This window comes from Eucyclogobius newberryi, unplaced genomic scaffold (assembly GCF_026437365.1).
Source record: "Eucyclogobius newberryi isolate DKJ021-1_F unplaced genomic scaffold, fEucNew1.0.hap1 SCAF_3, whole genome shotgun sequence".
NCBI classification, from domain to species: domain Eukaryota; kingdom Metazoa; phylum Chordata; class Actinopteri; order Gobiiformes; family Gobiidae; genus Eucyclogobius; species Eucyclogobius newberryi.
This window is the reverse complement of record NW_027315945.1, coordinates 11,752,113-11,874,486: the sequence shown is the minus strand read 5'-3', so window position 1 is coordinate 11,874,486 and position 122,374 is coordinate 11,752,113. Positions and strand designations below refer to the sequence as shown.

Sequence of the window (122,374 nt, the reverse complement as noted above, 5' to 3'; positions counted from 1 at the left end):
ACCATTCTTCACAGTGTATAGTGATAATAATCCGCTTACTTATGTACTGTCAACCGCTAAATTGAATGCAACAGGAAGCCGATGGGTTGCAGAACTTGCCGATTTCTATTTTTCTGTGAAGTATCGCCCAGGCAGAGAGAACATAGATGCGGACAGTTTATCTAGGATGCCTTTAGATATGGAGACTTACATGGAGGCATGTTCAAAAGAAATGTCATATGATGCTGTGAGTGCAGCTACACAGGCAGTTGGCCATCAGAGTGAGGCTAGTGCCGCCTGGTCTATGGGTATTTCAGCAAAATGTGCTACAGTGTCAATGAGTGTGCCTATAGCTCCACTTACTGTTGGACAGATCAAACAAGATCAAGAGACTGATCCCATTGTTGGACAGATCATTAGACTTAAACTAGCAGAAACAAAACCGTCAGGGTCAGAACTCAAACAGCTTAGTCCACATATTTTGTGTTTCCTGAGAGAGTGGGATAAGCTACAGTTTAATGACAGAGGTGTTTTGTACAGAAAAACAACAAACAGAACACAACTGGTTCTCCCTGAAAAACACAGGTCAATGGTGTTAAAAGAACTTCATGATGAGATGGGCCATCATGGTGTTGAAAGGACTATTTCTTTGGTACGGGACCGTTTTTACTGGCCCTTCATGCAAAAAGACATTGAGGATTATGTTTTGAGGAAATGTGTGTGCCTTAAAACAAAAAGACCCAGTCGTGAAACTAGAGCTCCGCTCACTAATATAGTCACAACGCAGCCTTTTGAACTTGTTTCTGTTGACTTTTTACACTTGGACAAATGTAAGGGTGGTTATGAATACATTCTTGTTATTGTTGACCATTTTACGCGTTTTGCCCAGGCTTATGCCACCACGTCCAAGTCTGGTAAAACCGCTGCAGACAAAATCTTTAATGACTATGCTTTAAAGTTTGGGTTTCCACTGAGGCTTGTGATAAAATGTGAATATATGATTATATTTCTGTGATGTATTTTATCTGCATAATAGTGATATTTTATCTGCATCATTAGTCTAAGAGAAGAACGGGTGTGTGACAGCATTTGTTTGTGAAGGGGTCGTAAAGATGGGCCAAAGAATGTTGCCCCGGGGGGGGGGGGGAGTTGCACCCCCCTTGCAGGCTTGATCTCTACGGAAAAATACCAAGTGCCTTGATGTGAGGCTGACCAATGAGAAATGTGACCCGCCTATTCCAGAATATCTAATAAAACCAACCAGCATGGGAAAAAAGGGTGTGAGACGCGGGGGTGAGACGCAGGAGGGTCAGCCAGGCTCCTTACAACGGCCTGGCTGACACAGTCCCCGCGTTTTCTCCCATGCATGCCACACAAATGTCTGATGTTTCTGTGTCGTTTCATATTCTAGGTTGAATTGTGTTCTCTATGTGTTAAGGAATAGCATCGGGTGTATGTCTAATTCCATGACAAGGCTTCACCATGATCAGGGTGGTGAATTTGAGAACCATCTTTTTGCCCAATTGAAAGAGTACTGTGGGGTTGCTGGCTCTAGGACAACTCCTTACCATCCCCAGGGTAATGGCCAGGTCGAGAGGTTCAACCGGACTTTGATTCAGATGTTAAAGACGCTTACAGAGAAACAAAAGAGCAATTGGAAGGACTCACTAAACAAACTGATCTATGCCTACAACTGTACTAAAAGTGAGGTGACAGGGTTTTCTCCCTTCTATTTACTTTATGGACGATCACCACGGTTACCAGTGGACACGTTGTTTAGTTTAACCCCAAACCAAGACCAGAGTGACTGTGATCGTCAGAGTTACATGTTCAAGTGGAAACAGGGTATGAAAGATGCTTATGAGGTCACACGAGAAAATACAAACAAAGCTGCTGTTAGGAGCAAGAGACTGTATGACAACAAACTGAGGTATTCTACTCTGTTACCTGGAGATCGAGTTTTAGTTAGGAATTTGACTCCACGCGGGGGTCCAGGCAAATTGAGAAGTCACTGGGAAGACGTTGTGCATACAGTGGTTCGTCAAGTAAACAAGGACATTCCTGTTTATGAACTGAAACCTGAGAGAGGAAAGGGCAGGTCCAGAACATTACATCGTAATCTCTTTTTGCCATGTGACCACTTGCCGTTAGAGACATCATTACATTCAAAAAGGAAGACAACTGCAAGACAATCCGAGACAACACCAGAAAGAATTCAGTCAGAAGAGGATGATGATGAGGAAGATGAGTATTACCTAGTGCCACACTATCCAAATACTCGAGAGAGGACCACAGAATCGTCTCTTGACAATAACCAGCCTGCAGATGCACTGCCAGAGCACGAGCCGGAAGCTGAAGAAGAATATCATCTGCCTGAAGTTGTCTTGGTGGAAGATCCACCTGAGGAGGAACCTCAACTACTACCTTCTCCTACCCACAGTGATACTGATGAAGAGATTCAGCGACCAAGAAGAGAACACAGGAAACCAAAGATATTCACCTATGATAGACTTGGTACACCAACTTGTCACAACATTATGACATTTCCTTTTCGTGCAGAGCAGAATATGCCATGGTTGTACGGTGTACATCCTTATTGTTTTCAAGAGTTTTATGGACAATGTTAATACATTGATTGGTTTAATTACCTAGAGTTTGGGTTGGTGTGTCTACATTTTACTCATGTTGATTTTGGGTTTATTCTTCATTATTGAATTGAGACTGTAATTGGCTATTCTTCAGGTTCAAGTACTGTGTTTTTGTTTTCTTTATATACCAGGTATATAAACAATGGCACCTTATGTGAGATGGACACTTTAAAAGACTTGATTTTCTGATCAAACAAAATATTGGAATTGGGAGCATGCACTTGATTGAAATTCTGATATTGGTTATGATTGTGGTATGTGCCCATTCATTTTTTTGTTCAGATGCTTATGTTGAGGACAACATCTATTTTGAGGGGGAGTATGTGACAGGTTAAAAAGCGAGTCACAGATTTGAAATTTGTCACAAGACACTATTTTCACCTTTTAGTTAATTATTGTGGTCAAGACTGTGTTCAGTACAAAAAGTGTAAGTGATAAAAATGTACATATAACCTGTTAAAATGTTTATTTCTATTGGCTGGCGGAAATGTGTAATATGCGCCTGCGCAAAGTTTTCAGTGTTCTTTCCTGAAATAAAACGGAAGAGTAAAGACGTGACCGTCTCTGTCCTTCACTTTTCCCATTCAAAAAGCAACCACGTACCTCTCCCAAACTGTCGGAGCAGAGGGCACAACAGAAACGTGGGGACAATGCAGGTGAGCGGTAGGTGCGTTTTATGATTGATACGTGGCAGGACAAATGATTTATCCACGCCACGAGGAAATATGATAAAAAATGTGCTGAAAAAAATCGTCCATACCACCTTTAACTAATTAATAAAAATTAATTAAAAAAAAACACCTAGCCACAAAGGGTAACGTGTTTTCGGAGTCCAACTCCTTTTTGAGGAAAACCATTGCTGTCTAACAGGGTGCTGAAGGCATTACTGAGAGAGTTATCACTCACGTTATTGTCCCAGGCTAACACTGAGTTTGACAGAAAGTCAGAAAACTCTGTTAAAAACTCTGAATAGGGACCAGGAGGTCGGTAGATAACTATTAGGCCGTGACCCCAAAGCCACATCGTTCAAGTTCGTTCCAAAATTTGGACAATAAAAACGTTTAAGATCACGTTGTTGGATATTACAACAAGATAGCTCTGTGAAAGGTTCTCCATCTAAATCTTCATCAATCTTGAGAATAAATTTCTTTCTGGTGTTATATCTTGCACATGTACACCGGCCACGGGGTGTCAATGTCACGTGATACCATTTGTACCAATGAGGTGGTCGCCAAAAATAAGTCCGCAGTAGAAAGTAGCGCCTATGTCAGTCAGTATTACTACGCCATGTAAATATCCGGTTGTGTGAGGCATGTCGATGGCGAGTGAGGGTAGCTCTGAAGACTCAAATACTACTACTGTAAGGTGAAAATCTCCCTGTAAGGGTCTCAGGTGTATTGTACATACTGGTGTCGGTACAGGAATTCCTTGTGAATCATTCAATGAACAACGGTGGGAAACCTGCAAATGTGCGACACAATGGCAGAGTTGTCGGGAGGAGGAAGACGAGACCAAAATAGCGAGGGCGTACAGTCAGTACTTAAATAAACATTGGTCAGATAGTGATATCCCTTGTAAATTTGGATTCCACAGACGGTTTATTGACAAGAAAAGGATAACCAGTGCACAAAGACGGTTTGAGAGAGAACAGGCTGGAAATGAAAGAAAGAGGAAGGTGTCGATGGCTGCATTGATCTCTCCAAAAAGGCTACGATCCAAATCTGCCAAACATTTGTGATCAGCAGAGTCACACACTTCACAGCAAGTTTTACCCAGACAATGCATAGTCTGTTGTAAGGCTGAAAGATTTACCAAGGTCTTAGGCAAGCGTGTAAGACAGATTAGTACAGGCAGAAACAGAAAGCGTTGGTATGTATTTATTAAATTATTACAATTAATTAGAACCTAGCAATTTATCATTATTTTCTCATGTCCGTCTCTTTTTTTCCAGGTCAGCTCTACCAAGCTGCAGAAAAGAAATATGATGAAAATATTCTACGTAATATTAGAGAGAAGGACAGTGTTGCCATTGAAGTGCATTACCATAAGTCATGCTACGGAGAATACACAAGATTTTTGACAAAACATTAAGGCTCTCAAAGAGGAAGGTGCATAAAACTTCAGAATACATATCAACATAACCTAGAAGCTTGAGAACAATTTGGCAATATATAAAATGTGGTTTTATAATGAATGTGGTTTTATATATTTCTGTGTCTGAATTGTCACAATTAATCATTCAAATTACAGTGCATCAACATACTGGTACCAACTAATAATATATGATTGCAGAAAAAAAACATTTTTTTTTCTCATAGAAATATTGTTGTAGATTTTGACATCAAGTGTCAGGGATAGATTCACACATGTAGTATTAAGTGTGTGATTTTTCTGTGCTGCAGGACATGACAATTTGTTTAAAATAAACTTAGTATATTGAATGGTTTATTTTCTGTGAGAAATTCTATCACGCGTAATAATGAAAGTAGAATTTGTATGGTTTTTTGGTAATGTGGAAATGTAATACAAACCTTAATCAATTTAATTTTTAATGAATAGGCCATCGAGTGCAATCTTAGAGTTTGGTAGTGCGTAAGAAGAATCTCGCAAGACGGTTACTGATGAACGAATAATTGTTGGTGACAACAGTTATTCGGATGACAAAGTTGGTTCAACTCTTCATCCAACTTGTTGAACAGAAAGAAGGACAAGACATCGGTGAATTCAGGTACGTAAATAGTGAATAGTAGAGGTTAAGATTAATCAAATTAAAATCCCACTTAAGATTAATCAAATTAAAATCCCACAATGAAGGATAAAGTCCAAAGGGAGAAGTGATGATATACAGTGGAATTCATCTTCATCCTAAATTCACCTTTTGAACTTCTTCCTTCACTGTGGTTAGTATGTGTCTGTCATCTGTATCATAGCTGTAAACTGACCTAGTTTTTTGTCTTTTAATTTCAGGACTGACAAGCTGAAGTATCATCTAAAAAATGATAACCCACAACTGAAGTTTCATAACCATCACTGCCGGAACATCAGTGAACTTGTGTTTATTGACTCCTTATCTGCAGGGGATGTTGTGGATCCGTTACATCTTCCTCTGGTACTGGTACAGGGACAGAATCAGACACAGTTAGAGAAGATGCTGACTCACCACCAGAGGAAACTGCTCAACCACATGAAGTTCATGGCATTACCTTGGAGAGAAAAAGAGTCTTGTACACTGCAGGGATTATTGTGACGACTACTTTGAAAAATCAGCCTGACAACAGTATGACAACAGCATGGCCACCACTATGTAGAGGACATTGACTCTGATGATAGTGACAATGATTTAGTCTAAAATCTTTTCTTGGTAACTGTTTACAAGAAGGTTGGATTTCACTCTGATGTATTAAAACAAATTCTGTATATTGAGACGAAATTGTTGTTTTGGTTTTGATTAATTTCTTGTGTGATATATTTAAATCTGAAATTCTTTATCATACATTCCTCTTATAAGTATCAAGGTGTAACTGCTGAAAAAGTTTAAGCTGTTTATCTTTGATATTAATACAAGTACAATGTATTGAAAGTGGCAAAATGCTAAAATGATCATTTCTGACATGCCAAACTTTCATCTCATTTAGTCTGACATAATTATCTTGTTGAAGCCAAGTTTCAGTTAGAGCTAGAAGATCTATGTTATAATCACTAATTAATTCATTAGCTAAAAGCGATTTGGAGGAATGTTTAGCAGTCCACATTTTATATGCTTATTTGTTTGTTTATTTGTGTCATTTGTGAGTGTTATTTTTCTTCAGTTATTTGGTCTGACGCCTGAAATACCATTATCGTATTCACATTCAAATGGGCGACAGAGCCTTCACGTGCAGACACATGAACGTGCACCATCACGCACTCGCTTCATGCACGCAGACCAGTCACGTACTTTAAAGTTTTCCTTCATTGGTCCTCACAGATGTCACAGATCCTTACTGCTCTCCCTTCTCTGAGCCTCTCCCCCGCTCACTTACCTGACGCACAAGGGTTTGGAAGTCCATGCTCCTCTTTAACATCTCATGTCAAACGAGGATTTAAGTTAGTGTCCTTAAGAGTTGAGTTACTGTTACATTATTACCATTAAGGTTTGGATTGATCACTTTGCGCACAGGGGATTATGACGCAGGGCAGTGTAGGCTACAGTCTGATCTTTGCACATTCGGTACAATCAGGCTCATATTATGACAGATTACTGACAGAGGAGAGAAGTCTCGTTTCCATTGACCATCAAATTGTGTGTGGGTTCCGAGTTTTGGTGTATTGTTTTGAATACGCCGCTACAGGCTGCGTTGCCACGACCTCAGATGAGCAGCAGAGCAGCGCCTTGTGAAGGTTTCTGTTTAAAGACTCGTCGACTAGTGACACCACCTCCATCTCAGAGAATTTCCTTTTTCCACCTGAATATTCTAAATATGTTAATTTGGTGATTTGCATAGCCATATGTGGTATATCAGGGCGAGCTCAGGGCAGAAACTCATTAGGAATTGCCGCACCAATTTGGAAGAGAGAAGCGCGTACAGGTGTGCTGCACAGGTTTTTATTTTTAAAAATTGCGGTTGTTATATTTTTACGTTCGGTACGCACAATTTCAAGCACAATTTGACGCACTCTTTTATAAATGAGGCCCCAAGGCCCTCATCTATAAAAGAATGCGTCGAAATTTTGCTGAGCAAGTGCATATTCTAATAGGCCTCTAGAGGCTAATGCCACGCAAACTCCTGTAAAATGCTCCGTGTGCCGTCCACGATGCAGTTTGTGCTTTATGTATCCCACCTGCTACTGGAATCTGCATATGTGACCCCACGTCAGGTCACGCCCTTGCCACACCCCAAAATGCCCTAAAAGGCTTAGCCATGCAAAGTGACTTATGAATGAAATTTATCTCAACATGAGCCAATAATCAGTGGGTTTGACTGACTCCGACACGGGGACAGAGAAAGGAGCAGCAGTCACCTCAAGCTTTATGACAATTACAAATTAAAGTGATTGTAACCATTCTCAAATGTATTTCTAAAATCACAGAATAAATTGTGTTTTAGTTGCTCTTTTGCTGATATTGTTTTGGTTGTGATTCAGACTCATGTGCGTGAGGCTATGTTCACGCACATAAATACGTGCACGTGGAGGTCTGAATGGTCAAACAAGGGGCAGTGAGCATGCACGAGACATGCTTCCCGACAGAGCGAACGCAGCAGGAGAAATAAGGCTGGATCAGAGACAGAGACAAGTGTAAGTAAAGAGCATGTGACACATGAAGCTCTTATTCTGCAAAAAAAACTGCCTGTGAACATAACAATGTTGGTTACTTCTGTGAGTGCGTGCGCCTGGGTCTGGCACATTATTTCATTTATTTAAACGGGGGGCCCTTAAGAACAAACTGTCAGTTACAAATAATGAAGAGAATTCTGGGAGTGGGTCAGATTCGGACGTTGCATGGCTCATGTTGGATCATCTGAGTCAATCCAAATTCCAGTAAAGACAAACAAACTTGTTGGATCCTTGTCTTTTCTCGGCACTTCATTAAACCAAACCTCGCTCATGTCTTCTCTCTGAAGGTGTTTTCTCTCAGGTCCGATCGTTGTTTCATAAATCCATTTACAGACTCTGAGGATCTTCTCTTTAGGGTCGCAGTCACACTGAGAGAGTGCATGGGGAATGTGCACGCGCTCATACGTGTCATGTGTTGTCCAGAATAAGGAGTGTTTAGGCCAAATGTGATCATCTTTAGGCTAAAATATGTGTTAACTGACAATTTAATAAATCAAACACATCCTCAAACTCTCTTTACTTCTGCTCCTCTCCACGAGTGTCGTCCTGGTGTCTCCAGACTTCGTGCAGAACTTACAGGAGGGTCTCAGTTTGCGCGGAGATGAGTAAACAACAAACACAACCAAGGTCAATCAAAAATCTCCCCTGGATTGTTTCTGTTGCTTTTATAAAATGAGATGCAGTCGAGAGTTACTTCCCTAGAGTGGGCTCTGTGACAGCATGAGACCAGAAGATTTGCACTGTAATGTAAAACCACAAAACATGCTTTGCTGAAGAAAAGGACGGAGGTGGTGGAAGGTGGAGCACATCAAATGTATCAGGGTCTCAAATCCTCTAAATCAGCCTTGAGTATGAATGAAAGAGATAACGTGCTGAGACATCCAAGGGACTGTAATATTAGACAAACGGGGGATTTTTAAACGTGACCTTATCAGCGATATCTGCCGCCTTTCCTCGATTCCAACGAGTATTATGCAAATAATCTAGCACAGAGAGCAGTGTGGGAGTGGACAGTTGTTGCTATGTTGGTGGTTTAGTCTGAGAATAGCATCAAGGAAGAAAAAAAAGTGAAGGTGATGCTTCAAGATGCCAAGGTCAGCTGCTTCACTTTTTGCATCTGACTCAAGGTTAATTTCATGAAGTATTGTATGAGAGATCTGCAGCACATACATTATGCATGAATGCTTTTAGCTATTATAAACCTTCTATTATACAATTGCAAGTAGGACAGTGTAACAATTCACATCTGTTCTGCCCTGAAGCCAGAAAATAAGTAGATGATAAAAACTTTCATTTTTCCACAAAGGATAAAATGTTACTTACTGTTGCTTCACCGCGCATCTCTTCTACCAGAACATGTCTACTCGCAGCAGGTGAAGAGTCACTGCATGTTGTAGTTTGTCAACGTGTTTTGACAATCAATGGCGTTAGCAGTATTTTCACCAATGATGTCACGCCACAGAGGGCCTGCAATGCAATGAGTCATTCACAATTTGGCATTTGATGTAGTTTTGATAAGGTTTGGAACATTAGAATAGGTCTGTTTAACATAAAAATATTTGTTACTTAGGTTATGATAGAAGATTATTTCCAGTGTTTCACAAAAAAAAAATACTATTTTTAGTTATTTGGGCCAATTTAGCAAAAAGCCTGAGGGCCAACAAACATTGGTCTGCTGGCCGCATTTGGTTTGGACACCCCTGGTTTGAGTCCACTCCATAGTGTCTCACAGGCTGCCTGCAGTTATGTGGCTGGAGCATCACTTATTTAGGCCTTGTGAGGGAGCTGTAGACCATTCCCTCATTTCTTTTCCCATATTACACTTAACTACATCAGTTTGATCCTTTTAATTCCCACATTATCATTTCCCTGTTTCACCACTTTTTCTTTCCTTTGAGGTGATTGGTTAAAGCACTGATTTGGAGGTGAGCCCATCTCAGTGAAGGCCAGTCAGGTGAGGTCCATCAACCTGATTTAGTCTCAGCCAAGTGCCACCAAGGGCCGTTTAAATCAACCGTTGACTTTGACATGCATTCCATTATAGAGAAACTGTGTACTGTTGAAATGCCCATGTGTCAGTGCTCTTTGTAAATCATCCTGTAAAATCGATTTCAACTAGCAAATGTTTGTTTTTATGCGTTTTTGTTTTTTTTGTTGTTGTCTGGGTTGCCTGTTGTTTGTCCTGGGAGATGATTTCTGTCAGACCAGTGTGGAGAGCTTCCAAAGATTTACTCTTTTATTTGCCATGTTGTCCTGGTAAGAGGCTACTTAACAACCATGCTTAAAAACTTGATAAGGCTGAATTGGCCTGATAGGTTGGTCTAAATATACGACATGCACTTGACTTAGCGACACGTACAATTTTCAGAACCATTGGAGAATGACGTTACTGTGTCATCAAAAACATACTTGGAGCTGTGCTTTTTAAAAAAAATAAATTCAGATTTTTCGTTTGTTCAACAGAAAGGTGTGTTGAGGTTGTACATTAGACAAATGCCAAATGACTGTAAAATTATCCTCAAAACTGTTTTTCTTGAGGGCTTAAAAAAAGGTACTGGTACCTAGAAATTGTTAAGAGTAATTATTGTTTGACTATTGAAGATTTTAAATTAGCTTTTTCTGCAGCCTTTTTAAAAATAGTCACTGATCTACTCGATATAAATATTTTGCTTCTCTTCAAAACAACATTCATAATATTATTGATACATTCAATATATTGCCCTCCTCTAGTTTTCAGTATTTTTTTTAAGGTTGTCCTAAAGGGGAACAAAAATATATTTAAAAGCCCTTACAGGCAAAAAAGTAATGGATGATATGTTCACATCAACAAGTCCAGAAATTGCCCATTTTAATCATTTTACTTGTAAACAAGTTGGTGTAATCTTTCATTCGTCCAGGAGTGTTACACTGTGGAAAAAGTACTTTCTACAATACTTTCCTTATAATTTTAATCATCCATTATGTTTCATGTGCATAAACATCACTAAATAAAAATCCTCATATAGGCTAAGCAATACTATTTGCTAATTCCTAGCTAATACAAGACCTACAAGACACCACATAGATCCAAAGATGTCTAATCTTTCTTTTATTAAATTAAAGTCATCCTCAGTGATGAAAGCAAGTTTGCCTGAGGACACAGTCATTGCTCCATTTGCTAATCTCATTCTCCACACTCTAAAATCCTCCAAATTTCACCCAAGAATTACAGATGCTTTTGAACTAATCACGTGTCACGTTCATTAGACGCCTGTACCAAACCACAAGGCGAAACACGTAGGTTTGAGATCATCAGTATGCATTGTGGGTCCTCTGGAGGCGAGGTGAGGGTGGTTGTGGAGCTGGTGGAGAGGAGTCCCTATCACTTCCTTGTGCTAATTAAAACTAACGACTGGCGGTGCTGGAGTGGCGGGCAACGGATAGGCCGGGCGGTGTGTTTGTGTTGCAGGTTCGCCTTCATTACCACCTCCATCCATTCTCCTTTGGATCCCCGGCACCATATCGACTCGCGTCCGGCACATGGGGAGGCAAAAAAGGGGTGATCTAAATGCAAATGTATGGAGTGATGCATTGCTCGGAGAACGAAAGTGAAGTGATACGGGCTGTGTGGACGAACCAAGCTTTTTGTTAAAGGTGCAACGGCTGGTCAATACTGGTCAGGAGTCTAAATGTTAGGGAGAAGCTAAGCAGTGGATTAACATGTACAGGGTTTGGCCTTCGAGCGCCCTCTGATCAATGGAGGAACGCACCAGAAGGAGGAACTGTCTCTATTCCCATCCTCGTTTTTCTAAATGGCAGTGGTCTCACAAGCCCGGAGGTCACCCGACATCCCTCCGGCAGATATTGAGCCGCTCTCTTCACCCAAGGGCCACACTGCACTGATCCATAATTATGACAAATAGATACCTTCTTCATACTGCTGGTTATGTCGCAAATGTAAGAAAGGGGTTGAATTTAATTTCCCGGGAAATGGATTGAAGTAAAAAGGTAGTTTTGGACTGATGATAGTCATTTGGTAAAGCTGAATCTGCTCTGACAGGAAACATTTTCAAATGACTCTGAGATGAAAATATGATTTTTCTATCTCTCAGCGGGAAATAAAAATTGGATGTGAAATGGTATCGCTATGTGGGTGACATAAAGGGATTGCAGCCGGAACATCAAAGTGTGTCCCTGGTTGCAGTGGAAGCGTCAGGCTGACGGCCAGTGATCAGTGTAAACAAACCACACTCGCCAAAAGCTGACGAAGTTTTGGAGACAGTCTTAGAATCATCATTGTCGTTTTATTCAAACTGTTTCAGTCTGCAATGCCAGTGGTGTAACTTGCCACGAGCAGTTAACAATCACAACGCAGCAGCCAGTGTTCATTCTCCACATCTTGAGCCAGGTTCATGGTCAGTAGCACCTAGCTAAGGATGTCCCTGTATTGTGCATGTTTCATAATATGAAACATGCACAATACAGGTACATCATTATAGTAAACGTTTCCCAAAGTTTGAGTTTAATATTGGTCCTATGCACATATTCACTGCATTAATATTAAAATCATTTGTAGATCCAGCTGTAAAATAAATGTCACAATGACCGAGATGAGTCCGAAATTGTTAATCTTGAAAATCCAGACTTTTTGCGGTATATGTTTTATACAGTTGTGAGTCTGGAATTTATTCTGGACTTGGAAAATGTAAGCAAGTGCATGTGGCGGCACGTGGCGGCACGTGGCGGCACGTGAGGGCACATGGCGGCACGTGGCGGCACGTGGCGGCACGTGAGGGCACGTGGCGCCACGTGAGGGCACATGGCGGGGCGTGGCGGCACGTGAGGGCACGTGGCGGCACGTGGCGGCACGTGAGGGCACGTGAGGGCACGTGGCGGCATGTGAGGGCACGTGGCGGCACGTGAGGGCACGTGGTGGCACGTGAGGGCACGTGACGGCACGTGGCGGCACGTGGCGGCACGCGGCGGCACGTGAGGGCACGTGAGGGCACGCGGCGGCACGTGAGGGCACGTGAGGGCAAGTGGCGGCACGTGGCGGCACGTGAGGGCACGTGAGGGCACGTGGCGGCACGTGGCGGCACGTGAGGGCACGTGAGGGCACGTGGCGGCACGCGGCGGCACGTGAGGGCACGCGGCGGCACGTGAGGGCACGCGGCGGCACGTGAGGGCAAGTGGCGGCACGTGGCGGCACGTGGCGGCACGTGAGGGCACGTGGCGGCACGTGGCGGCACGTGAGGGCACGTGGCGGCACGTGGCGGCACGTGAGGGCACATGGCGGCACGTGGCGGCACGTGGCGGCACGTGAGGGCACGTGGCGCCACGTGAGGGCACATGGCGGGGCGTGGCGGCACGTGAGGGCACGTGGCGGCACGTGGCGGCACGTGAGGGCACGTGAGGGCACGTGGCGGCATGTGAGGGCACGTGGTGGCACGTGAGGGCACGTGACGGCACGTGGCGGCACGTGGCGGCACGCGGCGGCACGTGAGGGCACGTGAGGGCACGCGGCGGCACGTGAGGGCACGTGAGGGCAAGTGGCGGCACGTGGCGGCACGTGAGGGCACGTGAGGGCACGTGGCGGCACGTGAGGGCACGTGAGGGCACGTGGCGGCACGTGGCGGCACGTGGCGGCACGTGAGGGCACGCGGCGGCACGTGAGGGCACGCGGCGGCACGTGAGGGCAAGTGGCGGCACGTGGCGGCACGTGGCGGCACGTGAGGGCACGTGGCGGCACGTGGCGGCACGTGAGGGCACGTGGCGGCACGTGAGGGCACGTGGCGCCACGTGAGGGCACGTGGCGGCACGTGAGGGCTCGTGAGGGCACGCGGCGGCACGTGAGGGCACGCGGCGGCACGTGAGGGCTCGTGAGGGCACGCGGCGGCACGTGAGGGCAGGTGGCGGCACGTGAGGGCTCGTGAGGGCACGCAGCGGCACGTGATAGCTCGTGAGGGCACGCGGCGGCACGTGAGGGCACGTGGCGGCACGTGAGGGCTCGTGAGGGCACGCGGCGGGCACGTGAGGGCACGCGGCGGCACGTGAGGGCACGCGGCGGCACGTGAGGGCACGCGGCGGCACGTGAGGGCTCGTGAGGGCACGTGGCGGCATGTGAGGGCACGTGGCGGCACGTGAGGGCTCGTGAGGGCACGCGGCGGCACGTGAGGGCACGTGGCGGCACGTGAGGGCTCGTGAGGGCACGCGGCGGCACGTGAGGGCACGTGGCGGCACGTGATAGCTCGTGAGGGCACGCGGCGGCACGTGAGGGCACGCGGCGGCACGTGAGGGCTCGTGAGGGCACGCGGCACGTGAGGGCTCGTGAGGGCACGCGGCGGCACGTGAGGGCACGTGGCGGCACGTAAGGGCTCGTGAGGGCACGCGGCGGCACGTGAGGGCACGCGGCGGCACGTGGCGGGCACGTGAGGGCATGTGACAGTATTTGACTGTATGTATGTTGTAAACAAAATGGCCAGCAGTTGTCACTCTGCTCAGTATAAAAAGACCTTCCTTTCACATCTTCTTTCTCTGCTGCTCCTACTTGTGCCTCAGGCTGGGCCTTTTTTGTGTCAAACTGTGGGAAGATGCCCAACATAAAAGAACTTCAACTGATGGGCAATGATTAATGCAAATGAAATTCAACTGAAACATTTTAATTGTGAAGATTGCTATTGAAATCCTTTACAAATAAACCTTCTGGATTATAACAATATTTGTTGCCTCTGTCAGTGACGAACCTGCGCAGCTTCTTTTTTTAGCATGGTCCATGTGCCGTAGTTGGACCTCTTATTGTTTTTTATAAGCTAAATTCAAAAATAATGATGTAACACCCCTCAATATGCCAAAAGCATTTCAAAATAGTGTAACTCTATTAGAAAAACAAAGTGATAGGAAGAGAAAAAAGTATTTGGAGAAAGTACTACTCAAGTAACGCTGAGGACGCACTACACAAGGTTTGTTTTCAGCCTGAATTTAAGATTTTCAACTGTGTCTAGTCCCTCCCGGTTATCTCTTGTTGAAGTCAGTTGCTTCACTCTTGTAATGTGGCTTGTCTTGTAACGTCGCATTGGAATCGCAGAAAGACACAATACTTCAGTCGCTCTCATTTATTCAGTATGTTCTCTATCACAGCCATATTTGAATTTAAGTCAGATTGTGGCCATGCTCCAGTACATCAGACAGTTTACTGACACTTCCACTCACACAGAGCCCAGCGGCCAATGACGAGGAGCGGAGGAGACACTGGAAACAGTGTCTGGGCTAAAACCTTCTATTTTATTCTTTACGGAAAAAAAACAATGCACAAACAACGCCAACAGCGAAGCGTTTTGTTTGATATTCCTGCCTCAACGTCAGATTAATTATACGGAAAGGGCACATGCAGTATTATTTTCTGTAGTTCATCCCTCCTTCTCTTTTCTCATCTTCTTCTGTTGTCTCCCTTATACAAACGGTTCAAATTACACTGGTTTTCCTCTGATAAAATCCACACAGGAAACATCTACAACTTCTTCACCTCTGTTGCCACTTTTAATGTCTCCAGCTAAGAGTCACATGATGCTGTTTAACCAATGAAAAGTCTGGAAACATGGCACAAAACAGTAGTCAATTTTGCTTTATCATAACCGTGATCAACATATTTAGAGTTAGGTGTAGAAATATACACAGAAAACAAAGCGATAATATAAGTTTCCATTTATCGCTTGCTTCATAGTGTCTTAGAAGCACTGTAGTATTCGATTTTTTAGAAACTGGCTACCAGGCCTCATCCATACAAAATGTGAAGGATTGTTGTGGACTTTCAGGTGTAAATATGCCTGAAGTCAGGACTGTCGTTGAGAACATAAATGATGAAACCTTGGGAAAACACAACTACAGTGTATCATAGCAACGGCGGGTTATTTTTTTTTGCCAAATATCAACAGAAAAACCAAAGACTTTTACAGATACACAAATGCAGCTTTTCACCACAGGAAACAGGAACTATGACTCTTTCTACTTTGATGGATATGTGTTTTTTATTTGGAATGACAAAAAGACAAACTGCAAAAAAAGAAAAGACCATTAAAACATTTCAAGTGTTCCATTGGGTTCTTGGTAAAATATGTTCATTCAAGTCCTTGTTTTGGTTTCAATGTATTTCTAGTCAATGAATTACTTCAGGAATATTTTTTATTTATGTCGATTTGAATTATTCTTACCCATCAGGGTGTTTCAGCTCGTTTTTAACACTTCCTGCCCTTCCTGCCGAGGTGGATAATACAGTGTTACATTTATTCTGATATGTTTAATTTTAACACACCATACTTTTACTCTGACTTAGCGAGATGTTTAACAGTGATGGTTCCTCTTCTAATGACAAAAGCTTTATGCTGAAATTATTTGAACATTGTGTATCTCACACTGCTAAATCAAATATGATTTAGTTTTTTTTTAAATTGTCATAATTCTACCCTTTGTAAATACAATCTTTTGAGCATATTTAAAGGTGCCATCTGCTTGTGTCTAAAGTGTTTTCTAAAACCAGCCTCGCAGCATTTGCTGACATCAATCCGACAATAACCCTCCTGAGAAACCCTGACTCTTTTTTATATTTGGTAATGTGAAATGTTTTTGTATGTGATTATATTGCCTTATGACAGAGAAAAAAAATAAAAATACAACTTTTGCATCTCCACTGTCGGAATTTTGGAGATATTTTTACCTTGTTGACATGTTTCAGCTGCTTAACTTTGAGCCATCTTCAGAACTGTCACTGGCGTTGGTGACGTGTCACTTATCAGCTGATGTTACTTCCTGAGGCTCGGTCAGCTGAGCGTTCAGACTGAAGTTGCAATCTAAAAGTACAGATACATATCGAATTTGTTTCCACATGCGAACGTGGCCTGGATCGGATTTGAAAAAATCTGATACAGGTCACACATATAAAAATCTGATTTTGTGTGAACGTAGCCTTAGTTCTGCTTTAAGGCTGCATTTAATTTCCGTCTCTTAAGTGGGAGGTGGCTCATCTATACAGGCATTTTGATTGTTAGCCATTTCCCAGAAGCCCGACAAATGCATTAAACGTTGACTGACTTGACAGGTCTGACTCGACAGGTCAGAATCTGAAATAAGACCATTTTACTTTATTGCCTATACAATTAATCTTTCAAAGCTCTGAGGGGGGATTGATTGGTCATTATAAAAGTATGTGGTTTAACATTATGTCCAGAATAGTTTGAACTTGCCTCTCCTAGCCTTTTGTAAGTGTCACTTAAGTGCTTGCCTGGAAGGGAACAACCCCAGGTGAGAAAAATACATTTTACATGAATCCTACTCTCTTACAAAGGTGAAAACAGAACCAAACTTATTCCTCACTTTCCTAACACATTCCTAGTACGCTAATTATTCTTAGTGATATATTTAATGCGCTTTTCACAACTGTAAGAGGCCAGAATTGAGTTTTGCTGCTCATCGATTCTGTTATGCTTCGTAAAATCCATAAAGCCAACGTCCCTAACCCCTGTATTCATCAAGTGCATCCCCAGTTGCGCTGTAAAGTGAAAGTTAAAGGTAAAGCCATGCTGTGTGCTGGCTTTTGGATCCATCCCATGGCTTTGGTTAACTCTATAAATCCTGAATATGTCCGCGAGAGATGGAAGGAAAACTGCTGTAATTAATAAAGTATGGGCCGATATTTGGGCTGGTGTTGATGTCACACTTTAGGATTCTTGAAGTCCGACCTGTAGGTACACTTTTCTGTATGAAGATGAAACCTTTCATAGTCGACTTTCTGTCAGACCAAAAACAGACTGATTAGGTTCTTTAGGTCTACACTTTTGATCAGGTTTAGGATTCTTACAGTCCGATCTGTAGTTTGTCGTACCTTAACATGTTTGTGTTGCACTCTGCTGCCGTCCTAATGGCATCACGCGACACTTCTGAGGACAGATGACTCCTTCGTTCGCACCGTTTAGGCAGCCATGAAAAAATTAGACTGTATTTTTGTTGCAGAGCTGAAAATATGATACGGGGATGCAAAAAGTACACATTTACGTTCAAACCATTCTAATCTTTCAGCAGGCGCATGAGTATTAAACCGGAGATGTGACAGAGGTGGTGTAAATCTGCCTCCACTCATTCATTGGACTTTGTTGGCTTCTTTCTTCTCTGTAGTCTTGAACTTTGAACTATATTACGTGGTTTCCTTGTCAATAGGACATAACACATAGAATTTAGTCCTTTAGGCTGGACATGGTACTTTCCTTTTTCGGCTCTCAATTATTTTCCACTGAAATACTTTGTTGTCAGTACTTTTTCCTCATTATTACTTGGAAGGACAAAACATTTCCTCATGCGCAAGTGTAGTATTTCCACAGAAACAGGAAAGTAAATCATGTCTGAAGGAGTTTTATAAGAAACACAAATGTTTTAATCCTTATATCGTCACTTTTACACTTACTCACAGTGGAAAGATTAACAAAAAACTCTGAAAAGTACAATTGCATTCATATATTACCCACTTCTGGTCACAGATAATTTTTTACATCATAATCAAATATGAAATATGCTTTTAAATGCAAGCTGCAGGGGCGTGACTAAATCAAGTCATCAACTAAATGTTTACTTGAAATGTAAATTGTAAAAATGAGCAAATACCACAACATACATTACATTTGACATTTGACATTTTAAAGTGGTGCTTCTACTATTCAATGCATAACTGGTCTCAGGTAGGCCTTAATGGTGCTGGTAAATGATTATAAATGTGGGAGGAAGTCATTTGTAATTTGACTCTTTGCCATTTCCTTGCCGCAGCTGACGATGCCGCAATACGCAGAAGACGAGGCAATTTATAACATGATCACCCGTCATTAGCCATTGATTATTAGAAAGTGACTAATTACGGTGATTTGTGATTGGGTCTGTTGTCCTGTGAGCTGTGCGATAAATTAATTGGTAGTTTAGGATATCGAATATGATTCCCCTCTGTCAGCGCACGCATCAACCTGTCTCCAATCTGCTGCAAAGAGACATTCATATATTCAGTCTGTGTCACTGCTTTTCTTGCTGTGTGGTAATGACTGTATTGTACTGTGTTACATGCCCTTCCAAAGACGTAATCACCCTTTTTGAGCTAAGTGGCTATCTTTATGAGCAATTGTCAATTAATGTGATATGAATGATAGGACAATATGCTTTTACAATGAGTTGTGTTTATGTTTTCGTTTAGCTGAGACGGGGAAAGCACTTCCTAGCTTGAAGGTCCTTCTTTTGTGCCTTTGTGGATGTGCGCTATGATTAAAAGAGGTTCGGTTCTGTTTCTATGCACTTGAATAAGACTAGAGGAGTGCATGGATGGAGGCCAATTAAAATGTTAGCAGCGCTGTACTCAAGTCTCAGGCTTTGACATGTGACCTTTTCCCCGCCCTCAGACAGTTCAGGACTCGTAAGGTGACTTGAACATAATGACTGATGACTTGGGACTTGACTCTGGTTTTTTCAGCGATTGGAGGTTCAGGCAAGAAGACTGAGAGCCGTGGATTGGTCTCAGACTTGACTAGTCTCACCTCTAAAGTCCTGACGCCGGTACGTTTTTTTTTTTACAGCGGGTTGGTTTGTTTTGCAGACTAACTGTTCCAACAACAATTCACGCAATAACACTGATCTTATGACCTGAAAGCTGGTCCATACCGCTGCGGTGTCCAGGAAAAACAGACTTTCTTTCCGCTGTGTGCTGAGGTCAGTGTAACAGGGTGCATTGGTCGCAATCATATAATAGTCATAATCAGGCTGCCCCAAATAAATTGTCTGTTTGCTGTAACCCGAGCCAACATTTTTCAAGTGGGTCGGACGGTAGGCAAATTCTTATTTTTTTTACTTTGAAGGCAAAAAAAAGATCCCAATTTTGCCATTTTTTGACTCAGAGTGACCACCAGGGGTCAGGCTTCAACAGTAAATGACGGAAAACGTCTCGATCAACCCGATCGGGAGACTAAATCTCCAAATTAAGATATTTCAATCGACCTTTTGTAAGTCGTTATCCTTTATTTTGGTTGACGTTGAGAAATGCTGATAATTTTTTTGCAGTCGGCTAGTTTCATACCAGGTCAGTCGGGTTACGGCAAACAGACATATTATTTTGCTCAGCCTCAGGTATATGCCTGGTTTTGTACTCCCAACTTCTACATTTATCCTTTTATAATAATTTTACATTATGGTTCAAAAGTTCAAAGTTAGTGTGAATGTGGACTTAGAAGGGATGATAATGACTTAACCTGGATAATGACAAGGCAGACTCGGACTTGCCCTGGGAGACTTAAGGACTTGACTCAGACCTGTCACCTAAACTAGGACTCAAACACAGACGAAACACATATGAAAGACAGGCAGTCCATACTAATAAAGGACTTTTGTCACATCGTCTGGTAACAATACAGCAAGTCTTTTATCTGTGTATCCATATGACTGGCCTCATCCCTGCAGAGCATCTGTGCATCACCTTTTTTACTCACTGACACATTCACATTTTCTTGGCTTTAATAATGAACTTCCCGCTTATGTAACGGGTGGTGGACATCTCATTAGAGCATATTACTCTCACACGACTCAGTCTCAGATACGTGTTCTATTAAGAGGGACTCAAATCCGGAACAACCTGCCGCCCTCTTTTACAGTGAAAATGCTTACTCTACTTTTCCATATGGCATGTCCTTTTCGGCTCGATTTGTGTCTGTGTATTGACTGTAGTTGAAGAATCTCATCAATCAACAACGATTGTGTACTGTTTAACTAGAGCCTAATATGCATTTTATGAGGATGTTACCACATGTTAGGCCCCTTCAGGGTTTTCTATTGTATAAGGTTTTATATTATTCTATTTTATTTTTCATTATCCAAACCTTAATCTAATGAGAACTTGAGCATTTCGTTTTTTAAATACATTTTTATTCAACCAGGTAAGAACCCAAAGATCGAGACCTCTTTTTACAGGGCGTCCTGGGATTTAACCCATTGTAGTTTTTGTTTCAGTATGCTTACATATTAGGATATTCTCTTTGGAGCTTGAACATGCTTAACTCTCTCCATGTCATGTAGGTACAGGTGCTCCTCAATGTTTCTTAAGTTAATTCTTTCATCAAGCTTTTTTTCAAAATGTCCGCATTCAAAATCCCTGCTTGAATTTGCGTTTTGCTCGATTGCTTTGCTTTGGTTTTGTGTGAAGTGACCTCCAGATGGCACAATGTTTCACTCACTGCCCTTTTGCATGCCCCGAATGCAACACAGTGAATCCATATCTACGGCCTTGACTGTTATTCTAGTAAACTTCCAGATAACGCGTTCCATGTGCACCGCTGCTTAGTACAGGATGTCATTTGCCCAATTCTGCACTCAGCACTTCACTGCACGACGGTAAAATCCTCGCCCTTGCTGACTATATTGAGGTTAAGCTTTAATCAAGAGAACGTGGGGCTCGAACTTTTAAAAGCAGATTAATAGTGTGCCTAAAGGAAGTCACGGCAAATACAACACTAGAACAGGACACAAGAATGCAGTAAGTGAGCAGATGTTGTTGTTCAAATCTGTATCATTAAGCACTATCTGAAGTTGAATTATAGGACTAGCACGCCAAACAGTTGCTACTTTTATAGACAAACAAATCTTCTTTACAATGCCACATAGAAAGATTACACAGGGAAAAGTCCCAGAATGCCTGGAATTTAATCTTCAGTTTTCAACTTTTATATGCCAGTACTAGAAAACACCAGAGAAACACACAATTATAGGCTGTACCAATTTATTCCCTTTCACTATTCAGCACAAAAGCTGCATACAAAAATAAATACAAAAAGTATACTGTATTTCTCATTGCGTTTTATGGGTACAATTAAATATGACAAAAACAATCACAGCTTGTTTCTAATAAATAAGTGCACATGGTCAGAACTTGCAGCAGAAGCCGCAGCCCTTGTTGCCGCGGCAGCAGTTGCAGCACCAGCGACACAGCGACAGGTGGCTCTGGCGTTTCTCTCGGACGGGCCCCGGCATCTGACAAAAAGAAACATAAATATCATTACTACGTTAGCGTTTTCAAATTTCAACAGTGCTTAGCTTTTCCCATGGGCCACAGTCATCCACTTAGTTATTCATTTGCCCGTGCTAATTGTCCAAATTGATTTATGCAAATGAACGCACCATCCACGACTGTGCTGACATGTCTTGATGTGCCGCGACTGGAGTGTCATTGCTCCCTGCTTCCTCCGGCTCTGGCTCCTGTTAAACAATTAGCCACAGTTAGCCTAAATTAGGAGGTTAGCTAATCAACAAGAGCTATTTTTGAAGTCTCACCCCGGCGAATGGAAGCGCTGAGCTCTCCACAAAGCAAACAAAGGCCAGCACGAGTGTCACTGCAACTGCAATGCTGAATGCCTTCATCTTGTCCGTGCGTTACAAAGTGATCCTGTAGAGATTAAGCTGAGCTCTTGTCACGGGTGTGCGACCACCGCGTCCGTCTGCTCTTTTGATCTGCCGATAGAAAGGATTTGTTTGCACTCCTAGTTAAGGCTCAGAGTGTGTGTCCTGGTTTGTGTCCGAGGTTTGGTTTTATACTCGCACTGGTCATGCACGGTTGCCTCATCGCGTGGAGAGGCTCAAACAGTTCCGAGCAGCTCTTACCTAATCATGGGGAAGTTGTGACCTCATCAGAAAGCATGGCAAATGTGTCACTTTTTACAATAAGGGACAGTTTTGTCTTACGCTAGGCAGATGAGAGGTGAAAAAGCGTTGCATTGCAGAAAAAGTGCAAATTATTTCTCAACAAATGATTAACTGTTTAATATTTTCAACAGAAAATTGTGGCATTTGGAAATGATCAATCAACATTATTTCTAAAGGTAAAGCAAATTTTAAGGTGGGATCCACATGTTTTCCAAATCATTTCACTTTGTTAAACATTAAACATGAAGCTGTAGGAAGAGTAGCCAAGTCAGTTTACTTACAGAAATATATTAGGGTTTTTTGCAACAACAAAAAATACAACACAAGCATGATGTGATAAAGTATTTCAATGCTACTTCAGTAAATAATTGCCACATAGTTGTCTACCAAAAACATTATAAAAGTATTCATCCCTGTGCATGATTCTACCACACTTTTCCTTCACCTTGTCAGAATGTTATAAAGTGATGATTGCCTAGGACAGTCTTCAAGTCCATAATAACATTTCTCTCAGAGCAAAATAGGATGTGACAGAATGCAGAATGTTCGGGGTCATATTAAAATATAACAGATGGACTGTAGCTCCTTCTGGATTAGGGAGAAGCCTAGCAAATGGTGTATGATAATTTGTGGCCACTAACAAGATGGAAAGATGGAAATTCTACAATGAAGTATGTGCAATTCCTTTATACTAAGACGTGAAGCAAGCAATTTATATCAAGTTAATCAGAGAACAAAAATAGTAACTATTTTTTATTCATGGCAGAAAATAAAACGTATAAAGTACAAGTATAAATCAAATTTATACTTAAATTTGATTTATTTAAGTATATTTATCAATGTGACCCCATCGAAATGCTCTGGATTTGTCTACCAGCTTTTAGAATTCTTAAAACATGAACAGGACAGAAATCACTATGGAAATAATGGATTTATAATTTGACCACAAACGACTACTAATACCATACTTTCTTTTTATATAACTATAAATTACCATTGTAAAAGCCAATTTCATTTGACTTGAGCTTGAAAAATACTGTTAATTAGACCATTCATTCATTCATCATGAAGAGGTTAAGGCCACAGGGGTCAACGCCTGGATGACTCAACGTGTTGCACTGTTGTAACACTTTCACAGAGGAAGAAGAGAATGGTTGGTGAAATACCCACTGCCCAGTGTAAAGGATGTCATTACACCCTCTCCAATGGAATCATTAGACACTCATTTAGCAGACCAAGCACACAGAGACCTGCTGTTGGACCAAATTAAATCCTTTCAAAGGCTCCGAATGTGGCCCGGATTAACTCTACGCCTTCCTTTAGGATATAACCAGTTAAAATGAGTCAAATCCTGCTAAGTAGTAGAATCAGACCAATGTGGTGTCATTTCTATACAGTAATATTTGATGTTATTATTTTTGTTATAAGAAGGAACCCCCATACTAAAAGAATATACTATAAGAATAGGCAGCCTGTGTTATGGGAAATTCTGACCTCCAGCCTGTGACTCTCTGTGAATAATCTTAAAATATGAATTATGTTAGCAAGAAAACATCTTAAAGATGGAATTAAGGACAAGGCAAACCTGTCCCAAAGCACTAATCTTACCTAAACCTAACCCTAAACTGATTGTGAAATAATGTTCCGTTAAACCTATTTCTCTGTGTTTCTGTTGAGAAACAATAGAGTGGAAGGCTCAGGGGTCTCTGAATTTTCTGGAACACTGTGTAAATCTGAAGTAAACTGGTGATTTTAATTTAGGATTTCTATTTGTTAAAATGTTGTATATATATATATATATATATATATGGTTATAACATTTTCTTTGTCTTCTTTTAGGGGGAGACCTTCTGACCAACCCTACAGTTCTGCAGTTTTCAGCAGAAATTCCCCCCATTATCCAGACAAAAATATGTTGTCATTTGATTTGAATGGAATTGCTAATAAATATGACATTATTACAATTCTCTTGTAGCAAAAATAATGAAAAAAAAAATAAAAAAAACACTGGTACACGTCATAATGTAGTATATTCTGTAACCAACACGATTGTGTACACAGATAATATAATACAGTACAGTACATACAGTACTGTGTTAGAAAAATGCTGCTTTTCTCCTTACGGCTGCAACGATTAATTAACCTGTAAAAAAAACCTGAAAAAACAGCTGAAATCAATACTGGTGGAAATAAAACGACAACAAAAAAAATGGAACAAAATGGTACAAAATGGTACAAAATGGTACAAAATGGTACACTGGGCTGTGATCAAATCCGGGCCCATTTGAATTCTCATTACACTCTCAAAGTGCTGCGGAATTGAATGTGTTTTGGCTCAATTACCAAGCGTCAGCCTGTCTCATTCACTGATAACCCTGTGGCCCGATGCTTTGGATGACCACAACAGAGTCAACAATACAGGACTGATTGTGGTTACATCTGCTGGACAATCGCCACACAGACTTGTATGCGACAGTAGTGGGGAAATGTCCATTTATTCATTTGTCACACTCTGACATGACGTCACAATACAAAATTAGAACAAGACATCCGTGGTAGATGGTTGTGCTTAACTCAGCGACAACATTGAATCCACAACTTGTATTTAGTGGATGGACTTTCCCACCAAGGAAACTTTCATATGGTGTAATATTCTGAGTCTCTGATGTGTTTGAGTTGACGGTTGAAGCAGACAATTTTAAAAAGCATTCATTCTGACTTTTCTCTGACCCACTTTTAGATTAGACACAACTCCATTTAAAAAGTCTCCTGGAAAGTATTTGAACACAGACCTTAAGTTGTTATTGAAAGGTAATATAATTGTAGATGAAGTCTGTGCCATATCAAGGACTGTAGCCATTTCTTGCTTGACCCATTATTAACGTCTCAGGTTAAAAGCCTTGTATTATGAAAAATAAGTGATTTGTCTTCTATAGCGCTTTGAAAGCTTCTATTGTTGTCACAGCTACCCTGGGGCAGACTGTCGGGAGAATGGCTGCCAATTTTGGCCTGGTACACAGGGACCAAGCATTTTGAAGAGGAATACAGCCTAAATAAGCAGGAGCTCGAACATGAATGACTCACAACTCCAGGTCTGTTTTTTGGCTCAAAAAGATAGCATGACATAATATATTTAACATTCAACAACCACACCTTTTGCAATACACATATAAAACAATGTATTTTTTTGCGGTCTGTAGAACTGACAGAGGGACAGCTCTGATTCCTATTCCGGCAGCACGCATCATGTCCCGTCACAGTAAACACATGTCAGTCTGTTTGCTGTGTTCCAGTGAGCGAGACGCAGCCAGGACCAAATCAAAGTGACACTGATGGACACAACACAGGCTAAATCTGCATATATTACATTTTAATACTTTTATTTTTACATTTATGTATTTGGGACATTTAGAGCCTTGACTTTGATAAATCTCATTAGAATGTGCAAAGTAATACGACTACTAAAGAAAGTCAAATTTGACAGCTAAAACTGTCAGGAAAAAACAGGAAAACCAAAATGATGGCATAGCTAATTGTTTTTATATTATTTTATATATGTTTTACACAATTACAAATACTTTTTAATATTAAAAGGTAAACGCTATGTAGTAATTGTTCTGGGGGAGTGTCTGCAACCTGCTTGTCTCATGGTCATGGAAATGTTACTGCTTTAAACGTCGCACAAATGGCATTAAAGTTGAATCTATCAAATGATGGGTGTTGAAAATCTTGAAAATAGGCATTCTTACAGTGAGTGGTCTCGCCTCTCCACAGATCAGACCTGTAACTTGACCTGGTTTATTGCCAGTTTATTGACTCACTCCAGGCAAAGCAATAGCTACTTCTGCGAGACAAGCAGGTGGCAGAAAAGTTACATACTGCACCTTTAAATGTTGAGTATTGTCTTGACGTGTTTGATGACTAAAGGTACTGGAAAACTAAACTTTAGAGGATATTGAAGATTTTCCTGCAATGTTTGCAAATGAACAAGAAGTTTAGTATTTTAGTTGAAAGGGCAGACGCTGACGTCAAAACGCCAGTTGGAAGAATTGAATAAAATGGCTACTTATTGCAGACATTATGGTGAATGTTGTTTGCTAAACTCAGTGTTGTTCGCTAAAGGTCAGTGTGTGGGCTTCTACAACCTCAGTCAACAGCAAACAGCTCTTCAGCACTTCAAGGATGTGCTTTCCATTATGTGCTTTTTATTCATGCGTGAAAACTGTATATACTTTATGTTAGCACCTGGGCTTTCAATTTCCCCTTAGAAATACTCAGATTTAGTGCCTTTCCCTCTCTGCTGGCCACAATTGGGAGTGAAGCATTTTGAAAAGAAAAAATAGCAGCATAGTATTAACAGTACTAACAACTTCACCAAATAAGATGACTTAAATGTGCATGAAATAGGGCTGCAGGAGGCTGCAAAAATTGCGATGAATTGTTAAACTTTGAAATATGGCTCGTTAATATTTAAAGAGCAACTTATTAGATACTTTCAATGATGTTAGCATGTGAGCGTCGGACACGGCATGGCCAGAGCGGCCTGAGCGGCCAGAGCGGCCAGAGCGGCCGAGGCAGAAAAGGTGGACAAAGCTGAACTTTAATGCGGAAGACGCGGCGCAGCAGCCAATCAGAGATTATGCTCCACTGACGTGCTACTCACTACCTTGAAAAAGGCCCAAAACAAACCCTGCAACGATCAAAAGAAATCCTCAAGACGCAGCTCTTGGAGCAAATAATGATCATCACTAAACTCTGCTCAGCTCTGAAGTATCTGCAGGACCCAGACAAGCCCCGGAGCCGATCGACTGTTTTTGGACTAAAATAAATACACCAAATCCACTTTCTCCACCTGGTTTGTCATTGCACCAAGAGAACAGCAACACAGAGAAACACAACAACTCCTCCACTTCGCATGTGCTCTGGAAGCACAGGCGTCCAACACAGGCGTCCAACACAGGCGTCCAACACAGGCGTCCAACACAGGCGTCCAACACAGGCGTCCAACACAGGCGTCCAACACGGGCGTCCAACACGGGCATCCAACACAGGCGTCCAACACAGGCGTCCAACACAGGCGTCCAACACGGGCGTCCAACACAGGCGTCCAACACGGGCATCCAACACAGGCGTTCAACACAGGCGTCCAACACGGGCGTCCAACACGGGCATCCAACACAGGCGTCCAACACAGGCGTCCAACACGGGCGTCCAACACAGGCGTCCAACACAGGCGTCCAACACAGGCGTTCAACACGGGCGTCCAACACGGGCGTCCAACACAGGCGTCCAACACAGGCGTCCAACACGGGCGTCCAACACGGGCATCCAACACAGGCGTCCAACACAGGCGTCCAACACAGGCGTTCAACACAGGCGTCCAACACGGGCGTCCAACACAGGCGTCCAACACGGGCGTCCAACACGGGCGTCCAACACAGGCGTCCAACACAGGCGTCCAACACAGGCGTCCAACTCGGGCATCCAACACAGGCGTCCAACACAGGCGTCCAACACAGGCATCCAACTCGGGCATCCAACACAGGCGTCCAACTCGGGCATCCAACACAGGCGTCCAACTCGGGCATCCAACACAGGCGTCCAACACAGGCATCCAACACAGGCGTCCAACACAGGCGTCCAACACAGGCTTCCAACACAGGCGTCCAACTCGGGCATCCAACACAGGCGTCCAACTCGGGCATCCAACACAAGCGTCCAACTCGGGCATCCAACACAGGCGTCCAACACAGGCGTCCAACACAGGCGTCCAACACAGGCGTCCAACTCGGGCATCCAACACAGGCGTCCAACACAGGCGTCCAACTCGGGCGTCCAACACAGGCGTCCAACACAGGCGTCCAACTCGGGCATCCGGCGCAAATTTGGACGCAGCGGTTTGAACTTGGCTTTATACAGTGAAAATCAGGCTTAATAAAGGTTTGAAACTCACGAAAGAAGCTGCCCGAGTTGAACGTTCAAAGCGTCTGACGCTCAAACGCTCCCAACGCGTCGGGTCTGACGCTCAAAACGCAGGATTTGTGCCGCAAAAATGCTCAAAAGGCGCGCGTCCACATAGACTTAATGGCGTGGCAGCGTTTTTTGCTCCTCTTCACATAAAACTAGCAGGCTATGGCTCTGGCCATAGAGAAGGGTAATTTGGCGCTGCGTTTAACATCGGAGTCATAAGTGGCCCGTTTATCTGCTCACTTTTGAGTTTTTTTTTTCCAGTTTTTGGCACAGTTCCAGATATAAAGTGTAGGTGACATGCGCAAATATATAGAACAAAATGAACAGAAAAGTGGGTCATTAAACAGCAAATAACTTCCAAAACAGACCTCTGTGGTCTAGTGGTCTAATGTCTATTATAATGTGAGTCCAAACCTTGCTCGTTGGTGACGTTTGTGTCAGCCATTTTTTAATGATGGCCTTTTTTGTCATTTAAATGTTTTATTTTTTTTAAAAACATTGTATGACTCAACTGTAGAATTAGCATTGAGACACAAACGCATCCCTTTTGCTCAAGTATTCACCGGTAATGTAAAGTCTTTAATTTGATATTGTTTAATGCCATTCTATGGAACATTCCAGTCAAAGCGACAACATTACCATAGATGTAAAGCTAAATAGAGCATGTTTGTTTGTTTGTTTGTGAGGAAATGTGGTAAGTATTTTGTAGACAATGCTATAAAATGAAAACATTGTCACATAATGCATCTGTTCCCATTCCCGTGTCATCACATTGTACAGAAAAGTGTGATTTAAATGTCTTCTTCATTATAAATCTTTATTGGGAAACATGTTAAAGTCCTGGAGTTTCCCGCTCTTGTCTGTCTCTGAGCCTATCTGAGAATCTCCTGACCAAACAGACCGCGGCTCCAGCGCGGCGGGCAGGCTCACCTCAGCGGCGCCACCCGGACGAGGGCATTGAACCTGCAACTGTCCCATGAACCCCCCTGCCTCTCCTCTGCTGCACTGCTTTAGACGGAGCAACAACAGTCTACTCAAACCATCACAAAACCTCACATTACACGTGACCCCTCGCCTGTGTTTGCATTTTGTTCAAGGTATTTGACTGTCCATAATGTGATATAATGCATTGTGCTTGTGTGCAGGGATGCAGTGAAGCTGACAGAGGGCGAGGGGCAGCGTGCAGCGTGTGTTATAGAACGAAATTCAATTGTAAAGGTCAATTAAAAAGAACCACAATAATATTAACAACAAATGTAACCAGGCTTTGGAGTGTTGCAGAAAGAACACCAGCCTATAGACCATTCAGGGAGTCAAGTGCCTGAACATTCTATCCAAAACTGTAATTTTGTCATTTGTAGACAGCTCAGACACATGGTTGTTGTTCATATGTACCGCTTGTTCATCACATTTGCCAAAAAGTAATAACAAGCGACATCTAACATCTAGTTCACATGTTATTACAGTGGGTTTTGCAGCTTTTGGTGGAACAAAACGTACATGTTATAGTCAAACTGTTGTGTTTTCAGTGCCTTATAAATCTTTTGTTGGTTGACACACCAAACTTCATGCTATTACTCCGGTGAATCTGGTGACCCACCCCTGCTATCATTAACATCCTTGGGGAGTACAGATCACCCATGTGAACTGTAACTGAAAAATCAATTCACCAGGGCTGTAAAGTTGAAAGTTAGAGTGTGGAAGCAGGAGCTGAACAAAAACACCAAGTGGAGGGTCGAAGTTCATACTATCGTGTGTTGTTGGGTAGTACATCTCCCACTTTATTCACACTGAGTGGCTATTCAGCATCCAGCATAAAACATGTCATAAGGGAGCAACCAAATGCACAACCCACGATCCACATTCTTATATGTTTAGAAATCCCATGTTTGAGCACAAGGATGTCCATCAGTGCATGTGGCATCCGGACGCCTTCCACTGGAGGTCGATGATCGGCTTTGGATGAGGAGATGGGCTCAGCTGTCAACCTATTACCACCTGGGGGTGAATATGAGAAGGGTGAGCAGGGTCTTCACCTCACACCTCCAGGAGAGCTTCTCCCAGATCGCGGGAGAGGTGGGGAACATTGATTCACCACCATTGTTGATAGAAGTGCCTGCAGCTATCGTCTCCATGGCGAGAGGAACAGGAGGTAGCACGGGCAGCTCTTGAACACCTTTGTGTTTCTGGCATGGTACCCAGGACACAATGGAATCTGGGAATGCCTTGTGACCCACCCAGAGGAGCTGGAGGAAGTATGTTTGAAAAGGGCCTCAGTGCTTTGACTGCCACCTCTGAGACTCAGGATAAACAGGAAGAAGATGGACATTTATCAGAGTTGGCACTACTTTTTGTACATCTAGTTATTTAGTCTGATTTATTTCATTTTTTTTTTTACTTTAACTTTAAATAACAAGAAAAGGGACATGTGCGGAGAAACTGCATGAAACAAAAACATTTCTATATATTGAATAAATAAATATGACACCCAAGAACACTTAAGTCCAAAATAAATGCCCCATTTGTCCAGTCCAGATTCTGTCCAGTCCTTGAGCGTAGGTGCAATTTGTGACATACATTTTTTGTGATGGCCTTTTCACCTGTGGCCAGGAGTATACGCCGAAGACATCCTTTTATTTTGCTAGGTCAAGTCAGCGTTTGGTGTGGACCGATTATGGTTTTATTTATATTTCATGTCATTTATGTTTCCATTCTGTAGTTTCTTTTAGACAAGCAAATACCACACAGCTGGTGTCTGAATTATTCCAGGGTAGTGCTGGTGGGATGATGTTACTATTCAGCAGCTTTACATATATCAACCCATCCGAATCCTAATACACAATATTCATATTCAAGTACCCATTTCACCCTTATCTAATAACTCCTGCGCATGTAATTCTTGCTGTGAGCTACCACCGTTTCATTTGATCCGTGTCTTTGAGCAAACCCATCCCATTGATTAGTGTAGGAGATCTGAAGCCTTCTACATTTGAATAACAAACTTCAACAGTCTGCTCTCTATCTCTGCATACACATGTTTATGCTGACACTCCTATTATGAGGCGCTGTGTACTCATTACAGGCAGATGGATGACTCACAGGTAGAGGATGCATTGTGTGCGGGGTGAGATGAGATTCTTTCTGTTAGGCTTTTTTATACCAAACACTGACGACAAAGTGAGAGCGGAGCACGGCGTGGACAATGGCTGCTCCTGACAGGGCCCCCCCACCGCTCCTCGCTGCACAAAGGTAGGACAGGCCTCTACAGTAGATTGTGTTGGCCAGCAGGGCTCCGATGGAAATCAGTCAGGCGCGGATGCTACAGCATGTGCCCAAACAGAGAAATGAAAACGCACTTTTCTTTTGGAGGGGATTTTCAGTATGTGGCCGAGTCCCCAGCTGAAGGCAAACAGTCACACAGGAGTTTTACTCAAAATACTCACTGTTTGATTAAAGGAGTGCTGTGTAACTTAGGCGCTGAAGAGTCTGCCACTTCCTTGTCTCCATGTGGATGTTCTTGCTTTGCTTGGAATGTTCCACAGTATGGCATTAAACTTATTCATTTTGGATCTATTTATTCACAGGTTTACAGTGCTCAGAAATACAAAGAAAAACTAGCATTCTTTCTGTGAGAAGGCTCGCCTCTCCACAAATCTGACCTGTAACTTGGCCTTGTGGTGTCACCTGTTCCATGGTGATAGACAACTTTAACAGGATACAGTGGGACATTCCAGGCAAAAAAATAACATCTCCAGCAGGTGGTGGACACTCCAGCAGACATTTTACATAGTGTCGGTGTAATCCCTCTCGTTCGTCCAGGCGTGTTCCATTGTATAAAAAGCTTCAGTTGTAGTCATCTGGACTCAGTTAGAAAAAAAATTGACGTTTCGACTCTCATCCAAGAGTCATTGTCAATAAAAGAATTTAGGTCGAGAACTCCGATATTTGTACTATTCTGCGGAAAGTCCAGCCCATTGGGAGGAGCCTTCCTGAAGTGGAAAGAGTTGCTTGTTTCAACAGAAACTCCCCCCTTGTATCTACCGAGCTAGCCTATTCAACCCTTTAATGGGCTATTAGTCTCCCCTTTGTCTTTGTGAGACCCTGGCTCACCCACCCTGAGTACCTGATTAGCATCTAAATGTCCTGGTCCTCTACCTCTCCAGGGGTTCAGTATACCATTGTAGATTACAGGAAGGTTGAATCTTAGCCCTCCATTCCTGTTTAAAGAAGGTCTTTCTTTTTTAACAAAAATAGCTTCCTTAACTCCTCTTTCAAACCATCTTTTCTCCCTGCTTAAAACCTTCACCTCACCGTCTTCAAACGAGTGATTAGAGGCTTCAAGATGGAGATGCACGGTGCTCTGTGGTCCTGAACTTGTATTTCTTCTGTGAGGTGAAGGTTTTAAGGTTTAGATGCTAATCAGGTACTCAGGGTGGTTGAGCCAGGGTCTCACAAAGACAAAGAGGAGACTAATAGCCCATTAAAGGGTTGAATAGGCTAGCTCGGTAGATACAAAGAGGGTAAGTTTCTGTTGAAACAAACAACTCTTTCTACTTCAGGAAGGCTCCTCCCAATGGGCTGGACTTTCTGGGCTGGAATTTAGGTCGAGTTCTCGACCTAAATTCTCTTATTGACAATGACTCTTGGATGAGAGTCAAAACGTCTAATTTTTTCTGAGTCCAGATGACTACAACTGAAGCTTTTTCTACATTTTACATAGTGCACTTTTAAAGGAAGTATTCATGGGTTTCAGGCAAATTGTTCCTTCTTAATTTGAGAGTTTCTGTTTGGACCTTTCCTCATTCAATAATTATATTATTTTGATTTGAACTGCTCCATTGCTATAACAACAGAGGACCGTTGCCATGCCAAATGAAGAAGAAATCCTTATGCCTGAAACCCATGAATATGTCTTATAATATAACATGACCATAAATATGTATCCACTAATACTGATTTGACTGATTTGAGCCCCTCCCTCACACCTTAGACAAGTCTGTCCGGGACATGGAGCCCCTCCCTCACTCCCAGGACCAGTCTGTCCGAGACCTGGAGCCCCTCCCTCACACCTTAGACAAGTCTGTCTGACACATGGAGCCCCTCCCTCACTCCCAGGACCAGTCTGTCCAAGACATGGAGCCCCTCCCTCACACCTTAGACCAGTCTGTCCGGGACATGGAGCCCCTCCCTCACTCCGAGGACCAGTCTGTCCAAGACATGGAGCCCCTCCTCACTCCCAGGACCAGTCTGTCTGAGACATGGAGCCCCTCCCTCACACCTTAGACCAGCCAGTCTGAGACCTGTAGCCCCTCTCACACTCCAAGGACCAGTCTGTCTGAGACCTGCAGTCCCTTAAACCTGAGAAGCACACTGTTCCAGTCCGGAGCCTTCCAACAGCTGTGGCAACATCTGTGCTGGTGTGCAAACTTCCCCGCCCTCTGAGAAAGGGTGCCCCTTCTGTCGCTTCAACAGGTGGATTTGTGAGATCAGGAAGAGATGCTTCAAATAGAGGAATTCCTCATTATATTTTCTCTGTTGAATTGCAATAAATGGGTATGTGTGTGTGCTCACACACACACACACACACACACACACTTTGTAAATTCAGTTCAGTAATGGCAGCTCTTGGATCTAGAGGTCTGTGCTTAAATCAGCATCCAGACGACAGCAGATGGAAGAGGAGCTGGATGTCATTCTCCATGACACTGTTGGCTCTGCGGAGGATTCTGCGCGTCCTGAAGATGTCCTCCAGAGCTAAGTAATCGCAGGCCGGGGATATTCTGTGAGGTGTCCACTCTTTTGACATCGGGTTTGCAGTCCATAGAGTTAAGCAATAATAAAGGCAGACAGGTTGTTGTTTTTTTAGTCTGAAGAAAAGAGTTGCTGTTGGACCATTTTTCTAAGGCAGTTGGAGTTGGTTTTCCATGTGAGGTCCTCAGCGATAAGAGTCCCAAGAAATTTGAAAACGTTCTCCTTGCATTTTGATTGGCAAGCAAGTCAGTTATAACCTCTTTCATTTTTCTTGTTTTATGTTTCTGCGGAGAGTCGAGCGCAGCTAGAAAATCACCTGTGATCGAATAAATGCAAGATACTGTGGATAAGACCGTGGAACATGGCAGGCAAAGCGATAAAATACCCAGAGACAAGCAGGTGGCAGACCCCCTAACGGAAAAGTTACATAATCCACTTTTCAGCAGGGCTCTCAACAACCTTTTTACAAGTCAAATTTCCATACAGCGCTTCGTTCAAGTGCCTCGCGCCTGTGCCTCGCTCTTGGGCCTCGCTCATGGGCCTCATGCTGAGCTCTTCGCCGGTGTTTAACACATCTGAGATCGGTGGGGCTGGTGGCACTTGGACGCAGAGGTTCTGGAGCCCTGAAAGGAGGCCCCCGGAGCTGGGAGAGTTTAACTGACAGGTTAAACCCAGTCACTACTCAGCATGAGATCTGAAGGTAGAAAGAATGGGATTGAATATGCTACTTTAAATCACTTACCTTAGTCAGGGTTGCCACAGCTGACCAGTCTTGCAATGATTTGGCAGGTTTTATTTTTCCGAGGATGAACAGCCTTATAAAGCAATTATATTATGTGCTCAGATGAGATTTGACCAGCTACTCTCGACTAGAATTGTGACATTGGCATGCAGTTTTGAAGGGCCAGATTTTTTTTTATGAAGATTTAAGCATAAAATGGGAAAAAAATAATTTCACTTCTTATCAAATCTACATATCTACACAACCCATTATAATTTCAAATTTTAACCAATTATAAAAAGAAGTAAGGAATAAAACAGAGCGAATGGAAACTTATGGAATTGTATGTGGCCTTTACTCAATATCAAAACAAACTAAATATGTCACAATAACTTAAACTTGCTCCATCTGACATGTACCCAATTGTATTTATGATTTTTCACTTCTCTTAATTGGCTTACATTAGTCCAATGTTTTGTAATTAACAATAAATCGACATTAAACAGGAAAATATATACTTGATTTGTAGCTTTAACGTAGCCAGGTAATGTTTACAATTTTAAATTTTAAATCAAAATACATTTGGTTCATTTAAAAGTAAGAAACGCAATATCCACACCCAGGTTTTAGAGCAATAGATTTTATTTATTCCACACCATTATACAAAAAAGGCGTCTTTACAATCTAACCTGAGAAGAGCGAGTCTGTTAAGTGAAAAGGAATCAATTGTTCCTTTGTCAAGAAACAAGGACAAATTTGCCGCCGATGACCTTTTTCTCAACACTTTAATAGAGCATATTTTCACATTCAGTCTGTACTTTTCTTCCAGTGCGGAGGATGAGAAGAAAAAAAAATGACTGAAAAACATCTATGGATTTGATTTTTGGCTAGCAGCCTCTTCTTGATGGATCAGATGCACGCAGCAGCCGTATCGGGCTTGAATCTCGCTGTAGTGGCAGAACAGCCGCTGGAAACATGAGCCGCTAACTTACAGATATTCAAATGCGACGGCTGTCTCTGGTTTTTTCTTTTTATTTGCCAAAGGGGTCTGTTGGTTTTGCTTTGCTGGATCCTGAGCTGTAGATACTGCAGCTTAATAAGTTCGATATCTCTCCTCCACCGTCACAAGGACACAAAACGCATTATGCATTCATTCACAGAAATCATACACAAAGTTAATATAAGCTTATTTTTTTTGCAATTGTTACAAGTTGCAAGTTTGCAAGTTTTCCACCTTTTTTCCTTTCCAAGTGAAGCATCTTTGAGTGGGTTCTCTGCAGGGTGCCTCCCCCATTCCGTATGTTCCCCACTCCATTTGAAGTGCAGCCATACCGAAATAGAACAGAGCCAAAGAGGAATTTGACACATTTTACACTTAGAAGCTTTTGTAATTTGGCTTAAGTTACAATAAACCCCATTATTCTTTTAGTTAAGACAGTATCTGCACGCACGAGGAGCACGCTTTTTCCAGCTGGATCCTTCAAAGTGATTATTATCGATTCTTTTTCATTATCTCGGTTTGAACAAATGCCCGAAAATTCAAGTATACCACTCGTACGACACTCCTTCTACGTCGTGCTCGCTGTGAAGACTTTTTTACCGACCGATGTCGACTCAAAAGTGATTCGTGGTCGCAAATTTGTATCTTGTGAAAAGTCATTTGCATAAATTGTTGTAAAAAAACGACGCCGGCGCTGCTTCTTTGTTAGTCTTTGGAGGTGAAAACAGTGCACGCTACATTATTTAGCCTCAATCCATAACTGGTCTCCGTCAGAGCAAGCGGACTAAAAAATTAAAACGGCTAAAGCACAAAACACAAAATAAGAAGTCTCAACTGTGTTTCCAAATGAATAATAAGGGTGAGTGTATTCAAGGGTCAAAATTAAATAACACAGTTGTAGTCCACGACAAAAGCTACATAAACGAAAATGAATTTGGCAGAGTTAGTGCTAGTCCAACTCTCTGCCGGAGGTGAGTGGGTAGTTTCTTGTAGCACTTGTTGGGTTGTAACGGGTGGTTATCTCAACGGGACTGGGGCGGTCAAGGTGCAGCCGCAATTGGCCGCTGAAGGGTCCTCCACAAAAGACAGGCGTCCAAAGACAGGCGTCCAAAGACAGGCGTCCAAAGACAGGCGTCCAAAGACAGGCGTCCTTCGCAACGTCTAATGGCGTGTTAAGTGTCAGAGGGGTGTCACTGAGGGGGCGTCCCTCCCACCAGCTCGATGCCATGCTGCTGGAGCTGAGCGCGTAGCAGAGCGTTCTCGTTCTTCAGCTCCTCGATCTGGTGAACAAAAGGGAAAAGAGGAAAGAAATTATCAACAACTGCACTGGGCTGCTAAATATACCTCAAAGTGTGCAGCAGAAACTTTTTTCCATTTGAAGATTGAAGAGTAGGAAGGCTGCAGATTAAAGAAAAGCCTGTGTGTGGCCCCGCTCAGACACACTGCTGTCCACCAGTGAGTGTGGAGCTATGTCATCTGTGCTACATTCCCTCGGGTGAAAGCCAAATGCAGCGGCTCCCCATCGCGCAGAGGAAGAGATGGGACGCTTTGAGCATCAGAACAGGAATATATCTCTCAGTGCCTTACAGGCCTAGGATTCAAAAGGAAAGCTTCGCCTCAGAGCTGCAGGATTTGACAATAGTTTTCAGAGAATTAGCATGCACTTAGTTCTCTCATAACCCCTGTGTATAAGATTCCCACAGTCAGTCAGACAGACTCCAGGTAACACGTCTCATTATAGGAGTGCAAATGCTTTGATCCTCTGTCTGCCATAGATGATCAGATATAGAGCCTCCCGTCTCTGGAGGTTTGTCTCAGAAATGAAAATTCATACAGCAGAGTGGAGTTCTAGTTCCTCCTGACCGCTAGAGGCGGTGCATAAAGCACTGGATGACCCTCCCTGTGCATACACAGGTCGAGAATTAATCACAACAACAACAACAACAACAACAACAACCCTGTTGTAATTAGAAGGAGGTATATTTCTGTTATTATCTATGACTGGTAAGTTACCCCATTAATGCATTTCACTATAGCTGTGTACTTGAGTGCAGAAACAACTGTACTCGGTTTTGTGCTTATCCGTGCTCCATTTGTTTGGGTTTACAGCTACAGCCATGTGGCTTTTATGTTTTATCAACTATAGCCATGTTCGGGTTAGTAGTTCTGAACTGCTTTATTTTGCGTTTTTTAACCGTTGTTTTCAGCTGGTTGCACACCATTGGTGGCGTATTCGGCTCGATCTGACCCTGCTGCACCCTGCAAAACCGGGGTACTGGTTATTTGTGTTATAGTCGCTAGTGCCGTTCCGCTCGACCCGACTCTATTGGGCTCCTGTGATCAATTCTGAGTCAATTGCCGGCTGGCCAGACTGGGGGCCGCAAGTGGCCGTCCACGGCTACACAAGGTGCTGGTCCGCTATATAAGAATAAGGGCTCTGGGAAATTAGCTGCGCAGGTGAGCATGCTGACATCTGAACTGGCCCAAATGCAGGCCGTTATCCAGAATCTCCAGACTGATGCCAGTCGGGTGGTCGTGCATGACACAGTCTCAGTATATGATAATGTCATATCTGTGGCTTCAGACACTCATTTTGACCTTCTGAGCTACAGAATTTCCGAATCTGGCTCACTGGCCTCTGCCGGCTCTCAGGCCGACAGTGATGACACTGTCACAGCTGCTATACGGAGGGCACTTGCCCGCTTGAAGCTGAATGTTCTACAGCATGAGGCAGCCCCTCTACTGCCTTCTTTCAGCATCAGTCTGCACCCACTTTGCAGTTCCTCCCTCTAAGGAATAAAGCAAGGAACTGCATGCCTGTTGGACAGACCCAAAGGCATTTTCAAGGCCTACTTCGGATGGCAGGGTCTTAGCACTGATGCAGGATCCACAGAAGTTTGGCCGTGGACACATTCCGGCAGTGGAGCTGGCCATTGTCTCGTTCATTGTTCATCCAGAGGATACTTTGCAGACTAATGCCCGGTGTCTGCAACCACAATGCCACATTACAGACGACCTGCTTTGTAAGGCGTATAACATTGGATCTTGTATTGGTCGAATTGGAAACTCCTTGTCTCATCTGATGTTAGACCTGTCTGTTTTTTTTTAGACGGTTTCGGTGGACCAGCCAACACATGGGCTGGTAGACGCCTCCTAGCAGGCTTTCGCCCTCATGTCAAGGGAACAAGGGTGTCTGCTCTCAACGTGTGCAAGCTCGACGCCAAGTGTGGCTGGCGCAGTCTCCGCTCTCTGAGGCCTGGAGGGGTGTTCCAGTTCTTCCTGGTGAACTATTTGGCTCGGCCGCCCTGGAGGCTCTGAAGCGCACGGCCCAGGTTAGCCGTACACAGTAGTAGTTGGCAGGGGTCCTCATCGACTGGCTCAGGCTGCCCCTCCCGTTTCTTCATGGAGGTATGCACCAGCATACAGACTCCAAGGCCTGGGTTTCTTCTGTCCCCTGCTTCCCGGTACTCACAGCCTGGCCGTCGCCCCCACAAGCCCACTGGGGGTCTAGGGGCTTCCAGATGAGGTTGTAGGGCAGGTGGTGGGACATTTTACTCCTGGACAGCTGGAATACTGGACGGCTCACTCCCCGGATATTTGGGTTGTGGCCACGCTCTCCCGAAGGTATAGTTTACAGTTCTGCCGCCGGCCTCCTGCTCATGGTCGTTTCTATTTGAGTTTCTATTTGATCTTTTTTGGTACCGGGTGTCCATCTATTTTTTGGTAGACGGGCGATTTACACCCGGTTCTGGACCTCAGGGGTCTAAATATGTTTTAAAAGATGTTGGCTGTCAGACAAGTGTTCCAGGCGATCTCCCCAGGCGACTGGTTCAAGTCAGTAGAAGTATGCATATTATCATGTCCCCTTTGCACCTCCACATTGGAAGTTACTCCGCTTTGCTTTCCGGGGAGAACTCTTCCAGTTCAGAGTCTCCCTGTCCTCTCTGGTGTTTGCAAGATACGTTGCAGTAACCCTGTCCCCATTGCAGGCTCAGGGGTTGAGGATTCTGCCCTATCTGGACAACTGGCTAATTTATGCTGCCAACCGCGAGCAGTCTCTTCGAGATACAGAGACTGTGCTCAGGCATGAGGTGAACTTGGCTCCCTGGTGCCATCACAGGTGGCTACTTTCCTCGGGATGGTCCTCTGATGATTCCTATCCAGTGACTGCACGCCCTTCGCCCCAGGGGCAATGTTGGGAATGTTGTAAGACTTTTGACATGGGAATTTTCTTCCCTACGCCATGTTCCTAATGCTAAGGATCCAGTTGTGCGGTGTCAATGGTGCTCTCTTTCCTGCAGGAGCTCCTTGGTCAGGGGCACTCTCCATCAGTTGGCCGTAACCGAGATATTTCCCTGTTTCTAAAGGGTGCCCGGTGTTTGCGTCCACACGCCCGTTCTTTGGTTCTGGCATGGGATCCGTCCCTGGTGTTGGAGGCGTCACAGATGACCGCCAGAGCATCGGCCCCTTGGAATTCTCGAGCTTTGTGAGAACGTTTCAAGGAACTGGGCTGCCGGTGTCACGTGACCACGGGGAGGTCAAAGGTGACTTTGTTGTAATTAATTCTCGACCTGTGTATACTGGTCCAGTGCTTTATGCAGTCTAAACTCGTTTGGGGTGTTGCAAAGATCCTAAACGCTCCAAACTGTTCTGAGAGGAAGCGATCTTCACAGGCACATACAGAGCTTTCTATGGCTGCCCACTTCAAAACTTCTGCTATACCAACCAGCTTTCGGAACGTTTGTCCTCATATTTGGTTCATAAACATTATTGACACGGTAGAAGTAACACAGACTTGACAGCAACAGTGGGAGGGAGACGTACTTGCTGTCTGCGGAGCTCGTTGTCCACCTGTATCCTCTCCACCTCCTTCAGAGCCTCCTGCAGCTGCTGGTTACTTTGCCTCAGCTCACGGATGTAGTCACACGCTTTGGACAGGATGCCCCCTTTGCTCTGGAGGTAAAGCAGAATGCCACGGATAGGATACAATACGAAAGATAATATTAGAAAGCCCTCAAACTGCATCAAAACTACTGCATATTACAGTTCATATCAAGATCCTTTATCACAAAAAATGTAAAATGAAGGTAGATTTGTCAAATGAAAACCACTCAGATACATGTAAATGACACCAGAGCCATTTACTATTGCATTTTACTTTATTTGTTTATTTAATAGAAAATTATGTTGACACAATCCTGATTTTTAGATTTTACAGGACAAATAATGGACAAAATCACTTAATAATGTTTAATTCCATCTATAGATATATGACTTACTTACTAGAAATGTGTATTACATTTTTTTCTCTACATAATAAAAACATTTCTTAGCCATCACTAAGAAATGGCTGACACAAACCTCACCAACAATCAAGGACTGGACTGACTAAAAAAAAAATGACATTCACACTTAAATTGGAAATGGACAAATCTGACCGACTGTGGACCCATGATTGTGTTTCTTATGGTTAGTTGAGATCTATTTCTAATTCATTTTTTTTATTCTTAATTCAGCCCTCTTGTCCTTTTCTATGTCTGTTATGCGTTTTATGTTTTAATATAAAAAAAATCTATAATAATAATAATAAAAAGATCAGTTAATCGTTTTCCCTCCGGTCACCTCCACTGTTTATTTTCTTATATTCTGATGAGAGTTTTAAAAGGTCAACAGTTCAATAAACACTTACAGCTCCAGTCTTAGTGCTGTCCATGGTGCAGTCTGGGATGATCTTGGACAAAGTCACGATCCAGTTGTTAATTTTGTCCCTCCTCCGTCTTTCAACTTTTACAAGTATGAAAAACAGAAAGAATTAGAATGACCTTGCAATAACATTATTTTAAAGCACACTTTTCGTTTTGGTTCACCCTCACTTAGAGCTTGATCTGCCACTAAAAGGGACCTTTTAATTGACGCAGCCCGACACTGACCTCTAGTGCCCATTAACGACACCTGCTTTCACTGTCCATTGTCCAGTGCCTTGTCATTCCACAAAGCCCTCTATTGTTTTGTGCGAATCAAAAGACACAATCAGACATAATTACCCACCTTCATTATGTTGCGCTCTCCTCTTTTCATCTCGTGGCATGCGGGGTCCGTCCATTTTCCTGCCCACATAAAGGAAATAAAAGCATTCTTCACACTTGGGTATATCGCTGCGTGTTTGACTAGGATGCTCCCTGGCACCGGTCCAGTCCAATTGCTTGACTCAATCTATAATCCTTTGCTTTAGAAAACTTGTTATCTTCAAGACGAGCGGCCTTTGTAGCGGCGGCCGGCTCCGTGTGCATGCTAATTCGAGCGGTGAGGTGCCGTGGTCACGCTATCGGAATACTACAAAGACTCGTCTAACCTTTTTTATTCTGGCCCAATGTCCTTTTAACAAGATTTGGCCCAGAGGGATGTTTGCCTTTTTATTCTGCAGTTAAACAGTTGTTTCTCAGATGATGGGTTTGGGGATGTTGTTTTTGGCCTCATGATGCTTTCAATTACACAAAACATATGTCAAAGATAAATTAGCCATCACGTTTGTAGCAAAGTAATCGGGTTTATTCTGTCACAAGTGATAACAAAACTATCGAGTGTAGGGCTGGGTGATTTGGCCTAAAACACAACGTACATATCATTAGGTTTGAATTTAAAATGGTGGTGCAGTAAAAATGAGATTGAAAGATGAAATTGCCCAGTTTTGGAATGCAAATACAGTAGAAAAGGACAAAGTAGTTCTGCCCTTTGGTTGTTCTGCCAGGCTCTGTTTATCGTTTGGTTAATTTGCTAAATGTCCTCCCTTCTCTCACCCCCACTACACACTACATCAGGGCTATTCAACTTGAGACCCGGGGCTAGGTCAGGCCCTCAAAACGTTTTGTTCCAGCCCACGACCCATCGTCCAAGTACTGAAAAATAGATTTTAGTTTCATTCTGCGTTATTAGTTTAGAACTGGTTTTGTCTTGGTTTAATTCTGGTTATTCCTAGTTTGATTCTGGGTTAGTCCTGGTTCAGACCCTGTTGGTAATATTCTTGTCCTCGATTAATTCTGGTTAAGTGCTGTATTGGCAATTTTGCAGATCCATGTTGGTTTGTATGTTATTTTTTTTCCACAAAAATCCCTTCTAAACAGATCTAGTGTGGATATTTTGTGCATCCCCAAATTATGTTAAAATAGTACAATAAAAAGATATTTAAAAAAAAAAAGGAATATTGATAGCAATACAGTCAATATACATGCCAAATTAGATTTTTGGGTTGGCAGCAAAGACTGGTTATAATAATAATAATTGTAGTTATGTACATAGATGTATTTTTAGTCAACAATTGTTGGTGATAATATAGGGTAATTGTATTATTAGTTGGGCCATAACTTTTAGTATGTATCCCATGTATCACTATACATCCCATGTTCCATAAATAGAAAATGATGTAAGGACACAGGCCTCACATACATTTTGTTGGGTGTCCCATTCACTTTATCAGTATTGTGTTATTTGAATATTTCAGTCATTTAAAATGGTGGCTAATGCTAACTTGTCTGTCCCTAGCTTGGGTTGCGCTAAGCTAGCACAGCAGATATTAAGCAGCTGTAAGATAGCTGGCCAACGGTCAAATATAATATCATCTGAATTGACTGTCCTTCTGTGTTTACTGCAATGACACAGCTATATTTGCCTAACTTTTACACACCATCACCACCAAACCCTTACATAAAAGCAAAAGTGGTACAAAACAAAATGAACCCAAAGTACATTTTCTGCTTGTTAATAATTCTTGTAAAGTCTTGCTCGCGGCCCCTGAGCACCTGAAGTCTTTATTCAGGGCTGGTGAATTTGTGGCTAATCAACCCAACTCCACAGCCGATAAACTATCTACAGCCCAGATAGGAAACCAAGCCCAGCTGAGTCTCACTTGTATCTCAACACATCTTAATGGGATTTTTGGCTGCATAATGGATTCAGCCCCAGTCTTACTGTACACGGCAATAAGGGAAAATGTGGACTGAATAAGAAAGGCGCAGAGCTGCAGGGACGTCTTTGGTTTAACCTAGGAAAAGCATCTGAGAAAAAAAAATGAACAAAGTCACTGTCCCCTCGGCTGTGGGCTTTATCCAGACGCTGGTGAGAGCAGGACATATGAAGTAACAAATATATACTGCACGTTTCAATCTGAAAGCTGACACTGACACAGGCAAAACTTCTGACCAACTTTTGTTTCATTCCATAATCTACGTACTTGTTTAGTCAGATTTAGTCAGTCTTGTCATTTGGTAGTTTCTTATTTACATGAAGTAATTAAAATTTCAAATTAGGGATGGGCGATGTGCCAAAACATTAGTGTTAGGATTTTTATGGAGCCAGATTACGATTTCAATTTGATCACGATTCATGAAAACTTAATACTTTCACAGAGATAACTCAAGTCATCTACTTCTGAAAGTTTACGCTTTATTGAAATTGATTAAATCTCCCCGTCACTCAGAGCATTGTTGAGTCTTAGTTTGAGCATGGAGCTGCATTCAACAGATCGTCGTGGGAACGAGATCACGATCAAAACATGTATTAATTACCATATTGCCCAGCCCTATTTCAAATGTATATGAATTATGAGGGATCAATTAAAGGGCTCACTTTGCCCCCCTGAAGCACCCTCAATCGTGAAACTGTGGTGTTTGTAATACTGGTAATACTGGTAGTACTTCTGCAACTTCTCATTTCAATCTGATACAATTCATGCAAGTTTTAGTACGATTTCAGCAATGTATCCGTTTTTTGCGGGTTTAGATCTTGTTCGTACACCGTTTACGTATGATTTATTCCACATATTTGCCTACTTTAGTCCTGTTTTAGTGTTAGATTTAAGTTAAGTTTGGTCCGAACTAAAAAATATTCATCACAAAACATTACAAATAAATACATAATACTAATAGTTCAGACAGTTACAAAAGTATATAATAGTATAAAATAATCAAAATTGCAAGGATGACCTAAGTATAAGTACAAATTATATTTGAAAGGTCATATATAATGACCAGGTTTATAAATTGTCTGTTACTGTTGTAAGCCACCACCCAAGAACATTCATATTTGAGCTTGACCTCGGCCCAAAATCAAAATCTGTTAAAATCCATGTCACGGTCAAAAATGAGAGGAAAGAAAAAAAATGTCTGACTAAATTGGTAAAAGTAACCTAGAAACATTCAGAACTAGGCTAAACCTGAAGGGAGAGTGAAGACGGCCGATCCCACTTTGAACAGGGCTCTAAAATAACAGCGGGAGAAGGCCATTTGTTTCCAAGTGAGGAACAATGACCTCATTTTCAGAGTCCTAATGGAAATACATTTGCTAACAACAAAGGATTGGGATTGTCGGTAAAGAATAGCACATGTGAGGGGCCATTTTGGCGGCGTGCATTATAATAATACTTGTTTATTCGCTCCAAGAAATGTAAAAAAAAAAAAAAAAGCTTAAAAGTGGCTGCTCGGTTTCATCTCTGCAAACGGCAGATAAGGTGGCTACTTTGCTATTCACTCACGCGTCAAAAAATGTCACCTTCCCTGGCTTTAAATACTTTAAAAATCCATACATAATTTGTGCAAAGTTTTGACACATGAAAAAAATAGGAGTGATGCGCAATTCCACGCATCGTAGCTTAAAAAAACAACAAAAAAGCTCGACTTGAAGCAACACATCTCAGAAATTTGAGACAGAATTAAGCTCATTTATATATAATTTATCTGTTTTTGCGAAGGAATATTTTGAAAAGCTTGTGAAATAATGATTCAAGCTGGTTATAAAAAGGCAGCGTTATATAAAAAGAACATTTCTTGAGGTTTTCTCCTTGGAGACTGCTCTCGTCCTCTAGTTCAGAGTTCAGACAGAGGAAAGACCCTCAAATTGTTCAAAATGTACAAAGGTTTGAATATGTAGTGCGCTAACAACTACCGATTGCGCTAAACTACCATTCAATTTGAAATATTTTACTTCATTAGACACGGCTTTTTCAGGTCGAGTCACAATTTAAACCTTTTGATGGTTTTGGTTTATGTTGCCAAGTTGAATCAAATGAAGTCAAATAATGAATGCTGAAAGTAACGATTATTTTGCTTATCGAGAAATCTGGCAATTATTTTTCAGATTTATCCATCTGCCGCTCGATTGCGAAAGCCTCGTCCATATGTTCTATTACTGACTTTGACCTGTAGAGGAAGATGCCGCTTGAGGACATCTTGATAGGAAAACATTTAGTTTTTTAACAATAAACCTTAAAACTTGTAATTTTATTTATTTTGCGTCATACGAGAGTCAAACGAGAGACACAGAAGAGCCGTAAAACCACGAGGTGTGTCATAAAGTCTGTGTTTAGCCCAGATAATCACTATTTATTTGCTAAATTTGTGATTACTCCATTGATCTGTTACTCTGTTCCCCAATAGTAAAGGTGGAAATATATTTTGTCATATACTGTACTATTCCGGTTTCCATCCTTGACAAGTAACAGAGTCGTCACTGTCAGCCTTTAGTCGTTTAGTCAATTAATCAGTTAACAGGGTTTTAGTCGTCCAAAATGTGTATTGACCAATTATTTCCAGCCGAAACAGCATTTGTGAACCAGCTGAAGATGTGGGACTGAATCATGACATATAAATCCTTACATATAAATACAGTTTCAGAGTACTTTGCAGAATAAACTGCTTTTTCCGTGTGCTTTTAATCTTGAGATACTGAAACGTTTTGAAAGCTTTTACCAGTTTCGAGTCGCTTTATAGTCAGAGTAATTCATGTCTTTCGTCGACCAAGACGTTAGTCGACTGCGCTAAGGAACTCGCCTTCAGTTATCGATTTGCCATCATTTTTATTTCCGTTTTTAGCGCAGAGGCAGCGTGTGAGGCGCAGTGTTGGCCAAGCGACTGTTCTGCGAAGCTCATTTTTCACGGCTGCTGTATGCAATAAAACATCCAATAATTTCTTCGAGTGCGGGGCAGCCTGCCAAACCCAGCGTGAATCTATGGCTGCCCGCAACAAAAGCAGCTTAATTCTCTGCGATGTGGAGAACTTTCGAACCCTCGGAGGAGCCCACGGTCCAATCCACTCAATCCTGAATCTGGCAAGCGATGAAAAGGGAAGCGGCGATAACGTGGTGGTGGTGGTGTGTGTGTCTTTGGTGAGTTGCTTGCAAATATAAAAGTGCCATTATTCAAAGAGCTAAATGGAGGCCTGTGTTGCAGATCCGCGGCCAGTTATCTAACTCGGAGCGGAACCAATGATCGCAATCGTTTCTCAAGAATGAGGGCCGGGTCGGAGACGGTTGCAGAATGGGAAGATTCACTGAAAAGCCTGATCGTTTCATTTTGAGGAAGTCATGTGTTCGCCTTCGTGGGCTGAGCTGCGAAAAGGCCGTAAAAAGGGCCATAAAAATTTGTTTGACAAATGGATAGCTTTATGGGCATTAGAAACAGTTACTCATCTGCATTGGGAAATCATAGCCAGCTCTTTTACTCAACGAATCTAAATGTGCAGTCGTGTGGCACGCAGATCATTTATGCAACTATTTTATTTATATATTTAAAGGATAATTTGGCCCGTAGGCTTAATTAGACAGGAGAGCAGAGCATGAAATGGGGATGAGAGAGAAGGGAGGACATGCAGTAAATTGTTGGAATCGGGATTTGAACTCACGACACTGTGGCCGGCTGCATGTGGAGCCCGGCATATGTGCTGCCGCCAGTCACTATTCATATATAACTAGGGCCGCTCAAAGATGTGTTCAAAATCAGCACAGTGAACTGAACTGTGATGGAAAATAACATGGACATTTTATCTCTTCAAAATTGTTCATTCCAATTAATCATAAGCTTAAGTTCCCCGTTTTTTTAAAACGTTGACAACAACAACAACAACGACAACAAAATAGCCAGGCGGGACAAGCGAAGAATACAAGTAGAAAGTAAGAGGGTGGCATCCAGTGTAAAGAGCGGTTAAGTCGACTAGTCAAGTTAGTTCTTGCAGCCCTAATTACAAGTTTAAAAATCGACTCAAAAAAGTATTGTGCTGTAGTCAGTAATTCCTATGATTTTAAATGGAACTAATTCAAGTTAAAAAGATATATTCACAATAGTAAAATTACTGTTACTTTCCACTCCTGTTTTACAGCGGGAACGTAAAACACCTTTAAAGTGCGTATGACATGTTTTTACAGTTTTCTCATTTTGACTTTATTTATACCTGTTAAAAAAATCTGTAGAAATGACAGGAAGTGACATCAGACCAGGAACACTCATTCGTAATTGCATAATTTACACAAAATAAACAACTTTGAGATTTTAATCATTAATTAAACTAATTAAAGTGTCTCTCATATATTATTTGTCAAAAATAAATACATTAGATGAGTTTTTGCCCAGTGTTTACTGGGTAAATTCCTAGTGTGAGGTCAGGGATTGAAATTATAAACCTTAAAAAAATCAGCTATTCTGTGATAAAATGTGTATAATTTTCAGCTAAATTAAAAAAGAAAAAAATCTTAACTGCATTTTAGTCCAATAAGTTGTACAAACCTGTCATAGGCACTTTAAACTGCTAAATGAGCTAAATGAACTGCATAAAGTCCAAAGGTTTTTTTCACAGATATTCTCATGAAGTAAAAGCTGAAATACACTTCAAGGAGGTCAAGAAGAAACTCCAGGTTAAACTCCACCGCTGGCATGGGTGCTCTGTCTTTTTACTATTGTTAAAGCATTTAATTCCAAAGAAAAACAAAATGATTGCGTCTCTGCTCAGGTGAGCCCGCTGCTAAGCTTAATAACAGCAATCAGCCGCGTGAAGCCCACAGTGGGAGAGCGGCGAATGGGAGCCTTGTGATGGGTGATTAAAATAGTTGCAGGTAGTAAATATGGGGATAAACGGCACCTAAGAGGATTATATATAAAAAAAAAAAAAGGGGGAGGTAAAAGAATAGGCAAAGAGGACGCAAACAATATTGACCTCTGAAGCGACGTAAATCCTGGGCTTAAGAAGCTTTAGCGCTGTATTAACGCACGGGAAAACACTCTGACACATACGGGACGCGCCGCTGCTCGGGATCATGTTACAACCCAACACAGCTTTTTATACTTTCCAATCTTCAGCGCACACAGCCAGAGGTTACATTTACTCGCCCAACATTTGGAAGAAACGCGAGTTGATTTCTGATGTCATACTTTTACTTTTTGTCTTGGCAATATTCAGGATTGTGCTCAAATGTGCCTGTAAATGTCTTGGTTAAGGTTCAAGTATTGTAACAAAACAAGAATAGACCATACAAGTATCATTTGTTTACACGACTCTATTTTTAATCTGTTTTTCTTATTGTAATATTTAATAGATTCAATAAGAGACAACTTGCTCAATCTACCGGTACTAATTTTGCATGTCTCCAAAACAAACAATTGCGATAATATCACTTTTTATACAAATCTTTCACCTCTACTTTGATACTTGAAGTAACAATATTAAAATGATTTGAACATTTGTGTTTCTCACACTATTCCTTCAGATATGATTTTACTCTTTGAAAATTGCTGGCACATATTAAATGTTTGTCTGTTTGATTACATTAACATTAATGACATTTTAAATAGATGCTCAAACCAGGGCTGCATAAAATATCATCACCAATACAAAATTGATGTTGTCACATTTATGAAATCACAAAAGCTGCAGTTCTTTAGATAATAGAACATCCTCTGCAAAGAACACAATATCTATTTTACAGACAAACACAAACATGTTCTGAAATAGATGTGATTCTTATTTTAGTTCAGCCAAAAACTGCTTTCAGTCTCTTTCAAATGTCAATGCCCCTGAAGTTGTTTACAATGTGCACTCACTTTACTTCTGTTCACACACTGAACAGAATCCTACGTTCATAACAGAAATAGTAATCAAAATTGTGCTGCCCAAGTCCAAACTGTTAGACAGTATTCTAGTAGCAGCTTCTTCAAATTCTTTTTTACTCTTGAGTAATTATTTGGGTCATTACTTATTGCGTGAGTTATAATATTTTAAAGTAACATTATTCTTACTTGAGTACAAATATTGCATTAGATAAAAAGCAAACATTAGATAAAATATCAAAACCAACACATGTAGAAATTAATCCACTACAATAAGCGTATGTGAAATAAAATGTGAACCTGGCCAGCCAGATGAATTCTCACAGTATTTGTGAGTTCACAAACTCTTTAGAATCACCTGACCCGTCTCCTGCTTTTCGGATTGAGCCGGCCGCTGTGGGACGGACCAATCACAGCGCAGCAGTGTGGTTTGGGCAGAAGTCAAAAGGACAATCCTAAACCAACATGGCGAGGCCAACAGACGTACTTTGCCCTGTTTTAGCAGATTCACAGCGATTTTCTTTCTTTAAAATGTGCACGTAGAAGCGCTTTGTGTATTTGAGGACGGAGAAGAAGTCTGTGCAGTTTATTTTTCAGCTTGTTCTGCTGACATATTTATCATGATGTTCTGTCCAGAGCTGTCCAGACAGATATTGTGCAGACCTCAATTCAGAGTGAAAAACATATCAATCTGGCAGAGCCAGGTTAATGTACATACATTTAACATTTAAGTGTTTTAAGGAGAAAAGATGACATAAATAAGATTTTGCTACGCTTTGTATCAATACTTCAAGTATCTAGTTTTGGTACTTGATTTAGTGTCTATTGATATCCGATCTTCGATACTTTTGAATATAATATATCATATTGTTATTGGGACCCATTGATCCTTATCATCTTAATTTGACTGTAATGAAAGCCACGTCCCACATTCTCTGCACACTTCCCGAGTACTTTGATACTTACGCGGGATACTGCTGTGTCCGAGGGGTGAGGCTTCGTTGTGCACCGGCTTGTATGACGTCAGGGGGGGTCATCATGACGTAAAACTGCCCTGGAGAAAGAAAACGGACGGATTTCACTCACTCGGCAGCTACCGACTCATTTCTTTATTGGAACTTTTCGCTCCTGCTTTCTGTTGACGCTCGTTGCTCTGGGAGAAAGCCCAACTATTCCCATTACTCTGCCTCGCTACGATGCAGTTCAGTGGCAGAAACAAGCTCACTTCAGACGGGAGACGGCGGCGTGGAAAAGAGTCTCGACTTTATTCAGCGCCGCGCGGCACGGTCGGGGAGTGTCACGGCTGCCTGAACCGCTTTAAGCTCTCGGGATGAAGAAAAGCACTTATCCTCGCTAAAAACTAGGGTTGACGCACAATAAACTCAGCTGCGTTGCTGTTGTTGCCCTCTAGTGTTTTCATCAGCGACATATCTCGTCTAATCAGTGCAATGACTCCCACATGATTGCATACTGAAGAGAAGTTAAAATAAGACTTTGAGGGTTTTAACATTCATCCTAACCTGTTGCTTATTTCTATGGGATTTTGTTTTAGCCGTCTTGGATGCGTTGAATTTAATGTTCCCTTGTTATTCCTATGATGTTTATTGCAAAGTTTCAATACTAAAGGCATAAGTTTGATCTTTAATACTCACAGTTTGAACACTATGTGGTCTAATACTAGTTCTGATCATTCTAAAACTGTTCAAGGAAGTCCAGCTTTGAGCAAATATCAATACTAAAGGAAATGACATAAACAGGACAAGACTACAGTATAATATCCTCACTGGCAAGCACTATTTTTTCTCAAGAAGTATTAAAAAAAGGAAAATATGTTGGCATTTATCATTGGTGACAGAGTTCTTGAGTAAAGTGTATCACTACATATTAAAGTATTAAAGAATGCAAATGTTAAAAAGTGTTATTTTCCATGTTAAGTTTGTGATCGATAAAAAGACAACTTAATTTAAGTTTACAGAGATGAGGAAGAGGTAGATTGGGTAGCTCAGAGACAAAGTTTCTTAAGTTTTCATAAATGAGACCCTGCATATGAAGTATGGAGGGCTATGCAGTTAATCATATTTAATGGAGATGGAGATGTCATCATTTCCTATTGGCCTGGAGCTTTTTAATCATGATTTCAGACTTTGGAGGAATAATCATGAGTGTTTATTTCTGTTAAATGGCAATGATTAATAGTATGCTTTGTTTCTGTTGAGTCTAGTCATAGAATAATTTCTGCCACCTGCTGGGGAAAACAATGAAGTTCATCTACCTATCTAAAATCAAAAGCTATTTTTGTTTGTTTTTAGTGGGACACATTTGACACATCGTGCAATTAGTTTTTTTTTTGTCTTATTGCCAAACCCTAATCAGATACTTTCCCAAATAAAGATGTTAAGATTATTGGATTAATCAATACTCATGATTTATGCAGAATAATTGGGAGTCATTTCAGTCAAAAGTCAAACTGGTGTCATTACTTTTTCACTCCGAAAGGCTAATTTCATAAAGGTAGATTTGTGAAAAATTAAGCACTTCAAAGTCAACAAAGCCAACAATTGTGATTAATCTTCACACTAACGTTTGACTTATTTCTACTGTGAATCCAGTCGGTCTTTACGGTTAAAAAAAAAAAGTCTACTCCAGAGACTCACCCCCCGCCTGTGTGAGTGTGGGGTCCGCGGCCGCCTGCACAGACACTGTCCCGTCGCTCACTGTCGTCGCGGGGAAGTAAGCGAAGCGCGTCTCGCCTCCTCCCACGGCCTCTCCCGCCGGGCTGCCTCCATTACTGAAAGGGTTCTGGATCACGGCCTGCGACAGATGTGTGCGAGAGAGCAGCGGGGAGTCAGCGCACACACCTCTGTCACTGCGTGAGTCGTGTCAGGCTGCAGACTGGTGTCCCCCCCTCCCTCTCTACCGCCACCACCCCTCTCGGAGCAGCACGGAGGGCCGTCTGACAGCTGGGCCAAACTAATGAAGAGGGACTGTAGAAAACTGTGATGCTGTTAACAAGGTGGGCAGGCGAACCATGCGAAAAAAGACATGTTTAATCTCAGGTGATGCTTCTCTGCTTTTAGGTCGTTGTGTTGATTTTTTTAGAACGTGGATATAATGATGGAGGGAAGGAGGAAATTAGGACTGCTGCCAAAGCAATTAACATATCAAAGCAAATTTTTATATATTAGAACAGGAAGAAATCTTAAAAATTTTGCGTAAAACGGGAAGCTGAAACCTACAAATACAGTTTATTGCTAGAAAGCAGATTTGAAGCAAATGTATATAATTAAATAATCACAATTGAAAAAAAAAACTTTCTCAAAGCATTAGTTTTGCAGAGTATGTTTTCCATTGAGGTGCAGGACAGGATGTCAAGATTATTAGGTTAATCATTATTATTCATGTCACATTATATTTGTAATTATAAGAACAAAGAAAATAATAATCGGGACAATTTTAGAAGCAGAATTATGTATTTTTTGTTAAATATTTAGTCAAAATGTAATTAACTTCATTTTATCTGGCAGTTTTTGTCACATTTAACTTTATTTTGTCTTTCAGAAAGTTCAGTTTTACGAACCCGGTCACAAACTTGAGGAACAGTTGACGGGAATGCACTGTTTCACAACAAGGGTCACAGTCTCAATAATTGTGAATAATCATAACACTAAAATTGTGACACCCCCACGTTAACTAGAGGGCAACATATCAACATTTGGATAGTACTGTATAATGAATGTTCCTGTTCAAGATGTGGTTTACACCAGTTGTAATCCAAATGTAGACCTACAGTAGGTTTAGTCTTCGTTTAAACCTGTCTAGACCATGATCTACTGTCATGATCTGTTCTGTTTCATGTCTGGTTATTGAACAATGCTGTCTTTTCTTAGTCCTGTTTTTATGAAACAGAGCAATATTGATATTTCATGCCTTTTCTTAATTTCTCATCATTTCGAGTAGTTGGATATAAAACATACAATTGGAATGCGGTTTTGCAGTCCGGCTCCCAGACAATAGCCCTCTGAATAATCTGGCCCCCTGAAAAATTAAATAGCCATAGTTTACATATTTTAAGATTTCAAAAAGAGCTGATAAAAAATAAATGTAAAACAATAACTTGATATGTGATATTTCTGCACTTTTGTGATTTTTTCCCCCCATTCCATTTCATTCCACATTTGAGGAATGAAATAGAATGAAAAAAAAATCACAAAAGTTTTTATCTTTTTATTTTTTATTTATTTATTTGACAGGGACAATGCAATCATACATAGTTACAAACAAAGCTTGCAGCCGATGTGATGCACACAAAGATTATAGCCAGAGCTAATTTTCAACTGATAATCAAACCTCAACTAATACATTTAAAAGACATATTTTCTGTTGGATTGACATCAGTGTCTGTCTAACTCTGAATGTCAATCTAATTTGGAGCCATGTTGATATTGCAATCTTAAAAAATATAATCCAAATAATGCGTAAATGAATGGCAATTGTGTCCAACTCCTTTCATTCTTAATAAACAAACTTCAGATCACTACTTCAGTTCATGTTTTCAAGTTGAAGTCATGGGTGATGAGTTGTTTTTAGTTGCTCAACAGCTCTAACAAAAGCATTTAAGAATTAATTAACAATACAGAAAACACAATTAGACAAAAACAGTATTTGGGGCAAACAAAATTATTGTGTTTGTTAAAAAGATAAGCTGCTTCGCCAAAGAATATCAACAAACAACTTGTTCAAGACAATGTCAATGACAAAAGGGAACATGCTTCAACTTAATTGAGGCATCCACGGCGACAGCATTTAGTAGATCATTAACAAAAGCTATATTTTAAAAGCCATTACCTGAGCGACGGCCTGAGGTACTCCTGAGAAAGCGGCTGTGGACACCACACTCACGGCTCCTCCCCCTTCATCTCTACCTTCCAGGTGCTGGTCTGTCACCTGGACTACGCGGTAAGTTACCTAAAACACAGACAAAAGGTTTTCATTTGACAGTGAAAGAGAGCACAATAGAACGTCCTAGCAATAGCACATCCTAGCATCCACATCTTACCTGGCTTGTGGATTTGTTAATCATTTTCGCTCCGCAACCGACCTACAAGTACTAAAACACCCCTCCTGGTCTCAGCACTGTTAACGTCTCACCGCACAACTCCAAATGCTTACTCTTTAGAATGTGCCTGATTTAATTTGATGAAATATGTGGTTGAAAATGAGCCTGTTTGTCCCAAGAATCCGTATTTGTATCTTCCCATCATGTGACTCTCCTCCTGACAGACATGTGACAGGGGCCTCGTGCCAATCATAGACCAGACTGAAATCACATGATCGCCCACACTTGCCTTGTTTACAGCCCAAATAAGCAACATGGATAACTGACTTAATTGTATTGACGATTGCAAACTTTGGGTACAAACTTTGACAATACTTGCTCTATTTTATATGGTGTATGTATGGTATTATGTAGCCACCTTTACATATATGTTTGGGGGTCAGGAGACACTCTGGACAAAGTCACTGGTCAATCATGAGACCAGAAAAGCACACAAACCTTGAGGCGACTTCAAGACCGCTAACCTCCTGACTTGTGTGGCTTTGCAAGAGGAGCACGTGGCTTGAAGCATTAAAAACACCTTCACACAAACAGTTCTCGAGTTGCACACAAGCAGACTTCTCTTGCACACTATCAGAGTGGATGTAATACTATCAGGACATAGGCGCAGATACATACCTGCCCACCTTCCGTGCGAAACTGATATTGTATGTTATGGTCACCAAAAGCTGCAGCCTGTGGGACAGCGACTTCGTCTCCTGCTGCCTCTGAGGAAGAAGATAAAAAACACAGTAAAATATGAAATAAGTATCAAGAGGTTCCAAACATGTATTCAGGTCATATTCAAAACCAATATGAATGATTTTATTTTATTGATAACATGATTACTTTAATGTAGTTTCTCACCTTCAGTTTGGGTCAGCTCTTCGTGTTTATCTTGACTGCAAAGACGATTAAAGTTTTAAATATAAAAAGGTACGTTCAGGGAAATTAATGGACACATAAATGCAATCATGCATTGAATTGTAACGTGTCCTCACTTTACCCATGTTAGATGACAGTTGTTATTATTCAGTCAATTAAAGTCTCCCCGTGCTAACTTATGTTTGTGTGTAATCAATTTGAGAAGAGATGGTGCATTATGATACATTAGTGCACATGTTTGATCCGTTCGATTGTGAGCAAAAGTATTATAAATGTTTTATAAAGTTGGTCAAACTTACTTTTTGACAGTTTAGCTTCTTCGTACAGCTGTCATTAGCATGTGGCTAAAGCTAACAGAAGTTAGCCTCTGACCGTGTTACCTTGTGCTGTCCAGACTCTGTTCAAGCATATCCATCAGGCTGAGAAGAGAAAGTACTATTCGGTGACACAGGCGGAGATGGAGGCGCTGATCACGGGAACAAACACTCGGGTCATGTGAGAGAGACAGCCCAGGACACGTGAGGAGAGGTGAGGACCGCTGAGGACGAAGCTCAGGCTCAGAGAAAATGGAGGAAGCCGCTGCGCTCTGAGCTCTGTCTGCGCTGGTGCCGGGGAAGCGACTGACCCACGGCTCAACACGGGAAATCTGATTAATTCCACACGCTTCTCAAACTTTTCCTCCCAACAGTGTATGGCCCTTATAATCTCATGTCTCCTTCAGTAGTTCTTATCATTTCGGTAAAGGTATTACAATTATAACAACAGAACTTGAATGAAATGTGAAGCCGTAAAATGAGTTTTGCCTGTGCTTCCACTACACTACCATTAATAATAATAATAATAATAATAATAATAATAATAATAATAATAATAATAATAATAATAATAGTAATTTGACATTTAACGTTCAAGAATATGCCATGTGTGTTTCCACACTTTTGAAGAAAACGGGCTGATTAAAAGTGGGATCAATGCATTATTAAATCAACGCAAACTTTGCCCTACACTCTGCGGAACCTTTGACAAGTATTGTGTTGTTACGACTCGCGTGGGTAAATTTTAACCCCTAATTATAACTGATTATACTAAGTGGGGGCCTACATAAAATGTCGCCTTTGATTTTATTTAGACGATATCAAACCATTTTGTGACGTTCATAATGCATAATAGTGATAATAAATTGTATGTCCCATTCTGACAAACAGGCTACATTATGATTGAAATGTAGTGTGGCCAATCAGAGAGCGGAGCGTGCTTTCATGTTCACTACTGATTGGCTAAAATTGTGGGCGGTGCCTGTATTGTCCACACTAGTGTTACATTGAAAACTGTCCGTCGCGTCCTTCTTGGGTGAAGGTTCATTGCGGTGACTGTACCGTTGGCTGCTACAACATGTCTGGCCGTGTTCTTGTGGGGGTCAAGCGTGTGATTGATTATGCAGTCAAGGTATACGTGTTAAGCTTCTCTACCATGTGTTGTATTTTGATTTTACATGCGAGTGTTGAATTGATTCACCTAATTTTCCGAGTTATGCTAACAGATGCTAACGTGCTAAACGCCACTATCAGTTCACCTGTTTGACATCTACTTTGCTTCTCGCTCAGATTAAAAGGCATTTTAAATCGTGATTATGCTAGATCAGATTGCTTTTTACTAGTTTACTAACTTGTAATCCCTATAAAATAATGAAAATAATTTTGTCTGGAAAACAAATATTCTGAATGGGTTGAATGACAATGACATACAATGAAATGATTGTGACAGTGGTGCAATAGTAAAGTCCTTTACTCTCCGACATTGTGGTGTGTTTTTTCTGTCAAAGCCCAAATGTGGATCCGTCCCGCTGCAGCTGCCCCCAGCAGGATTGGGACAGTGTTGCCTTGTTCAACACCTGGCTTGACCTCACGCTGATAGCCTGTTGGACCGCTCTACTCATTTTTACATCTAGCTGTATTTATTATAAGCTTTACAATATTTTATTTTACACCGAAACTACATTATACCTACAGTGATTAAATATATATTTCTTTTTGCAACTAAAGGTGGGCAATACATTAGAACTTGGATAATAATGTGTGAATGTTGAGTGTATAGTAGATAGTGGAAAATACTACTAAACAGCTGATTTAACGACAGACATTTCACATTTGTCTGATAATTATGCCTGAACTATTAATTTTAAAGATGCGTTTTTAACACATTTCTGTTGAATTGACGATAGTTATCAGGATCCTTAAAAATATATATATATATTTAGATTGACAATATTGCCCACCCTTATTTGTTGCGGTTGCCAGTGAATGCCATACATGGATGTCATGTTTTTTTACAAGCGTTTCCCAAACCAGTTGAAACATGTAGGCCTATCTTTTGTGTTACAGGTACAAAACAAACATATTATTTACAGTTTTTTAGTTTGTGTGACAAAGCCCAGCAAACAACGTGTACAGAATAGTGCTGTAGAATTGAAATTGACTGCAAATATTTAAGAAAATATCCTGTATATAATATGCATATATATAGCATTTTTTTAAGGCTTCTCTCTAATGTTTAGGCTCCTAGACATGTTTAAAATGTGCACTGTAACAGAATCCAACTATCAAAAAATTAAACATCAAATCTAATCTTGAATATTGTAATTATATTTAGATATTTTGCCAAATCTCTCAGCCCTAATACAAACATATTTAACCAACTGAACTCTGCATTTTCTGTGTATTCCCTTGATACTGATGTGCTACTTTAATTTAATTGTATTCCCCTTAGATCCGAGTGAAGCCAGACAAAAGTGGAGTGGTTACAGATGGCGTTAAGCACTCGATGAACCCCTTTTGTGAGATCGCTGTGGAGGAAGCGGTCAAACTGAAGGAGAAGAAGCTCATTAAAGAAGTGGTGGCTGTCAGCTGTGGGCCTCAGCAGGCACAGGTGGGCTCTTCACTTTATCTCTGTCACTTTCGGTTATTGTGGACACTTAATAAGGGCAAGACTCCCTTGAGCATTTAAAAGGTGACTAAAGGGGAAAACAATCAGCTAATGAACTCGTGTCATACATTATCCCATCTGTTTCATTGATTAGATCGTATTAAATGGCGCCCCTGAGTGATTTTTAATGTCAAATTACCCTTTATTTTCATGATATATGGAAACTTAAGCCCTAGCCGGACGGGATTAGTTTTATCTCAGGACAAATGTAAAATTTGAATAACCCCATGATGTCTGTGTGTAATTTAAAAAAATAAATAAATAAATAATTGTGAGCATTTGCATGGGATCACCAATGTCAGTAATTCCCTCCTTTTTACTGTTGCTAGTTTTTTTAAAGAGGCTCTGTCCTCAGTTGCCAGGACAACGGGGTTTTACTTCCGAGGGACAAGTTTTTTCCGCAGTTTGTTTTGTGTCTCTTATACTTTTTAGATGTAGAAGGGAAAAAAAGAAGATTCCTTAGCAAATTATTAATTTGAATGTTGTTCAGATTTGGACATAAAATAGGCATTTTAAATCAATATATTATGCTTCAAGGCACGGACTAAAACGGCCAGAATTAGAAGTGAGCTGTAGGTAAAATATGGGGGAATTTTTACAGACAATTTCACAGAAATGGACGATTCGCTCGGGACTAGAAACACAGACGATGTTCGTAATTATTACAATTTACCAGAGGTCCCGAGATAAAACTAATCCCGTCCGGATAGGGCTTTAGGATGGGAGCTGTCCAATCAACTTGTACATAACAAAAAAAAAATAGCACGTGTGTTTTATTGCAGAAAACATCTTGATAAATGATTAATATTGAAACTTTTTTTTTATGCTGCTGTGACCATAACCTTAAGGATAATTCCAGTAAACCCTTTTCTAAATGTACAACTACAGCTGGAATGAATAAATAAGGGAGTGTCTACAGAGCCGTGGCGCGCTCCCGAAACTGCTAGGCTATTTTGTGCCGCGGGTCCTGAAACTGCTGGGCTATTTGACCACGCCGGGTCAGGGTAAGGGTTAGGGTAAGGGTTAGGGTTAGGGTAAGGGTTAGGGTTAGGGTAAGGGTTAGGGTAAGGGTTAGGGTAAGGGTTAGGGTTAGGGTAAGGGTTAGGGTAAGGGTTAGGGTAAGGGTTAGGGTAAGGGTTAGGGTAAGGGTTAGGGTAAGGGTTAGGGTAAGGGTTAGGGTAAGGGTTAGGGTTAGGGTTAGGGTAAGGGTTAGGGTAAGGGTTAGGGTAAGGGTTAGGGTAAGGGTTAGGGTAAGGGTTAGGGTAAGGGTTAGGGTAAGGGTTAGGGTAAGGGTTAGGGTAAGGGTTAGTGTAAGGGTTAGGGTTAGCCATGAGGCTATATGGCCGTGCCGCGGCTCCTGAAACTGCTGGGCTATTTCACCGCGCCTCTGCAGCCACGGCCAATAAATAAATAGTAGAACAAAATGCATACACTCAGTCCCAAAAATATTGTTATTTATTGAATAATGAGTATGTCTATTAATTATCACTGACATCAAAACAGACTACTGAACTGGACTGTAAATGTGATGAATGTGTGAATGAGAAATAAATGAGAAAAAATAGTGAAATAGAATGTTAAAAGAAATGTGTTGAAAAAATGGAGATTCTCTTTGGATCCCTATTCTGACACTGAAAATGATGTTTACTACTATGGTGTTTCTCCCGTCCAGGAGACGATCCGTACTGCGCTGGCCATGGGAGCAGACAGAGGGATCCACGTACAAGTCATGGGCAAAGACTATGAAACCCTCGGACCTCTGCAGGTGTCAAAGATCTTTGCTGCTCTCGCCAAGAAGGAGGAGGCTCAGCTCATAATCCTTGGAAAACAGGTAAAGATTTGATTTAGATTAAGTTTGAATCTTTGTTTGTTATTGTACATATTCGACAATTGTTGATGATTTTTACTGTCTCAGGCAATTGACGATGACTGTAACCAGACGGGTCAGATGACAGCGGCCCTTTTGGACTGGCCTCAGGTGAGATTTTCCCCTTGTTAATCTTATTTTGAAAACTTTAAATCATTTATGCATGTTTTATAACGAACATCAGCTCTGGAGGACTACATGTTTCAGTAAAGTAATTATGGTTCCAAATATGTCCTCCCTGCGGAGGACATGAATGAATTGAATTGACATGAGAATTGAAAATGTTCCTCCTGTCAGGTGAGTTACATGACTATCGCTTTTAGACCCGTGGTGAACTGTGATAGACGAGGCCTGTTTAGGCCAGCTCGAGCCGATAGAACTCCTGTTGAGCCTGTATTGAGGTCAAAGGTTGCCTGGTGCGATGAAGTCACTATGCAAATTGTACAACACAATTGTAATTGAGTTTCCAAATGTTTTCTTTTGAGTTAACGAGATGTCTTTTACTAAATGGATATGATTTATTTATTTTATCTCTTGTTGTGTAATGTGTTTGTGTACTACTCATTTTAGCCAGTAGATGGTGGTAAAAGGATGGTTAATGGCCTGAAATGACACGTTGTCAATGAAAGTCAAATAAAACACGTTTAAGCAGAGGTGGCGAATGTAGCCAATAATGTACTCAAGAGTAACGTAACTTCAAAATAATATTACTCTATAACTATAAGTTCATGTATGACGTAGTGATTCAAGAAATTACTTGTAAGGGTAGGATTTGAGGATACAGTACTACTACTCAAGGAAGAGTAAAGATCTGATTTCTAATTTGAAGTAATAAATTAATTGGAAGCCCAGAACGTTAAACGATGCACAAATCTGAAGGAACGCGGCAAGAAACGCGCATGAAGCTTTTGTCACATTATGCAAGATTTACTTGCAGTGGGAAGAATAACAAAAAAGTACTCTTACTTCAAACTAAATATTACTAATACAACGAGGAGTAAAAGTATTATGTATGAAAACTAATCTGAAAAGTACAAGTTCTTAAATGTAATTGTGTACTATCCGCCTTTTGTTTTTAAGGCACTGACCATCTTTATTTAAATGTCTATTATAGGGAACGTTTGCCTCAGAACTGACATATGAAGGAGGCAACCTTAAGGTGGTGAGAGAAATCGACGGTGGCCTGGAAACCATTCAAATCAATATGCCGGCTGTGGTGACGGCAGACCTGAGACTCAACACGCCCAGATATGCAACGCTGCCTAACATCATGGTACGCCACATTCCAGCCAACTACCACATAAACATCATCTCTGTCGTTATAACTATACACCGTTCTGTTATTCAGAAAGCCAAGAAAAAGAAGATCGCCTGCATGAGCGCCGCAGACCTCGGGGTGGACTTGACCTCGAGGCTGGAGGTGCTCAATGTAGAAGAGCCTGCAGTGAGAGAGGCGGGAGTAAAGGTGGAGACCGTGGACGACCTGGTGTTGAAACTCAAAGACACGGGGAGGATATAGACTGGACAAGAACACGCAGCGGAGCCAAGAAACACAACGGTGAGGAGGGCTTTACAGTTAAGGCAGCAAGATTAATCACAACATTTGAATGGACACGGTTGGTAAATCGTAAAGGCTGCAACAACAAAATATCCGGTCTTATTTGGCATAAAAACTGATCAAACTTTAGCTTAGATTTGTGCTCAAATGTTCCGAAATGCATAGATGGTCAGTTTGTCAATTCTCCAGGACGCATTTAAAACGTGAAAATCAAACACAATTGGATTATTAAAACTCGTATCTAATTGCAATCCTTTTCAGAACATTTGGTTGGATATTTTTCACAAATTATTCAGCCATTTACAATTTTATTAAAATATAATTTACAACTATAATTCAGAATTTGTATGCTCTTCACCTAACCAAATAATAATTTTGGTATTGGTGATTTTTATTTTGTATAATATCAGAATTTAATTTGAATCATTTTAACATCTTTTTACCCTTTTACGGTAGAAATTATATTGTTGATGGCATAATTTATTATCATTCATAAAGAGCTTTTTTAATTCAGCAGATATGGCTAATTATTGCAAGAATCAAGTCTAGTAATGCTTCTCTTTGTAAATTCAAGTTCACTATAGCCAATATTCTTTACAGATTATTATCATCTGGGTAATCTCTTCTTCAAATTTAAATTGTGCATTGGCAGCACAAATGATGAAACATGTATACACTTTAGTTTAAAGACTTGAAACATCAGCTAAAACGGGCCTACAGGCTTGACATTGTACAGCACATTATTTAATCAATATTTCTTTGTGGAAATGCAGTACGTTTTCCGGCAAAGCAATTAGCCATTTTAATTGCAGCGTTTGTTTATAATCTCATCTCTGTTCAGTTATCTCGTTGTTCCACTACTTCATGAACAAATGCTTTAGTAATCGTAGCCAGAGGACTAACTTGTGTTTGTGTGTAATCCTCCATTTCAGAGCCGGAGTGCTGAGAAACACTGTCCAGCAGCAGGTCCAGACAGTCAAAGGAGGACCACCGTGTTGCCGCGGACTTCCATTACAAGGATGGGCTTAACTGGATTCCATCATGCTGACTTTAGGCAATAACTCTATCCAAAAATGTCTGTTAACCTGTTTATCTGTGGTCATACATGTAAAGAGGTACTTTCTATGTGCATGCCTTTTGTAAATATAAACCTGAACATATCCAAAAGAATTTAAATGAATGGGTTGTGTCTCTCAGTACAAAAAACGGGGAAGTTTTACCTTAAGCGCCTCAGATCTCCAGTGATTGTACAGTGTAATATCACAACGATAAATAAACAGTTTTTATTAACCATTTTGAGATTGTTGTGTGTTTTTTGTATCTTGTGAAACGGTGAATAAAATATTTTTAAAACCAAGGCTATAAACCCAGGTCATTGTTAGATGTTTGAACAGTGAAATGCATGTCAAACTCGACAGCAATAGTTTGGCGTTCCTGGTTTTCCTCCCTGATGTAAAGAGGGCGGGGTCTACCTGACGTACACGTTTGTCGCGCGCGCGTGCACCTGTCCGGTTACGTCTGCTGCGCAAACGGGACAAGACAGATCCATGGACAAGACGCACTTGGCGGGTGCCAATTAGGAAAAGAGTGGGATTTTGTGGCACTTTACAAGCTGCGAATGTCGGTGTACGTTTAACAATGACACTAAAGAATAGTGGACTTTCTGGAGTTTGGATTTGCGCAGTACTTTCCCTTCTGCCTCAAGGTAACCTCAAAACTTGTTTCTACTTTAGTGCGTAAAGCCGTCTTGGAGTCACTACGCGCGTAAATAACAGTAGTTGTATAAATGTAGTCATTTAACAGGCTTTCTGAGACGTTTGGCCCTTTGTTAAGGACACAGACTAATGCAGGGTTCTGTATTCTGCGGGAAATAACGTCAAACTATTGGCTCTTATGAAAAAAACCTTTGTGATATAATTGTAGAGTGTATAATAAGATAAAACATTGTGTATTTTATTTATAGGTATGATCATATTAGACTATCATAGGCTAAATTGTATTGTAAAGCAGAGGTTCAATTTTACCCGTGGATACGTTTACTGCATAAACATCCTTTGTAAAGTTATGTCTTAAGAGGAAATATCTTCTGATTTGTAAAGTTGTTAGAGCATTAAAGATTATAAAATACTTTATAAGCAATCAACATGTTATTGCTTCATTAATATGAATTCACTAGCAAGGACCACAACCCCAGCTACGATGCAAAGATGTTTATTGGCATAAGAGAAACATGAACAACACAAATGTACAGAAATGGATGCCGTTTTGGGGCTTCTGGTGATTAGGACTGTAGGCTCGATACCCACATCTAAGAGATAAATTAGAATAAATAGAATAATTAAAAGAGGGTGGGAGGGAGGGGCACAAAGTCACAGACCTGATGTGTGTGACCTGGATGCTGAAATAGTGTAGCTGCTGGAAGGGGCGAGAAAGGGGTGTGGTCCTGCTCCCCAACTTAAGGTAACAACATTATCTTCATAACAATATAGTTTGGATTTATTTTCTAAATAGAATCTTTGGGGACCCATATTTGGCTCGTGAGCCCCATGTTGTGAATGCTTGATGTAACTGGACCTGTTGAACCTCCTGGGCAGGTTCCCTGTGTCAGCTGAAGCTGACTGCAGCTGGGCCTGTGCACAACAGTGCTTTAGTGGGGGACACTGTGACTCTAGCTGTGTCCTACCGTGGAGCCACTAACCCTGCCCTGATCTGGAAGAAGGGCTCTGTCCCTGTGGTCACCTGGACCATTGACTCCAGCACTCCTCCAGACATAGCCCCCAGCATGGCCAACGTCCTGAGGGTCAGCGCCAACGGTTCCCTTCTGTTTGAGAATGTGACTCTGGACTACACCAGCAGCTACAGTGTGGAGATGACCAAGTCTGGACAGGGCTCTGCCACACTAAACTTCACTCTCACGGTCTATGGTTAGTGTACTGTTATTAGAGTTTCTCTCGGCAAGATGGTCTCACTTCCCACACTTATTGCCTAGAGTTTACACTTTCCTCACCCCACTGAACTAAAGCTCTAGCGTAAAGTAACAGAGAAAGGCTAACTCAATCAATTACACAATTAGTACTTACACAAGAAGTAAACAGCACACTGGGTGTGTGCTTTTTACTTCTTACCCTGAAGCTAAAACCTATGACCTCAACATCCAGACTCGATGACTGAACATATAGTGTAGATGGAGAGTTTGACGTGTCTCACATCTTTGCAGTGGTCCTGACCTGAGGGCTGTGAGGAGCTACAGTGCTGTTTACATATTCAAAAGTACGCCCTGCAGGCCACAGAAGTCTGATCGTATGTTTATAAAACTGGGGAAGTAATCTAGTGCTGGACAGTAAACACATCTTAAGTTTCATCAATGATTATAGTTTATATGATATCATATACAGTATTTTACATGTGCATCCAGTATAACAAGTAACATGAAAACAGAGTTATTATGTTACTTGTTACACACAGAGTAAACAGCCCTGCAGTGTAAACTGAACCTTCTCTCACCTGCTGTTGTTTTAAGAAATGGCATTTTCAAGAATAAAATCTACAGCATTGAAGATGCTTCATATTCAAATAAAATAAAAAGCAACAGAACAACAGTATGGTGAGGCCATTGGCTCCACCCCTGGGTCAGCACCATAAGAACTCAACTCTGTAAAAAATAACAAAAACAACAATCCTGGCCATTTATAAGTTTGTTTACTGTCATGGCCATAAAAACTTCTAAAGAATTGTAAGGATGGACACATATTTGTACTTTATTTCCTCAATAAACACAGTCTGAAGTCAGCTTGAATGACACCCATTCCTCTAAGTCATGCTCCTACTTTTTAAATGTGACGTACTGAATTTTCCAATTTCTCACTGAAGTATACTGTTATTAATGCAGGGAGAACACACACGATGCGATGTAGTGTTGCATGTTGTTGTTGATAATAACACTCGGAATATTGTTTTTGTCACTGTGATCCAATAAAGTGCTGCGCTATTTTGATTGACAGAAAAGTTTGAGAACGTGACCCTGAGCTCACAGCCAGACTCGGCGGTGGAGGGATCCGAGCGCTTCACCCTGCGTTTCGCCACGGCCCGGGGCGTTGTCCAGGAGAACAAGTGGTTCTTTAATGACACCGAGATTCAGTCCAACTCCCATTACTCCGTGATCCAGACGAGCCTAGTGATCCACACTCCCAACAGGACAGACACAGGGCTGTACACGCTGACACTGAGGAACCCCTTCAGCAGCGCCACCGTGCACGCCATCATCACTGTTTTGTGTAAGATTTACCAACCTCCCCAGCTTTTCATTATTCTTTTCTTTTTATTATTCTTTTTTTTTCTTTATCTATTTTTCTTTTTATTATTCTTTTCTTTTTATTATTCTTTTTTTTTTCTTTATCTATTTTTCTTTTTATTATTCTTTTCTTTTTATTATTCTTTTTTTCTTTATCTATTTTTATTTTTATTATTCTTTTCTTTTTATTATTATTCTTTTTTTCTTTATCTATTTTTATTTTTATAATTTTTATTTTTCAGGTATTTTTTTTTTAATGATATATATGTGTATATAAGGGTGTGTATATTTTATGTGTATGTATACTGTATATCTATATATGTATATTTGTTCTTTCTTCCTCTACAAACGTCAGTTTGTTTTATTAACGTTTTTGTTGTATTATGTTTTTAAAAAAATAGGAAAAAAAAGGTTTATCCACTTCATAACTCTATTTACTGTTTTAGAAAGCTTATCTTGAACCTTGGCATTGTTTTTGTTTGGAATTGATCATAGTCTTTTGAACTGTAATAATGTGTTTCGGAATAATTTTTTCAATACTAAGATTACTGACGGAGAATATATACATATATACATGTTATCGGGACAGTAATTGCAGGAATGTTAACAAGGTCAAAACATTTTCTTATACTTGTTATTGGGTACATTTTAACCAGGAAATGTACACTGTCACATGAACCTAGTAACATACCATATAACTTGTGCACAAAGTATTTAGACTGGTTGAATTAAATTAAAGCATTGCCGCAGTATGAGACCTAATACCTCTATAAAGACAATGTTCCTATCTCGCAATGGTGCCCAAACGCCTGACCCCAAAGATCCTTAAGTTGAATTGGTCATTTCTCCTTCCAGTGAACCCCAAATTATATATTTGACCCTTTTTGTCATAACTGTTTTGCTCTTTATTCTTACAGGGAAGAATTTATGAAAACAAATGTTAAATTGAGCAAAGTTAGCATCTCATCTTAAAGGAGACATAGTATTTCATTATTTACGTACTTATTTATTTATTATGTATTTAAATAATTCAAAACTCATGTACAGGAACAACAACATAAGTAGATCATCATATTACATTTTGTTCATTGTAAACCGTAATATTGATCTTAAACAGCTTAGTAACAGAAACACGTCCATTGACTTCCTGTTCAAAACTGCAGAACTGAGAAGCCTCTTAGTACAGGGATGTGGGCGGGGATAGGGGGTAGGTGAAAACAAGAAATCTCAAGTACTCCGGTCTCAGTTACAGGACAATACATTATTACTCAAACATCCTTGAACCAGTCAAAATACAACTCTGAGTAAACTAATGATGAGGTAACGCTGTTGTAACGAGGTTAAACGGTTAATACAGTTGATTTGGCATAGTATGTCACGTAACATAAAGCGTAACTTATATTATTGTTCGCTTACATTTCTTTAGTTTTGTAATTTTGTCTTTTCTTTCTTATTTCCTTATCTTCTCTTGGACAGATGGACCAGATGAGCCAGTACTCACGCTGAGCCCAGCCCAGCCGTTTTACGTTTCTGGTACTTCCCTCCATCTCTCATGCAGAGCTGAAGGACTCCCACCTCCCGCTGTAACATGGATGTTTGGTGGTAAAACGTTAAATAATAACAACAACGACAATGCCAAAGGAGTTCTGAATCTGACTGACGTACAGACGAGCCAGGACGGAGTATACACCTGCTCGGCGCTCAATGGGCAAACAAGCACAAGTCGCCAAAAGAACGTGACTATCAAAGTTTACAGTAAGACGGATTGGCTTTTCTATTTTATTTTTGTATTAGTACTTCAGTAATGTGGTCAAAGTAATCCCTTATTCACCCAGGAGTGGTACATAGAGGTCTAGTCCAGATGATTACTTATTTAGAAGTTATAGATTTTAATATGTTGAATGATGTTCCTTATCATAATGTTTTTGTTCATGCCCGTGTAGTCTTATTGTATATCTTGAGCGCTTCTTGTGATATTATGTGTGCTAGGTCGACAATCTAAAATGGTTAAATCTAAAATTCTCTTACTCAGAAACATAATATTTTCTAATTCTGTTTCCATAACTATGCCAAGAATAACTGTCCAACACTAAAAAGTATTGCATAAAACAAAACAGAGCAAGAACTGTGGAACCTTTCACAATACACCTTACCAATTCAGGAAGTTCATTGGCGGCTAAACTATGTATTAGTAGCAACAATGAGCAACAGAGAGTGAGGCAATGGATTATTAGACTTATCAATAGACTTTTTATATCCCTTTTGTCCAAAACCTAACCAATAACATGCTGTATTTCCATATTCCTTGTGCACAGAAAGGCCAAAAGGCAGTCCAGTGTGCTCTGTGAGGTCCTTGTCTGACGTGCACCTGCAGTACGAGTGCTCGTGGCCCGGAGGAGCCCCAGAAGCCGTCGTGACTTTCCCTGGACTGAGCAACAGCAGCAGGGCCCCGGGACGCCTCAGCCTCAACGTGACGGCTACAGACAGCCTCAGCGGGACGCCAGTGTCCTGTACTGCATCACACCCACTGCAGCAGGGCATGTGCAACATCACCGCAAGTACGTTTGTGTGGGCCGCAAGAGAAACACTTAGAAATAAAGACATCAATAATTATGACAAAAATGCATTTGGACTCAATGGACAGAATATAGTTGAATGAGTAGAAGAGCATAAAGAGCAACACATTCAGTATATGTAAAGAGTATAACCATTTATCATGAAAATATGAATGAAAAAACAATTGTTCACTTTTTCATGAAAATTAATGCAACGTCATTTATTGTTTAAGATTGTTTGTAAAGGGACAATATGACAAAATTCAGTAAAAACATATTTTCGCTTAAAAAAAAAGAAAAAAGTATTTATTCACTTGCATATTCTCCTCTGACCCAGGCGCCCCAATTCCCTTCCTGCCCTTTCTGACATTTGGAGTGGATTTAAAGGGAAAGATCCGCGTCACCATGAGCTGTCTGAGTGCTGTGTTGCCTACACCCGTTGTGTCGTGGCTCAGAGGCACAGAGGCAGTGAGTAACGGGCCGATGACCAGCATCAGCTCCACTCAGCTCACCATCCTGGATTATAACATCAGCACCTTTCTCCTCCACAACTACACCTGCTCCTGCCGCAACCTACTGGGAGTGCAGAAACGTCAAATACAGCTTCTGGGTACCGTTCCATCTTTTGTTTTACATTTTCTTCACACACACTGCTTCCTTTATAACTTAGGCATCTGACTGCTTTGATTTTGAAGTGACAAGTAAACTAAACCTTAGAAATGATCTCTTTAGGGTACATACTTCATGGGACTGGGAAGTGAAGGGCAGTTTGTGAAAAGAGTGGGGAGACATACAGCATTTGTCAAAACCAGGAGACACAGTGCATATAGCATGTGTGGGACCTGCGAACAAAGCCCTGTGTTTATGCATTCCTAAGATTAAAGGGGCCGTACACTATTTGTATGGAATAAAGTAACATTAATTTTGCCCCAGTTCTGATATTTTGTGATCAAAAATGAACTGGAGGAACAAAATACACGCAGTATGTCCCTGTACACAATTCGACTCACCAACTGTAGTCACTGAAAAGAATGTTCTGCCATTTGTACACTTGAAAGCATCATGTCACTAAGTCACCATAGATAACCATATAAATGATCATGGTCCAAAATATCATCCATGAATCAAACTTGTTTTTTTGGTTGTAGTTTGACTTGACTTCATCACTGTCGTGCACATCTCCTTAGGGTCATGTTGCCTGCAGCTGTAATTTAAAAAGACTGGCGTTGTTGGTCACATAGAAACAATGAGGCCTCTGACGGGGGGCTAAGTAATACCTGAGATTGCCTTTTCTCTTAAACAAAGCTCTACAGTCTGCTCACCAAGTCCTCCTCTCCCCTCTGTCTGCAGCACCCGCCATCTCCGATTCCAGCCTGTTCACAAACCAAGAGGGGACAGTCGTCACTTTGACCTGGGAAGTCCCGCCCACGTCTATTGTTACAGGTGATGGGTGTTCTAGGTGTTTTGTGGATACGTAAGCTGATTCATCAGTACAAGCTTTTCTACTGAGAAGTCTGGTTCTAAATCTGTGCTCATCAGCAGAAGCGAGGAGGAATGTTGAAAGTAGAAACATCCTGGGAATATAGGGGTGTAAACAAGGGGAACAGGGCCGAAAGTGTAGAATACAAATGGCTTTCTCTTTTCATATGTCCTTTTTCAGTCGTATTATCAAAATGAGCTCATATGAGCAGAAAGGGTGTGTACGTGTATGTTATGTAATGCCATTGTTTTGAAGTAATTTAAAGGTGCATTTTGTAAATTTTCTGGTGAAGAGTCTGCCACTCGCTTGTCTTCATGGAGATGTTATTGCTTGTTCCACAAATGGCTTTTAACTCATCTGTCAATATGCAGGACGCCCCTAAGGGGGGGCCTGGGGGGCTTAGGCCCCTCTTGACCAGCCAGCGGTCAGGCCATGTCTGACCGGCTGGAAACTGTAAATTAGCATGTGAATACATTTTTCTCAGTGCTTTCTCATGTTTGTGCCACAACAATAAAAAAAGTCAATCTACAAAGTTTATAAGTTTGAAATATACATTTGAAGTCATATACTAACTGTCTTGATTTAAAGGAGCCTGCTGTAATAACACTAGAGAAATAAAGATGTGAATGCATCACCTGCATGTGACACATGCATGCAAGTGAATACAATAAAAACAATGCACTCCATGACTTATGTCATTATAACCCTACTTTTTATAACTTTTTCCTCAACATTTATTAATAGTAATTTTAGTTATATTAATACAAATATGTCCATCCTTTAATATATTAGTCAGTGTCATAATAAAGTGAGAATAAATCAAGGCTAATTTAAACTGAATAAGGAAAATCATGAATCAAATCTGCCTTTTTTTTACATTTTAAATGTTTCACGAGGACCTTGGTATTACTGCGATATAGTGACTTTGTTGCAATATTTTGCCATATATTGTGCAGCTTACTGGCCGACCCAAAATGTACAGGAGGTCCTACTCGCCACTCGTGTTTGAAAATCCTGGAGGTGCCAGTGTCTGTTTGGAGACAGTGTCTGATAATATGAACACACCCCAAATGTACCCACTGCATTTCAACCCACATTTGATCCAGCATTAACCGTAACATTGTGGTTTTCTTACAGGGTTCGACGTTCAAATGCAGGGCCCAGATCTTGGGCGTTCTTACCGTAATGACTCCAGAGGCACCAGTCGATCAAATGTATTTCGCACCATCCAACAAAAGCTTGGCTCGGCTCGATCAGCAGACATTCTATCCCTGGACCCCAAGAAGACCTATAAGTTTAGAATCGTCCCCAAAGCTCGCCTGGCAGAGGGGGAGCCATCCAAAGTGATACAAGTCGGTCCAGGTATGACAATGATGCGCAAAACCTGAAAATAGTTTGTTTTGCTCTTGCTCCTTTCAAGTTTGAGCCTTTGGTTGAGTTGACTCCCTAAATATGTACACTTTCTCATGAAAGAAAACACCTCTTTTCATCAATAGCTTTGTAAAAGAAATGTTATCTTCAGGATGTTTTCTTTTCTCACAGTTTTAGATAGAGAGCAGCATAAAAAAACTATTATTTTTATCCCAAATGTGGCCAGATCTAGTTTTCTCAAAATAACATCCATCTCATCATAAACCTTTACATGTACAGGACGCAAAATCAACAAAAATGTTAATGTCAGTAGGGGGCCCAAACTCAACTGGCGATCTTTGGGTTTGTGGGTAAACTGAATCAGTACTGCTCCAAAATGATTCCACTTTTACTCTATAGTTGTGTAAAAAATCTACATATTTTCAAATCTGTTGTGAGAGTGTAAACTGCTCCTATAATGAACTGTTGTGCGGCTCCTAGGTGAAGGGTTGAGTAAGTCGGCCATCGCTGGAATAGCAGCCGGGATTCCAGCGGCGATTATTTTGCTTCTGGTACCGATGGGCCTGATCTTCCTCTTGATTTACAAAAATGATGACAGTAAGGACTGAACTAACCCATTATTTTAGTGAACAGTTCATTAAAAAAATATCTGGTTAATCAAACTTTATTTTTCCAGATGATCAGGCCAGGTATCCAGCAACAACAGACAAGGTGAGATTGAATGGGAGTTTTATAGATTCAAAAAAAAAAAAAATCAGATAATGTATTAAAATAAAAGCAAGGATCTATTTCCACTGTTATTACTGCTTTTTATTGAAATATAATGTGTGCAGTTTGTTTCGTCACTACTTCTGCTACTGGTCATTATTACGCATTTCCCAAAGGAGTTCCTCAAGGCTCTATTTTAGGCCCAATTTTATTTTCCATTTCCACACTGAAGGTAATGGATGTGGTCTTCCCAGCATAACCTTATTGATTTTTTTTATTTTCTTCAAATGTTAGGTATATTGGCTTTGTATTTGACCTTTACCTCTCTTTTAAGACTTATTCACAAAATTTGGTTGGAAAAATAAAGATTACGCTTGGTTTATATTATTGTAACAAATCCTGCTTCACTTTTCAGGCTCTGGTACGTCTAACCGTTTTACCTGTTTGGATTGTGGTGATACTCTTTATGTTCATGCAACAGCAAAATGCCTTCAAACTTTAAATATCACTGCGCATTTTATTCAAGCGCAAATGTGTTATTTCTTATGCCGTGTGCTGCAATCAAATTTGGCCCAAGTCACAGTTAGAAAAAGAGATATGGATACTAGATTGGCCCATACTTCTAGTTATTCGATAGAAATGTTATGGCATGTGAGTTGAACATTTTAGGTTTTTACATGATTTGTATAATTATTCTTTTTAAAGGGTATGAAGACCAAAGCAGAGCTGGCCTCTAACAACATCCGAATGGCTGGAGGTCAAAATACTTACCACTACTTAGACCAGGTATCGCACTACTAAAGGAAACAGATTGTGCCCTACATTGTCTGGATTTAAATAGTTCTTCATTGTTCTTTTTAGGTCCCTTCTGAGCGGTCCATGGATCTGCCCACGTTTGTGCCTCCTCCTCCTGTCCGAGTTGCTACCACTGTATGAAGAAATATTGGATGTAAACACTGTTTTATTTTAAGTTAACCTTTTGTATTTATTATATTTTTGAATAATTTAATGAGAACCATTCTGATATGCTGCCCAAATGAATTATCGCTATTTAATAAATAGATTAGAATCATACATTTAATTTATCTGTTATTGTCTTCCTTTCACTTTCACCACGCATTGTTGGGGTTGAAAATACCATATTTCTGCTTTGCTGGAGGTGCAGTTGATAAAAGTGTTGCATATGTGTGGTTGCTACTGTCATGGCGATGGGTGTTCAATTCCTGGCCTTGACCATTTCACAAATCTTACTCCTCTCACTCCTCCTTTCACGCTACATCTGTCCTGTGAAAAAAGTATTTTAGACAGAAAAAAGCAACAATAACAGCAACAACAAAACATATTTTCCACTGGAGTGAAATGAATTGGCTCCTTGCTCTAGTTATAAAATGTAGCCAGCAGAGGGAGGTGTTTAATTATTACGTCTGAAAAGAAATGCTCTCAAGCAGTCTTCTCTGCTCAGTACATTTGGAAAGCATTTACAGTTTTTGTTGAAGTAAAATAAATACGTATCTTTCATTTTAAGCTTTGCCAGATCTCCAGTTGTTTTATAATTAAGAGTGGGCTGTGCATTAGTTTTAAATTTAAGCTAAAGCATACATTGTCCCCACAGGTGCACACAAAACAACTTAAAGCTGAAAATTACTTGTTTATGATGGCTCAAGTGATGGATCAACTGTGAAGTACACTTGATCAACAGACAGTAGAAAGCTAGAACACATCTAGAAATATATACACCAATGCTAATGTTACAGCAACACATTGTTTTTTTTATAGAATGCAAACAATTAGGCATGAATGATATTGGTAAAAACTAATATATTTAATACATTATCGGGAGTATCCTAGTCACAAAACTCTGAAGATATTCCAACAAATGTGCTAAAACATGTTTTTATGTGCATTAGTTGAAGCAAGGTAAAGAATGAATGAGAACACAGTAATTCAAAGTGATTTACGTAACAAAAAGTGCATTAAAAATCCAATGCAAAATATAATAATTATAAAAAGAGAAGGGCGCCGATCAAATCCCTTCAATTAACATAACTAAACAAAACTGTTTGATCCCAGATAGAATTGTGGTTTAAGTATCGGACAAAAGTGAGTCAAAGGGGTGAAATAACCCAACATGCAGAGATATCATTGATGTAATCAATCACATTTACAACATAAGTTGTTAAAGTGGTCTGATATAATCTGAGGTGAAAAATACATAAAGTGCATTCAAGGAAACAAAATTAAAGAAAGAAATGCTTTCTCTGATACTACTACTGTAAAACAAAATAATGAACATGACACAGAACGAACACAGAGACACAAATAACACAAGACATCCAAGTATAGCCCTGAATGTGAAGTCCGGCATGCTGGATTTGTCCCAATTCATCTGTCCATTTTTTTCCAAATTGTGTGTAAACATAATTTTTGTCAATATTTTGAACATTTATTATTATTTAAGTCTAGTCTTTCATTGTTGGTTAAGTTTGTGTCATCTATTTTTCCTGCTGCCAGAAGTATGCTCCAGAAGTATCCATTTATTGTGTCCATGGGAGGAGTTTTGAGACCCCGATACACAAAGTTAGGACTAGGATCTATCTGCTGTAGATACAGTCGGCATGTCATAGGGGACATGGTCTGCCATAGGGTCAGCCCTATGTTCCCTAGTATCTATATTCCCCAGGACCTGCACTGTGGCTGGATATGCTGTATGTTATTCTGTAAAACCATACATTTATGCACAACTATTGGGGATGTGGAACTCTATATGTGGTTGAACCAGGAGCCTATTCTATAATTTGAGGAGATTCATGAAAACAGGCCTACACTCAACAACATGCATGGAATGGATGCACCTGGGAATACCGGGACCTTTTTAAGTATGAGGTACCGTAGTTCCCCTGTTCATAGAAAAGGAGGAACATAGGTACCGGAACATAGGTACTGGGGAATATAGGACACCTCTCTGCCATGGTGGGAAACTCTCCGATGATGCAATAAGAAATACAACATTTTAACTCTGCTAGTGCGTTTCCAGGAAAAGTAGGTCTATTTTAAATCTAGCTAATTTAAATCAAGTCCCAACTGAGTCTTAATGGACGTCATTGACTTCGTTTTACCCCAGAACAGTAAAGGGATTGTTCTGTAGATGCTGAAATACAACAGGCGGTGCTAGCATTGCAGTAGCATTTAGCCCAAAGCTACCATTAGCAGTCTTGTCTATGATACAAATTGGGAGGGTTCAACCACTTTATTCTTCTCCATGTCTTTGTGTGTGTATTTGTCACGATATATACACTAATGTCGGCGTTCGCTCTTGTAGTTAAACCGTGGGTGACAGAGCAGCTCTTCTCCATTAAAATGAATGGGTTGTTTCCCTCTGTAACAATGTTTAAATATTCAAGTCATTTTGCATACCGTCAACACAACAATAAAGATGCTGTTGAATCAGTTTTTATTGAAAAGAGAAATGTGCAGTGTGACTATGCAACAGTCTTAGGCCCACTATGCACCAACTTATCCGGCTGTTATTACAAAGCAGACTGCTCTTTGTGATCTTCAGCTGACCACGAATCACACAAACGCCACTGCTTGTATGTGTTAGACCTGTACTCATGTGTCTAACCTGCACAAGCCCTCCTGTCCCCCCCCCCCCCCCCCCCCCCACACACACACACACACACACACACACACATGCACACACTGAATCAAAGTTGCAGCCTCAGCTTTTCCCATTGACCCGGGCTGTTACTGCAAGCCTCTGCACATCCACAGCTTCCAGAATGCCTCATAGAACAAACAGATAGGCACCGGATAGGGGATGGAGCGGCCGACCCCTGCGCGTCCCGGGACCTATACCTCCAACACCCTCCCCCCAACACCCCCAAATGCACCCCCATGTGGTCCGCTGGCCAAAAAGAGTCACGTGTCCCCCCCTCTGGCCCTCTAACTCAAATCCACGCGTTTTAAAGGATTTTGCCTCCATCGACAGAAAGTGGAGGGGATAACTTTTTGGAATTCAGCCTAGGGCGCTCTCTTTGACGCTGGGCGCACTCCAGGCCTGCACTCCGGTTCACACTTTCCTCCAGGAAAGGCTGAGACTTAAGAGGGTTTGGTAATCCTCACCACTTCAGGTAAGGCAGTTGAGATCATAAAGGATGGATGGTGGGATTTCAAATGGAGTATAGAAAAAATAAGGGCTGAAATGATTGATTGTTGACTAATCGTAACTAGTTTACCATAATAAATGATTGTGGTCATATTTTGGTAATTGTAATTATTATCTGGACTATGCAGACTCTAAAACGTATATGAAAAGACCATTTTATGACGACATTCAATCAGAATTTAGTTTAATTTGGTTTATAATGTATTTAAAAAATCCTAATAATTGTTTGACTAGTCGATTACTAAAATCATTGTTAGTTGCAGCCATAATAAATCATTATTTTCTATTGGCCCATAAGTTGTTGTTGATCTTAAGTCATTTAAAATATGAAGGATGCTGTTTTAGATGTATAAGAGGTGCAAGAAAAACTAACTTGTTGTAATGTTTTGCTGATGACAAGTAATTGCCTGATTGTCTGCAAGGTCTGCAATAAACTGCATGATATTTAGATTTAGTTTTATTTGATTCATTTATTTTGGTGTCCACTGTAATAATGCACAATCAGCCGCATGGCAAGTATTAAAGCTTGTTGATAATTGTTCATCTTGGGCGTCTTTTAACAAAACTATGAAAACCCATTCATGTATTGCAACTAATCTGATTTTGACAAGACTTTCAAACGTTGTATTAAATGTTTAAAAATCACTGAACATCAAATGAATGATTCAATTTAATGTAAACTACTTCTGCCACGTCTTCCTCTCTCTCTTCCAATCCTGTTGTTTTCAGCTTCAAAACTTTGACCAACTTTGATATGAACTCTCTTTGTATTATTAATATTTCACTATCAATGTTAACTATTGATAAAAATGGTAGATAGAAAATGCATTGAATAACAAAGGAGGGAATCCTAATGCTTTTGACGGGTTAATACTGAATGTACGGTACAATGTGTTAGCCAAGTCAAGTAAAAGTACAAATAGTGATCCAAGAAATGACTCAAGTAAAAGTAAAACAATATTTCTGTAAACTACTTCTCAAGTCAGAGTAATTGCAAGAGTCTGAATGTGACACCTGTTGTTTAATTTCAAGTAAATCTATTTGGAAGGAAAGAAAACTTAATCAACGCTCAAAATCATGGCATTTTCAAAGGATAGACACAAAAATGAGAAACAATATGTGACGCAGCCGTGCAAGAAATACAAACGTCCCAATCAACATAAAGTTCTGTCAAATACAGATTTAATTACAGTGGGAAGAGTAACCAAGACCTCAAACACAAAATTGCTCAAGGAAAACTACTCCAACAAGTATGATTTCTTAAAAAAGTCACTCCCCTTTGCCATCTCTGTACCAGTGCGTTGCATCTTGTCGGCAGCCATCACGTCACTCATGATGTACAGTTTCATGGGAGGGGGCCTCTTCTGTGCCATCGTGGGGAACATCCTGCTGGTGGTGTCCACGGCCACAGACTACTGGATGCAGTACCGGCTCTCGGGCAGCTTTGCTCACCAGGGCCTGTGGAGGTACTGCATGTCCGGCAAGTGCTACATGCAGACCGACAGCATTGGTGAGCGTTGTGTATGTGTGTCTACTTTATTGGCAAATAAAGTGTTGTGAATGGCAATGTTCTTTCTGCAGTGGATTAAATTAAAGTAAATGTTTGTATTCATGTATAAGTAAAAAAATCCTGGAGGAGGGGCCCAAATCAGGTCTATATAGCGGCGAGCTCATCAATCAATAAATCAATTCATCAATCCAATTTTTTCTACAAATGATCTCTTATGGCAGTCAACATCAGAGTTAACTTCAAAATACAAATCTTTCTGTTCCATTTGTACACTTATGATAAAGTATGACAACAAATATGGTCTAATCTAATGTATATCAAAATATATTTTTTGGCATTAGACACACAATGGGTGAAATGTTCCACGTTTAAGCTTTAATAATCACTAACTTTCCTATATGTAATGATAGATTGTAAACACTTTCATTGTTTATAAAAACGGCTGGTCGTCTGGTCGTGTGATTAGAAGATGCGAGAATTAGTCTGAAAACAGTTATATAATTTACATTTGGGTAAGACATTGGCGATTCTATTCTTATGTAGCAATTTGTGATCAACTGCGTCCAAGTAATTCAATCAATTAGTTTGTCTAAGTTTAAATTGAATTTGTTTACACGGCCAAAAGACATCAAACTGTGTCAAACTGTGTGCAAGTGAAGCGGCTTAGAACACCACTAGGGGTCGACAGAGAGTTAATAGTCGACTTCCACACTGGACATAACTAAAGCCACATACCGGTAATTTAGGGCTGTCTTTAATTGACAAAAACAAATTAAACAAAACACAATAAAGCAAGATGGCTGTCTGTTTTACTTCCTTTCCTTATAATGCTTTTCATAATCTCAAATGACATTTTCGGTGCATATTACATGTTACATTTTGTCACAGTGTACCGGTAATTGAAATTAATGAAAATTTGAGGCTAGAAAACATTTCAGTCTAATCTGTACAAAATTAACAATATTTGACCCTTCTGCATAAAAGAAAAACGTCAGAATACTCCTTGACCATCTCAGTTCTATGAACCCACGCACCGCACAGAAGTATTATTTATTCACCTTTCTCCTTATGTCGTTGCGTGCAGCATATTGGAACGCTACCCGCGCCTTCATGATCCTGTCTGCCATGTCGTGCTTTGCGGGCATCATCGCGGGCATCCTCTCCTTCGCCCACTTCTCCGCCTTTGAGAGGTTCAACCGCTCATTTGCTGCTGGCATCATGTTCTTCGTTTCCAGTGAGTGTGCTGCACATCCAGGAGTATTTTGCGGTCCATTGTTCCCCTGATACCGCAATAAGCGCAATAAGGTTACGTTTGATCATAGTGACGTGTCTGTTTCTCTCTACAGCCCTTTTTGTCTTGCTTGCAATGGCCATTTACACTGGAGTGACCGTGAACTTCCTGGGCAAGCGCTTTGGGGACTGGCGCTTCTCCTGGTCGTACATACTAGGCTGGGTGGCTCTGCTCATGACATTCTTTGCAGGTTAGTTCCACATCTTCATGCGTAGTTTTTGGTGTACGGAAGATTGGTCGGAACGTTTGCACTATAACAGAGTTGTGAGTGAATGAATAATGACTAGTGCTGACAGTGAAGCAAAGCAAATGTATTTATAAAGCACAATTCATGCACAAGCAACCCAACGTGCCCCACAAAAAGACAAGACCATAAAAGGATGAAAATACAAAAATACAATAAATAGGTCATCATTTTGCTTGGTCCTGAATCTTTGGATAAATCACAAATGTGTTATTATTAATGAAAGCCCCAGTACTCTTCTTAATCTGAATAACGTCTGACCACAGCAGTCAAAAACCAAGCCTGACCTGTCCCTGCTTTGTGTCCCAGGTATCTTCTACATGTGCGCCTACAGAATGCATGAGTGCCGGAGGGTGGCTGGTCCACGTTAAATGACCAGGAGGTCACATGTAAGGCAAAGGACATCAAATATGCTGTTAATGCTATTGAATAATAAAACTGGGAGTTTTGCATATTTATCAGTGTTTGTTGTGGTGTATTTGTCATTTGTATATAGATTAGCATGTAATAAGTCCTGTAGGAAAGTAACACCCCAACACAAAATACACATAACCAATAACACTATTATTCATTAATTGTGAATACTAATTAATAATAATAATTTGACAGAAGAATGTGTATTGTTTTCTAATACAATTTAAATGTTAAAGGTGCAGTTTGTTTTGTCGTTCTTCTCTCATTACAAAAAAATATATTTTCAGTCAAGCCAGACATAATCAGGGCTTAAATTCTTATTTACTTTCAAAGGTGCACTTGCAAACATTTCTGGTGCTGGGTCCATACGCTTTTCTGTATTAAATATTTCTATCTTGCATTTATTATATTACTAGTGTTTTTATTGTTCAAAAATACTTACAAATTTACAATTTTAAGCCGATGGTGGACCCTCCACTAAATCCATAGTACACCTTTAAAATCCCAAATGTTATTTTTTAATAGTGTCTGTTTGTTGCAATGGGAAATATGATACGATATGACTTTATTGTCCAAGGGAGAAATGTGTTAACACAGACATCATGACAGTTCTTTGCATTTTACACCATAAACTTACAACACAAAAGAAAATTAACAGTAACGTTCACAGAAACAATGGGTAAGATGGCTGTCAGTGAGTTAGTTTATAGAAGATGGAGGTGGTTGATGGAACAAAGCCTTTGTTGAAGCGTCCCTACAAAAAACAAAACGAGTAAATGAAAATATGGCACATTTCTAACATAGAAGTCCCATTTATTCCAAATACTGTAAAAAAGGTTCACTGTCATATTAAGTTCAAAGGTAATTTCTTTCCATTTTACTCATTACATATATTATCTCAGTCCTAGTGATCCATTTCTTGGTGATAGCCTTTTTCTAAGTATTTTCCAAAGGTATCCATTTATTGTGTACATGGCAGAAGTTTTGAGGCCCAGATACATACATAGTTCTGAATTCCAGTGGGATGCCAGTGCCAAAAACTATTTGCAACACTTCGTTGATCTCAATCCAATATTTAAGGCAGCCACATTTTCTCCACGAGTATTTCCCTGTGAGCACTTAGACCTGGTGTTATAAAATACTGTGATGCTTTTTTCCAGCAGAATTCTATCCAAACATGTGATTTTGTGGTCCTCCATTGTGAAATACATATATTGCATTCTTCTGTCATCTGTCAGACCACAATTACCATTATTAGCATTGGTTTGTTTAATCTATTGGTTGTAATAACTTATTTTTTGTAAATACCAGTAACAGTCCTGTTTCTCTAAGTTAAAGGATTCCTTTTACCATCTGTTCAACCATCTTTAACCATCTTTTTCATTTTTTTTGCCATTTCTTCAATGTTCAATGGATGTTGCTCATATTGGTCTAAGCCTAAACTAAAGAGGCTACTTAAATCTGGTGTAATCCCTCATTCGTTCAGGAGTGTTCCATTGCAGAAAAAGATTCAGTTGCAATCGTCTAGAGTAGACACTGTTTTTGACATTTAAAAAACTAAAAACTAAAAAACAAGACATTTCGACTTTCATCCAAAAGTCATTCTCAATCTGCAGGTCTAGTTTGAGAACTTGGATATTTATCATTCTCTTGGCTGCCTAAGCCCTGTCCACAATTATCAGGAGGTTCCGCCCGGAGGAGGTAAAACCTCAGGCGTGTACAGCACTCTTTCCTCACCTTGGCAACAGGTCAAATGTTAATGTGGTACTTGAATGTTCTAGCTCAGACCAGAATAGGCCCTAACAACCAACACTGCAGGTGAAACTGGCAGACTAGTAAACAAAGCAGTGTTAATTTAATTTGTACAATCACTCTTCCCTATAGAGGTCATTCACGTGACGTCACATGACCGCCCCCCAGGCTCCCCCAGGCTCTTATGGCCATCTTGTCCGTCCGCAGTGCGTGTTTACCACTACAAGCCCATTCAATACTGCCGTCTGTCTGCTTCGATTATCAACGAAACACGGTTCGAAGAGGCCCAAAACCTCATTCATGATATCGCACGCTTTACTATGATCAAAATGGTGAAGGTTTATGTGGCAGTTGGGTGCAGCAACCGGGAAGATAAACGGAGAGAAGTTCTATCGGATACCGAGAAACACGGAAAGAAGAGCGCGATGGACAGCTGCGATAAAACATTCAAACTGGGAAACAAACGATCAGACTATGTAGTCGTAATTTTATATCTGTTAACTATTTGTAGTTGAATTGGAATTGGAGGCAGCCGTGCAAGAGGGGAGCTGACAGCTGTTCAGCCCGGTGCAGGTGACCGAACCCCGGGCATGCAGACTCACGCACCGCTGCCTGCGCTGGAGCTCCGGAGAATTAACGCTGTAGAATTAACATCAGTTTTATTTAGGCGTAGACCCCTTTGTTCAAAATTGGGACTTGTGAACCATCGGACCAGTGGGCTTGTATAATATCCGAAAGACTCGGTGATTTAGGCATCAAATATGGATCTGAGCTTTTCTAAGTATTGACCTCTGTGTAGCTCATCCAAGGAGTTTGTGGAATCTGAAAGCACTGGGGCCTCCATAATTTAAGTTTGCGATCACTTTCCACGCTCAGTGCATAGGAACACAACACGGGACGGACAAGGGGGCGGCAAAGTAGGCGATCACGTGGTTTTGTGACGTCGGTGAATGAGCTCTATAGAGGAAATGCTTGTGACGTCACGCCGTCACGTGGCTCCACTGTTGTGGAAGCCAAGAAAGACGAGCACGCACGTAAACACGACAGAAAGATTGCAGATTTTGGCTGATATTGGAGTCATCCTGGACCCAAGATGGGTAAATCTTGCTGTGCAATTGGATGCATCAATCGTCAGGAAGCAACAGATGGAGTTTTGCCTCGGCTACTACGCTACAAGTAGCCAAGTAGCCTAGTGTTCAGTGCTTGCGTTTTATGGCCGCTAGCCATTTCTCTCCGTGTTTTTCGGGATTCTGTAGAAAGTAACTCGTCTGTTGTTTCCTGACGATTGGTGCATCCAATTGCACTGCAAGATTTACCCATCTTGGGTCTAGGATGACTCCAATATTAGCCGAAATCTGCGATCTTTCTGGCGCGTTTACGTGCATAATGTATTTAGCCTCGGCTACTAGCCTGCTACTAGTAGCCTCTAGAATGTGTAATTTATTTTTTCTTCCAAATATACAGTAATATAATTGCTTTGATCTATTGTGCCTGTGTCCACATGCTAAGTATTTTTGCCCAATCTTTATATAAAATAAAAAAGTAATCCACGCTATTCAAGTATAGATCATGTTGGATTGGAGAAATAATAACATGGCATGACCCATTTATGAAACTGAGGTGATTTGCTGCCTTCGTATGACAGAAAGAGGCAGCTCATTTTTCCTGAAGAAGAGAGACTTCTTTATCCTGCCCCGGAAGGCTGAGGACGAGAAATAGAAGATGATTGGATCCAGACACGTGTTGAAGGTAGACAGGAGCAGAGTGTAGTACCTCCACACCAGGCTCTGGCCCTGGACGTAGCCCAGGAGGTGAGTGAGGTTGTAAGGCAGCATGCACAGCAGGAACACGGCCAGAGTCCCCAGAGCCATGCCCATGGCCTTGTGCTTCTGTTGCACAGAGATCCGGGGCCGGGTGTACAGCAGGTAGATGCAGTGCAGGTAACAGTACACACAGATGAGCAGAGGGATCAAGCACAGGACAAAGAAGAACTCCAAACGCAGTGGCAGCAGGATCTGAGGAGATCATGACAAGGGGTCAAGAGATTGCGATAACTTTATTTAACCCTCAGGCGTTCCTTAAAAAAATTAACCACAAAGATGCGCAAATAAAGAACATTTAATGATGTGAGATGGATGCTGTTGATCCATGGAGGCTCCAAATACAGACCAATGGCTGGAACAAGATACTCAGGGTGGGGGCTCCGTCTCGGGGATCTGCCCAGTCGGTTCAGGACCCCCCTCTTAGATGAGTGAATGCTGAATGAAAGCATATTACAAGGAAAGGGAGGGCAGGTCGAGTCAAGCGCTGACTGAAGCGTTAGACTGGTGAAAGGAGGCTTCTGGGTAATAGAGGTGTGGTCTGAAAACGGAGGCGGAGGCGTGGTCCTGCTCACGAACCTCAGTGAACATAATAACTCCATTTGATTGAATGAAAATTACGAGACTTACAAAATATACCGAGGGTTAGAGGGTTACTATTGTGTTATATTCCCACAATGTATCTGAAAAAAGGGAGGATATGTTATATTTAATTTCATGTGTGTATTTTTCAACAGCTAACTGAAAAAGATACAAACGTTAGAACATGATTTACACTTTCATCAAGACACTTCATCTACATTAGCCCTATGAATGTTGTGTGTGAGTGACTGGTGGTTGGAGAGGCCAATGGCATTATTTTCATTACCTGCAGCTGATTTTCGGAGAAGTCCTCATAGCACTTGGTGGAGTTTTTCTCAGACAGCGATGGGTGGTGCTGGGTAATAAAGGTGATGCTACAATGAGCTGCTGAAACGATCCAGATGACCACGCTGCACACGACGGCGTAGAGCGGCCTGTGCAGCCTCTGGTAGGTGATGGGGAACGCCACGGCTATGTACCTCACCACACTGACGGCCGTGAGCAGGAGGGCGCTGGTGTAGATGGTGCAGAAGAAGACGAAGGAGGTGATGGAGCAGAGAACGTCCGGCAGGGTCCAGGTCATTCCGGAGGCCGCCTCGTGCATCTTCAGAGGGAGGACACAGAGGAAGAGCAGGTCGGACACTGTCAGGTTCAGCAGGAGGATGTCCGTGGGCAGAGGGCGGCTGTGGACCTTCAGGCTGAAAGCGTACAGAGCCAACAGATTCGCTGGAAGTCCCATCAGGAAGGAGACGATGTAGACCGACAGAATGACTTCGAACAGCACCTCGGCCATCTTGAATCTGAACCTCTGGAAATGACTTTATGAGCACAAATGTCCATCAGAAACACTCAAAAGAAAAGACTGAAATATAATATCATTTGAACTTCACTGTAGGAATTGACAATAAATGTTTATAGCAGGGCGGGAACGAGGTTTATGGTGACCTTAAAAAAGATGTGTTCATTATAATCAGTATAACTTTATTGTCTGTGAACAAACATTAAAAAACTAGTAATGCGCTTTGGTGAGAGCCAACATAAAACAATAAATTAACATAATTGAAAAACGAACAGTAAAATGAAACAATGAAACCAATAATGCACGCACAGAACAAAAATGCAGAACTAGTTTTAGTTTTGCAAATAGCACGTAAAACTAACATAAAAACACATTTAAACACTGTACGTATGAATTATTTTTTAAAAACACGATTAATCACATTCTTGTAAATTGATCAACACAAATGATATAAAACAAATAGTTTGCAGTCAGGAACAATCATGTGCCCCTGGTGGCTGTACCCCTAAACAACCACCACTGTGGACATGAGCTAATAAACTATAATGATGACCTACTGCTACTGATGGTACTGTATTTTTAATTAATTCCCCAGATTTGACATTTTCAGTTACACTAACCTCAGTATGACAAAAAGTAAAGAAGGAACTTACTTTATGTTCTCAAAAATGACAGCATAGGCCCCGTGTCAGCCTCCCCCCACACCTCTGCAGTGGACTCATACAGGATATGATGATTTACCTTAGCTTACCTTAGCTAACCTCACATGCAAATCTGTACGTTTATTCCAAAGAGCTGATAAAAAAATTCCCCTACATGTATCTAAATGAAGCTGCAAGTTAATGATTAAAAAAAACTCCACGCAGACATACAGTGCATCCGGAGATTATTCACAACGCTTGACTTTTTCCACATTTTGTTATGATACAGCCTTATTCCAATTCATTATTTGTCTCCAAATTCTACAAACAATACCCAATAATGACAACTTGAAAGAATGTTGTAAGAATTATTTGTAAATGTATTGTATGTATGTGAAAAAAAATTAAAATAATAATTTATCTTTGTATTGCTTGGAAATGGTTCAATGACAACTTGTTACACAAATGAGCAAGGGTGTTTATGATCTCTGTTTCGAATCAGCTTGAAGTAAAGAGAGAGAATCGCTCAAAAGTTTTTATACAAATATGTTAAGTTACGCAATATGAGTTAAATATACATAATAAAAGCAAATCAACAACGGTATTTCAGAGCACTTAATCAACATATTATGTAACTTAAAGGTTCATTGTGTGGCTTTTCCGGTGAAGAATTCATCATCTGTTTGTCACCACAGACGTGTTTCTTTGTTTGGCATTAAACGTAACTTTCCTCTGTCAAAGTGCACACTATACTCACAGGGAAATACTACTTGTTGCTGGAGAAACTGTGGTTGAAAAAACACGACCATGTGTTTTCATAAATATCGCCCCTTTTGAACCTGACCTCGCCTCACACCGGGCCTTCAATTCAATGCCAACGATTCCATCTTCCTGACTGTAACGGGTTTGTTTAACGTATACTTTCACAAGATCCTTCTCAGGCATATCCTTGGGACGCTCATTCATTTGGGGGTCCTGGGCAGATCCTTGATACGAGGCCCCCACCTCGGGTCTCGTCCCAGCGTTGGTCTGCAGTTTCAGCGGCCATGGATCACCAGCGTCCATCTCACACCAAGAAATGATTGTTATTTACACAATTTTGTGTTTGCGTGGTCCTTGCTTATGAACATTTCCATGGAAACAAGCAGGCCAAGTACGAGTCAGTTCTGTGAAGAGGCAAGCCCACTCAAAATGTCCGTATTGTAACTTTAAACTCTCAAGGGAGTACAACTGTAACCGCATATGATTATAACTCTTTGATGACAGGAACTGGTCCTCTCACATATTACATAAACAATCTCTGTTCGTCTCATTCATTGTGCCACATATCGTGACAACAATACAACAACATTGCTTTGTTTTTGTTTTGAAGAGCCTCCTTATTATTGTTTTGACCATTCATTGTACCATCACTCTATTGGTTTGTTGTCTTTCTGGGTTCAAACCAGAAAAATAAAAATAAACTAACCATGGTGCTTTTCCGGAGTTTCATGTGCATGTTCAAACCATTCAAACCATTCTGTAAGATCCCAGAGAGTTGCTGTATTAAAGGCGTTATGGACGATTTTTCGGCGATTTGAGAACTCAGGCGGAAGTGCGTATGCGCACTCCCCCGTGCGGACTGATACAACACACATGTGCGTTTGTTTATTAGCGCGACGGATCGCATCTTTCTCTGTCTTAATTTTGTCCCGTACACTGAGGGAACTATATTATGATAGATCCATGCACTTAGACACGCGGAAACGTGCTGCTCTCCTGGGGACAAGCCGCACGAGGCTGCAGGTGAGCGGTAGGTGCGTTTTATGATTGATACGTGGCAGGACTAATCGGCAGTCCACGCCACGAGGAAATAGGACTTAGATTTGGACCAAAAAAATCGTCCATTATGCCTTTAGGAGCTGTGGTTTTTAGGCATGGTCAACCTGACGGACATACAGGTCTATCAGGCTGACCACGCCCCTCAGGATTAATCAAACATGCATGAATCAATCAATCAATCAATCAATCACTCAAAATACAACTTGATTTAGCAGATGTCCCCTTGATAGGCACTCAATAATGACATTTGGCTATTAAGCGTGAAGCCAATGGTGATGTAATTTGTTAATGGTATTAACTTATGGTGTTTCCTACCACCTTTTATAATCAAAACAATAATAATCCCATTCCCTCAACAGCAGGAAATCATAGTCACTAGAATACCTATTTCTAATAAGGAGGATATTCAAGAGAAATAAAGCAAGAACACATCTTAGATCTTGCTGTGCAGGTTTATAGTCAATGTTATGAACAAAATCATTTTTACATATATATAGTACATATGTTATACACTGTATCGTCTTATATATACAGACATAACTAGTAAGAAAAAATACACACTTAGACACTTAGGCTACTACTATTAATATATGCAATGTAGCAGTGTAATGTTTGTATGTATCTAATGCATTTATTTCCTTTGTCTTTTTCACTGGCTTCCTAGATTTATATTCACACTCCACTAGCTTCTCACAGACATAATATTTGCCTCCATTTCCCACAATGCTCCTCTCGGTCGGAGCTGCAGCCTCTTGCACCTTCTTCCTGTTTCTTGCCCGTTTACAGTGGAGTAAAGGGCATTCTGGTGGAGGCCTGGCTATTACCTTCGTTACTGTTTAGTGCACTGCTCTTCTGCTCTCACCTCACTTGCATTGGGCTACTCAGTCTCAGAAAACCTCTGAAAGGCAAAAATACAAAATAAAAGATGACAAATAAAATTAATAAATACGTGTTGTTATCAGAATTACCTCATTTGATGGCGGCATCTGGTTCAAGGCCACAAAAGATTGACGCTTATTAAGACGAACATTTTGAGTTCTGAAAAATGTAGCACAACATTGTTCATTCAACATTGTTCATTCAACATTGTTCATTCAACATTGTTCAATCAACATTGTTCAATGAGCGTATTCATTTTGGTGGAACAGATAATATTGAGCTCTAGTTATGTTGTCTGTACTTTGCCTGAACAAGTTAAAGGACACACATCTGAGCATTTCAATGTGCTCTTGAGTACCGCTGTACCTGCTTCTCATGTTTTAGAACTTAAAATAATTTGGATTGAGAACACCCATTACTTTTTATCAGTCTGGCGTTCCCTCATTTTGTTTTGGAACTCCACCTACTGGCAACAGTGGGAATTATCATAGGACTTACTAAACAGGATTCATGAAACAAGCATGAATACAAACTACTTTCAACTGTAGGTATGTTTTTGATGAGAAAACAATGTTAAAACTGTGGAAAGTCGAGTCAATTTTGCATGAGTGGAATTTCCTCCCCATGATATTAATACAGTTGGTTAAATATCTTACAATAATTGAGGTACAATTGAACATGCCATTCATAAACTGATGTATAGGCATGTGTTCGTAATGTGTACAATGCTTACCTGATAACATACAGCAGTGCACCCATCAGGGCCAGCAGAATGAAAATAATGGTCACAAGTAGTGGAAGTGTCACTGCCGATCCAACTCCTAAATGTGAACAAAAAACCTTTTCAAAATTCCATCGCCGTTTCAAATTAACTATTGAGTGTTTAAGCTGTATCAACACTTGAATGCTGAAAACACTTTGCTTCACTGTGTCGCTCGTCTGTGTTTCCGTGCACCTTCAACAGACTGACACCATTGTACATTAAGTGTACAATGGTGTCAGTGTCAGTCTGGTGCACGGAAACACAGAAGAGATCCTAGATTGGTGAACTACAGACCTATTTCAAACCTTCCCTTTGTCTCTAAAATCCTTGAAAAAATTGTAGTTAAACAGTTGTAGTCAAACATTGTCGCCACCTACAGGAAAATCACTTATTTGAAGTTTTCCAGTCAGGGTTCAGATCCCACCGTAGCACTGAACCTGCACTAGTTAAAGTCACAAATTATTTGGGCCCTAAACATCAACGAGACACTTTATCTGAGCAGATTGTCACACTGGACAATGTCAGTGTAGCCTCCAGTTCTAGTGTAAAAAACCTCTTATTTGACCAGAAGCTCTCATTTAAAGCGCATAAATCAAGCCTGTAAAGCAGCCTATTTCCATTTGCGCAATAAAGCCAAAATCAGAAGAATCCTGCCTAAAAGCTCCATAAAAAGCTTTCAACTGATTCAAAATGCAGCAGCAAGATTACTAACAGGAACTAAAAGAAGAGAGCACATTACGCCGGTGCTCAAGTCCCTCCACTGGCTCCTGTCGAGTTTAGAATCAAATTTAAAATCCTACTCCTGACTTACAAAGCCATAAATGACATGGCCCCATCCTACCTCAAAGATGCTATAGAACCATATCATCTAAACAGAGCTCTTCACTCTCAAAATGCTGGCTTTCTGGTGATCCCAAGAGTCTCTAAAAGCACAGTAGGAGGTAGAGCGTTTAGCTACCAAGTTCCTGTGTTATAGAATCAGCTCCAGTCCATGTTAAAGAGGCCGACACAGTCTCTTCATTTAAGTCCAGGCTTAAAACGTTCCTCTTTGAAATCGCTTATGGTCAGGTCAGTTAGGAACAGAAATATAAACCTACAGTTTCAGTTACGCTGCCCTAGGAGCAACTATGCTGGGGGAAGTATGGCAACTTGAGCACTATCCTCTGCTTCTGACTACTTATTCTATCAAACAATATTTAATATTTAATTCCACTTGCAAACTGTTCATTGCCTTTTCTTTTTCTCACTCCCTTCTATCCCCAAGGACCTGTGGACCCAGATGCTCCTCTCTTTTTTTTCTACTTTTTCCTAAGAAGGTTTTTTGTAGTTTTTCCTGGCCAAGAAGGAGGGTCTAAGGACAGAGGCCTCTGGAACATCGTCCCTCGCCGGTACAGACATTGCTTAATCCGTTTTTCACTGTCGCCCTCACAACAATAAATTAAATTGAAACTGAATTGAATTGAATTCTGACAGACGCTGGTTCATCCCATGTCTAAGTGTATTCTTTGAGAATTACATTATTGAAGCAATCGTTACACAGAAGACTGTCTCTATTGGAGTTTACAATCACTGCACATCTGAAACAACTCATGTTTGAAGACATTGGGGTAAAATGGTGACGTTTGAAAGAGGAGTGAAGGAAAAAAGAAAGAAACAAAAGAAAGTAAACCCTTCTTTGTAAAGGAATGCTGGTCTAAGATACACACATAGCACACTATCCTCATAAGATCTTGGTAGAAATAAAGCCAGTAAAATGTTATTGAGGTACTTGGCAGCGCCAAAGAAGAGATGGCCGGACCTCGCTAAGCATTAGCATTAGAATTAAGAGTGAAATTGTCAAGGGGAGGTATAGTTTGAGTTATAACTCAAAGGACCAATGTGAGCTCAGGTGAGTATAAATGCTGCTGCTCAAACCATTTACAACAAGATAAAAAGATAAAAGCTTTAAAATTTAATTTAAAAAAGAATTTATCCGCGGATTAATGGAAACAAAGAGAGTGACAGAACTACAAACCTGATTGTTGAAATGACTGTTGAAATGATTGTGCATGAAGTTGCTCTTTGTGAGATCCCAGAGAGTTGCTGCTGTGACAGACTAAAGTGACTGAGTCTTTCCACTGAGGTTTAATAACAGTGAGGACACTTCTTAGAGCTTTGTCACTCAGAGGCTCACTGCTGATGGAGATGTTTGGAGAGACTCCTGGAAAACTCCACTGTATCAGAGGAAAGGGGTTCCCCTCAGTCTCACACACACAGCTGATCTGTGAAGAGTCTCCAGTGCAGTTCGAGGAGCTCAGGATCTGAGGAGGAACTGTGGATGAAAGAATCAAATAAGAACTATGTATGTCATCATGAAACAAAGTCGACCTGATAAACATCAAAGCCACATACACTGTACATCCAGCTCAGTGAGGGTGGAGTTTTCAGTCCCAAGTTCATTCTGAGCCTGACAGAAAACAGCAGGAGTTTCTCTAGAGACTTTCATGTTTAAAACAGCAGAGTTTCTGTCTCGAGTGAGAGTTCCTCCATCAGCTTTATACCAGTGGTAGTGCTGTACAGCTGGGTCGGCATCACTGCTGCAGGTCAGAGTAACATTACTGTGTTCTGTCACTGGACCAGGAGGACTCACTGTCACTCTGGTGTTTCTGGGTTTGTCTTTAGGAGGTTAGATATTAGACATGATTTAGCGCTGGTTCCAAAAGAGTGCAAAATTAAAAAAATATATATAATACATACATTTGACAAGCAGCTGAGTGAGGGAGGAGCGATCAGTTCCAAGATCAGTCTGAGTTTCACAGAGAACACTAGTGGTATCTTTAGAGGCTGTAATGTTTAACACCGCTGAGGTTCCAATCAGAGTATAAGTTCCTTTATCCTCTTTATACCAGTGATAATGTTTTACTGCTGGGTTGGCTTCACTGTGGCAGGTTAAAGTCACATTACTATGTTCTTCCACTGGACCACTAGGGGTCACTGTGACTGTGGTGTTTTGGGGTTGATCTGTGAAAGGTGAACACAATAGAATGAGAAAAAGCTGTTAATGTGTCACACTATGATGGTGCAAAACAATTTGGATACAATGTGCCAAAAGATAAAATACTGTATAAAACGCATGGATAATTAAATGTTAAACAAAGACTCTAGGAATTGAGGGATCGGTCAGAAATGAATAATTCCATGAGTATACAGATGGATGAAGACTCTAAATGTAAACCATTGACTGCAGTAAATACAGCTACGGTGGGCTGGAGGTACAGAGGTGAAGCAATGCAGACACACCGTGTGTGTTCACATGCATCCGGTGTGTGTCTCACTTAAAAAAATAATAAATCGGTGACCATGCCTCTAAAACATCTTCGGAACAAATCACAGCACACACAAAAGCCAGAAAGTCCTGTAGCAAAAGCCTCTGACTTTTAACATAGCAGTGTTACCAGTGCTAACATTTTACTAGCAATTTCACAATTTCTATAGAAGGTTAACGCGCCGTATGAGAAGCTAGAGGGACCGCAAATGTGTCCAGAGCGTAACATACACTTACTTACACTAACATACACTGCCTCATGTCCCCTGTACATTGCACATACATGGTTGTGAGCTCAGGTTCTCTTTGTATGCAGTGTTGTGCCAAAATTATGAACGCGTTCATGAACTTTCGTTCAATGAACGCGTTCATAATTTTGGTGAACTTGAACTGAACATACGGTTTTACTGCTGACGAACGATAATGTGAACATGTTCATTCTGGTGTCTGTGAACGGCAAATTCGTTCTTTTTATTTTCGTTCAATAAAGTGTCAGATTTCTAGAGACTTCCAGGCGAAAAACACACCGTTAAGTTGCCCAAAAAGAGCCTATGTCTGGCAAGTGTGAGAGCTCCAGAGTTGTAGAGGCGATAGATCGCGGAGACAAGACAGATTTCGCGTGTCGCACCGCGCTGCGCATGCGCATCAAAACAAAAAGCAGCATTGAGGCGACCGCAACGTGTAGTCAAAAGAGCAGCAGGAGTCGCCCTTCTACGACCAGTTACGTGAGTTTTATGATAAGGTCGGTGAGGATGGGAACAATCTAACATTTCTGTACAAACTTTGCCCAGCAAGTTTTCCCTCATGTTTTTAAGAATATACTGTGGGGTTGAAAGCTGCAACTGCTGATAGAGTGGACTGAATGGACAGCACATGAGGGAAGTCTGTCCCTTCAATGTGAATGTAAATCCTGGGGAAGGATTCAAAATTGGATATGAAGATGAAATCTGACACATAATTGCAGCATTAAACTAATACAATAATTGCTGCCTGTGGTTGTATTTGGGCTGTGGAAATAATTTAGAAAAATTATTGCATAATATTGAAAAAAATAACTGAACTAGTTCATTTTTTGGAGCTGTGAACTTAGTTCAAAATTTTAAAATGTGTGAACTATGAACTGAACTAGTTCATGTAGAAAGTGAACTTTCCCAACACTGTTTGTATGCGTTCAATCGAACGGGGCGAGTTAGGGAATATTGCATCTTTTGAGGGGCCATGACGCTCTCCAAGCCTTAAAGACAAGGGAGTGTCTACAGAGCCGCGGCGCGCGGCCGAAACTGCCATGTTATTTTGTGCCGGCCGCGCGCCGCGGCTCCTGAAACTGCTGCGCTATTTGACCGCGTTTTAGCACTGTTTTAGACCGTTAAGGTTAAGGTTAAGGTTAAGGTTAAGGTTAAGGTTAAGGTTAAGGTTAAGGTTAAGGTTAAGGTAAGGTTAAGGTTAAGGTTAGGGTTAGGGTTAGCCATGAGGCTATATGGCAGTGCCGCGGTTCCTGAAACTGCTCGGCCCTTTGACCGCGCCGCGGCTCTGCAGCCACGGCCTAAAGACAAACCTCCCCCCTGGCTTCAATTGGTGTTCACAGAGCTTGAATAATCAGGACAAGAGGTATATGGTCACATTATCTATCGCCTTTCTGCCTTGAAGGCAGTCAAAGCGCTTTACATCAAGGAACCAGTCACCCAAGAGGAAAGAATGAAACACGGTTAATCAGAAGTGCAGAAGCAGTTAACGCAGTGAATGTCACAGGGATATTTGAGAGATGCCAAACAGCAAATTCCTATGGACACAAACTTGAGGAAGATTTTGTTTTTTTTGAGAAAGAGAGAATTATACAGCTGTTTTGTTTTTGTTTTAATACAGGGGCTGGCTGACCTAGCAAGTAAATTATGAATAAGTTAATAATTGGCCTTTTGTGTACCACCAGATCTAAACCTGGTCCAAAACAGGATTATTTCAGGTCTAATCAGGCACTCAACCGGGTCAACACCATTGCTTTACACGCTTTAAAAAACGGATGACCCAAAAAATATGGATTCAATCGACTCTAAAGCTACAGAGGAATCGAAGAACGTCCTGAAGAAGCACCACAGTCTAAAAACCACTGCACTAAACGTCCTTTTTCAGTGGCCTTTATTTTATGTCAAGCTGGAGATACAGAACATACAGTCTGTGATTAGGGCAGATCATATTTCTAGTGTATTTTTAAGCGATGTAGCGGGGGCAGTGGAAGAAAAGCGTAAAAACCTAAAAGTGTGGATGGAAAGTCAGTGGGACTGCTCTTAAAATGGCCAAAAGATGATACAAAGGTACAACAGTGTCGAACCCACAAGTGAAGGAAACAGAATGCAACAAAAATAAATCAATAATGGAAATGAATACATACACTGTACATCCAGCTCAGTGAGGGTGGAGTTTTCAGTCCCAAGTTCATTCTGAGCCTGACAGAAAACAGCAGGAGTTTCTCTAGAGACTTTCATGTTTAAAACAGCAGAGTTTCTGTCTCGAGTGAGAGTTCCTCCATCAGCTTTATACCAGTGGTAGTGCTGTACAGCTGGGTCGGCATCACTGCTGCAGGTCAGAGTAACATTACTGTGTTCTGTCACTGGACCAGGAGGACTCACTGTCACTCTGGTGTTTCTGGGTTTGTCTTTAGGAGGTTAGATATTAGACATGATTTAGCGCTGGTCCAAAAGGAGTGCAACATTTAAAAAAATATGAGAATACATACATTTGACAAGCAGCTGAGTGAGGGAGGAGCGATCAGTTCCAAGATCAGTCTGAGTTTCACAGAGAACACTAGTGGTATCTTTAGAGACTGTAATGTTTAACACCGCTGAGGTTCCAATCAGAGTATAAGTTCCTTTATCCTCTTTATACCAGTGATAATGTTTTACTGCTGGGTTGGCTTCACTGTGACAGGTTAAAGTCACATTACTATGTTCTTCCACTGGACCACTAGGGGTCACTGTGACTGTGGTGTTTTGGGGTTGATCTGTGAAAGGTGAAAACAATAGAATATTAAGATACAAGGTGTGTGTATTGAGAAAAAGGTTATTGCAGAAAAGTCTCAGTTTTAGTGTAGCATTGGAAGACTGCTCCTGATGTGTGATAAAATGTGAATATATGATTATATTTCTGTGATGTATTTTATCTGCATAATAGTGATATTTTATCTGCATCATTAGTCAAAGAGAAGAACGGGTGTGTGACAAACTGCAGTGAAGGGGTCGTAAAGATGGGCCAAAGAATGTTGCCCCAGGAGGGGGTGTGACAGCCCAGAGGAGTTTGGGTAATGTTTACCCAAGGCTTGATCTCTAGGAAAAATACCAGCTGTAAAACAAGTGCCTTGATGTGAAGCTGACCAATGAGAAATGTGACCCGCCTATTTCAGAATATCTAATAAAACCAACCAGCATGGGAAAAAACAGGGTGAGACGCAGGAGGATCACGCAGGCTGCTTACCACAGCCTGCGTGATCAGTCCCGGCGTTTTCTCCCAAGCTTGCCATACAAATGTATGTTTCTGTGTCGTTTCATATTCTAAGTTGAATTGTGTTCTCGATGTGTTACGGAATAGCATCGGTGCATGTCTCAATTCCATGACATAATGTGGCCAAATAATGAAATGGAAGACTGAACCACAGAGAGGACTTCAGCTATTTGGATGTACAAGACTTGATCAAATGTATATTTAATTAAATGGTTAATAGAGAAGTGGAGTTTATATCTGTTTTATTGGTTCAGATATAGCTATTATAACATTTTGATTGATTCATGGATGTTTCAGTAATCCTGTTTTCATCTACACACTATCCCCAACCACTTTCCTGTACTAAGTTGTGATTATTTGATCAATTAAGACTCTAAATGTGCACCAACTGGGGACTCTGTTGTTCTACTGGGGGACTTCAACGCCCATGTGGGCAACAACAGTGACATGTGGAGAGCAGTGTTCAGTTATTATACTTCTGTGCTAGCCAAGGATTATCCATAAAGAACACCATGTTCAAGCACAAGGGTGTCCATCAGTGCACGTGGCACCAGGACACCCTAGGCTGAAGATCAATGATCGACTTGTGTCATCTGACCTCCGGCCGAGTGTCTTGGACACTCGGGTGAAGAGAGGGGAAGAGCTGTCAACCGATCACCACCTGGTGGTGAGTTGGATCCGCTGGCAGAGGAGGAAGCCGTACAAACTTGACAGACCCAAGCGCATTGTGAGGGTCCGTTGGGAACGTCTTGCAGAACCCTCTGTCAGCAGAGTCGTCAACTCACACCTCCGGGAGAGCTTCTCCTTGATCCCGGGGGAGGCTGGGGACATTGAGTGGACCATGTTCTTGACCTCCATTGTCAATGTGGCTGCTCAAAGCTGTGGTTGCCAGGTCTCAGGTGCCTGTCGTTGCGGCAACCCCCGAACCTGGTGGTGGACAGCGGAAATAAGGGATACTATCAGGCTGAAGAATGAGGCCTATCAGTCTTCTTTGGCTTGTAGGACTCCTGAGACCAATGACAGGTAGGGTGTCCGGTTTGGGGACCACAGGATCTCATCTCTACAGTTTGCAGACGATGTTGCCCTGATGGCTCCATCAAACCCGGACCTGCAACATGCACTGGGACGGTTTGCAGCCGAGTGTGAAGCGGCTGGGATGAGAATCAGTACCTCCAAATCCGAGGCCATTGTTCTCAACCCAGAAAAAGGTGGCTTGCCCTCTCTGGGTGGTTGGGGAGTCCTTGTCCCAAGTGGAGGAAGTATTTTTGGGTCTTGTTCACGAGTGAGGCAAGGATGGAATGTGAGATTGACAGGCGGATTGGTGCAGCATCTGCAGTGATGCAGTCGCTGCATCGGACTGTTGTGGTGAAGAAGGAGCTGAGTCGAAAGACAAAGCTCTTGATTTACTGGTCAATCTACGTTCCTGCCCTCACCTATGGTCATGAGCAGTGGTCCCCAAACTTTTTGACTCGAGGGCCACATTGGGTTCTAAAATTTGGCCGAGGGGCCGGGCCAGGAAAATATGGTGTGTTTGTGTGAACTAATGAATTACTATAAATTACACGCAAGATTTGACCTGTAACTTGTAACAAAGCAACAAATGCAAGGCTCAATGTACAAATTGTTTTCCAAATGCATTAAATAATGATTAATTATCTACTGTCCTCTACTGTCCACAAGAGTCTTCTTCAGTGTCAAACACTTGCGCTTCCTGCTTGATTGGCTCCGGTGGCCGTTTGTGGAGAATTTTATTTTCTGCGCGCCATAGATTTTCTTGTGCGCGCATTATGACTATGTGCGAGCAGTGCACTATGTGCGAGCAGTGCGCAGCTGCGCAGCTTAGAGGGAACAGTGCCATCTCTTGGGGAAATGTGGGCATTACAGGCGAAAGGTAAAATGAACGGCCACTCACAGTATCGTGAGTTTGAATCCCGACTACAACATTTGCTGCATGTCCTCCTTTCTCTCTCATCATTCCCCTTCCTTTCTTTCTCATTGCATCTACTGTCTAATAAAGCCTACGGCAAAACATTAAAACGATTTTTTTTTTATTTCATTTTTTTTAATTTTCAATATAACTTGGACAAGCTTGGCGGGCCGGATTGAAAGGCCCAACGGGCCGGATGTGGCCCGCGGGCCGTAGTTTGGGGACCACTGGTCATGAGCTTTGAGTACTGACCGAAAGGACAAGATCGCGGATACAAGTGGTCGAAATGAGTTTCCTCTGCAGGCTGGCTGGGCGCTCCCTGTTAGATAGGGTGAGGAACTCAGTCACACTGGAGGAGGTCCTGGGCGCCTCCCTTGGGAGGTATTTCTGCCATGTCCCAAAGGGAAGAGGCCCCGGGGAAGACCAGGACACGCTGGAGGGACTATGTCTCTCGGCTGCCGTGGGAACGCCTCTGGATCCCCCCGGAGGTGTTGGGGGAAGTGTCTGGGGAGGGGGAAGTCTGAGAGTCCCTGCTTAGAATGCTTCCCCCGCTACCTGCCCCCGGATAAGCGGAAGAAGATGGATGAAGACTCTAAATGTAAAAAGGTTCCAAATATTTTAGATTTTCAAAAAATAAAAACATGTTAATGAAAATCTGTTGTTTGTTGTTGTGAAATGTCACTATGAATTATTTCTATTACTTCAGCAAATATTGTTTATCGGCCAGAAGACAGAAAATATCAGATATCAGTATTGTATTGGCTAAAAAACTTCATTAGACTATTTCTAATCAAATGTCTTGTACGGGCGGGACTAACAATAGTGGAATAAACCAATCTGGTAAATGACGGGCAAAGCAACATATGGAATAATTAATACTGAGTCTCTTTTACAATACAATTTTAAAGTTATAGATTATATGGTCATTTGAAAACTGAATAGAGAGCGGAAATGTGTAAACGGCCACCACAAAGATTGTTTAGAATAAAGGATTTCTGCAAAAGAGATCGTTTCAATGTGATACTTCACACAAGCCATGGGCCACTGCAAATAAACTTATCTCTAACTTTTTCAGCATAAATATCTTATTCTTTGGATTGTATATGTTGTCAGGCTACAATATACTTTAAACAGTATCATGCAGCATGAAACAAACATAAAACTGAATACATACACTGTACATCCAGCTCAGTGAGGGTGGAGTTTTCAGTCCCAAGTTCATTCTGAGCCTCACAGAAAACAGCAGGAGTTTCTCTAGAGACTTTCATGTTTAAAACAGCAGAGTTTCTGTCTCGAGTGAGAGTTCCTCCATCAGCTTTATACCAGTGGTAGTGCTGTACAGCTGGGTCGGCATCACTGCTGCAGGTCAGAGTAACATTACTGTGTTCTGTCACTGGACCAGGAGGACTCACTGTCACTCTGGTGTTTCTGGGTTTGTCTTTAGGAGGTTAGATATTAGACATGATTTAGCGCTGGTTCCAAAAGAGTGCAAAATTAAAAAATATATATAATACATACATTTGACAAGCAGCTGAGTGAGGGAGGAGCGATCAGTTCCGAGATCAGTCAGAGTTTCACAGAGAACACTAGTGGTATCTTTAGAGGCTGTAATGTTTAACACCGCTGAGGTTCCAATCAGAGTATAAGTTCCTTTATCCTCTTTATACCAGTGATAATGTTTTACTGCTGGGTTGGCTTCACTGTGGCAGGTTAAAGTCACATTACTATGTTCTTCCACTGGACCACTAGGGGTCACTGTGACTGTGGTGTTCTGGGGTTGATCTGTGAAAGGTGAAAACAATAGAATGAGAAAAAGGTGTTGATGTGTCACACTATGATGGTGCAAAACAATTTGGATACAAGATGCCAAAAGAGAAAATACTGCATAAAATGTATGAATAATTAAATATTAAACAAAAACTCTCAGAGATGATGGATTGGTCAGAAATATTTCCATGAGTATGCAGATGGAGACTTATACTTTTTGACTAAGTTTATCTTGATTATTTATTCATTTGTGTGTATTTTACATTGGAAGTCAATTGAACTTTACTGCGCACAATGTAACTTTTTTGGTGATGAGTCCACCATCTCCTTGCCTTTGCTCCACTGTAAGGCATTAAACTCATACCTCCTCGGACAAATACCAGGGGATGAAACCAGGACTGAGCAACAACAAGGAGTTAAGCTAAAGCTGCACTCACTAATTTGTCCTTCACCATCGCAAGGACAACTAGAGCTGAAATCCAAATCACCTGTCATATTCAAATATATTCATATTCAAATGTAACGTTTCACACATGTGCATGATATCCAAGGGAACTCCCATGAATTATTATACTGCTTTTTCTCTTACCTCAAGAGAAAACATGCTGAATACCCAATATAGACACAAAGACATGGAAGAGAATAAAGTGGCCCAAATTTAAAATAAAAAGATGCAAGAAGGCTAATGGTAGCTTGGCACTGCATGCTACTAAATGGTTACAAATGGTCACATTACTATAGCTCTTTCCTACAGTCAAAGCGCTTTACATCAAGGAACCAGTCAGACATTCACAGACACAATCACACACAAGATGTTCGCAGAAACTGGGGAAGAAGCGGGTGTCTCGCCCAAGGATATAATGGCAGTATTCACCTGAGGCAGCTGCGATCGCACCACCAACCTGTGGGTCAGTGGATCTGACCGCTCTACCAGGAGAGAGCGGGATTCGATCTTTGGATCAAAAGACGAGCGCTCTTCCTCTGAGCTACTGCCACCATGACGTACCATCTGTTGCCCAGCTGGAATCTCATGACCAATCAGAGCACTCCTTTGAGAACGACACTTGGTACTTATGCTGGGTGTATGTTACGAGATGTCAAATTCTGACAGAAATTTCAGTCACATTTTTTTTTTATCTGGCAAGATTTTGGCTCCTCTGTAGGCCTGTGTCATGCAGTGTACAAGGGTTGCAATAGAGTTCGAGTGCTGCTGAACAGGGTTAGCACATTCACTACAAAATACAGCTGCAGGCGGCTGTAAACCATTGACTGCTGTAAATACAGCTCCGGTGGGCTTGAGGTACAGAGGTGAAGCAATGCAGACACACCGTGTGTTCACATGCACCCAGGGTGTGTGTCTCACTTAAAAAAATCATAAATCGGTGACCATGCCTCTAAAACATCTTCTGAACAAATCACAGCACACACAAAAGCCAGAAAGTCCTGTAGCAAAAGCCTCTGACTTTTAACATAGCAGTGTTACCAGTGCTAACATTTTACTAGCAATTTCACAATTTCTATAGAAGGTTAACGCGCCGTATGAGAAGCTAGAGGGACCGCAAATGTGTCCAGAGCGTAACATACACTTACTTACACTAACATACACTGGCTCATGTCCCCTGTACATTGCACATACATGGTTGTGAGCTCAGGTTCTCTTTGTATGAGATCAATCGAACGGGGCGAGTTTGGGAATATTGCATCTTTTGAGGGGCCATGACGCTCTCCAAGCCTTAAAGACAAACCTCCCCCCTGGCTTCAATTGGTGTTCACAGAGCTTAAATCATCAGGACAAGAGGTAAATGGTCACATTATCTATTGCTTGTCACCCAAGAGGAAAGAATGAAACACGGTTAATCAGAAGTGCAGAAGCAGTTAACGCTGTGAATGTCACAGGGATATTTGAGAGATGCTAAACAGAAAATTCCTATAGACACAAACTATTTTTTTATTTTTTTTTTAGAAAGAGAGAATTATACAGCTGTTTTGTTTTTGTTATAATACATGGGCTGTCTGACCTAGCAAGAAACCTATGAATAAGTTAAGAATACAATTGGCCTTTTGCGTACCACCAGATCTAAACCTGGTCTAAAACAGGATTATTTCAGGCCTAATCAGGCACTCAACCGGGTCAACACCATTGCTTTACACGCTTTAAACACAGATGACCCAAAAAATATGGATTCAATCGACTCTAAAGCTACAGAGGAATCGAAGAACATCCTGAAGAAGCACCACAGTCTAAAAACCACTGCACTAAACGTCCTTTTTTAGTGGTCTTTATTTTATGTCAAGCTGGAGATACAGAACATACAGTCTGTGATTAGGGCAGATCATATTTCTAGTGTATTTTTAAGAGATGTAGCGGGGACAGTGGAAGAAAAACGTAAAAAAAAACTAAAAGTGTGATTATTGGAAGGAAAGTCAGTGGGACTGCTCTTAAAATGGCCAAAAGATGATACAAAGGTCCAACAGTGTCGACCCTAAAAGTGGAGGAAATGACTCAGAAATCAACAAAAATAAATAAATATAAAAATGAATACATACACTGTACATCCAGCTCAGTGAGGGTGGAGTTTTCAGTCCCAAGTTCATTCTGAGCCTGACAGAAAACAGCAGGAGTTTCTCTAGAGACTTTCATGTTTAAAACAGCAGAGTTTCTGTCTCGAGTGAGAGTTCCTCCATCAGCTTTATACCAGTGGTAGTGCTGTACAGCTGGGTCGGCATCACTGCTGCAGGTCAGAGTAACATTACTGTGTTCTGTCACTGGACCAGGAGGACTCACTGTCACTCTGGTGTTTCTGGGTTTGTCTTTAGGAGGTTAGATATTAGACATGATTTAGCGCTGGTCCAAAAGGAGTGCAACATTTAAAAAAATATGAGAATACATACATTTGACAAGCAGCTGAGTGAGGGAGGAGCGATCAGTTCCAAGATCAGTCTGAGTTTCACAGAGAACACTAGTGGTATCTTTAGAGACTGTAATGTTTAACATCGCTGAGGTTCCAATCAGAGTATAAGTTCCTTTATCCTCTTTATACCAGTGATAATGTTTTACTGCTGGGTTGGCTTCACTGTGACAGGTTAAAGTCACATTACAATGTTCTTCCACTGGACCACTAGGGGTCACTGTGACTGTGGTGTTTTGGGGTTGATCTGTGAAAGGTGAAAACAATAGAATATTAAGATACAAGGTGTGTGTATTGAGAAAAAGGTTATTGCAGAAAAGTCTCAGTTTTAGTGTAGCATTGGAAGACTGCTCCTGATGTGTGATAAAATGTGAATATATGATTATATTTCTGTGATGTATTTTATCTGCATAATAGTGATATTTTATCTGCATCATTAGTCAAAGAGAAGAACGGGTGTGTGACAAACTGCAGTGAAGGGGTCGTAAAGATGGGCCAAAGAATGTTGCCCCAGGAGGGGGTGTGACAGCCCAGAGGAGTTTGGGTAATGTTTACCCAAGGCTTGATCTCTAGGAAAAATACCAGCTGTAAAACAAGTGCCTTGATGTGAAGCTGACCAATGAGAAATGTGACCCGCCTATTCCAGAATATCTAATAAAACCAACCAGCATGGGAAAAAACGGGGTGAGACGCAGGAGGATCACGCAGGCTACGTACCACAGCCTGCGTGATCAGTCCCGGCGTTTTCTCCCAAGCTTGCCATACAAATGTCTGATATTTCTGTGTCGTTTCATATTCTAAGTTGAATTGTGTTCTCGATGTGTTACGGAATAGCATCGGTGCATGTCTCAATTCCATGACATTTTCTGGTCCTATCGAGCCGGACGACAAGCAGCCCCTTCGCGGAGATTGACGGATGAATCAGTGAAAGTCTGTGTGCACAGCAGAAAGGAAGTCCACTTTTCCCATGGCCGCCAATCGCACCTCATTCTCCGCAAGGAGAGTGCGTCGTTTCGAGGCAGCAGGAGAACACAGGCGACAAAGAAGGTCAGAAATAACTTTGTGTGTGAAAGAGTTAGCCATAAAACGTTTTATGCATTAGTTTGATATTACTGAAAAAAATATCGTTGGTGGATGCCCAGTTTAATATTACTGTGAAATATTGTTGGTGGATGCCCAGTTTAATATTACTGTGAAATATTGTTTGGCTATATGCCCAGTTTAGTATTACTGTGAAATATTGTTTGGCTAAATGCCCAGTTTAGTATTACTGTGAAATATTGTTTGGCTAAATGCCCAGTTTAGTATTACTGTGAAATATTGTTTGGCTATTTGCCCAGTTTAGTATTACTGTGAAATATTGTAGGCTTTTATAGCCCAGTTTGATATTACTGAGGAAATATTGTAGGCTCTTATGCCCAGTTTGATATTACTGAGGAAATGTTGTAAGCTTATGGACGAGATAAGTTTCTCACATAAGCAGGGAGTTTAATATTGCTGGAAAAATATTGGTTGGCTTTGTGTAGATAGGTTTCTCACATAAAGGAGTTAAATTGCTCACCACGAGTTAAGTTTCTCACCGAAAGAAAGTTATGATGCCTTATGCCGAGTTGTTACTGACATAAAGATGTCTGAATGTAAGCGCTGTGCACGAGCGAAGTAAGTAAGAGAGGAAGTGTGAATGAGGATTAATAAGTGATTAACTAACAAGTGTGAATCACAATTAATCATACGGGTCACAAGGCGTTATTCTGAGAGATCTAAAATTTGCAGTCACGGGTGAATCATTAAACACCACGTTTATGTCCGGAGGAATCTAATAAGGAATTTTCTCTAGAAGCTTGACATTGACCGTGACTGTAAAGCAAGCAGCATTTCTCTCAGACGACCGAGACCACATAATGCCAGAATTATCACCCCAAACTGTAAGACTAAAAGACAAAGGAAAAGTCATAAGAGGATTTTGGAGGGAGACTTCCAGCGTGCTCAGATGACGTGGCAGAGAGGGGGAGATAAGGGGGGTCAACAAGGCAGGAGAAGGGAAAGCAGTTCAGAGGACGCTCTGAACGTGAATGAATTAGGAACTAAACCCATCTGGTTTAAATTTTAGTATTTTAACAAATTTTAAGGGTTTTGTTTGATTGACAACAATCAATTATAAAGATTGTATTAAACTTGATAAGAGATGAAGATTAATTCAGATTTTTATAGATGGCCAATTTTTTGGGGAATGTGATCACAAGACAGGACACTTCCTGTCCCCGACATAGAATACAAAAGTCGTGTTTTTTGAGTGCACAGAACAAAGCTACGTTGTGTTTTGTTTTGTTTTATTTTTGGACTTGACAAAAATTATCTTTTTGGACTTAATGCATGACTAGATGAAAGTACAGGACGAAAAGACAGAACAGTTTTTAAATTTAGGATCAAATACAGGCACGGGCCTGGAAGTGATAATATGGGTAAATGAGTGACTACTGATGTTTTTGGACATAGGAGTAGAACGGGCAGAAAGTAAAGTAAAAGTTATATCAGTAACTTATTTATTTGTATTATCATCAGGAAACCTCGTATTGCGATGTAGACGTAAGTGAGGGAATAAGTTAAAGAGTGATGTGCCAATGTCCTCCTTGGAAAGACATGACTGTGTCATTAACTAGGGCAATTGACGCAGAAGTGGGAGGACACCAAGTCATAAAAGATAGTCAGAGATAAGGGGCTATTGACTGGGAAATAATTTGGGGAGAGGACTCAGGATGGAGCAGATGTTGTTATCTTTACGGATCACAGGGACACCAACGGCAACACCTCAGGGGGGGTTGACTGATGAGTAATAGGAAAAGTTAACATTAACAGGGAAATAATTTGACATTCTAAAGTAAATACCTGAAGGATTGTTGAGATTCAATCAAGAATTGAATAGATTTAAATTAGACAATATCATCTAAATTTAGACGTTATAGAAGTTATGAAACCAGTGATAACGGGAACTAAACAGGAGGAGTGAAGAACAGTGGAATCCCAGGGGATGCAGCGTCTGATAGTTATATCAGCAGCAATGAGAAAGTAAAAGCAGGTTACAAGTGAGGGTAAGAGTAATTGAAAGAGAGAAAGAAAGAGCAGGTTTAGAAATTTGGAAATGGGTGTTTCCTCCGAGACAGAGAGGAAGAGAGAGAGAAACAGAGGGGAAGACAGAGAGGAAGATGTGATGAGAGACAAAGGAAAGACAGGAAAGTAGGCAACAAGGGGGAAAAAAGGGTTGATAAAAGAGATGTGCCTATAACCAGGGGAAGGTTTAGAATCATTTGATTTTTTAATACGCATATAGACTTGTTTGAACAAACTAATACACAATGTTTGTAAAGCATCACATGAGCAGGTGTGAGAGATTGAGTTTGAAACTCACCTGAAGCACATATAGAAGATTAGCACATATTACATTAGATGTGTGACCTAATACAGGCCACACAAACAGAGGAGATGTGAAATTATTAATTATGTGAAGAATACTCTAAGTTGTGAACAGACCCTTATGGCCAGCTCAACGGGGGGAATTATTGAGATCATTATTATAGTTTGATGTATTTGTATTGCACACACATACATACATACATACATACATACATACGCGCGCATACGTGAAACATTTAGAGTTTGAAACATTTAGAGTTTGAAACATTTTTAGAGTTTGAAACAAATGGTGGTAAAACAGATAGGTTTGGGAAGTGTAAGATTACACACATAGACTGATTGACCCACACAGGGGGGAGCCCAGCGCCATGGAAGGGGGGCTCAGCCAGGGATGTGACCACTGAACTGTGAAAGGTCAAGAGGTGACATTGCGGAGTTGGAGTGACAGACGCAATTCCATCTCTTCCTTGATTACATCTTGGATTAGTGAACGTTGTAAACTATCTGGATTATTGAATTTTGTTTAAATGTAGAAGTTTGACAAATGGGCAAGGCCATTTATTAAAAAGGAGGGATGTACGAGTAAACAAATATTCCGAATCAATAATTACAAAAAAAAATTGGAAACAAGAAAACTGTTTGAAATACACTGAACTGTCGAAAAGACTTTGTTTATCACCGCAGCAGAACGTGTTGGAGATGTGGTGTTTACAGAGACGAGCCAAGTGGACGAGCAAGGTGGACAGAGCCACACACCGACCATTGGAGGGACGAGAACATGGGTGCTCTCATGGGAAAGTGAGAGAAATGTCTGGACAACACAGCGGCAGAGCCATAACATCGCAGACGCAGGACTTCGTTTGTATGAGTTTTGTCCAGAGTCTACGGTAGAGTACGATACTCTGCTACGATGAACGGACACAGAGACCACAGTGCGTAAAGTACTATACTCTGCTACGATGAACGAGAGCCAGAGGCTACGGTGCGCAGAGTACCATACTCTGTGGAAAAAAGAATTAACAGTTATCATCATCGCAGCGATGACGATAATATGGGTGCTGAACACCTGTATTATGCACGGGACAATCGGGACAATCGATCAACATACACAACTGTGTATACCGGTAAATGGGAAAATAGAAGGGAAGAAAATAAGTGATCAACATGAAAGGTTATGAAATGTATAATGCATTATGTGAAATGTATAATGTACAATTGACATGACAGAAGCTGAAGAAACACAATGGCATATTACACCACAGCCACAGTTGTTTCACTACCTAAGAGAGTGCCTTTTTATCTGCTACAACATAACTACATGCAATGTTAATGAGATTATGAATTGAGATGGGAAATGTACCAGTTCATATGTGTCATAGGTGTGACCGAAGCGAGCAGCGGAAGAAGGTCTCTTAAGAACCAAGCGAGGACGTATGGTGGTGTGGGCACATAGTGCTGAGGGCTTGGAAACAAAGGGATTAGGACGTTGTGCCTATGTATCTCTTTTGTGATCAGCATCACCCATAACCATACCGCAGGGTCAAGGTCGAGAGGTTAGTGGACAATCTGGTTCCAGTAGCACCTGATACTACGTATTTGATTCTATTGGGGTGTCCAGAGAGGTCCCTGATGAGTCAAACTGACTGACCAGAGAGCAGCGGGTTTAAGGGCTTTCCGCTTGTACTTCTATATTTCCCATCACACCGGACAAATTATAGACAAGACAAATTGTCTGTTTGTCAAATTACAGAGATTGACCAATCTGACTCAAAATTTAGGACAGTAATGCAGTAGAAATGTTGTGGGCCGAGAGAAAAGAAGTGTGTTCAATGTTTGAAGACTGTGCATTCATTTTGAATGTAAAAGTGTCATTTTAACACCAATATGAAAGACATGTTGAAAACTGAAAAGAGTAATATGTTTGGCATATGAGACAGTGACTAATGCTTTGATAAACAGGAGGGAAATGTGATAAAATGTGAATATATGATTATATTTCTGTGATGTATTTTATCTGCATAATAGTGATATTTTATCTGCATCATTAGTCTAAGAAAAGAACGGGTGTGTGACAAACTGCATTTGTGAAGGGGTCGTAAAGATGGGCCAAAGGATGTTTACCCGAGGGGGGGTGACAGCCCAGAGGAGTTTGGGTAATGTTTACCCAAGGCTTGATCTATAGGAAAAATACCAGCTGTAAAACAAGTGCCTTGATGTGAAGCTGACCAATGGGAAATGTGACCCGCCTATTCCAGAATATCTAATAAAACCAACCAGCATGGGAAAAAACGGGGTGAGACGCAGGAGGGTCACGCAGGCTGCTTATAACAGCTTGGCTGACACAGCCCGGCGTTTTCTCCCAAGCTTGCCATACAAATGTCTGATATTTCTGTGTCGTTTCATATTCTAAGTTGAATTGTGTTCTCGATGTGTTACGGAATAGCATCGGTGTATGTCTAATTCCATGACACTTTTTGAGTGTAAAAGTGTCATTGTAACAACAATATGAAAGACATGTTGAAAACTGAAAAGAGTAATGTGTTTGGCATATGAGACAGTAGACGAATGCTTTGATAAACAGGAGGGAAATGTGATAAAAATGTGAATATATGATTATATTTCTGTGATGTATTTTATCTGCATAATAGTGATATTTTATCTGCATCATTAGTCTAAGAGAAGAATGGGTGTGTGAAAAACTGCAGTGAAGGGGTCGTAAAGATGGGCCAAATAATGTTGCCCCAGGAGGGGGTGTGACAGCCCAGAGGAGTTTGGGTAATGTTTACCCAAGGCTTGATCTCTAGGAAAAATACCAGCTGTAAAACAAGTGCCTTGATGTGAAGCTGACCAATGAGAAATGTGACCCGCCTATTCCAGAATATCTAATAAAACCAACCAGCATGGGAAAAAACGGGGTGAGACGCAGGAGGATCACGCAGGCTGCGTACCACAGCCTGCGTGATCAGTCCCGGCGTATTTCTGCCATGTCCCAAAGGGAAGAGGCCCCGCGGAAGACCCAGGACACTCTGGAGGGACTATGTCTCTCGGCTGCCCTGGGAACGCCTCTGGATCCCCCCGGAGGTGTTGGAGGAAGTGTCTGGGGAGGGGGAAGTCTGAGAGTCCCTGCTTAGAATGCTTCCCCCGCTACCTGCCCCCGGATAAGCGGAAGAAGATGGATGAAGACTCTAAATGTAAAAAGGTTCCAAATATTTTAGATTTTCAAAAAATAAAAACATGTTAATGAAAATCTGTTGTTTGTTGTTGTGAAATGTCACTATGAAGAGGCGGGGCTTATCTGTTCTGCAGTTTATCTTTATTTTTATATTACTTCAGCAAATATTGTTTATCGGCCAGAACACAGAAAATATCAGATATCAGTATTGGCTAAAAAACTTCATAAGACTATTTCTAATCAAATGTCTTCTACGGGCGGGGCTAACAATAGTGGAATAAACCAATCTGGTAAATGACGGGCAAAGCAACATATGGAATAATTAATACTGAGTCTCTTTTACAATACAATTTTAAAGTTGTAGATTATATGGGCATTTGAAAACTGAATAGAGAGCGGAAATGTGTAAACGGCCACCACCAAGATTGTTTAGAATAAAGGATTTCTGCAAAAGAGATCGTTTCAATGTGATACTTCACACAAGCCATGGGCCACTGCAAATAAACTTATCTCTAACTTTTTCAGCATGAATATCTTATTCTTTGGATTGTATATGTTGTCAGGCTACAATATACTTTAAACAGTATCATGCAGCATGAAATAAATATAAAACTGAATACATACACTGTACATCCAGCTCAGTGAGGGTGGAGTTTTCAGTCCCAAGTTCATTCTGAGCCTGACAGAAAACAGCAGGAGTTTCTCTAGAGACTTTCATGTTTAAAACAGCAGAGTTTCTGTCTCGAGTGAGAGTTCCTCCATCAGCTTTATACCAGTGGTAGTGCTGTACAGCTGGGTCGGCATCACTGCTGCAGGTCAGAGTAACATTACTGTGTTCTGTCACTGGACCAGGAGGACTCACTGTCACTCTGGTGTTTCTGGGTTTGTCTTTAGGAGCTTAGATATCAGACAAGATTTAGCGCTGGTCCCAAAGAAGTGCAATATAAAAATATAAGAATACATACATTTGACAAGCAGCTGAGTGAGGGAGGAGCGATCAGTTCCGAGATCAGTCAGAGTTTCACAGAGAACACTAGTGGTATCTTTAGAGGCTGTAATGTTTAACACCGCTGAGGTTCCAATCAGAGTATAAGTTCCTTTATCCTCTTTATACCAGTGATAATGTTTTACTGCTGGGTTGGCTTCACTGTGGCAGGTTAAAGTCACATTACTATGTTCTTCCACTGGACCACTAGGGGTCACTGTGACTGTGGTGTTCTGGGGTTGATCTGTGAAAGGTGAAAACAATAGAATGAGAAAAGGGTGTTGATGTGTCACACTATGATGGTGCAAAACAATTTGGATACAAGATGCCAAAAGAGAAAATACTGCATAAAATGTATGAATAATTAAATATTAAACAAAAACTCTCAGAGATGAGGGATTGGTCAGAAATATTTCCATGAGTATGCAGATGGAGACTTATACTTTTTGACTAAGTTTATCTTGATTATTTATTCATTTGTGTTTATTTTACATTGGAAGTCAATTGAACTTTACTGCGCACAATGTAACTTTTTTGGTGATGAGTCCACCATCTCCTTGCCTTTGCTCCACTGTAAGGCATTAAACTCATACCTACTCGGACAAATACCAGGGGATGAAACCAGGACTGAGCAACAACAAGGAGTTAAGCTAAAGCTGCACTCACTAATTTGTCCTTCACCATCGCAAGGACAACTAGAGCTGAAATCCAAATCACCTGTCATATTCAAATATATTCATATTCAAATGTAACGTTTCACACATGTGCATGATATCCAAGGGAACTCCCATGAATTATTATACTGCTTTTTCTCTTACCTCAAGAGAAAACATGCTGAATACCCAATATAGACACAAAGACATGGAAGAGAATAAAGTGGCCCAAATTTAAAATAAAAAGATGCAAGAAGGCTAATGGTAGCTTGGCACTGCATGCTACTAAATGGTTACAAATGGTCACATTACTATAGCTCTTTCCTACAGTCAAAGCGCTTTACATCAAGGAACCAGTCAGACATTCACAGACACAATCACACACAAGATGTTCGCAGAAACTGGGGAAGAAGCGGGTGTCTCGCCCAAGGATATAATGGCAGTATTCACCTGAGGCAGCTGCGATCGCACCACCAACCTGTGGGTCAGTGGATCTGACCGCTCTACCAGGAGAGAGCGGGATTCGATCTTTGGATCAAAAGACGAGCGCTCTTCCTCTGAGCTACTGCCACCATGACGTACCATCTGTTGCCCAGCTGGAATCTCATGACCAATCAGAGCACTCCTTTGAGAACGACACTTGGTACTTATGCTGGGTGTATGTTACGAGATGTCAAATTCTGACAGAAATTTCAGTCACATTTTTTTTTTATCTGGCAAGATTTTGGCTCCTCTGTAGGCCTGTGTCATGCAGTGTACAAGGGTTGCAATAGAGTTCGAGTGCTGCTGAACAGGGTTAGCACATTCACTACAAAATACAGCTGCAGGCGGCTGTAAACCATTGACTGCTGTAAATACAGCTCTGGTGGGCTGGAGGTACAGAGGTGAAGCAATGCAGACACACCGTGTGTTCACATGCACCCAGGGTGTGTGTCTCACTTAAAAAAATCATAAATCGGTGACCATGCCTCTAAAACATCTTCTGAACAAATCACAGCACACACAAAAGCCAGAAAGTCCTGTAGCAAAAGCCTCTGACTTTTAACATAGCAGTGTTACCAGTGCTAACATTTTACTAGCAATTTCATAATTTCTATAGAGTGTTAACGCGCTGTGTGAGAAGATAGAGGGACCGCAAATGTGTCCGGAGCGTAACATACACTTACTTACACTAACATACACTGCCTCATGTCCCCTGTACATTGCACATACATGGTTGTGAGCTCAGGTTCTCTTTTTATGAAATCAATCGAACGGGGCGAGTTTGGGAATATTGCATCTTTTGAGGGGCTCTCCAAGCCTTAAAGACAAACCTCCCCCCTGGCTTCAATTGGTGTTCACAGAGCTTAAATCATCAGGACAAGAGGTAAATGGTCACATTATCTATCGCTTGTCACCCAAGAGGAAAGAATGAAACACGGTTAATCAGAAGTGCAGAAGCAGTTAACGCTGTGAATGTCACAGGGATATTTGAGAGATGCTAAACAGCAAATTCCTATAGACAAAAACTATTTTTTTTTTTTTGAGAAAGAGAGAATTATACAGCTGTTTTGTTTTTTTGTTTTAATAAAGGGGCTGGCTGACCTAGCAAGAAACCTATGAATAAGTTAAGAATACAATTGGCCTTTTGCGTACCACCAGATCTAAACCTGGTCTAAAACAGGATTATTTCAGGCCTAATCAGGCACTCAACCGGGTCAACACCATTGCTTTACACGCTTTAAACACAGATGACCCAAAAAATATGGATTCAATCGACTCTAAAGCTACAGAGGAATCGAAGAACATCCTGAAGAAGCACCACAGTCTAAAAACCACTGCACTAAACGTCCTTTTTCAGTGGCCTTTATTTTATGTCAAGCTGGAGATACAGAACATACAGTCTGTGATTAGGGCAGATCATATTTCTGGTGTATTTTTAAGAAATGTAGCGGGGACAGTGGAAGAAAAACGTAAAAAAAACCTAAAAGTGTGATTATTGGAAGGAAAGTCAGTGGGACTGCTCTTAAAATGGCCAAAAGATGATACAAAGGTCCAACAGTGTCGACCCTAAAAGTGGAGGAAATGACTCAGAAATCAACAAAAATAAATAAATATAAAAATGAATACATACACTGTACATCCAGCTCAGTGAGGGTGGAGTTTTCAGTCCCAAGTTCATTCTGAGCTTCACAGAAAACAGCAGGAGTTTCTCTAGAGACTTTCATGTTTAAAACAGCAGAGTTTCTGTCTCGAGTGAGAGTTCCTCCATCAGCTTTATACCAGTGGTAGTGCTGTACAGCTGGGTCGGCATCACTGCTGCAGGTCAGAGTAACATTACTGTGTTCTGTCACTGGACCAGGAGGACTCACTGTCACTCTGGTGTTTCTGGGTTTGTCTTTATAAGAACAACAAGACAGAAAAAAGTCAAGTTATTACCACAGTATCCAATTTCCAATTTATTTATTTGAGGCTCAGTTGTTGCAATATCCAATGTCACCAAAAATGTCCAATTTATTTTCTATCAGCAGATTAACATATATAGATTTACTGTAACCTGAGATGAATAAAAGCTTTTTAAACTGTATTGTTGGACTATTTCAAAACAGCATCTAACCACCACACTGGAAAGGTGTCCTAGGTTCACATGACGGAAACAATACAATCATAATGAAACTGTGATGATTACATTTAATATGTACATGTTTGTTTATTTTTTCAAAATGTCTGCTGCATGAGAATAGTTGTTGTGTGTCTACTTATTTCTTTAGTGTTCATTCAGAAAACCTTTTTTTCTGTAGGTGTTAACTTGAACTCATCCCATAGAGTGTGTTCAGCGTAGACTGAGCCATCCTGTACAAAAGTGGTAAATGCTCCATTTGAATTTACTTTTATGTTTTCTGTCAAATATTTTGCCTGCATTCTTTATACTCATATTAAACTCGTCCCTGTTAGCCAATATCAGATAACCAAACAGATATATTAAAAACAAGAACCTTGCCAGTGACGTGCAGGAGCACTAATACTCTGTGTGTCAGATCCCAGAGAGTTGCTGCTGTGACAGACCAAAGTGACTGAGTCTTTCCACTGAGGTTTAATAACAGTGAGGACACTTCTTAGAGCTTTGTCACTCAGAGGCTCACTGCTGATGGAGATGTTTGGAGAGACTCCTGGAAAACTCCACTGTATCAGAGGAAAGGGGTTCCCCTCAGTCTCACACACACAGCTGATCTGTGAAGAGTCTCCAGTGCAGTTTGAGGAGCTCAGGATCTGAGGAGGAACTGTGGATGAAAGCAAATCAAAAATCATGCATTTGAGCACTAAAAATAAATGTAAAGAAGAAAAACACATACACTGTACATCCAGCTGTGTGACAACAGAGTAATCAGTTCCTAGATGATTTTCAACCTCACAGAAAATAACAGTAGTATATCTGGAGGCTTTCATGTTTAAAACCGATGAGTTTCCTATCAGAGCGTGAGTTCCTCCATCAGCTTTATACCAGTGGAAGACACTTGGTTTGGCGTCACTGTTGCAGTTTAACGTGATATTACTGTCTTCTGTCACTGGACCAGGAGGAATATCGGTCATTGAGGTATTTCTAGGGCAATCTGCAAAAGAAAATCCATGTTCAGAGAATTGTTGAACAATATAAAAATCTAATGAAACAGTTATCCAAAAGAAACTACTTACACTGGATGGTTAAATAAGTGACAGTGGAGTTTTCAGCCCCAAGTTCATTCTGAGCCTCACAGAAAACAGCAGTAGTTTCTCTAGAGGCTTTCATGTTTAAAACAGAAGAGTTTCCTATCCGAGTGAGAGTTCCTCCATCAGCTTTATACCAGTGGTAGTGTTGTACAGCTGGGTTGGCATCACTGCTGCAGGTCAGAGTAACATTACTATGTTCTGTCACTGGATCAGGGGAACTCGAGCTGGTGTTTCTCGGTTGATCTACAAAGATATTTAAAGATATAGAGTGTTCAAATGCATCCAGCATAAAAATGTGGAATATTGTTTTTAAATGTTCAGAATTCTGGCCCAAAACATATGAAAACAGTATATATTGCAAGTAACATCTCTTTCTCTGGAGTACTTATACAAAATTGTTGGAAACTTTAGATTCCATTAACTTATCTTTAGAGTTAGAGCAGTGAGGGAAGGCTAAATTATCATTGTCAGAAATGATTTAATTTCATGATCATTTTGCAACAATTCAATCATGGTTTTCCAACAAGGTCCTTTTCATTACCCAGAATTAAGTTACCGGGGCTTCATCTTGTGGCCAACCCTAGGGTTGGTTCTCCCAAATGAGCATCTGATCGCCGGGTGCTCTCCCGGGTGCTAGGCCCAGCCCAAATAGGCATTGTATGATCATCTTTCTGTGGTTCCACTACCCTCAAGAATGAGAATAAGGGCTGGTGTTTTGCTTAGTGGTCAGGGTCAGGTGCCTAGACAACCATACACAACCTCTTTGAGGACAATGTTCTCCACCTCCATTGTCGATGCAGCAGCTGAACTGTGGTCATAAGGTTTCTGCTGCTTGTTGCAGTGTCAACTCCTTGAACTCGGTGATGACATCAAGCGTCAAGAAGGCAGCTGACAAGTATGGGCAGGCCGAGTGTTCAGAGAGGCCATGGAAGAGAATTATCAGGCTTATCACGTCTCTGCAACATAGCGTGGCAGTTGGAGACATTGCCATTGCAGACCAGGGTAGTGAGAGGGTTGTGTGTTCCAATTACAAGGAAATCACACTCCTCAGCCTGCCCAGTAAGGTCTATTCCAGGATACTAGAGACAATCGGACTGATAGTTGAACTTGAACTTGAACCTCGGATTCAGGAGGGGCAGGTTTTTGTCCCAGTTGTGGAACTCTAGACCAGCTTATACTGTCCACCGAGTGGTCGAGGGTTCATGGGACTTGCCCAACTAGCACATTCTATGGGTCCAGTATTTGACACATAGAATGTATATATCAGTAGACAAAGAAACACCATACTGTTTGAATCTAAATTTAACCCAATTGCAGCTAGCAGTTATAGCAGCTAATTTGGAGACAAGTTCCATATTTCAAAATCTCTCTGTGGCCTGGAAATGGTTCGTGATCCCCCCGGAAGTGCTGGAGGAAGTGTGTGTGGAGAGAAAAGTCTGGGCCTCCTTGCTCAGACTAATGTAAGCGGAAGACATTGGATATATCGATCAATTGGAAAACAAGATCTTTAATTGTTTGATTTCAAGAATCTATGAGAATTGAAGAAATTCTTCAGTGGTATAGTGTATTTATTACTACTGTGAAATGGCTTTATGATTTCCTAATAGGGACTCACATGTGACAAAAGGCATCATCCGGACACTGGCATGTGACTGGGAGTCATCTTCTTTCCTGTAGACTGCAGAGCATGTTATGTTTTTCTTATGGTGAAGGTGAGAAGCAGTGAAGTTGAGAGTGGACACTTTGACATAGGTCTTGTCCTGTTGCTCCAGCAGAGTCTCCTGAATGTGTCCCAGGACAGGGCTCCATGTCAGAGTGGGAGGGAGAGACGGACATGGGACAGGAGCAGAGCACTGCACACTCACTGACTGACCCTCCCTCACACTCAGAGTGGGCGGAGTCAGTGTAGGTGTGAGTGGAGCATCTGAAACGCAATGGAAATCAACAAAAATACTTTTATATTTATATAGTTTTACACTTATAATAGTAGAAAAATATTGGATGTTAAATTGAATTCAATACACACCTGTGACTTGTATATTCACACTTGCCTCTATAAATGTATATTTCAGTGGATTATTACATTCCACTCTGAAAAAATGTTTTTCATTGGGTTTAAAACCAATGTCATGGAAGGTTGTGGTGCAGTTTTTATCTGTTAAATTTCCTGTTTCCTGTCTTATACTTAAAAATGTCTTGTCACTGGCATCTTTCCATACGGCTTTACATCCACTGTCCAAGTGGGTTTTATATTTGTTCTCAACTTGAAATGAACAGGGTATTGTCACACAGGATCCTTCTAGAGCCTTTATGTTTTGTGGTAAAGTGGCATTGAACTTAGGACACTGGGAACCTAAAAATCACAAGACAGCCATCAAAATAGAGACATGAATTTGTTGAGTCAGTGTAACAGTTAGTACCACTGAGTAACATGATACATCCAAAACCTGCATTTAGAACAAAGAAAATTGTAAGCAGATGAAGCAAAAATAGAGACAAAATTGCCCTCACATGTGATCTGAGCTGTTGCCACAGCACTAGTCACAGTAGTCCCATCGTCCCTGCTGTAGACTGCAAAGCATGTCAGGCTTGTCTTTGGTTCAGAAGCAGTGAAGTTGAGAGTGGACACTTTGACATAGGCCTTGTCCTCTTGCTCCTGCAGAGTCTCCTGAATGTGTCCCAGGACAGGGCTCCATGTCAGAGTGGGAGGGAGAGACGAACACTGGACAGGAGCAGAGCACTGCACACTCACTGACTGACCCTCCTTCACACTCAGAGTGGGAGGAGTCAGTGTAGGTGTGGGCGGGGCATCTGGAAGAAAAGCACATCCGTGAATTAACTTGCTTCATGCCTAATATTGGCTTGCAGAGTAATGAATACTAGAGACCTTTCACTTTCACATTCAGTTTTTTATCATTGAATATCCACTTAAGAGGATTGTCACACTCCAGTCTGAAGTAAACAGCTGGACTCTGCTGCTCAGTGAGGTCATGCACTGTTGTGGTGCAGTTCTTTTGGCTTAAGTCATCTGTTGTCGGTCTTGTAAATTTGACTTCCTGGTGTGGATTACTGACGTCTCTCCATTTTGCTTTACATTCACTGTTCAGGTTCTGTTCATGATCATCCCGTACAGTAAAGGAGCAAGGTATTGTCAAACAGGATCCACGCAGAGCCTCCATTTGTTCTGGCAGAGAGACACTAAAGTCCTCACAATGTGCATCTATCCATTTAATACAAAGAAACATGTACATTAACAATTAACAACATAAGTATATGACAAAGCTGCTTAACAATCAATCTTTTTTAAACAACCACTCACTGTGTATCAGGAAGCCCATTAGCAGAACATTTACAATGGCAGACATCTAATTTCATGGGAACAAAATACATGCATGTATTATATAATTTGCATACACTTAAAATGCTGTAATTTAATTTCCATAAACGTAGACGTTTAACAAACATTAACATTGTTAAAAGTGTTTAAGAGAGACTGAAAAAAGCCAACAACATTTTCAGTATTATAGATGAAAAGCAAATAAACTGCTCCAATAAAATAATTGTATAGTATACATTTCGGAGCACTAACATCAACAAAGTGCAACCTATAGATATCTTAATGATTTCACTTTTTCCGTCGTGCTATTGTAATTTTTCCTTCGTGAATGTGCTAAGAGTACTTACACTGTGGTCAATCCAGAGGTTCCTTAAAGTGAAACTGGACACATCACTAGGGCTTCAGTAATTATGAACTTAAATTTGGGAAGTTCTGGTTGCACAATGCAGGATTGACAAAGAGGGGCTTTTCACGTGAATAGAAACTTTAAGATCATATGTGACATGACATATTCCTCTAACTTTCACAGAACTGAAACTGTTCTGTTATGCAAAACAATTCTGACAAAACAAGTGCTTAAAATTTTGAAATTATAGTGTATATATATATATATATATATATATATATATATATACTATAATTTCTATATATATATATATATACATATATACATATACTATAATTTATATATATATATATATATACTATATATATATATATATATATATATGTACTATATATATATACTATATATATATATATATATATGTATATATATATATATATATATGTATATATATATATACTCTTCCTCACCCTCCGCGGGCGTCTCTATTTATCCCCAGAGGCCTGGGAGCTTGAGGGCTCTGCGCTGTATCTTTGCTGTTCCTGCACTGCACTTTTCTGGACCGAGGTGTCTGATGTTTTTCCTGGGATCTGTTCAAGCCATTCCTCCAGTTTGGGGGTCACTGCCCCAAGTGCTCCGATCACTACGGGCACCACCGATACCTTCACACTTCAGGCCTTCTCCAGCTCCTCTCTGAGGCCTTGGTATTTCTCTAGATTTTCATGTTCCTTTTTCCTGATGTTACCATCCCATGATGCACTGCAATGTCCACCACCACAGCTTTCCTCTGCACCGTGTCGACCATCACTATGTCCGGTTGATTCGATATTACCATTCGGTCTGTCTGTATCTGGAAGTCCCAGAGGACCTTGGCTCGGTCGTTCTCCACCACCTTTGGAGGTGTTTCCCACTTTGTCCTTGGGGTCTCCAGCCCGTACTCTGCACAGATGTTTCTGTACACTATGCCAGCCACCTGGTTATGGCGCTCCATGTATGCTGTCCCTGCCAGCATCTTGCACCCTGCAGTTATGTGCGGGATTGCCTCAGTGCTCCATTTGCACAGCCTACACCTTGGGTCTTATCTGGTGTGGTAGATCTGGGCCTCTATTGATCTGGTGCTCAGGGCCTGCTCCTGTGCTGCCATGATCAGGGCCTCTGTGCTGTCCTTCAGATCGGCTCTTTCTAACCATTGGTAGGAATTCGTGATATCAGCCACTTCAGTTATGTTCCAGTGGTACATCCCATGTAGGGGCTTGTCCTCCCATGTAGGGGCTTGTCCTCCCATGTAGGGGCTTGTCCTCCCATGTAGGGGCTTGTCCTCCCATGATGGTTCCTCCAGCACCTCATCATCCTCTGTTCCCCAGTGTCTGAGACATTCACTGAGCACGTTGTCTGTAGGAGCCTTGTCCTTGATGTACTTATGAATCTTGGACGTTTTGTCCTGGATAGTGGCTCTCACGCTCACTAGTCCCCGGCCTCCTTCCTTACGGCTAGTGTACAGTCTCAGGGTGCTGGATTTGGGATGGAACCCTCCATGCATGGTAAGGAGTTTTCGTGTCTTAACATCTGTGGTCTGCATCTCCTCCTTTTTCCAACTGATTATTCCTGCAGGGTATCGGATCACTGGTAGGGCGTAGCTGTTTATTGCCCTGGACTTGTTCTTGCCATTGAGCTGGCTTCTGAGGACTTGCCTCACTCGTTGTGGGTATTTTTATTTAGCCACTTTCCTTGTTACCTCTTCGAGGTTGCCATTTGCCTGTGGGATTCCCAGGTACTTGTAACTGTCCTCAATGTCTGCTATTGTTCCTTCTGTGTGGACTACTTTCCCTCTTGTGCTGTAGATCCTGGTCATGTTAATTAGTGTCTCACTCGTGCTTAGCATGCAGCTTGATTTCATCAAAGTAGAGAAGGCGACTGAGAGTAGCCACATTCCTGAGTACAGCAGTCGTACGGTATATACCACATTTGATGGAGACTTGTGCACATGCTCAATGAGTTTGCATCAAAGGCTCTTAGTGTCCTCTTGTTTACATCGTGTCTGGCATTGAGTCACAGGATTTTTGTAATCAATGAGTAGAATGAGTCATTACCACTATCCAGTCTGGGTCGTTGGGCGTGGCCCTTGGTGCTACTGCCTGCCTCATACAATGATGAGTGACAATGAAACCCAAGAGATGTCGGCTCAGACATCACCCAGCCAAGCAAGGCCTGTGTCAGGTGCTGCTGAACCAGAGAAACATGATGGGAAATGGGCAACTGGAACAAGATGGAAATGGTTGAGATGCAAGAAAATACTTAAAAGCTTATATAGAAATGGGTGTGGCAGTGGTGTAATATGGATTCTTCAGTTTACTACGGAAAGCTTACTTCTTACGATATTGTTATTTTTCTGTAAAATAAAATATGTTAATAGAAAAAACACGAAAGAACTTGTGAAGCTATCTAAAAAGTGATCTACTATTTTAAATGCATTTATTTTTAGAGATCAGCACTTTAAGGAAGACTGAAGAGGAAAGTCAAACAGAAATACAGAGCTCAGATTACATTTTATAATAAAGGAAATTGCAGCAAGAATAAAAATAGGACATCACGGAAATTATTTGAGTTCAGGCCTTGACAGAAAAAAAAAAAGTCTTCTGAATTCAAGGTAATTCAAACTTTTCACACAAATGTCTTTATTAAATTACATATTTGTGACATAATGACAGCAGTGGCTCAGAATAAACACTTTTTAGAGTACAACAACTTCAACTTTGAAATGCATATTCCCCATGTTTAGTCCTGACTCTGGCACCAGCAGGAGGCCGGTCCATGTTTAGTCCTGACTCTGGCACCAGCAGGAGGCCGGTCCATGTTTAGTCCTGACTCTGGGCACCAGCAGGAGGCCGGACCATGTTTAGTCCTGACTCTGGGCACCAGCAGGAGGCCGGTCCATGTTTAGTCCTGACTCTGGCACCAGCAGGAGGCCGGTCCATGTTTAGTCTTGACTCTGGCACCAGCAGGAGGCCGGTCCATGTTTAGTCCTGACTCTGGCACCAGCAGGAGGCCGGTCCATGTTTAGTCCTGACTCTGGCACCAGCAGGAGGCCGGTCTATGTTTAGTCCTGACTCTGGCACCAGCAGGAGGCCGGTCCATGTTTAGTCCTGACTCTGGCACCAGCAGGAGGCCGGTCCATGTTTAGTCCTGACTCTGGCACCAGCAGGAGGCCGGTCCATGTTTAGTCCTGACTCTGGCACCAGCAGGAGGCCGGTCTATGTTTAGTCCTGACTCTGGCACCAGCAGGAGGCCGGTCCATGTTTAGTCCTGACTCTGGCACCAGCAGGAGGCCGGTCCATGTTTAGTCCTGACTCTGGCACCAGCAGGAGGCCGGTCTATGTTTAGTCCTGACTCTGGCACCAGCAGGAGGCCGGTCCATGTTTAGTCCTGACTCTGGCACCAGCAGGAGGCCGGTCCATGTTTAGTCCTGACTCTGGCACCAGCAGGAGGCCGGTCCATGTTTAGTCCTGACTCTGGCACCAGCAGGAGGCCGGTCCATGTTTAGTCCTGACTCTGGCACCAGCAGGAGGCCGGTCTATGTTTAGTCCTGACTCTGGCACCAGCAGGAGGCCGGTCCATGTTTAGTCCTGACTCTGGCACCAGCAGGAGGCCGGTCCATGTTTAGTCCTGACTCTGGCACCAGCAGGAGGCCGGTCCATGTTTAGTCCTGACTCTGGCACCAGCAGGAGGCCGGTCCATGTTTAGTCCTGACTCTGGCACCAGCAGGAGGCCGGTCCATGTTTAGTCCTGACTCTGGCACCAGCAGGAGGCCGGTCCATGTTTAGTCCTGACTCTCTTCAGAGTCCGAGAACGTTCATATGGCACTAACATGTCCGAGATGTACTTTGGTGCTAGGCCATGGAGAGACTTGTGCACAAGCAAAGCTGCTTTAAAGTCCATAAGGACTTCTATAAATTACACATAGTTTTTTATATTTATC

The 122,374-nt window shown here is 41.2% G+C and overlaps 7 protein-coding genes across 8 annotated transcripts; 3 read left to right on the top strand and 4 right to left on the bottom strand.

Annotated features, from left to right (window-relative positions):
* Positions 1-21,691: 21,691 nt before the first annotated feature.
* hamp (hepcidin antimicrobial peptide) lies at positions 21,692-22,499 on the bottom strand. Its single transcript, XM_072461020.1, has 3 exons — positions 22,260-22,499; positions 22,107-22,184; positions 21,692-21,959 (listed from the first exon to the last, which is right to left on the bottom strand). Exons 1-3 carry the CDS (start codon positions 22,344-22,346, stop codon positions 21,852-21,854), a joined length of 273 nt encoding a protein of 90 aa, XP_072317121.1. The 5' UTR covers positions 22,347-22,499; the 3' UTR covers positions 21,692-21,851.
* Positions 22,500-37,239: 14,740 nt separating this feature from the next.
* Positions 37,240-56,515, bottom strand: usf2l (upstream transcription factor 2, c-fos interacting-like). Of its 2 annotated transcripts, XM_072460549.1 has the most exons (10): positions 56,296-56,515; positions 55,898-55,932; positions 55,670-55,758; positions 54,781-54,900; positions 52,590-52,746; positions 50,902-50,989; positions 42,119-42,177; positions 41,760-41,854; positions 40,895-41,023; positions 37,240-37,350 (listed from the first exon to the last, which is right to left on the bottom strand). In XM_072460549.1, the coding sequence occupies exons 1-10, from the start codon at positions 56,328-56,330 to the stop codon at positions 37,261-37,263; spliced, it is 897 nt and encodes a 298-aa protein (XP_072316650.1). In that variant the 5' UTR covers positions 56,331-56,515; the 3' UTR covers positions 37,240-37,260. The 2 variants fall into 2 exon arrangements, with proteins under 2 accessions (XP_072316650.1, XP_072316651.1); XM_072460550.1 differs by lacking the exons at positions 55,670-55,758; positions 55,898-55,932; positions 56,296-56,515 and adding an exon at positions 54,992-55,170.
* A 686-nt stretch (positions 56,516-57,201) lies between these two features.
* On the top strand, positions 57,202-63,615 carry etfb (electron transfer flavoprotein subunit beta). The gene is made up of 7 exons (XM_072460715.1): positions 57,202-57,361; positions 58,682-58,840; positions 60,570-60,728; positions 60,813-60,875; positions 61,879-62,037; positions 62,113-62,322; positions 63,255-63,615. The coding sequence occupies exons 1-6, from the start codon at positions 57,308-57,310 to the stop codon at positions 62,281-62,283; spliced, it is 765 nt and encodes a 254-aa protein (XP_072316816.1). The 5' UTR covers positions 57,202-57,307; the 3' UTR covers positions 62,284-62,322; positions 63,255-63,615.
* Positions 63,616-63,945: 330 nt separating this feature from the next.
* On the top strand, positions 63,946-73,730 carry vsig10l (V-set and immunoglobulin domain containing 10 like). The gene is made up of 12 exons (XM_072460564.1): positions 63,946-64,027; positions 64,917-65,246; positions 66,324-66,596; positions 68,090-68,368; positions 68,929-69,171; positions 69,506-69,778; positions 70,519-70,611; positions 71,786-72,010; positions 72,500-72,616; positions 72,696-72,730; positions 73,433-73,513; positions 73,589-73,730. Exons 1-12 carry the CDS (start codon positions 63,961-63,963, stop codon positions 73,661-73,663), a joined length of 2,091 nt encoding a protein of 696 aa, XP_072316665.1. The 5' UTR covers positions 63,946-63,960; the 3' UTR covers positions 73,664-73,730.
* Positions 73,731-76,620: 2,890 nt separating this feature from the next.
* On the top strand, positions 76,621-80,395 carry lim2.5 (lens intrinsic membrane protein 2.5). The gene is made up of 5 exons (XM_072461626.1): positions 76,621-76,857; positions 78,190-78,402; positions 79,487-79,636; positions 79,749-79,883; positions 80,247-80,395. Exons 2-5 carry the CDS (start codon positions 78,225-78,227, stop codon positions 80,306-80,308), a joined length of 525 nt encoding a protein of 174 aa, XP_072317727.1. The 5' UTR covers positions 76,621-76,857; positions 78,190-78,224; the 3' UTR covers positions 80,309-80,395.
* A 3,315-nt stretch (positions 80,396-83,710) lies between these two features.
* LOC140374076 (free fatty acid receptor 2) lies at positions 83,711-85,313 on the bottom strand. Its single transcript, XM_072460852.1, has 2 exons — positions 84,792-85,313; positions 83,711-84,118 (listed from the first exon to the last, which is right to left on the bottom strand). Exons 1-2 carry the CDS (start codon positions 85,296-85,298, stop codon positions 83,711-83,713), a joined length of 915 nt encoding a protein of 304 aa, XP_072316953.1. The 5' UTR covers positions 85,299-85,313.
* Positions 85,314-88,492: 3,179 nt separating this feature from the next.
* LOC140374661 (sialoadhesin-like) lies at positions 88,493-118,100 on the bottom strand. Its single transcript, XM_072461625.1, has 23 exons — positions 118,035-118,100; positions 117,603-117,935; positions 117,227-117,526; positions 116,742-117,068; positions 116,331-116,639; positions 114,701-114,958; positions 114,361-114,618; positions 114,004-114,288; positions 113,142-113,405; positions 110,356-110,619; positions 110,015-110,278; positions 102,791-103,054; positions 102,446-102,709; positions 99,650-99,913; positions 99,306-99,569; positions 95,444-95,707; positions 95,099-95,362; positions 92,145-92,408; positions 91,800-92,063; positions 91,423-91,719; positions 89,379-89,466; positions 88,735-88,804; positions 88,493-88,664 (listed from the first exon to the last, which is right to left on the bottom strand). Exons 1-23 carry the CDS (start codon positions 118,078-118,080, stop codon positions 88,644-88,646), a joined length of 5,496 nt encoding a protein of 1,831 aa, XP_072317726.1. The 5' UTR covers positions 118,081-118,100; the 3' UTR covers positions 88,493-88,643.
* Between the last annotated feature and the right edge of the window lie 4,274 nt (positions 118,101-122,374).

Coding starts and splice junctions, on each gene's coding strand:
- etfb (XM_072460715.1), top strand. CDS start 57,308: ATGTCTGGCCGTGTTCTTGTGGGGGTCAAGCGTGTGATTGATTATGCA. Junction 60,729..60,812: donor TCATAATCCTTGGAAAACAG/GTAAAGATTTGA, acceptor TTACTGTCTCAG/GCAATTGACGATGACTGTAA. Junction 60,876..61,878: donor CCCTTTTGGACTGGCCTCAG/GTGAGATTTTCC, acceptor TGTCTATTATAG/GGAACGTTTGCCTCAGAACT.
- LOC140374076 (XM_072460852.1), bottom strand. CDS start 85,298: ATGGCCGAGGTGCTGTTCGAAGTCATTCTGTCGGTCTACATCGTCTCC. Junction 84,119..84,791: donor TCTCCGAAAATCAGCTGCAG/GTAATGAAAATA, acceptor TGATCTCCTCAG/ATCCTGCTGCCACTGCGTTT.
- vsig10l (XM_072460564.1), top strand. CDS start 63,961: ATGACACTAAAGAATAGTGGACTTTCTGGAGTTTGGATTTGCGCAGTA. Junction 64,028..64,916: donor ACTTTCCCTTCTGCCTCAAG/GTAACCTCAAAA, acceptor CCTCCTGGGCAG/GTTCCCTGTGTCAGCTGAAG. Junction 72,617..72,695: donor GATTTACAAAAATGATGACA/GTAAGGACTGAA, acceptor TTATTTTTCCAG/ATGATCAGGCCAGGTATCCA.
- hamp (XM_072461020.1), bottom strand. CDS start 22,346: ATGAAGGCATTCAGCATTGCAGTTGCAGTGACACTCGTGCTGGCCTTT. Junction 22,185..22,259: donor CAGCGCTTCCATTCGCCGGG/GTGAGACTTCAA, acceptor ATTGTTTAACAG/GAGCCAGAGCCGGAGGAAGC. Junction 21,960..22,106: donor TGTCAGCACAGTCGTGGATG/GTGCGTTCATTT, acceptor TCTTTTTGTCAG/ATGCCGGGGCCCGTCCGAGA.
- usf2l (XM_072460549.1), bottom strand. CDS start 56,330: ATGGATATGCTTGAACAGAGTCTGGACAGCACAAG. Junction 52,747..54,780: donor TACCTCAGGCCGTCGCTCAG/GTAATGGCTTTT, acceptor CATCTGTCGCAG/GCCGTGATCCAGAACCCTTT. Junction 42,178..50,901: donor CGGACACAGCAGTATCCCGC/GTAAGTATCAAA, acceptor TTATGTGGGCAG/GAAAATGGACGGACCCCGCA.
- lim2.5 (XM_072461626.1), top strand. CDS start 78,225: ATGATGTACAGTTTCATGGGAGGGGGCCTCTTCTGTGCCATCGTGGGG. Junction 78,403..79,486: donor CATGCAGACCGACAGCATTG/GTGAGCGTTGTG, acceptor CGTTGCGTGCAG/CATATTGGAACGCTACCCGC. Junction 79,884..80,246: donor GCTCATGACATTCTTTGCAG/GTTAGTTCCACA, acceptor TTTGTGTCCCAG/GTATCTTCTACATGTGCGCC.
- LOC140374661 (XM_072461625.1), bottom strand. CDS start 118,080: ATGTCTGCCATTGTAAATGTTCTGCTAATGGGCTTCCTGATACACA. Junction 110,620..113,141: donor CACTGAGCTGGATGTACAGT/GTATGTATTCAT, acceptor CACCTTTCACAG/ATCAACCCCAGAACACCACA. Junction 99,914..102,445: donor CACTGAGCTGGATGTACAGT/GTATGTATTCAT, acceptor CACCTTTCACAG/ATCAACCCCAGAACACCACA.